Source organism: Anabrus simplex, chromosome 11 (assembly GCF_040414725.1).
Source record: "Anabrus simplex isolate iqAnaSimp1 chromosome 11, ASM4041472v1, whole genome shotgun sequence".
Classification (NCBI taxonomy): Eukaryota; Metazoa; Arthropoda; class Insecta; order Orthoptera; family Tettigoniidae; genus Anabrus; species Anabrus simplex.
Window position 1 is genome coordinate 47,336,439 of NC_090275.1, and position 144,179 is coordinate 47,480,617.

At 40.0% G+C, this 144,179-nt stretch overlaps 2 protein-coding genes across 2 annotated transcripts; one reads left to right on the forward strand and one right to left on the reverse strand.

Annotated features, from left to right (window-relative positions):
• The first annotated feature begins 5,573 nt into the window (after window positions 1-5,573).
• Window positions 5,574-62,357, forward strand: LOC136883223 (uncharacterized). Its single transcript, XM_067155422.2, has 6 exons — window positions 5,574-5,615; window positions 9,344-9,443; window positions 53,313-53,388; window positions 56,990-57,075; window positions 58,301-58,454; window positions 61,044-62,357. Exons 2-6 carry the CDS (start codon window positions 9,363-9,365, stop codon window positions 61,160-61,162), a joined length of 516 nt encoding a protein of 171 aa, XP_067011523.2. The 5' UTR covers window positions 5,574-5,615; window positions 9,344-9,362; the 3' UTR covers window positions 61,163-62,357.
• A 6,347-nt stretch (window positions 62,358-68,704) lies between these two features.
• Window positions 68,705-83,164, reverse strand: LOC136883200 (uncharacterized). The gene is made up of 5 exons (XM_067155393.2): window positions 82,905-83,164; window positions 75,702-75,783; window positions 73,414-73,499; window positions 71,452-71,611; window positions 68,705-69,573 (listed from the first exon to the last, which is right to left on the reverse strand). Exons 1-5 carry the CDS (start codon window positions 82,983-82,985, stop codon window positions 69,512-69,514), a joined length of 471 nt encoding a protein of 156 aa, XP_067011494.2. The 5' UTR covers window positions 82,986-83,164; the 3' UTR covers window positions 68,705-69,511.
• Between the last annotated feature and the right edge of the window lie 61,015 nt (window positions 83,165-144,179).

A 144,179-nucleotide genomic window follows, 5' to 3' on the forward strand; every position in this document is an offset into this window, starting at 1 on the left:
CGCGTCGCTCCAAATTTTTAAAGGCACTCATCGAAGGCACTAGATTATTTAGACTCTCGAAAAATAAGAATATGCAGAATTTCCGGCGTGTTAGGTGGCAACCAACAGAACATTCACAGAGCTATGTGACTTTATTCATTTTTCTCTGTCAAAATTCATATTCACCAAGTTTTATATATATATAATATTTGCTTACCTAATCCCGAGGTAGTGCAGCTCTTTTTTAAGGCACACCCCCCATGAAGGTGAGCTGCATGTACGATTTCAACCACATAGCAAACCCTCCTGCCATTTTTAAATTTCTGGCAGTACATGGAATCGAATGCGGGCCACGAGGAGGGCAGCTAATAACACCAAACACTACGGTACGCATGTATCGCAGTTTTTTAATATTGGCATGCTTTCCTGTTGCTAGGAATGTAGCCTAAATTGCTGGCTGTAACATTTATTGTATTAATGTTGTTTTAACCGTCCACACTTCTTTGATCATTATATTACTTTGTTCATGCTCAGCTACCCTAAATTAGCCCCACTAGCTCAAAAAGTAGTATGATAATTTCGTCAAATGGTTTGAGTAGTATAAGTGGATGGTTCGAGCGCCGCCACCGCCACCGGCCCTCCGCAGAGGCCTCCGCCTCATTGACCTCTGGCAAGGTCATTGCTATGCTAGCTAAGACTGCATGCTTAACCTCACATCCGCCATTTTCGATGGGCTTAACCTTACTTTTGACACGTAAGAGAGCAAGCCTAACCTCACGGAGGGGCCTAACCTCAGTTTTACGGCCGGATGCCCTTCCTGACGCCTAAGAGAGCGAGCTTAACCTCACATCCACTGTCTTGGAGGGGCTCAACCTAACTTTTTACGCGCAAGACAGCAAGCCTAACCTCATGGAGGAGCCTAACCTCAGTTTTACGGCCGGATGTCCTTCCCGATGCCAATTGCACAAGATGGTGGCTATACACAGCTCCTTATGAGACTCCTTAAGGGCGCCTGCGCAAGATGGCTGCTGCTCTTAGGAGACGCCCTAGGGATGCTTGCGCAAGATAGCGGCTATCTAATTGCACAAGATGGCGACTGTTCTTATGAGACGGCTGCTATACATAGGATCTTATGAGAAGCCCTAGGGGTGCTTGCACAAGATGGCGGCTATACATAGGCTTTTATGAGACGGCTTAAGGGCGCTTGCGCGAGATAGGTGGCTATACACAGACTCTTATGTGACACCCTAGGGCGCTTGCGCAAGATGGCGGCTGTCTAATTGCACAATGTGGCGGCTATACAAGGCTTATATGGAGAAAGCTAGCTTAGAGGCTACTGCACAAGATGTCAGCTGCTCTTATGAGACGGCTTTAGTGCGCTTGCGCAAGATGCTGGCTATACACAGGTTCTTATGGAGAAAGCTAGCCCAGGGGCTACTGCACAAGGTGGCGGCTATACATAGGCTCTTATGGCCTCTTCCTCCTCCGAAGGGACACAGCCACCTTCCTCCCACTCCTCCTCATCTGTATAGCAAAAGGGCAAAAGGGTACCTCCTCCTAGCAAAAGGGCAAATGGGAAAAAATAACACTTTCTCCTTATCTGTAGGGCAAAAGGTCACCTCCTCCTAGCAAAAGGGCAAAAGGGCAAAAGGGCACCTCTTCCTAGCAAAAGGGCAAAAAGGACACTTCCTCCTCATCTGTAGGGCGAAAGGGCTACTCTTCCTAGCAAAATGGCAAAAGGGCTTCTCTTCCTTATCTGTATTGCCAAAGAGCTCTTTCTCCTGGCAAAAAGGCTAAAGGGCTTCTCTTCTTCGCAAAAGGGCTCGTCTTCCTGGTAAAAGGGCGAAAGGACTCTTTCTTACAATTACTGAGGTTAGCTCCATCCGTCCTCTTACAGACATATGCTTTCCTCAATTAAACGTTACATTACAAACAAATACGCTATGTAGCGTCGTCCTCGTCGCATAAGTTTTTCGATTGAGAAGAAAGCGGTGTCCATACAGTTCAGTAATTTCTCCCAGATTTTCTGCAGACTCAGATAAAATAACAATACCATCGGTAAGTCTCAGAGTTTTGATTTCCCCTCCTTGGATTGTGATTCCCTTTCCAAATTCCTCTTAGATTTCCTTTACCGCCCCTTCCATATAAACAATGGAAAGAAGTACTGAGAGTCAAATGAAAAATTAAAGAAAGGTATCGGCAAAGAACAGGCAATGGCCACGAAAGGCGTGAAAAATGATATTCGATTGGAATCGCCAGGGGTGACTAGAATCTAAAACGAATGATGATGAAAAAAACATGAGTCCAAAACAGTCAATGGAAGCGTTTGGCAATTCCTTATTTTCAGAGATGAAACTTGTTGTCCAAACGGGTCCAAAATCCAGGTCACCGGCCCCTACAATAGTAATCGCTGGTAAAGCAGGACCATGGTGTTCCTCCTATAGTGGTATAATCACAGGTTACGTATACTCATGGCGTTTCTCGCATGGTGGTACTGAAAATGGAAACCTGCAACCTGTTTTCCAGTCTTTGATCGGGTCAGGGATGTAATGAATGAAACATACATAGGCTGTTATTACAATGGGGTCGCCACTCCCAAGGTGATTTATTAATGAGTGATAAATACTATGAAATGATAATGGAGAGTGTTGCTGGAATGAAAGATGACAGGGAAAATCGGAGTACCCGGAGGAAAACCTGTCCCGCCTCCGCTTTGTCCAGCACAAATCTCACATGGAGTGACCGGGATTTGAATCACGGTAACCAGCGGTGAGAGGCCGACGCGCTGCCGTCTGAGCCACGGAGGCTCCATGGTGGTACTACAGTAATCACAGGAAATGTAGGCCCATGGTATGTCACACACAATGACACCACCGACAGGTAACGCAAACCCATGGTGTTTCGCACACCCAAGCAAACCAGACCTATGGTGTTCCTCACATATTGGGACTAATCACGGACGCCGGTATTCCCTTGATGTTCCTCATACACTGGAACTAATCAAAGGCCACATATACTCATGGTGTCACTCACATAGTGGTACCAATCATAGGCAATGTAGACCCACGGTGCATCACACGTTACGGTAACACCCACAGGTACCACAAACCCACGGTGTTCCTCACATAATCATACTACTCTGAGGCAACGCAAACCCATGTTTTTCCTAACACGGTGGTACTAATCACGGGCGCCAGCTAAACCCGTGGTGTTTCTCACATAGATGTACTAATCGCAGGCAACGTAGACCCATGGTGTTTCTCATAAAGTGATACTACTCATAGGTAACGCAGACCCGCTGTGGAACCGACCGGTGGAATGTACAGAATGACATTTATCACAAGCAAAGCCCAGACCCATGGTGGTACTAGTTGTAAGTAATGTCGACCCATGATGTTCCGTACGTAATGGTTGGTACTAATCACAAGTACGTCTCTAATGTGATCATCCCTAGGTCATCCCTTTTAGTTGCCTCTTATGACAGGCAGGGAATGCCGGGCTGAGTGGCTCAGACGGTTAAGGCGCTGGCCTTCTAACCCCAACTTGGCAGGTTCGATCCTGGCTCAGTCCGGTGGTATTTGAAGGTGCTTAAATACGACAGCCCCGTGTCGGTAGATTTACTGGCACGTTAAAGAACTCCTGCGGGACTAAATTCCGGCACCTCGGCGTCTCCGAAGACCTTAAAAAGTAGTTAGTGGGACGTAAAACAAATAACATTATTATTATGACAGGCAGGGAATACCGTGGGCGTATTCTTCGTCTGCGTCCTCCACTCACAGGGGATCGCACGATATGTATTTTATGGAAGTATATACAGTTGAGTCGAACGAGAGTTGCCGATCTTCCTGCACGCCACGTGTCGGCAAACGAGAAGGTGGTCGCGGTCACACCGTTCCCGTACGGCCGGAAAAAAACACATTCACTGTACAATGCGCACGTCAGTCGGTAGCTTTCAACACGCAAGATCTATATCTAGTGAATCACTGTCCCCGACACAGACTGCTGAGAAATTCCCAAATCTCGAACCGATCACAGTGAAAGAATTGTTATATGTAGATGGATGGTGAAGGGGAATAGCAAGGGTTGTGTGAGCTCGAGTTGTTGTTGTTGATGGTTGTTCTTTTAAGGGATCTAACATCTAGGTCATCGGCCTCAGTTCGAATTATACAGTAATGAAAGGAGGTTCGCTGTGGTGTGTTGTTATAAGGGGCTTAACATCTAAGGTCATCGGCGCCAAATGGTACGAGATGTACGAAATGATATGATCATTAAAATTTTAAAATGTATCCCCTGACTAGAATTTGAATCAAATGAAGATGGACAATGATTGTGAATTGTCCGACTCGTTGGCTGAATGGTCAGCGTACTGGCCTTCGGTTCAGAGGGTCCCGGGTTCGATTCCCGGTCGGGTCGGGGATTTTAACCTTCATTGGTTAATTCCAGTGGCCCGGGGGCTGGGTGTTTGTGCTGTCCCCAACATCCCTGCAACTCACACACCACACATAACACTATCCTCCACCACAATTACACGCAGTTACCTACACATGGCAGATGCCGCCCACCCTCGTCGGAGGGTCTGCCTTACAAGGGCTGCACTCGGCTAGAAATAGCCATACGAAATTATTATTATTGTGAATTTAAAATAATCAGTGGCTCTAATTCGCAATGCCTTATTTTCGGTAAAATGATAGATGATAGATTATGGTTAAGGTCGATTCACACATCTCCGGGACGTCTCACCCGTTCGGCCTGTTTCAGCCTTCCTCACCTTCACTGCGAAATGTTTACGAGCGGTGAGCGGAGGAGTGGGGGGTTTGCACTCTGGTCAACCTAGTAAAGTTGTCTCCTGCACCTTGCGCTGTACAGTGCACCGGCGTGTGCATCTTGAGAGGCCCTGATTTAGTTTTTAAATGTTCAAACTCTTCGATGTTGCTTGTGTGAAATACTGACGCATTATAAATCCCATCTGAATCACTGCTATCTCGAACATATTATCATGTGCGGTAGTTATATATCTTTCGTTCAAGGTTTTTTTTTTTTCGTGTGGCTATTACTAGCCGAGTGCAGCCCTTGTCAGGCAGACCCTCCGACGAGGGTGGGCGGCATCTGCCATGTGTAGGTAACTGCGTGTTATTGTGGTGGAGGATAGTGTTATGTGTGGTGTGTGAGTTGCAGGGATGTTGGGGACAGCACAAACACCCAGCCCCCGGGCCATTGGAATTAACCAATTAAGGTTAAAGTCACCGACCCGGCCGGGAATCGAACCCGGGACCCTCTGAACCGAAGGCCAGTACGCTGACCATTCAGCCAACGAGTCGGACTTCGTTCAAGGTTATTGAGAGGTTCAGGTCTAAAGGAGACCTGCTAAGTTACTGTCTTCCTGCTGAACTGATACAGTGAACATTTGAACCTCACGAATTGGGCATGATTATTAGGGAATACGTAATTTCCGCTGTCGTATTGAAACAAAAGGATTTGGCCTTCATTTTCTCTCCTTTGATACAGACGGATTTTTTTCAAGTATTTTATCATCGCTATCAGATAAGACTTTTGTCATTATTATATTATGATAACATCCGATTTGTGACAGTAGTGTTTGGTTAGTGTTGGAGGAGGCTTGTATTTAGAAGAAAACGGTAACGTATTATTTTTTCCCTTCGTTACATGTGACCACTTCCTTTTTGTATTGCACGTAGAAAGACAGAACTACCTTACCGTGTGGAGATGGTAGACGGATTTTTACCGTAGATCTAGGGCAGGTTAAGATATCATAAACACATCGACTTTTTAACAGTTGTTGTTGTTGTTGTTGAGTTGATAATTCGAATGCTTTGGAATTTTTTTTTTTTGCTAGAGGCTTTACGTCGCACCGACACAGATAGGTCTTATGGCGACGATGGGATAGGAAAGGCCTAGGAGTTGGAAGGAAGCGGCCGTGGCCTTAATTAAGGTACAGCCCCAACATTTGCCTGGTGTGAAAATGGGAAACCACGGAAAACCATCTTCAGGGCTGCCGATAGTGGGATTCGAACCTCCTATCTCCCGGATGCAAGCTCACAGCCACGCGCCTCTACGCGCACGGCCAACTCGCCCGGTGCTTTGGAAATCAGCGACAGTGTGTGTGTTTATGAATTCTATGATAATGAGTGTTAACATGGGGACTATACTATAAGGGGCAGTCAAGTGAAAATCGAACACCCACTACAACGTGACCATGGAATGGCTTTATTCAATTGTAATTACCAAAAGCGTTAATACATTTTTCCCACTGGGAGACGAGAAGATCAATTCCAGTTTTGTAGAAAGAGGTCCACAACCGCACGCACTCTTGCACTTCCTCGTTTCAATGAAACAGACGTCCCCGAATCTTTCTTCTTCTTCTCCTTCTTCTTCGAATTTCTTCCTCCGTGATTCGTCGGTTTTCCCAGATAAGGTCACCGCCCTTATCACATCAGGAGTAATGGCTTGATGGGATCTGTCCCGGACGCGACGCGCATCGTCTTGCAGTCTTCTCGGAATCTCCTATACCACTCGTGTACACTCGTCATGGGCATGCAGTGCTCACCACACACAGCAGACATGCGACGATGAATTTCGCGTACTCCAGGACCCTCAGTCACCAAAAAACGAACCACACTTCTCTGCCTTTTCCTTGCCTCCCATGTCTGCAGCTGGATGATCACACCAGACCAGTCCGCGCACCAACAAAGACATAACCCAACAACTGCGTGCACCTGTGAGTTACCACCAAATACAGTAGAGACAATACACGATACTTACGGATTTAGCCTTGTTAAAATGGGAGGCAATTCGACGGTAGCGCTCCTAGTGACTTGACCTGAAGAGTCGCGCTGAATTCAAGTATCAATGGAAATGCATATACGAAAATGGATAAATAAATTACGTCTAGAAAGAAAGTATTATTGAGATATTAACTTCGAAGTTGCTAAAGCAATTCTGGATAAATGAATGAAGAATTATTTAAAAGATTATTATTTAAAGACTGAAATTAGACATATAAACAAGATGTGAAATGGACTGCTGTGAAATGGCTTGATCTTTCATTTATGCATTACTTTTTTTGCTTTAGCATTCCTGCCTGTACTTTTATTGTTAGATTTGTCTTTTTTTCTCGTTTATAAAACATTGTATTATCACATTACGACACTTGTCAATAAAAATATCGGCACATTTCCACACATGATGCAATGAATTAACATTTAAAAGCTGGACAATTTTCCTCTCAACATGAAGCCTACTAACAGAAAGAAAATCTATAAAATCCCGGTTTTAATCTGAGAAGAGGGATAAATAAAGAAAAGTATGAAAATGTTGTCGATAGTGATGCTTTGAGGAATATTTACGTACAATTAGAGTAAAAATGTAACATATCCTTGGCTGTATAATCGAGGATTATTAAATGGAAATGATCTGAACAGATCTTATAATTCTTATATAAGCGTAACGTCCCTTCTTTCTTGTACACCTTATCCAAATCACTTCTGTGACATTTCAAAACCCACAGATCACACCTACAACAACACCTCGGTATTAAAGGTTAACTGCTGCACTATACAATAAATTATGCCTATAATATTTTAAGCCAGTTAAAATATGGGTCGAGCAGGTCAGGAGATTATGAAGTAGGTACTATAAAAATCTCTTTGTCACTGGAAGAATATATATGCAAACACAATATTACTTACATTTTCTTGTCACGAGGGTAGCGAAAGGAAGACCGCGCATTCTTCTCTACTTCATAGTTACTGCAGCCAAACACAGCACATACCTTTCCCCTCATGTTGAGAGGAGATATCAAGGAATGACACACGCTACTATTTAATTATGTCAACTCACTGAAAACGCATAAATAACACCAAAAACTTCACACACAAATACACGTACTCTTATGACAGGATCAGAATTTCTCAGGTCTACCCGCTAGAGAGAGCTCTAATAGCTATCCCTAGATATCTCGCTGAGTGTCGCGTATTGTCTCTACTGTATTTGGTTGTACCACAGCGATGGCAGTATCGATACGTAACAACAGTGTTGCCATCTTTCAAGCGGAATGTGTTTTATGACGGGTATTCTGTTTTCATTTGACTGACCCTTATATTAGAAGTTCCTGTTATTTAATATGGTTAAAATAGGCTTAGGGGTTACAGGATATGGACTAGTACCACTGGGATGGACATTAGCGATAAGAGGCAGTTAATAATAATTTCGTGTGGCTATTTCTAGCGGGGTGCAGCCCTTGTAAGGCAGTCCCTCCGATGAGGGTGGGCGGCATCTGCCATGTGTAGGTAACTGCGTGTTATTATGGTGGAGAATAGTGTTGTGTGTGGTGTGTGAGTTGCAAGGATGTTGGGGACAGCACAAACACCCAGTCCCCGAGCCAAGGGAAAAGTAAACTCGTGTCCTTATCCCGAGGTAGTGCAGCTCTTTTCAGGCACACCCCAAATGGGAGTGAGCTGCATGAACCATTTCAACCACATACCAGCCCTTCTGCTATTCTTAAATTTCTGGCAGTACCGGGAATTGAACTCGGGCCCCCGGGTACAGCAGTTATTACCACTAACCGTTACGCTAGGGAGGCGGACATAAGAGGGAGTTGACATCACATTATTATATAATTCTCATTCAATTTTGTTATTATAATGAACAGCAGTTACTAAAGTAAACTGGCCCTCCCGCCATTTAAGTAATGTACAGTCGTTGGTAGTGTCTCTTTGGGTAAATTAAAATAAGTTAATAAATAAAAAAGAAAGAAAATACTAACCTGCAAATGGAATGTGTTTCGTGATCCACTCCCGTCCAAACCCAAAGAAGAAAAATAAATAAATAAATAAATAAATAAATAAATAAATAAATAAATAAATAAATAAATAAATAAATAAATAAATAAATATGATACGTGAATTTTTAAGCTGAGTCGGACGAGGTTATATGCCAAAAATATAGTTTCCTGTTTGTTTGTTTGTTTGTTTGTTTGTTCAGAGCTGACAAAATAAAACTTCCATCTTAAATTTAAGCGATGTTACGTGAATAAAGTCCAATCCTGAGTATGTTAAAATTAGTAGCATAACCGGTATTCAAACCTTTCATTATTGAATTCTGCCGCTACTCAGTCGATTTATTGAAATGGCACTAGAGTCGTCTAAAAACTTAAAAGTGATTGGGTTCAAAATATGAGAATGGGAATTTTCTCAACTATATCTTGTTCGGGGATTTTCGCCGCGAGGAATATTTTTCTCTAAATCATTTTCAAATTAATTTACTGAATTGACAAATAATTATTTAATTAGATTCTTTTATTTTACTTAAAATATTAAATTTCAGTTAGTTTTACTTCTAATTACAGATTTACTACCTAGAAGAAGATGGCGTGCTTGCCTATAAGGAAGTGTTGCTGTGGGTGTACGCTTAGAAAAGGCTCCATAATCATCGGAGTAGCCTTCGGAGTAAGTATATATATAAAATAAAAGTTTTGTCTGTACATTGCTCAGAATTTAACAAAAGAATGGTATTTCTGTATCGGTCGTGTTCACAGTAACAAGTAAATGAACTTTTTAGTTTTCCGTAATTTCTCTCTGTCTGTCTGTCTGTTCGGGCATCATGAGAAAATGGCTGAAGAGAATTCAATGAAAATCGGTATGTGAAGTCGGGGAATAAATCACTATAATCTAGGCTATATATGACTTTATTCACGCTGAGTGAAATGGTAGTTTAGGGGAAGGCCAAAAATGTAATGATCAAATATTTATGTTATTAATGATCCTATCGATAAATACTACATAACTAAAGTTACATAGAATTAAATTTCCGATGATTTATGTCTTCTAAATTTTTACCCTACCGGCTGTGATAACAGAGATATTCATGAATTTCCATTTTTGTTGCTAAATCCATATCAACGCCGAACCACGAGAAAATGTGTGAACAGAATTTAATGAAAATCGGTATGTAAAGCCTGGGAATAAGGTGCTACAGTCTAGGTTATAAATCATTTTTATTCACGCTGGATGAAATGGTAGTTTAGGGGAAAATGCCTAAAATTTAAATTTAAATGTTTAAATACCTATCTTATTGGCCCTATCGGAAAGTATTACATAGCGTAACAAATGTTAGAAGATAGAAGTTCCAATCATTTATGACTTATACAATATTACCGTACCGACTATGGTAACATAATTCATGAATTTAGACTTAATTCATTTATAATGGTAAATCATCATTTATACGGTATATGTAAAGAAACTAAAGTTTTCCTTGCCAGCGATAGCTGTAAAACAGGGAAATTTTAAAATTAAAGAATATGTAAGGTCATTCTTTTTAATGATAAATAATGCGAAAATTGATGACATTAATTTCAGTACCATCAATTTGATGTGCAAAGTTATCAAACTCCCCATCTATCGGAGTTGAGTGGCAGCAGAAGAGACAAATCACATCATAACAATGGTTAATGTAATATTGTTGATCAGTTTTATGACCTTTCGATATTGTAGGCATTCACATTTAGTTTTTTTTTCTTTTGTTAGTTGTTTTACGTCGCACCGACACAGATAGGTCTTACGGCGACGATGGGACAGGGAAGGGCTAGGAGTGGAAAGGAAGCGGCCGTGGCCTTAATTAAGGTACAGCCCCAGCATTTGCCTGGTGTGAAAATTGGAAACCACGGAAAACCATTTTCAGGGCTGTCGACAGTGGGGTTCGAACCTACTGTATCCCGAATACTGGATACTGGCCGCACTTAAGCGACTGCAGCTATCGAGCTCGGTCCACTTTTAGTTTTCTTCCGACTCTGGGATATTAGAGCATCTAATGTAAAGGCAGTCCTTCCTTCTTGTCTTATTCTTCAGGCGATCATTCCTCCACGATTGTTTCTTATTTTTTATAACCAACTTTACAGTTTTCCTTTTCGATATGGACGCGGTTTTACACCTTAAGACAATCATGGCAAAAACCATCGCCAGTTAACAACCTCAACTTAATCATGAATCTTATCAGTACTTCTGCCCAGCAGTCTGTTAACTGGACACCTTCGATATTTTCTGCGTATGTTTTGAAGTCGTACAAGCCTGCGTTTCTTTCCTTACTTATTTGATTCTTAAATAAAAACGGCATCGTATGTAATCAAAAAATAATTTTGGAACCATGTCCTGAATATGTTCAGTACTTCAAGGCAGACCTTGTTTCGGAATTGCCTTACTTTCCAAATCACAAAGAAAACCATCAGCTATTTTGGGTATTTACTATTCCCGAAAAAGGTCGTCCCCGTATTAGGTTCCCAGACTGTACTTCTGTGTTTTACGAGCCATATCATTATCTGAAGGCATTTTTTCAATATTTCTTTCTTAATCTGTTTACTTTCCAGGGTCGGCTCTTCCCACGGAGTCAGCGAGGATCCCCCCTCTACCGCCTCAAGGGAAGTATCCTGCAGCGTGAGACTCTGGGTTGGGGATACAACTGGGAAGGAGGACCAGTAACTCACCCAGGCGGCCTTACGTGCTATGCTAAACAGATGCCTTGCGGGGGATGGTAAGACTGGAAGGGATAGGCAGGGAAGAGGGAAAAAGCGGCCGTGACCTTAAGTTAGATACCATCCCGGCGTTTGCCTGGAGGAGAAGTGGGAAACCACAGAAAACCACTTCCAGGATGCCTGAGGAGGAAATGGAACCCCCTCTATTCAGTAGACCTCCCAAGGCTGAGTGGACTCCGTTCCAGCCCTCGTATCACTTTTCAAATTTCGTGGCAGAGATGGGAATCCAACCCGGGCCTCCATGAGGGGCAGCTAATCACACTAACCACGACACCACAGAGGCGGACTTAAATATTTATTTTGTTTCTAAATTTTTTGATCTTGTTCACGGACGTGAAACATTATGAAAAGTATATCTCCATGGCTAAATGGTTAGTGTGCTGGCCTTTGGTCACAGGGGTCCCGGGTTCGATTCCCGGCAGGGTCGGAAATTTTAACCACCATTGGTTAATTTCGCTGGGGGTTGGGTGTATGTCTCGTCTTCATCATCATTTCATCGTCATCACGACGCGCAGGTCGCCTACGGGAGTATAATCAGAAGACCTGCACCTGGAGAGCCGAACATGTCCTCGGACACTGTCGGCACTAAAAGCCATACATAGCTAGGAACAGATGATTTTCGTCATTTTTTCGTAATAGTGATGATGATAATGACTTACAAGTGTCAGATAATATTCCTAATAGTGAATCAAAGTATAGTGATTCCACATCTGGAAATGAGAGCGAAGATAGAGATATCTTCGATCATAGCACAACGCGGCTCGAGAATCAAACACATAGAATTGGAATTGTGTTAGTAGTATTCCTAAAGGTAATGGTGTAATGCTGTTGGAAAGCCAAATGTAATATTTACGAGGCTTCTTGGTGATTTTTTAATGAACAGGGAATGCACTTTTCATATTTATTATTTATTTGTAGCATGACTTCATCACTGGAAATCAATATTTGCAATTATCTCAAATTACAAACTAATATTCAGGCTACGAATGTAGTCTATCGATCAGGAAATCTGTTAGATAGCTAGAGGACATTTTTGAACTAAATGCTGCAAAACGTGCTGAAATATGTATTTAAGTACACACATAGTTTCATAAGCACTCGTATGAAATGCAAACGTAACATTCCTTTACTAGACTCACGCGATTCAGCCACACCAACACATAAAATCATAATCGTGAATAAACAACTGAGCGAAAAAGAAAAAAAGAACCGCACTACTTACAGGTGTGTCTGTTCCTCTAGTACAAACATTACGTGCAATAGTTTGTGAGACTTATCAATCTCTCATTGTTCACTGGTAAAACAATATACACACTTCTCCTAGATGGAACACAGTGTGTTCATTAACACACGTGATAAAAAATACGTACGGCTGAAAGAAAACCGTGTAGAAATTCTACAAACGTGAAGGACACGCTTCAATAGACATTCCTCTTTCATTTTACACTTCACACCATGATTTTCTTGTCCATAACTTGTTTGCAGTACACTACAACAGTGTTCTTCAAGTTTTCTCGTATAAATCTGAGGCGTTTGTCTGCTAAAACTATCTTCAATGCGGAGAATGATCTCTCTACATCTACAGATATGACAGGGCAGTACTTGAATTCGGCAGCGAGTTAAACATTCTGGTAGATCCACATTATCAGTACCAACCAAATATTTGTTTATAGGAACCATGATGTCGTACCTCTGATTTCGTTTAAGGACATCACGATGTTTTGTTTGTAGACGGAGCCTGATGTTTCCTGGAATACATTACAGTTCACGCTTCGCGTGCTCCATAATATCCAGCGAATCACCAGGACACAACCCACGTGTGTCTAGCTTCTTGATTGATTCCAGCTGGTATGATTTCGAAGTGTGTCTTGATAAGTACCAGTTCTGTTTGAACCGTTCCATTTGCCGAAAGAGTTCACAGTATTAATCTATATGAGGCGTCTAGTATCAAAACCGGCCAAGTCACTCAAGGCATATTCTTCAATATGGACGAAAAACCTGTAGAGACAAAGCAATGATGGTCAGAAAAGATTTTTTTTCACAGTTATATCCTTAATGGTTTAATATTTAAGTTCCATAGTTTTGAGAAATCTAACTCATAATTAACCCATCTTTTTTGTTAATTTAAATTTTGACTTGGCCGTTTTTGTTGCAATTTTGTACAATTTCACAAGGTATGAAAGTAAATTTTTCAGTTCACCACTTGGAACAATATCCACGTTACAGCACACAATAATGACAAAATACGAGCACACCGGAAATAGGATTGCTTTGGCGCCAATAACGGCAAGAAGCCCGCGAATAGGTAAATCAGTGTTGCAAACGAACAAAAAACAAAATATTGTGACTTCAAAGAATATACTGTACCCTGATGAGATAGGCTCTATCATTCATGATTTGATTTTGATACGAGAAATACTGATAAATAGGAATATTAAATGAATACAGTGTCAGTTTTGTGTGGACGGGATAATTTCAACATAGCTAGACATATCGCTACTGTCCGTCGCCACACAGTAAGCTTGTCATTAGGGGGAAAATGTTTCTTGGCCAGAAGATAAGAGGATTAAAGCTAGAGCTCACAACAACGAAGTAATGACTTCGAGGAAGTGAAAGAGTATATATTTCGCACCAAGGGCGAGCGGATGTATCACCAATACCGAGAATGTGACGTGCCAGTTTTTCCACGCCCGAGGCATTTGGTGTTGTCAACGTTACAAGGAAGAGATTTCAAACTAACCGAAGCGGTGTTGACCAATGAGAAAATTTATCACAGGCCCGCAGATAAACCAACATAAGAAAAACTAAGAGTGAACTCCAGTTAGCTTCTCCGATAACAATAATTAAATTATTCCAACCACATAATTGAATAGAGGGGATTTTTGTGATATCGTTCCCATGTTGATTAATTGTAATCGTAATAAATTAAAGTAATGAATTCGTGGAAATGACCCACGCTATCTCGCCATTGGTCGAGATGAGCACGCCATCGGGGACGCCGAGTTAGCGCGCGAAAGGTGGAGGACAGAAATTAAGTGATATTTCCATGATCACCGAACGATATGAGTTCAGAATACGACACATGAATGTGTATCGCCAGTGTATTAAGTAGGATAAAGCAAGAGATCCAAATCCGCCTGCATATGCCGATTTAGGATAACCAACCCCCCTCTCCAGGAGCTGACCGCGGATGACCCCGGCGGGAAATCATATCGTCCATAAAAGTCCAGTAGCGGACCTCACATCACTCAGTTCTTACCAGTCACCCGTCATTATCGGTCACCAGTCGGGTCAGTCGTAATGAAGTAGTTGGGACTCTGACACGTTGACTCTGTAAGTCAGTACCTCGGGACGCATTTGAAGTCAGTTAAAGCTGAAAGTGCGTGAATTATTAGGAGAATGAATACGAACAGTGAAATTATCCATAGTACCGAGTGTAACTAATCACTACAACTGTATGTTGAATTTAATAAATGTCATGTGATTGAATAATAAATAATTAACGGAACGCCGATAGTACCTTTGGAAGGCAGTGTGCGGAGCCTGAAGTAAACACCTCAAGATAGACGGTGAATAACTATCCGAGCAGGGAATTATAGGGGCTAGGCGATTATCAAGACGGCTTAGAAATAAACCAGGAAGTGCCGGTTGAAGACGCGATACGCGCCGGTTCAAATGAACGACATTTCGTCGTAATGTGCCACGACGTGTGTTTCGGGCGTATATGAAGATTATATTGTGCGAGTGTCAGGGGTCTAGGTGCACCTATAAGTTTTTTTTTTTGTTATTAGTATTCCTGTGTAAAATAGTGTAATAAGGTATTAATCATGGGTAGTCACCCAGAAGTGTTTTATTGTGTTAAATTTGTATTGTGCGACATGATGGACGAGTAGATCACCATGGGGCCGTAAGGCCTATATCTCCTCCGCTACGAGACAATGGAATTCTACATAGGAATGAGTACACAATTTTGATATTGGGGAATGTTATCGCGACTAAACGGGGTTCAGTGTAAATTAATTATGGTTACTTAACATGGTCCGCTTCCCGAGTCCATGATTTTTTTTGTTAGACGGACGAATTAATTTATATTAACGTAATAATGGGTTAGATTAATTCATTTGAGTATTTGTTTGTTGTATATAATGTAAATATGGGATATATTTCTTTCAATTAATGCATGCTGTTCGTAATACTTTGACTTAAGTTCAATTCAAGTGTTAATTTCCCTTTTTTTGTGCTAACCCATTTATTTGATTTTCAATCACTGCGGTGATCATTTGTAATTTAATTAGGAATAATTTCTATTAGACAGCCAGATTATGAAAGAGCCAGAGTATGTAAGATTTGTGTTGCGTACGGAAGGTCATTAAAATACTAATAATAATCATGTTTGTGAGTTGACAAAGGAAAGTAAAATAATAATAATAATAATATTTGTGCGTTTGCGAGTTACAGTATAATAATAATAATGACAGTGCTTCGCGAGTTAGCCAGTGCAAATATAATAATCAATGTGGAGATGACATGTAGCGTTAAAGACTTCATTCGCGTAATCAGTTTGATTTTACGTAAATTTTTGATTTTACGTTTTTGGACTTTATTTTAACCATTAAATTTTTTGTTTAAAAGCGATAAAGGCACGTGAATTAGAATGGTCACGATATGTTAAAAGCCCAGAATGATTTGAGCCCATATTTAGAGTTGGAAGTCATGAGGGACGAATATCCGGCGTGAAATAAATTGAGCCGTATTGTTTGTAATGATGAAATAGATGAATCTCAAGGCCTAAGATGATATAAATGCATATGCCGGTGTTATTAGTGGTAGAATCCACGCACCGAGGATTATTTTATGAATTAAATGTTTGAAGAGTTCCGATGAAAGGAAATGGACTTCAAATTTGAAGGAATAGTTTAGCAATCGCCGGCATTGGAGGTATTTGCCCAGCCGCGATGTGCCATAAGTTGTGAGATGTGTCTTGGGAGGACAGGTGTCCCCATATAAAATTAACGGCAGTACGAAAGTGAAGGTACGGTCCCGAATACCGTGTTGTCCCGACCGATGTAAAGCAGATCTTAGTGGTTCATAACGGGATTTAACATATGTGACTAAATTCTAAAGAGTGGAAATTAAAATATCATCTTTCCATTTTTAATAATAATAATAATAATAATAATAATAATAATAATAATAATAAATAAAAACTAAGCTACTTTTTTGTGAAGAATTTACTTTTTTTTATATTTTGGACATAATAATGATGTTGGGAGTTGAAATGAAAGATTTGAGATTTTTAACTAATAATAATAATAATAAATAAAATATTTGAAGAAGGAGAAGAAGAATAACCAATGAAGCTACTTTTTTTTAATTTTAATTTTTGATGAAAATAATAAGAGCGAGAAGTTGAAGTATTATAGCAAGGATGATTACGGGTTACGATAATCACGATTTCCACTATTAATAATAATAATAATAATAATAATAATAATAATAATAATAATGAAAAGTTGAAGGAGCAGAAGATAAAGAACTGGCAATAATAATTTGAGAATAATAATTATGATGAAAGGAAATTAAGATATTTAATGGGCGATGATTTATTGTTACGAATATTATAATAATAATAATAATAATAATAATAATAATAATAATAAAAAATATTTATGAGGAAGCTGATCATTATATTGTGCGGATAAATTAGGAGGAAGAACGACCCTTCGTTTGAAACGTCGGCAAGGGTTGGCATATAATCATCCCGGATGACAAAGGATAATAATCAAATACAGGATTATAATTGAAATTAATGATAATAATAAAAAAATTGATGGTAGTCAAAGAATATGATAATGATCAGATAAAGAATGGTAATGATATTATTTAATAATCATAGGAGGATATGATAGGGACAGTCATCCTGTGTCGAACTGCTCCGAACCAGATGTTGGGTTTTCACGGGGAGATTGTTAGCAGTAGATACGTAAATAACCCACGGACGGCACATGTTTTCATGGTCAGAGCATAGTAATGAACCTTTCCGTACGTCTTGTCGTAATGACAAGTGTAAATATTAAAGTAGCTTTTGAGTGAATGAACTCTACCTGGTGTGTTTGTGAATCTGGAAATAATAGGCTAGAGTTTGTCCGTATTATAAATTCCCGTTTTTTCGAGGCGATAACATTTTCTACGGTGGGTGTCCGGCTCACCAGAATGTACATACCGGAAGTGTCTCATGTCCAAACGGAACGAGGAGACGACAGTAAAAAGTTACTGTCGTGCCTTCGTCTCCGAAAGAAGATCTCCAGCGGTGAAACGTCCAATCATACGGATGTGAATTCGATCCCCAGTAACCAATTGGGGCGAATTCACCAAATGTTTTACACTACCAGAGTAGTGAGGTAAAATCCAAGTATTATGTCATTTATTTTTCAGGATTAAAGTGCCCCAATGTAAAATTGTCATCATGTGTAGTATGCAAAATAAGTGAATAAATTGCTCTTCATTGCAATTTCAATAGGAAACAGTTTCCATATCTTTTCATTGTAGTTAGTCCAGTATGCCCATGGAATTTAAGTTGTCACTTCTCAGTCCTATTGTGGAGTCAAAAATTTGTATCCATGAATGAGTCGTCCCCCGTAACCTTAAATTTGCATGCCCCGTTCATCCCTGTGTTCATTTGATGCGCCGAGATATATTTTTTTGATTTTCTTTATATACATTTTCTTATCGTTTTCGAACTGATCACCCCTGAGATAAATGCTAGTCTGGGACTCAGGAGGTGGGCGGGTGCAATACATTACGAGGAACGATTTTGCCTACTGATATTATCACATTGTTGCTTAATGCAACAACACAAGGTTCCAGACAATAATGCTGCATCATAAAGATTGTCGCTCGTTCCTTGACTTGGCCGGTTTTGAATTCACTGGCTGCATGACTTGGCCGATTCTGTTGCACGACCGAGAATTCAGTGCTCTATAACATGAAGACATGGACGATTTTAAAGCATATTCTTGTTTCACCTGTAGTGCTATACTTCTACTTCAAATTTATAACCTTAACTCATTTTCGTAAATTTTGTGACTTGGCCGGTTTTGATACTAGCCGGCTCATATATAAAATAAGAGTTTTGTCTGTACATTGCTCAGAATTTGAAAAAAATGTATTTCTGTATCGTTCATGTCCAAAGTAACAAGGAAACGCACTTTTTTCTTTTCCGTAATGTCTGTCTGTCTGTCTGTCTGTACACTTATCACTTGAAATGGCTGAAGAGAATTTAATGAAAATCGGTATGTAAAGTCGGGAGATGAGCCACTACAATCTAGGCTATAAATAATTTTATTCACGCTGAGTGAAATGGTAGTTTAGGGGAAGGCCTAAAATTCAATTCTCAAATATTTATATTTTAAGTGAAAGTGATCCTGTCGATAAATACTACATAACTAAAGTTACATGGAATTAAATTTCCGATCATTTATGTCTTATACAATTTTACCGTACCGGCAATGATAACACTGGTATTCATGAATTTCGATTGTTGTTGCTAAGTCCACAGCAACGCCGAGCCACGAGAAAATGGGTGAACAGAATTTAATGAAAATCGGTATATAGAGTCAGAGAAGAAAGAACTGTAGTCTAAGCTATAAACAATTTTACTGAACCTGGGTGAAATAGTAGTTTAGGGTTAGGCGCCTAAAATTTAATTTAAATACCTTCGTTATTGTACTACATAACAAAAGTTATACAGAATACAATTTTCTGATCATTTATGTTTTATTCAGTTTTACCGTACCGACTGTGATAAGAGTAGTATTTCAGAGTCGGAAGAAAACTAAATGCGAAGGCCTACAATATGGAAAGCGCATAACATTGATCAACAATAACATTACATTGACCATTGTTTGTTGTGATGTTCTTTGCCTCTTATCATGTCCCCAATTCTGATAGATGGGATTACTGTTGCGTACTGAGTATAACCAAAGACTTTAATATTACTTATCTAGACTCACAGAGCGCGCTGATGCTAAGCGGAATATTGAACACTTTCGCGCATCGCCATGTTGCGGGCGCTTCAGCTTCGAATGCATGACTAGCACGTGGTAATGTTTACAGACCCTTGCATATTTTCGATTTGAATAATGCCTGTTAGTGGATCTGGTTTAGTATTATATGTGACGGAGTGATAATATATTGTCAAATATTTTCAAGGAATGTGAGAGCTGATACTTTACGTTAGTTAAATTGATCGGCTATATTAGGCCTAAAGTTAGGCATTACCTATGGAATGGAAAGATATTCACGAGGGTGAATTCGTGTGCAGCCTTCATTTGTACAGACTGCTATCAGAAGGGATCTGGTATTTCTTTTCACATGTGAGTAGAAACTGAACTGTTAAAAAATAACTTTCATTTACCATAATCGAGAACTAAGCAGGTTATAGGGTGGTTGATTCAGAGAACGAATGGACATGAAATTTAGCATATTTAGGCTTCTTTTTCTTGTTTGCCTTTTTCCAATTCAACGGGGATAATTCTTTAGAACTAAAAAGCTGTTCTGAAAAAGACTACATATTTTTTATACAAACTGTGTAGCGGTATTACAAATTTGATAAACCTGGGCATAGAATCTGTAAGATATGGTTGATACAACTTGATAACACCTTCTAATATTATGTAGGGTAAGGTATTGCTTCAAATTATCAATTACTTGAAAAATGATTTATTAGTATCATATGTCTTATTTTCTCCAGTTCTTCCCCACTTGCTTTATAATAAAAGAATACAATTGTTAATACGCTATTCCAGAAAAATCTGACAATATAAAGTTTAAACAAAGCTCATTACAATCTTGTCAATCCTAGTCTGCATTAGAAAACGCTAATCAAATTAACTTTTCACTATGATATTAACCTTTTTTGTTTGCAAGTGCTTCACTTTCAATTTCATTTTATTTTATTTTTGGTGTAAACCATGGTGCTCATATTAGAGAAAAATTAGAACGCACTTTCAATTTGTATGTGCTCAGATTATGTTAATTCAGAATGAGTTTGTAAAAGCAGTAATATTTAAGAAGATAATATTATGAGGAGGATTTTACATCATAAATGATAACATTCTTACTTAAACCTAACCGGGCGAGTTGGCCGTGCGGTAAGGACCGCACTCCTTTGAGCTTGCACCCGGGATATAGTGGGTTCGAAGCCCACTGTCGGCATCCCTGAAGATGGTTTTCCGTGGTTTTCCATTTTCACACCAGGCAAATGCTGGGGCTGTACTTTTAATTAAGGCCACGGTCTCTTCCTTCCCATTCCTAGGCCTTTACTACCCCATCGTCGCCATAAGACCTATCTGTGCGGGTGTGACGTAAAGCAAATTGTAAAAAATAAAACTTAAGCCTAAACCTCGCAGAGAAACTCTAACTAACCCTAGACATTAATTTCACTTTAAGAAATACACAACAGAAGACTAGCACCAGTGTTACGAATGTCAGGCAGAATTTACCTAAATCCAAATCACGCAAACATGATAATTTAACTTCTACTCATCCAATTACGTTATTTCATATCCAAACAAACCGCATGGCACAACAGGCCCGAAAGGCCATGGCCTACAAAGCGACCGCTGCTCACCTTGAAGGCCTGCAGATTACGAGGTGTCATGTGGTCAGCACGGCGAATCCTCTCGGCCGTTATGTCACCATCAGATAGCTCCACAATTGTAATCACGTATGCTGAGTGGACCTCGAACCAGCACTCAGAACCAGGTATAAATCTCTGACCTGGCTGGGGATTGAACCCGGAGACTTCGGGTAAGAAGTAGACTCGCTACCCCTACACCGCAGAGCCGGTATTTCATATTCAGAAAATGATAAAACATGTATCTGATTGTTTTAGAAATATTTCTGCAGTCATGTACTTTTTAAACAATCTGTTCAGATAATTGAGTAAAATTTGCTGTTTGGCTGAGCGGTTAGGGGCGCGCGGCTGTGAGCTTGCATCCGGGAGATAGTGGGTTCGAATCCCACTGTCGGCAGCCCTGAAGATGGTTTTCTGTGGTTTCGCATTTTCACAACAGACAAATGCTGGAGCTGTACCTTAATTAAGGCCACGGCCGCTTCCTTCAAACTCCTAGGCCTTTCCTATCCCATCGTCGCCGTAAGACCTATCTGTGCCGGTGCGACGTAAATCCACTAGCAAAAACTTATCTGAGAGGAATCATAAGCTATTTACCTTTCATAGAAAGATTTTATTTCACAGGTTTCCTTTTTTTTTGTTGTTGATATTGAAGATTATTATTATCGGTACCGGTACAGGAGTTTGTCAATATTTAATTTATGTGTTCGCTAGTCTGCTGAGAGACAGGTAATTTTTATCTCACGATATGTAATCATACTTAAGTTGTAGACCGCTTTTTGAACATGTCTTCATATATTCAATAAAGCTAAATAATTGTTGATCCTAGGTTTCTCAAGAGACAGATTGCCACGTGATTCTTGTCCTTTGAGTCTGGCCTTCTAGCCATACGTACAATGTTCAAGCACATCAGTTACAAACATGAACCTTATATTAAAGTGAGCGACATGATCATTTTCGAGGTACCGCAAGTGTACTTTTGTAGTAGCGTATTTTTCAGTCTTTTTATTCAGTCTACTAAAGGTTTCTTATTTTAGGTGCGCCACCTATAGGCTATGCAAATGATTTGTGTAGATGGTTCAGTTTTTTATACAGAAGTATATTTTAATATTACCACAGTCTTGATATTATGTATATTTATTGCGTGTGTACACGGTAGTCGGTGTAGGCTGTCATTAATTTTATAAGGCGAATGTTTTCATGTGTGCAAAATGCAAGTTAAAGCATGAATTCCATACGATTCCTGCGTCAAGCTGAGGAGCACCCGCAACATGGCGGTACGCGCATGGCCATGTCTTCCCCAGTCACAGGCTTCTGCGCAGCCAGCGGTGTAGGGCCTTGAGTATAACAGCCTGACTCAATATTGGTGGGAAAGAGCTGGGGAGTTAAAAAACTGTTTTCTTTAGCATGCCATTCCTCTGGTTCATACATTGTCTGATACTTCTGGTACGTAAAACACTGGTTCATCAGTATTCCAGCTATTCACTCCCTACTCTGACGCGCTGTTTTGAATGAGCAGTGTGGAGATTTGGCAGAGGCTCACTTAGTAATAGTAGTATGACCTGGTCTAGAATTACAATTTAAGCCTATTCCAAATTACAGCACTACAATTCATTAATAATTCAAATTTCAACCCTGAAAAGATACGTTACTTCACTTTTATTAAATTCTACATTCATTTTGTTCGAAATTAGCAGTGAAGAGGGGTTTTATCCTCCGGCTTGGAGGAAAAATTTGCCTCCAAGTCAGATAGATTCTTGCGCCACCAGTGTAGTGAAATGAGATTTTCCGACTCATCGGGTACTCCTAGGGAAGAGATTAGTAAAAGGGCATAGATATGTCCTCCTGGGACTCCCCGCTATTCGACCCCCCCCCCTCGACCATAAAAGACGAAGAGTGTTCACGGATCAAGGCTGTGTGGCTTGGCCATTCTAGCTCTGGAACTTTGGACTGTTAGATCGGCAGCGTAGTACTGTTCGTTAAAAGTGAGAAAATGTGCTGTTTTTCATTTGATCGAGTATTTCATATTGCTTTTAATTGCGCCATTCCTACTGACGTCATTTTAATGACCTATGTTCATTTCACTTGGGAAAATCACTAAGGCAGTCTTTCTGAGAATGTAAAAGAGCAGGTGGAGAGTGAGTGTCTGCCATTATAATAAAAACTCCCCAACCTGATTGTGACAGAGTAGACAAGCAGACCTACCATCACAATGAAAATTCCCTCACCCAGTCTTCATATGAGAAAAGACGTTTGGTGACTTCCCCGTCGCGTTTCTAGGGTAACGTTGCTATGCAATATAATACAATCTTGCTCACAAGGTGTACACTACTTAACATAGAATTCTGTATACAATGTAGAATCCCGTAGCGAAGCACGGGTACATCAGCTAGTTAATTTATATTTTCTTAAAGACTGCTTGTCAAACATGTTAAAATACGCGTAATAAAAGTCGAAAACATGCATAAAAATTTCACATTTCTGCACTATCTCTAATATATGCATATATGCACTATTAAATTTAATAATTAATCCAATGTCGCCTTCAAACGCAATTCCTTGTCGTTTTTGGACGTCTACACATCGGTAAACAAAATATTCATTTGCTTACAAATCCGATATCCACTCACCAGAAACTGATACCCTGGTAAAACACTGCAAGATTGATTTTGTGTCCTTTGGTAACATTTATGAGAATGAGAACGGGTTCTTGACATCTTTAACAGTTTACTAGGTGTTTGAGACGAACATTTTACCCTATTCACTTTTCATACGCACATGGTAACTTAATTCTTCCACTTCAAACCACTCGCAAATTGAATTAAATTCTTTGTAGCCTAGTATAATGACGAAAAAATTGGTTATGTTTTGGACAACACAAACTGCAGCAGAATGATGAAGTAAGTAGCCGTAGAATCAGCCATGGTCACCAGCAGAGACCGATCAAGCGTGAAGAGTCCGTATGCGGTGAAGTAGAGTTTAACATTATTCAACTGTCTTGAAAACAAAAGAAGCTTGATATTCCGGGGGTGATGAAGTAACAGTTGATGAACCAACACATTTGTTTGTCTAGCTTCGTCAGCAGCACTCTGGCATGGCAATGCGATCAGCAGAATTTTGAAGACACTTTGTAAGAAGAACGAGAAGTATAAAAGTATATTAGAAACCGGTAAGTCAGCGTAGTTCTGCCGGTATACTATGCTGAAGATGTCAAATGAACTTGTTATCGCATTCATTAAAGCATGCAGGATTACGAGGAGAATGGGTAATCCGTACGCTGCATTGATCAGGCTTGCAATACGGCAAGCACCCATGTACGAGCGGGAGATAATCCCCACTCTTTGGTGAATGTCTGCAGAACGAATATGAAATACATCAAACATTCGTGCTGCCACACTGAAATTCCTGTAGTCATAAACGCAGTCTTTAGAAATACCGAATATTATTAATAACTGTTTATTGAGAACAGATATTTTGAGCTGCAGAATCAAAACCCAAGCACCGAACTGTATTGTCATCATAATCATAATACATTCTCCATAAATCTGTATTAGAAGTGACGGGGTAAATAAAATAGAAACGAAGAAACCAGCTATAAAAATATATGACAGGGATAAAAACGGTATTATAAAGCTTAATATTAGAGCTCTGTTGTGGGCTGGGTGTATGTCACAATGTAAAAGTCTATCTATTTCTTCAAAACTCGTTATTATCTTCTGAATAAGCCTTACTTTTCCTGTCAGATACACACAAACGGAGGCAATAGCGACAGTGTAAGTCAGATATCTTCTAAGGAGGTTTGGTATAAATCTGATTAATTTGGGATCGTCCCTCCTATATAACATTCTGTAAAAAATATCGAAAGCAAACAACATTAACAACAGCACTAAACAAACAGAAGAATAAAGCGTTGCGTATTTTGAAAATCGAAGTCTGGCTGTGCGACGTGGGAATCTCGTGGATCCATGTGCGAATGTGAATGGTGAAACACAAAATAATTTGGAAATATATATCATTGGCTTTAAAGCGTAGTAAATGTTGCAGTATGATGACCATGTTTCCTTGGTATCCGTAGTTTTTAGGTGATACATATTAGAACGAACAGAGATGCTTAGAGTCTCTTAAAGAACTGCATGTAGACTGCTTGGTAATTAGGTATTTTCCTGTCTTTTTCGTATCAAATTGGTTGGTAGTCCCGTAAGGAAAATTAATCACCGGAACTGTGACAGTGCCTTTACACGATAACTCAAAGTATTTCTCCGGAGAGATATTAGGTCGGTAGTGTTTTAATGAGACAGCAGCTCGGCGATCATGAGATAAGGGTTATAAACGCAAGGCAGATAATTACAAGCTAGTCCGCTTGACATGTGTTACATATGGCAAATTCTTTCTGATTACATTACACAAGCTGTCAAAATTACTAACAGGTCTGATAGAAGATAGTTGGGGTTTAGGAAAGGTTATTCCAGTGAGGCTCAACTTGTAGGATTGAGGGTAGTTTGTGAGTCTTATTAGTCTACACACGTCTGCTAGATAAGGTAGTGTGTTAATTAATACACATGATAAATCAATGAGTAAGGTTGTAAGAAAACCGTGTAAAAACTCAAAAACGTGAAGAAACAATCAAAAATACTCTTTCATTTTTCACTGCACATCCTACTTCTTCTCGCAATAATTGAATAGGTTATTTTTGAAACCTTGTATGTAACTAAATGTAAACTTGTGGGAAAACAGAAAAGCTGACTGATGAATAAATCAGAAAGAATTTGTAAACTTTTTTGCCTCTGAGGATTAATAATTATAGACAGACATTAAGGAAGTAGGATATGAAGTTTTGATCTTTATTAAGTTTGCCTATAGATCAGTTTAAAACTCTGTGCCATACGGGATTTGAAAACTAAATGAACGACACTGTATTATTGACTTAAAGTAAAACCAGAATTCATACTCATATGATTTACTGATGTGTATATCTGCTTTTTTTTCATGCATAAAAAGCTATAAAGATTTACAGTACAGATAAATCCTGCCCAAATTTTACAAGAAAATATACAATGTTATAAATATTTTAATACATAATGATACATGGAACATGCTTCTTAAATGAAAATGAAAATTCCCCATTCACTCCTTGTTACTGGTGCTCCAGTTATATACAGTATTCCAGAAGACAAATTAGAACTGTTGGAGAAGTTATTTTTCAATTAAATTATATTTCATTAATAAGCAAATATTAATTTAAATATGAAACTACCTGCAAGGTACATTAGTATTTCGTGGATCCACTTCTTTGTCATTATAGCCTACATATGAAGTTGTTTCACTTTTGTTGTTTGTAATTTATTATACTTATATAAATGCGTATTTATAATTCTGTCCGCCTCTGTGGTGTAGTGGTTAGCGTGATTAGCTGCCACCCCCGGAGGCCCGGGTTCGATTCCCGGCTCTGCCACGAAATTTGAAAAGTGGTGCGAGGGCTGGAACGGGGTCCACTCAGCCTCGGGAGGTCAACTGAGTAGAGGTGGGTTCGATTCCCACCTCAGCCATCCTGGAAGTGGTTTTCCGTGGTTTCCCACTTCTCCTCCAGGCGAATGCCGGGATGGTACCTAACTTAAGGCCACGGCCGCTTCCTTCCCTCTTCCTTGCCTATCCCTTCCAATCTTCCCATCCCTCCACAAGGCCCCTGTTCAGCATAGCAGGTGAGGCCGCCTGGGCGAGGTACTGGTCATACTCCCCAGTTGTATCCCCGACCAAGTGTCTGAAGCTCCAGGACACTGCCCTTGAGGCGGTAGAGGTGGGATCCCTCGCTAAGTCCGAGGGAAAAACCGAACCTGGAGGGTAAACAGATGATGATGATGATGATGATTTATAATTCTTTTTTTTTGACACTAACATCATTATCGACTGAGTGTCGAGTTGTACCTGCTGTAATGATCACCTCAATTTTATCAAAGAGGTTGGCCAACGGATTGCTCGGATTTCCGGCGATACGCGATCAACTGATTTTCTTATTCAGCGCATCAACATAGCTCTAATGGGTGTAAATGTCACATCCATTCTCAGGACACTGTCACCTGGTACAGAGTATTTCTTCTTGGAGACATGACTCTGTATTTAATGGAAATTAAATTTTAATAATAAAACAATGAAGTATATTAATATGTCCGACTCGTTGGCTGAACGGTCAGCGTACTGGCCTTCGGTTCAGAGGGTCCCGGGTTCGATTCCCGGCCGGGTCGGGGATTTTAACCTTAATTGGTTAATTCCAGTGGCTGGGTGTATGTGTTGCCCTCATCATCATTACATCCTCATCACGACGCGCAGGTCGCCTACGGAAGTCAAATAGAAAGACCTGCACTTGGCGAGCCGAACCCGTTCTGGGATATCCTGGCACTAAAAACCATACGACATTTCATTTCATATTAATATATGCATAATAAAAGTCGAAAACCTTCACAATTTGTCCGAAATTTGAAATGTATGCTCTCATCTCAATTATATGAAAATATACATATATATGTGTACCATAAAAATTAATAATTCGCCCAATTTCACCTTCAGATATCCGTAAATGAAGTTGGCCCTTGTATGAAAATCCGATGTCTATCCGTCAGATATTGAAACCCTGGAAAAAAATACCATAATTCACTTTGTGTCCTTTGGAAACATTTCCCAGAGTGAGAACGGGTTTTCGAAATCATTAACGGTTTACTAGGTGATTCACTCTGCACATGCACCTGGTAACTTCAGTAGTGCATTTCAAACCACTCGCAAATTTAATTCAAATGTTTATAGCCGAATATCATGACGAAATAAATTGCTACGTTTTAGACAACACAAACTGCAACAGAATGATGAAGTAAGTAGCCGTAGAATTGGCCATGGTCACCAACAGCGACCGGTCAAGCGTGAAGAGTCCGCATGCGGTGAAGTAGAGTTTAACATTATTCAACTGTCTTGAAAACAAAATAAGCTTGATATTCCGGGGGTGATGAAGTAACAGTTGATGAACCAACACACTTGTTTGCCTAGCTTCGTCAGCAGCACTCTGGCATGGCAATGCGATGAGCAGGATTTTGAAGACACTTTGTAAAAAGAAAGAGAAGTACAAAAGTATATCAGAAACCGGTAAATCAGCGTTGTTCTGCCGGTATACTGTGCTGAAGATGTCAAATGAACTTGTTATCGCATTCATTAAAGCATGCAGGATTACGAGGAGAATGGGTAATCCGTACGCTGCATTGATGAGGCTTGCAATACGACAAGCACCCATGTATGAGCGGGAGATAATCCCCACTCTTTGGTGAATGTCTGCAGAACGAACATGAAATACATCAAACATTCGTGCTGCCACACTGAAATTCCTGTAGTCATAAACGCAGTCTTTAGAAATACCGAATATTATCAATAACTGTTCATTGAGAACAGATATTTTGAGCTGCAGAATTAAAACCCAAGCAGCGAACTGCATTGACATCATAATCATAATACATTCTCCATAAATCTGTATTAAAATTGACGGGTCATACATAATGGAAATGATGAAACCAGCGATAAGAATATATGAGAGGGAAAAACTTGGTGCTACAAGGCTTAATATTAGAGCTCTGTTGTGGGCTGGGTGTATGTTACAATGTAAAAGTCTATCCATTTCTTCAAAACTCGTTATTATCTTCTGAATAAGCCTGCATTTTCCTGTCAAATAGACGCAAACGGAGACAATAGCAACACTGTATGTCAGGCATTTCCTAAGGAGGTTTGGAATGAATCTAATTGACTTAGGATCTTCCATTATATATAACATTCCGTACAAAATATCGAAAGCACACAACATTAACCACAACACTAAACAAACAGAAGAATAAAGTGTTGCGTGTTTTGAAAATCGGAGCCTGGCAGAACGGCGTGGGAATCTCGTAGGTCCATGTACGAATGTGAATGGTGAAACACAAAATAATTTGGAAATATATATCATTGGCTTTAAAGCGTAGTAAATGTTGCAGTATGATGACCATGTTTCCTTTGTATCTGTCGTTTTTAGGTGATACATCTTAGAACGAACAGATGTGATCAGAGTCTCTTAAAGAACTGCATGCAGACTGACTGGTAATTAGGTATTTTCCTATCTTTATATCAAATTGGTTTGTAGTCCCGTAAGGAACATTAATCACCGGAACTCTGACAGTGTCAAAGTCTTTTCTCCAGATGGTTATTAGGTCTGCAGAGTTTTAATAAGGCAGTGGCTCGGAGATCATAAGATAAGGGTGACAAATGCAAAGCACATAATTACAAGCCAGTCAGCTTGACATGTGTTGCATATGGAAAATTCTTTCTGGTTATATTAGATACGTTTGCGAAATTAGGAGATTGTTTTATTAAGAAACGAGCCGGATGTTATAAAATGTGTACCGAACCTCATGTTCGTTACGTTCAACTACTCATATGTCCTTATCTTTCTATTTCTCTGAGGCTATACCATACGCCTGGTTGTTATTCTAATATTGTTTCTCTGACTCAACTGTAACTTATTCCCTAACTTGATAGATGGCGACATGTGCCACTTCAATTTCCTAGATTGGTTCTTCTCGACCAGCTTTGTCTTTATAACCTCTAAAAAAAAAATACAAATTATAACAAGAGGAAGATGCGAGGTGTATCCGCGATATGTGTATCGTGTGGTACACAAAACTATTATTTATGATGACATCTTTAATTTTCTCTATCCGTATATCAGACCTTGTGCGCTGGATTAAATCGTAGGTACTTTATTATTCCTTTCTTATGTTGTCAAGGCTTAGAGTTTCTCATTATTCCACCACAAGAATCAATCCTTACTCAACCTCAATACACTCCACCTCCGTCAGCAGTACAACACACCCCTAGTCCACTTAGACAAAACTCTCCACCCTACTCCCCCGCCTCACCCAGTTCACCACCTCTCCCACCTCTCCTACACTCATCCCAAGAAGAAGAAGAAGACAACGACAGAAGCCAAGCAGGAAGAGAAGAAAAGTCAAACTCCACGGACAGCTACTCAGAAGATATTGACTACACAGACCCTCTTTTCTGTGTACGTGGGAACACCACCTTCCCAGTATCTCCAAGATGCAAAGTACTTATCTTCAACCTTAGATATCCTGACCCGGTCCCAATGACCAGGAAAACGATCATCACCAGCCTTATGCCCATCTTCGATGAACATATTTCAGTCATAGAAGAGTCTCATAACAATCTTCTTTTAGTAACTCCATATAGAAATTCCTCAATTCATAACATACTGGAAGCACTTGAAAAGACCAACATTCCAACGCCTATCATTATTAATCCCATGAATAATGATGTCAATCAGCTAATAACTCTCCCAACAAAAACTGCACATCAATCTACTCAAACTGAACTCTTCTCCACCACCACATCTCAAATGCCAGACGACTACGGCCCAAGACCGAAAGAAAAACCAGCACTCCAAAGAGGACCAAGATGTCAACCGCATGGAAAGAAAACCGAAGAAGATCAAATATACTCAAACCGACCCCTTCTACTTTACCACAACTACCATGTCACAAACCACTCCATCCATCCAGCACCAAGAATCACAAACAACTCCAAGCACACAAGATAAATCTCACCAAGCATTTCCTGCGGCCTCCGATATTCAAACCCAAACTATACCTGTCCCTCCCCCCCTACCACCCCCCTACAGAACCGACAAGAAAATCCAAGCAACCAGCACCACCATACACTCACAAAACAAGGAAACCTCATTCAACACTCATCCGTCCTCAAATCAAAATCCATCAAACTGCACCAATGCACCCCTTCTTCCCGCACCACATCTCAACGCCAAGCCTCGCTCACCACACCCATCCCTAACCATTCTCTGCTACAACTGTCTAAAACTTAATCACCATGCAGCCATATGCAAAAATAAGACTAGGTGCAACCGCTGTGGTGGTCCTCACCACCACAGAGACTGCAAAGTACCACGCGACCAGGCGACCTGCGCTAATTGCCACGGAAACCACGCAGCATCTTTCCCTGGTTGCCCATACTTCAAAACAGCCCTAAAACAGAAATAACGCAGAAACACGTACCCAAAACCTCAATCAAACTTGCCTAAACAGAAAACCATTCACCCACCTCTACTTACTACCACCACCTCCCAAGCTAATACACCCAACAATAACCTGCTCCTCCTCATTCTTAACCTTCTCCAAAACCACCTCCAAGAAACTCAGGGCCCCCTCGGTGGATCGAGTAGCCGAGACCCTGAAGAACCAAACCAGCAATCTCCCCCCCCCCCTCTCCCCCCCCCCCCAGCCAAGCAAAGTAAGAAAACCAAGTACGTCCTCACTTCCTTACTCTACCATGAATACACCAACTAAGATGAAGCACTGGTCGCGGCAGACGAGGCGGTGCACATATCATATGCTGCCAAACACGATGCTTTACAATTCCAACCGTCAAATTTATTTTACATTTTCCATAGAATTACAGTGTCAAGAACACCTGACACACGGGATTATTTTCAATCCCGTGCTCACAACAGTGACAAGGCCAGTTGTATGCTGGGCGTCAACAATTTCCGTTAAGCAACAATGGGCACGTACAGTCATGGATGGGCAACCATCCTGACCTCACCTGTCACTGAAACATATCACATAGGGAAATTAATAACACAGCCATGGTCCTAAAGAAGTCAATCACGCTCCTCAAATACTCTACAATAATAATACACTCTATATAAATGCCAGCTCAACAATAATACCTATTATTATTATTATTATTATTATTATTATTATTATTATTATTATTATTATTATTAATATCAACAAAAACTATATTTATCATTCTTATACTTATTTTCCACTACAGCCCAGGTAAGGATCGCAATGGCGAAACCGGTACTGGGATAATAAGCAAAATACAGGATATTTGGGCTTAGAGTTTCTGTGATCTCTTTTAGGTTGTTTCATAATTTTCATGGTCATGTGATCTTTTAATTTATTCCATTATTCTACTTATTTTATTCATGCTGAGTAAGGATGAAAAGATATTGCAAACCCGTTTTGTGTGAATGTACACTCACTGACAGAGCAAATGCAACACCAAGAAGGAGTGGTTCGAAAGGGATGAAAGTTGGGGAAAAAACAGAGACGGCACGGACGAATAATTGATGTTTATTTCAAACCGATATGCAGGTTACACAATGCCCACGGCATCGACTCAGTAGGATGTAGGACCACCGCGAGCGGCGATGCACGCAGAAACACGTCGAGGTACAGAGTCAATAAGAGTGCGGATGGTGTCCTGAGGGATGGTTCTCCATTCTCTGTCAACCATTTGCCACAGTTGGTCGTCCGTACGAGGCTGGGGCAGAGTTTGCAAACGGCGTCCAATGAGATCCCACACGTGTTCGATTGGTGAGAGATCCGGAGAGTACGCTGGCCACGGAAGCATCTGTACACCTCGTAGAGCCTGTTGGGAGATGCGAGCAGTGTGTGGGCGGGCATTATCCTGCTGAAACAGAGCATTGGGCAGCCCCTGAAGGTACGGGAGTGCCACCGGCCGCAGCACATGCTGCACGTAGCGGTGGGCATTTAACGTGCCTTGAATACGCACTAGAGGTGACGTGGAATCATACGCAATAGCGCCCCAAACCATGATGCCGCGTTGTCTAGCGGTAGGGCGCTCCACAGTTACTGCCGGATTTGACCTTTCTCCACGCCGACGCCACACTCGTCTGCGGTGACTATCACTGACAGAACAGAAGCGTGACTCATCGGAGAACACGACGTTCCGCCATTCCCTCATCCAAGTCGCTCTAGCCCGGCACCATGCCAGGCGTGCACGTCTATGCTGTGGAGCCAATGGTAGTCTTCTGAGCGGACGACGGGAGTGCAAGCCTCCTTCAACCAATCGACGGGAAATTGTTCTGGTCGATATTGGAACAGCCAGGGTGTCTTGCACATGCTGAAGAATGGCGGTTGACGTGGCGTGCGGGGCTGCCACCGCTTGGCGGCGGATGCGCCGATCCTCGCGTGCTGACGTCACTCGGGCTGCGCCTGGACCCCTCGCACGTGCCACATGTCCCTGCGCCAACCATCTTCGCCACAGGCGCTGCACCGTGGACACATCCCTATGGGTATCGGCTGCGATTTGACGAAGCGACCAACCTGCCCTTCTCAGCCCGATCACCATACCCCTCGTAAAGTCGTCTGTCGGCTGGAAATACCTCCGTTGACGGCGGCCTGGCATTCTTAGCTATACACGTGTCCTGTGGCACACGACAACACGTTCTACAATGACTGTCGGCTGAGAAATCACGGTACGAAGTGGGCCATTCGCCAACGCCGTGTCCCAATTATCGTTCGCTACGTGCGCAGCTCAGCGGCGCATTTCACATCATGAGCATACCTCAGTGACGTCAGTCTACCCTGCAATTGGCATAAAGTTCTGACCACTCCTTCTTGGTGTTGCATTTGCTCTGTCAGTCAGTGTATGTGTGACTTGATTTTGCTGGATGCGTTGTTATGTCTCCACCTGTCCATATCAGTTCTTCTCCTGCGTATCACCTTCGGGCTGAGTGATATTTCTTTTGCTATAGCGCTGTCTTAGGTTGTATTCGTTTACGCATCCCTTGCTGATACGAATGTATCCTATAGCGTATATGATTTGAGATTCCGTTTGATTGGGCGACCCTTCGCTTGTACATGAGGGAGGAGGCTCTGTTATTTTATTCTTGTTAACCTGATTCAGTCCATGCCTGCGTATATGATAAATTGAGCTGCTGCAAATCTACCGCAATGTGTCTCAGTTTTATCTTTTTATTCGATACATTGGACTGTCTGTTTAGCTACACTCATTGTGTGAATGGACTGTGTAAATGGTGGGTTCGTACTATCTATTGTGTCTTTTCCTTACCGACATTGTTTTTGATTTGCGTGGACGTTTCCTTGTGTTTTGTTCCCGAGTTATGTTATATGCTTTGGGTCCATTTTGTTATTTGGGGATCTTTCTCCGTTACTCTTGTTTGGTTCTCAGAGATCACGTTTTTTATGTGTCGCCATGGCAACGTCTTATTACCTTTCCCTGTAATCTCCTTGTATTCCTCGGTTTACAATTCGTGGGATATGTGCCCCTTTTTCGATACTCATATTCATGGAGTGTCTCAGGAAAAATAAAACTTCCTCTTCCTTGGCGATTATCAAGAGAGTAATGTCTTTACGATTCGAGACTGATAAGTAACCTTTTCCACCTTTCTCATATAAAAGTGTGGTTAATTGTTTTGAGGGCTGTTTGAAAGAGAAAAATAAGGAAAACATATTATTCTAGTTTCTGTATGCGATAAGTTAATAATAGTTCACCTATCCATGTACTACAGTCTTATAACAATGTTTGCGACATTACAAATGTGGATTCAAATGAATAATGAAGGAAATATCCATAAAAATACAAATATCTTTAAAAATATTCATGCTGACTCACTTCGGTTGTATTCCATGTAATTTATGTGTTCTCTCTACTTCTTTGTTTTGCCTTAACCCAAAGATAATTTTAATAAACTCCTCTTTACACTAATGTGTTTCTGCCTTGGGCTTCCCTTTCTTAATCGTTCTTTATTTTAAGAGAGGCCCGGATCCAGTTCCTGAATAGTAAATTGTCGGTTTTGACCGATCCTACGGCAAATTTCTGGGTATGCTATGTGTTGGTTTGTGTAGTGGGCTGTGGAAATGCAATCCACTGAAATTATCATAATGTCATTGCCTGCTGAAGAAGGTGCGGACCCAAAAAGATCGCTGATATGTCAAACTCGCCGCTAGAGGGACACGGGTGCACAGTCACGTGCACGCGGCGACCGTCCGCAGCACTCACTTGTGCTGAAAACAGTAAATTGGAGACTTCAAAAGAAAATCAATGGGTTGTAGTGTATTTCCTCACAGCGGAAGGAGTGCGGGGAAAGGAAATTCATCGAAGAATGGCACAAGTGTACAAGTGTCCGTTGCAAGTGTCAAGGCGTGGCAGAAGCGATCCAGGGAAAGATTGATGTCGTTGACCAATGATGCACGGTCTGGAACGCCACACCGCATTATCGATGGCATTATCCAGCAGGTCGATGCTTTCATTATGCAAGACCGGCGGGTTACGATAGCAGCCATTGTCGCAACGGACGGAATGAGTGTCGGAATAGTTTATGGCATCATTAAGGACAGATAGAAATTTCGCAAAAAGGGCGTCTGGTTGGTGCCTTACAGTCTTCAAACAGAACAGGAAGCATGTCGAATGGACCTCTCTCATGAACATCCGCTGCACTATGCCAAGAAAGGGAATTAGTTCCTATCACGAGTGGTTGCTGGTGACAAGACATGGTGTCATCACTTTGAATATGAGTCAAAACTACATCGTCTCCAGTGGAAGCATGCAGGTTCGCCACCACCCAAAAATTCTAAAGCCGTCCGAACAAGTGCGGGAAAGTTATGTTCAGCTTCTTTTTTTTTTGACTAAGAGGGCCCTTTCTAATGGACTTCCTGCAGCATGGAACACCAGTGAATGCGTAGCGGTACTCACAAACCTTGATCACCTTTCGCAAAGCGATCAAATCGAAGCGACCACGACAGCTCATCCGGGCAAAAGTGCAAGGCCTCATACAGCAAACGCAGTCAACGTGGTCTTGCAGACAATCAATGGGAGGGTGTCAGTCACCCTCCATACAGTCCAGACCAGTCTAAGTGTGATTATTAGTGATGGGTAAATGATACCCGTGGTCGAGCGGGATCGAGCCGACCCGACACCCGCCGAAGTTCGAGCCTGTTCGAAGCAAGCTCGAGCAGTCACGTGGCCGAAGGCGAAGTCTGACTCGGGCTATAGGGCGAACGTGCAGATAAGCAAATAACATATGAAGTGAAGCACCGTTCACGCAGGTGTATGTATGATTGATAGCGAAGCTGCGTGCTGTCATATATTACTACATTAATTGACGTAGGGGCCTATATCTTATGGGGAATAAAGATTGCCCATAAAATTAGAAGGCTTAGATTATAATAATATGCTATGAAAAGGACAAAGCACGTATCCGTAATATTCCCCGCGTATTTCCGGAAGTATTTCCTCCCAAGGTAGTACTTGTGTACCTTGTAACAACCTCACGTTTGACGCAAAATTGTAAATACAGTAATATTATTCTTACAATGTCATGCTTTGGGCGGCTAAGACAGCTGTGTAACGCGGCACGCGAAGTTCTGCTTCTGTCCTCAATGTTGGGGGGTTTAAATCCTCTCCTTGGGAGATAATTACCCTTTTTGCTCGTATAGAAGAATTTGAGTAAGAAAGGATTGACATCTCATCAATCGTGTACACAAATAGATTTATATATATATGATTATGGAGCAAAGTTACTGTCTAATTGCGTGAAATAAAATCAAAAGTGACTCGAGATTTCAAGCTGTATCCTTTACCAACCAGGTCAATCGGTCCAGTAGTTTTCAAGCCCATCCGGAACAAACAAAACAGACACCATCTCATGATGTTAAAATCTCGACCCTACCGAAAATAGAACCCGGGACCCCTGTGTCCAAAAGTCAACACGCTAACCATTTAGCCATGGAGCCCAGCGAGGAATGTGTCAACAGCTGAAGACAAAATATCATACATTTTTAGTCTTTTAACCATTCAAATATGTAACTATTTCAACACGTGTAATCGTTTTCTTTTTCTGCATTTATTATACGGCCCAAGCAACACATTTTAATAGACAATTGGTTTATTCCGATGGGGGGGGGGGGGCATTTGTAACGAGTCATAGCACAAATACAAATTTTGACTGTTTCCAATGTACAGATATGGATCGAAATTATATTATGTACAAAAGACACGGAAGTAACAGTAAACAGAGGACGAACCCGTACTGCCCATCATAATACTCTTACACATCCTCCTCAAGTTTTCTGGGTGTTCGTAAGAGGAAGGCGTTAGGTTACGGCGCGCACAAAAGCTAGAGCAAAGCTCTAACTTGTTCGAAAACTGTCGTCATCTGTTCGAGCAGCTCGAGCCGGGCTCAAGCACATCACTAGTGATTATGCCCGTTTTGTTGAGCTAAATAAGGCTCTGAGAGACAAACGATACACCTCGAACGACGACGTCAAGCAGTAGGTTCGGAACTGGTTCACAACGCAGCACCAGGAATTATAACAGACGGCCGTTCACCGCTTTGTGTTTTAGTGGGACAAGTGCCTCAACAGTACTAGGCAATAATTTTGAAATAAAGGTACACGTTTTCATTTTATAGCCTCCTGTTCGTTTCTTTTTGAAGGTCCCTCATAATAACAGCTCTGATAGAGAGAAGTTAAGGTTTACGAAAGTTTATTTCAGTGAAGCTCAACTTGTAGAGTTCCAGCAAGATATAACAATTAAAAACAGGGGGTCAAATGGACTGTACCACTATTGACCTATCGAAGACTTCTAACAGAGTACATCATGTGAGACTACGAACGAAAATGAGGAATATTGGAATAGACAAAAGAGTGATATGAATGATGCATTCCATTTACCTATTTATTTATTTATTTATTTATTTATTTATTTATTTATTTATTTATTTATTTATTTATTTATTTATTTGTCTTTTTGAAAGTACACAGGCAGTAGGCCCAATACAGTACCTTCTTAACACAACAGTACTTATAGTGTATACATGTAGGTAAAGATAATACATAATAATAATGCTGAAGATAATAAAGACAAGGACGAAGAATGAATGGAAAACGCATATACAGAGTAAATGACAATCCAAAGCACATCAATGATTATTTCTACACTATGAAAAATACTGGAATTGAAACAAGGATATAACTAGAGTAGTGACTATAATAATAAATAGGTAGCAGGTAGGGACCCTCTTCGGAGGCAGCCCTACCCAGGGAGTGGCGCCCCTGCCTATGTGAGTCCCAGAGCACACTGACCCGGTGTGTATCATCTGGTAAGGGTCCCAGCTCAGGGTTACGGGTGAAGACCTCAACGGCAGTGAAGGCGGAGATGAAGATCATTGGTACGGCGGAACTGGCGGAAGAGGCATCCTTGCTTTTTGGGATAGTAATAAAAAGCATTCACGAAGATAGTCAACAGCTTCAGCAGCGAATGAGGAATTTGGATCCCAACGGTGAAGAAGGTGGAAGAACTATCTTTGAAATGTAAATCCACACATGTCTGATCCCGCAGCGGGCGGTGTTGTGGTCAGCGTCTGTATCCAGGTCAGGGTCGGCTGTTTAAGCATGCTCCAGGTCTTACCAATCTGGTTCTAATTGTTGTGAGACCTACGGGTTCCACCCTCATGTGAAATGATTCACACAATCTACCATGATGGTACAACGCACATCGGAAACTACCCCAGCCGGTAAAATCCGGGGCCAGTTAGAGTCTGGTCTAAACAGGGCATTGGATTCTGGGGGCCCTGCACCATCATGTTGGGATCAGTCGGAGGATCCCTCACCCCGCAAGATCAGGACCAAGAAAAAATACTTCTTTGGTACAGTGAATGTCAATACCCTCCTAAGAGTCGGTAAACAGATGGAACTTATCAAAGAACTGGAGAGATATCAGATCAAGCTACTCGCTGTACAGGAAACAAGATTCCCATCTAATGAAGTATCTATGATGGGCAAGTACAAGATAATAAAGGGTCAACCAGCGATCAGGGAATATAAAATGGGTAATAAAAGAAAATCACCTTCAATTCTAGGAACAGCATTTTTTGTTCACAATTCAATTATAGATGCAATCATTGATTTTCGATCACCTTCCCCTAGGCTTTCCATCTTAACCTTGAAGAGTGGAAACAAATCATATGCTATCTTCAATGTGCATGCACCTATTAATGAGGACAACAAGAAAAATCCAGATAAAGTTGAAGAATTCTGGTCTCTCCTGGAAAAAGAGTTGTTGGAAACTCCGGAACATATGATTAAAATATTAATGGGTGATTTTAATGCTCAAGTTGGCAAGGAAAGAAAATACAGAAAAATAGTTGGCAGTTATCCTGGGCATATAAGAACCAATAGAAATAGGGAAAGGCTTATTGAAGTGTGTGAAGCATTCAACCTCAAGTTAATGTCCACCCAATTCAAGAAAGAAAGGAAGAAATTAATGACATGGCGTTCACCAAATCCCATGTTAGGGGAGTTCCAAATAGACCATGTAGCCACATCGAACCCTGCAGAGATTTTGAACGTTAAAGTGCAAAAAGGTGCAAACATAGATTCTGACCACTACCTTGTTAGAGTCAAGATAAGATTTATTCCAAAGTCCTTCAAGAGACTTTCACCCAAAATCAAGAAATATCGAACTGATGAACTCAAGATAAACCAAGAGATTGTTGAGAACTATAAACGAGAGCTTGAGGTCTTGGAATCTTCGAATTGGGACGAAATGGCAAGGAGGATACAAGAAGCAGCTGAAAAGACTATAATGATTGCCAAAAAGAAGAAACATCCATGGTGGAATGACGATTGTGAAGTAGCCTTACGGGAAAGGTCTAAAGCGTGGAATAAATGGTGTACTAATCACAAGAATTTCGAAGACTTCAAGGAACAACGGAAACACACAGCAAAAATTCTTCGGAATACGAAAAGAAAGTACGAGAAAGAACAGCTGCACAACATAGAAGATTTCAAGAGAAACAACACAAGAGATTTCTATAGAAGGTTTAAAAACAAAATCAAAAAATTCTCCCCTGGTAATCTATGTTTTAAAAGTGAACAAGGGAAACTCATTATTGGTGACAAGAAGAACTGCGAGTATCTGGCCAACTATTTCCAGAATCTTCTGAACTGTGAACCTCCCGAAGATGGATTGCTATTTGGAGAGCCTCAATTCAAGTTGAAGGATTCATTACCACCAAATAAGGAAGAAATTAGGGACATCATTAAGCAACTAAAAAACAACAAAGCTCCTGGGAAAGATTCAATTACTGCAGAGTTATTCAAATTTGCAGGTGAAAATATAGTGGAAAAACTAGAGGAATTATTCGCTTTTATTTGGGAAAAAGAAGAAATACCAAGTGATTGGAAAAATGCACTCATTCATCCTTTACACAAAAAAGGGGACCAAACTAACGTCAACAACTACAGAGGTATCTCTCTTCTTCCTATAGCATACAAAATTCTATCCAAAGCATTGCAGCGGAGGCTTGAAACACATCTAGATAAACAAATTGGTGAATACCAGGCAGGGTTCAGGAAAGGGCGTTCATGTGCTGAGCAGATTTATATTCTAAAATCACTTATAAAAATAAGATCTATGAGAAATCAGAAGAGGACAATCATAACCTTCGTTGATTTCAAAAAGGCATATGATTCCATAGATCGTGGAGTGCTCATGAACGTTCTGCAGGAGTTTGGAGTGGATGAGAAATCTCTGGCCATAATTCGGCAATCTCTTACAAACACTTTTTCTCAAGTCAAATTTATGGGCGAACTCTCAAATCCATTTGAGATAAAAACGGGTTTGAGGCAAGGAGACAGCCTTTCTCCACTACTCTTTAATTGCATTTTAGAAAAAGTTATAAGGGAATGGAGGCTGAGAATGACTGAAAATGGAATGAAGAATGGGGTAAAGATAGGTTGTGGAAAAAATGCGATGATGTTGGATTGCCTTGCCTTCGCAGACGATGTCGTTCTTATTACAGACAACCGTCAAACAGCCAAGAAACAAGTCGAAGAACTACAAAATGTTGCAGTCAAAACAGGGTTAAGAATCTCTTTCGCAAAACAGCATTCATGGATTCTATAAAAAAAGGCGACACAGACAGACTTGTTACATTGTATGGGGATATCCAGCGTGTGCAAAAATTTAAATACCTGGGAGAAATACTCACCCCCAATGGAGATGAAAAGGAGGGATTAAAGGAGAGGGTGAGAAGGATGGAGCTGGCATTCAGACTATGTCATGACACCTATAAGTCCAAGTCTCTCTCAATTCAGGCCAAGTTAAAACATTACTGCACAGTGGTTAGAACAGAGTGCCTTTATGGAGCAGAAACCTTGACGAGGATGGCTGACCCAGTCCTTGAAAAAAGAGAAAGAAGATTCTTGCGAAAAATCTTAGGCCCTAGAAAGTCGACGAGTGACCCAAACACATTCCGGTTAAGATCGAATTTGGAGCTCTACAAGACAGTAGAAAGAATCACGACTGTGATGAGAAAAAGGAGACTGACGTTTTATGGACATATCAAAAGAATGAACCCTGAGAGATTGCCCAACAGGATACTTCTTCTGCAGGAAAGGTGGAAAAAACAACCGGGATGGCTTACACACGTGCACAATGACTTGGCAGAAATAGGTATCAAGGAGGAGGATATAAAAGAAAGGACATCATTTAGGAAGAAGGTTGCGGGATTGAGGGATGCGTCTGAAGAGCAACATGCGAAGCCACGGAACATCTCGGTGGAAGAACGAGCAAGAAGAAGTCAAAGACTCAAGAATCTTTGGCGAGAGTGTAAAGAGAAGGGTATCAGTCTGCGTGACAGAAGGAAGATTGTGTAAACGTGGCCCACAGGTGGCCGTATCGATTAATAATAATAATAATAATAAATACGTTAAAGAGCACCTATTATATAGAAAAGGGAGCCGGAATTAATAAATTAGAAATTAGAAACATAGGACTTTAAATGTATATTAATGACAGTGTGTGATTCAGAAAATAAATCTATTCCTGCAGCAAATGTGTTGTAAAATCGTAGCATTTTAATAAATGGCGAGTTCGAGTGATGATATGTTCTAGATCTTGGAACTTGATTACTATGTTCATGCGAGCTCTAGCTCGTGGAATATGAAAGGAGATAAAATTGAGCAGTTCTATGGAATTAAATTTATTTCTTACGATTTTATTTAACGTTTTTAGAGAAATAATGATTCTTCTGTTACGCATCGACGTGAGGTTAAAGTTACTTCTTAAATACCGTGTTGATGTATCAAAAGGGCAAAATGTCTTATTTGTTTTATAATACAGATACCGAATAAACTTGTTTTGAACAATTTCAATAGTATGTATTTGTTCTTTAGAACACGGGTCGCAAATTACAGATGCACGTTCTAATTTACTCCTAAAAAGGCTAGTAAATAACTGAATAACAATCGACGATTGAGTAAATAATTTAGAACTCCTTATTATAAACCCTAGCATACGGTTGGCATAGTTCGTTATTTTTGTAATATGTAAATTTTTCATCAAATATTACTCCTAAGTCTCTTATTGCCGAAACTGTTTCTAGTTCGGTATCTTTTATATAGTACGACGCAATCGTACCTTTCTTTCTCCTGGTAAAAGTTACTGATTTACATTTCTTTACATTAAGAGGCATATGATTCATATCGCACCATTGTACAACACGATCAAATGCCCTGCTGTAGTTCATCCTCATCCTTCTTGTTATGTATAACTTTAAATAGTTTTACATCGTCAGTAAACATCAAACTGCCGTGTGTCTTCGCGCTCCTCGCTCTGCGCCGCCTGCTCCGCGCACGCAACAGCCTGGATTGTTCTCGGCTCTACGAGACGTCTGCACTGCGCTTGCCTGTTACATCAGCCAGCTATATAAAGGCGCTGCCTTCCAGCCACAGGGGGGGCAAGGGATCCACTGTCCACATACTTTTTCGGGGACCGGGATCTCCAAGAGGCTTTTAACATTCAAGAGCTCTGGTTGGGGACACGACGACTGCTCTCCTCTGCTTCAACGCAACGCATATTTTTTCTTCGGCCGGGTGACTGCTCAACTTTACTTATCACCCTGCCGAGACAACAAAGCATATAGGCTGGCACCACGTAGGAGGTCGGCCTTCCCACAATGCTCTACACCTGCCTTGCCCGCAACGTTCCTCTCGTCTTCTCAGACCAAGATGTCCTCGCTGCTCTTCGTCCGGCGGGTGCCTATGGTGCCTGCCGGGTAGTCGACGACGAAGCTCAACCACTATCCGATGTACTTCTCTATTTATCCACTCCAGCCGACGTCTCTACCATCATCAAGAATGGCGCACGCATCCACAACCATCTCTATACAGTTGAACCTACTCCAGAGGATCTTTTGGCTGAGCTACCGGACACCGACGACCCTCCGCCTGGAACCATCGATCCGCCCGCTACGACCACACCACCTCCCTACTGCTCACCCCCGCCCCCTTTGTCCTTCCCTCCTGTTACCTCTGCCACTACTCTAACCACTGCTACCTCCACCATTACCACCTCAGTTCACACCTCCTCTTCCCTTCCTATCACTACTACTGTTACCACTCATCCTTCCCCTCTCATGACATTTCCTTTCCCCATACCTCCCTCCACTGACCCCACACACCCCCAGCGCTCATCACTTCCGTCATCTGAAGAGGGATATTCCCATCAAGATACTCCTGGCAACTTGGCACAGCCACCATTGGTCCCACCGCCTTCCACCAGCACTACCACCTTTAGCTGTGTCGTCTGCGGTGTGGAGCCCAGTCTTCCATCAGCATCTATCATCCAAACACTCCGCCAGACAGGGATACCAGTGCGCCGAGCCTTTCGGATCTATAACTCCGCTGGACCCACCTATCTCGTCCGCCTTCATCTGCCGACTGCTGAAGACGTTGAACGCCTCATCGCCACCGGGATCCACCTCAACGGCCGTCATCATCGCATAGAACCATCTCGCTCACCTCCACCACCTTCATCTCATCCCTCCACACCTCGAAGTAGTCCCCGGCCGGCCCCACCTCCCCAACCACCTCCACCATCATTTCATCCTTATCTCTTCCCGCCCCCACCTCCTTACTTTCCCCCACCTCCCTCTTTTGATATCCTTCGCCTTCTTCTAACTTCGCTTGTTAGCTTCTCCTCCTTTTATAACACCCTTGCCCTTCATTTATTTTCCTCTCACCTTGTATAACCCCTCTTTGTTCACAGCTCATTTTGACATAATCACAACTGTATTCTCACTTCAATAAAGAATAAATACTTAGGAATAGACGCAATTCCCCTCCCATCTCCTAACTTTCCACATCCTTTACCCACCTCCTTCTTCCATCACATCTCCCCAACCCGCCCGCATCTCTTGGCCAGAGAGAGGGCGACACCCTCTAGGTGGCCCGCCCCACCCCTTCAGGGTGGGGAATGAAAGCATTTAAGCAAGCAGCAGCCACAGGCGAGGACTTGCCAGTGCCCAGCACCAGATTACGCCGAATGTCGAACACGGAGGCTATCCCTCTTAAAAAGGTGTCTCGAATAGGTGGACTGATTCTGAGTGTTTGAGGTTTCACCTCGGGTTACTGCTTCCGCTCCCGTTTCCCGCAGCCACGTCGAGCCCAACGACAGTATTCCCTCAGTCCCACCTAGGCTCAATCACATCAATTAGTATTCTACTAATTATGCATTTCAATGTCAGTTCCTGACAAGTTACAGAAACAACTAATATTCTATTAGTGCAAGCTTTCGCTACTGATTACACTTGTGACGGTATAGAGCAGATAGTTTTCAACTATCAAGAACTCTAGCTTTTCAATGAACTTTCGCATCAAGATAGATTCATGTATGTAAAGTGTACATTTTTGGAACTTCAGTCTACAAGCAACGTTAACTGTTTATAATTTTCATACTGCTTCGAGGAAAGTTTTATTTGAATGTATGTTATTAAGACTATCTGAAGCAATAAAATATAGTTGTGTTCCTGTATACCTGTTCTTGTATACAACACAACTAACTGGAATGACGAAGATTATTCGGCAAGTCGTTAAGGATTAAAAATATACAGTGTGCTATATTATCAAAGTTTCGAATGAAATTCACCTTTCATATTTAGTCCAAGTCCTACGCAATCAATATTAATGAGGGTACGATACTTTTGTGACATCTACACCAAACATGGAAATGCTATGGTAAGAAGACGGTATCATAATGTAACACCATATAGCGGGGTAAGGCAGACCACACACTTGTCTGTATTGTACAGGGTGCATGTCAGTGGTATGACAGCAGGAAGCTACCACCATAGTAACAAATGCACTGCCGCACACAGCCAAGGGAAGCGCCAGTGTTGCCACTGGCAGTACAGATCACCAGACATCTAGCTTTTTACATACGCTACAGAGCAACGGAAGCACTGAAACATTCTAGTTTTCAGTTTACTTCATCTAAAAATGAGATGCAATCCTGAATTTAACATCAGACTAGTGTTGTTCGCGGAAGACCAAGGGGATCATTACAATTACTCATCGAGTAGACCTAATTACTCAAGTATGTGAAAACAGAAGTTACTTCCTGAAAGTAGTGGGAGAGGCATTATACGCAGAAGGTCACTGCAGCTATTCAATGTAACTATTTGTAGAGTGTAGCAGGCACTTTAATATTTACACACTTGTTATTACCATTACATAATTTTGTTACTATTTAGAAAATGCCGTGTTAAAATTACCTGTACAAAAGTTTGTAGAGGAAAACTAATCTCAATGTTACTGCACTTGCAATTATTTTAAGTTTTGAAGCTTCCGCGGATAATCCGCATGCAGATAATAAATGAAATGGAGTATGGCTTTTAGTGCCGAGAGTGTCCAAGGACAAGTTCGGCTCGTCAGTTGCAGGTATTTTAATTTGACGTCCGTAGGCGACCTGCGCGTCGTGATGAGGATGTAGTGATGATGAAGACTACACGTACATACAGCCCCCGTGCCAGCGAAATTAACCAATTGTGGTTAAAATTCTCGACCCTGCCGGGAATCGAACCCGGGACCCCTGTGACCAAAGGCCAGCAAGCTAACCATTTAGCCATGGAGCCGGAACAGATAATAAAGTGTCTACAGTATACCATAATGTGTGTAGATTTTAGATGTACATACAGTAAAATAATTGTTTAATGTAAATTAAAAACACGACATATTTTTAAGGTTAGCTCCAAAGCCAGTCCTGAAGCGGGACCTAATCTGCAGCGAAGTAGTCTTCTATAAGCCGTTTATACTGCTAGCAACATAATATACTCTTCTGAAGAAAACGTTCTGTAATATTTACTTTAGTTACGAATGAAGCTTTCTAAACAAGCATGTGCACTTTGGTGGCTATTATATCAGCTATCTGACATGGCAACATACGGATACGTTATCGGTCTGCCTAACATTTTAACAAGTACCTTTTGAAACATTGAGTGATTAAACTGAAATCAAACGGCAGAAGTCAAAATAGAAGGAACTGCTGTTGAGGACATAGCTATACAAAGAGGTGTCCGCCAGGGATGTGTCCTGTCCCCACTCCTTTTCAACATCTACTCCGAAGCTGTGTTCAGAGAGCCTATGGAAGATGTTAATCTAGGTGTCAAGATCAATGGCTATGTCATTAATAACACCCGATTTGCTGATGACACGATTGTGTTAGCCAGCAACCCTAGTGATCTTCAAATCATTATAAACAACATCGTGAGGACCAGTGAAACCTACGGTTTATCCTTGAAGATTAACAAGACCAAGCTGATCGTATTCTCGAAAACACCAAAACAGGCCTCCCTTTACATCAACAACTACATCGTCCAACAAACATCTTCCATCAAATATCTTGGAACTCTAGTGAACCAGCATTGTGATTCAAAATGTGAAATCTTATCCAGGATTGGACAAGCTGAAAGTATGTTCAATACTGTATGTATGTTTAGTCCTCAGCCCGAAGGCTGGTTGGATCCTCAACAGCTCCGCCATCAGCTGTCATAGATGGCCTAGGCATCACTGAAGAGGCGTACTAGGGAAATGAGGGGCGAGGTAGTTTCCCGTTGCTTTCCTCACCGAGCCAGAAGTTGCTATTACATATCAGTCTGCCAAGCCCACTGAAATGCATGCACCAACTGACCCTATGAGCAATATTTTCACACCATTCATAGCAGGGACTGGCTGCAGAAGGAATGGCATTACTAGCATCACTCATACCTCAGTCACTTTCATTTTGTCAAAGCTAAGGTTAAAGCTGAGACAGATCAATGAAAGTAACAAGATTGCTCTAGCCCATACCAGAAGACATAGTGCACTGTAAACACTAGGTCCCGCCAGCAAAGGCATATGTTCAATACTATGAGGACTTTATTTACTAGCCGAGAACTCAACCTCCACCTCAGAGTTCGAATCCTACGTTGTTATGTCTTTCCTGTCCTTCTGTATGATTTCGAAGGGTGGACGCTAAGCCCTTTATTGGAGAAGCGGATTGAATCTTCTGAAATGTACTTATACAGAAGAATACTCCGAATATCTTGGGTAGAAAAGAAGACAAATGAAGAAGTCCTCATCATCTTGAACAAGAAGAAAGAGCTTCTCATAACCATCAAGGAGCGTAAGCTCAGCTACCTCGGGCACATCCTGAGAGGTGAACGATACGCCGACTGATCATTCAAGGAAAGATTGATGGGAAAAGATCTGCGGGAAGACGGAGAATTTCCTGGCTGAAAGACTTGCGGCGGTGGTATGGACATACGTCGATAGAAATCTTCCGTGCTGCCGTTTCGCGTGTAATCATAATCAATTGGATCGCCAACCTTCGGAGGGAGACGGCGTCATAAGAAGAAGATAGGCTTAAATATTGTTGAAAGCCATGAATAAATTATTTCGATAATGTAGGAAAATCTTAATACATAATGGCACCATTCCGATATATATTGAAGAAATCATCAGAACTCTCACAACGTTACCGCTCTTTGTGGTAAAGTGTTTTCTGTTTTGCACGTGCTTTAACACATTTGTTGTAAATTACTTATTTCCTTACATATTGTCACAGAGCAGCAGGTTACAAAATGTTGGGGTCCCAGGTCTGGACGAGGTGGTTGCAAAAGAAATAAAACGTCAGAGTTAAACATTTATTTAGTTTCTTCTTCCTTTTCGATTAAATGTTTCAGCAAATAAGGTAAATACATACTTAAGAAAGTGGATAAAATTGAATAAAGTGAAGTCATCGATTCAGGAAATAAATAACGATATCAATAACTGAAAGAAAAATCCCTTCGTATTCGTCGATTTTCTCCGCTACACGTAAAAGCATAGAAACATGGGTATGATTTTTAGGCATGGAAGAATAGAGAGGGAGTACAGATCCTTTGGTTGCTCCCCTCTTAGTAGCCCCTTACGACATGCAGAGGTAGATGTAATGCATCCTTTGAATCCTTTGAATAAAATAGTTCCGATAAATCAAACTAAAAATGACTGAATCTACAAAAGGATGGTAAGGCTATTGAATTGTGTGAAAATGAAAGAGATTCTAGACCTCGCAAATATTTTATTTTATTTTATTTTATTTTATTTTATTTTATTTTATTTTGGATCGTTTCAACCTCCTATGGGTTACGATTACACAACTTCCATGACTGTTGATGTTCTTTCTTTTTACGCCAATATTCCTTCATTCTCTGGCTTGCTTTTGCACGTTCCTCATCCGGGAACGCCCTTCTTGTTCTCCTGGGTTTCTCTACGAACAGATCCGTCACCTCCCTAATTTCCTTCTGAACATTGTTCTGTTTGTAATATCTCCCTCCTCAATGCCACGTTTTGAAGATTCTGATGAATTTCTTTCAGCCATGGTACTTGGATCTTTCTTTCTTCCTGGAAGGTGAGGATGTTATTTCCTAGGCGTTCCGGCCCCATTCTTCTCAGGTGTCCATAGAAAGTCAGCTGCCTTTTTCCTTATCGAGGTTGAAATGTTATCACATTTTTCATACAGCTCTTGAATTGATCTCAAACGGAATGTAAACACATTTCCTGTTGCTTTCTAGGTCCCAGAATTTTCCTCAGAAATTTATGCTCTTTCTTTTCTATTTCAGTAATCCCCTTTCTGGCAATTGTCTTTGCTGCATAGAGGCATTCACGTTTCACCACGGTAGTATTATAGTGTCTGAGTTTGGGTTGATAAGAAAAGGGACTTGTATTTATAAGTTTCCTGGCATAGTCTGAATCCAGTCTCCATCTTCTTTCCACTTTCTTCGATAGCAGGCTTCTCGCTGTTGTTAGGAGTCAGAATCTCTCCTAGATATTTGAATTTGTGGACTTTCTTGATGTCACCATATTATTATTTCTAGCCCTATGATACGTCTCTTATCCAACGACCTGGGTTCGTTTTCCTCCCAGTTCAAGAATTTCAATTCTAGACTGAAGAGTAGAACGGAGATTTCTCTCAGGCTGTTAGTTGCAGTAAGAAGATGGCGCTACTGACCGAGTATACATAGACGAACAATGGTTGCCATGGTTACAATGGTGTCCGGGAAACTGATGACTGGAATTTCAAATAAACTCCTCCAACCCTTCAGGAAAGCAACTGAATGTTGAAAACATCCTAGGTATATGAGCTACGAATTTTATTATAAAGTATGATAATTGTTCTTTATTTATTTCTAAAGATTACAATTCTTTTCTTAATCATCGTTATAAGGCCGATTATATTAACAGTTTGTTTATTTCCTCTTCAGGGGCTGCCTGGCCGAGGCGGTAAAGGCGTGCTCAGTTCGCCCGGAAGGACATGGGTTCGAATCCCCGTCAGGAAGTCGTAAAATTTAAGAAACGAGATTTCCACTTCCGGAGGTGCACATGGCCCTGAGGTTCACTCAGCCTACACCAAATATGAGTACCAGGTTAATTCCTGGGGGCAAAGGTGGCCGGGCGTAGAGCTAACCACTCCACCCCATCACGTGCCGAGATTACGGATAGTGGAAGCCTTTACCTTCCACCGCTCCAAGGGCCTTCGTGGCCTGTACGAAGATGACTTTGCTTTTTTGCTCTTTATTTTCTCTTCAGCTTTAGCTATGTTTGATAAAAGGACTGATTTGTGGAATTACTTCTAAACTGGTCCGTCTCTGTGGTGTAGTGGTTAGTGTGATTAGCTGCCACCCCCGGAGGCCCGTGTTAGATTCCCGCCTGCAACACAAACTTTGAAAAGTGGTACGAGGGCTGGAACGGTGTCCTCTCAGCCTCGGGAGGCCAACTGAGTAGAGTGCTGTTCGATTCCCTCCTCAGCCATCCTCGAAGTGGTTTCCCGTGATAATGATGATGATGATGATGATGATGATGATGATGATGATGATGCTTGTTTTAAGGGGTCTAACATCTAGGTCATTGGCCCCTAATGGTACGAAATGAGACGAAATGCAATGACAATTTGAAAGTCCAAAATTCATTCACTGACTAGAATTTAAAACGTGATGGTGAAGAATGAGATGATAATTAAAAATTTAAAATAATCAGCAGAGCCAACTCGCAATACTGAAAGTTAAAAAAATCCAAAATAGATCCACTGGTTAGAATTAAAAAATATGACGATGAACAATTATTATGAACTTAAAACAGTCTGTGGATCCGACCCGCAATGACTCACCTTCCCAGAAATTATATTGAATAATTAGTATTACTGACCAAGGGGCTGCTTACAAAGCACAATTCTGACTCGATGATTCTTGTTGTCCAAAGGGGTCCAAAATCCAGGTGAATGGCCGCTCATAATGGTAAAGTAGTACCATGGTATTTCTCAAGCTGCTGTACTAATCAAGAGTAGCGTAGACTCGTGGTGTTCGAAATGATATTGGTACTACTCACACGTATTGTTCATCGCACAGGTAACGCAGACCTATGGTGTTTCTCATATAATGGCAGCACTCGTAGGCAACGCAAACCTATGGCGCACCTTGCAGAAGTGTACTAATCACAGGGATTCGTACTATCCCGTGGTGTTCCTCACATAGTGGGTACTAATCACAGGCAACGCAGACCCACAGTGTCGCAACGCCCAGACCCGTGGCGTTTTTCACAATGGTACTAATCACAGACAACGAAAGCCCGTGATATTCCACATATAGTGGTACTAATCACGGGTACTGTAAACCCATAGTGGCCCATCCACTGTTGCTAGTAATAACAAAACTATTGAGTACCTAACATACTGTACTACTCGGAAGTAAAGTGACCAATGGTATTCCCCGCGTGATGGTACTAATCACAAGTAGTTTCATGGTTCTGATTCAATCATCCCTTGGTCGCCCCTTTTAGTCGCCTCTTACGACTGGCAGGGGATACCGTGGGTGTATTTTACATCTGCGTCCCCCACCCACAGGGGGTAGACAGAGAGAAAGAAAAGAAAAAAGAAGTGCTCCGTCACTTCGAAAAATGAATTAACGGACGAAGAAAGGCAAGGACCACGAAGGCCGTGAAATTGAAAGACTCCCTAGGCCTCGAATGCTCTAATACCATCGGGGTCGGAAAAGAACAAGAGTTGACCAAGGGAGGTCGAACAGGATAGATGAAAGCGAGGAGCCTGGCACAAGTAAGCGGAAGCAATGCCAGGACTCAGCAAAGGGCCCCGTGGTCGCTAACCCACGCTCCCACGTTGAGAATCCCTGGGACCCCTTCTTAGTCGCCTCTTAGGACAGGCAGGGGATACCGTGTGTGTATTCTTCATTTGCGTCCCCCAACTACAGAGGGTTGATTTTACGTGGTTTCCCACTTCTCTAGACAAATTCCGGGATGGTACCTAACTTAAGGCCACGGCCGCTTCCTTCCCTCTTCTTTCTCTATCCTTTCCAAACTTCCCATCCCTCCACAAGGCCCCTTTTCAACTTAGCAGGTAAGACATCTTGGGCGAGATACTGGTCCTCCTTCCCAGTTGTATCCCCAACCCAGAGTTTCATGCACCAGGACACTGCCCTTGAGGCGGTAGAGGTAGAGGTAGAGGTAGGATCCCTCGCCGAATCCGAGGCAAAAACCAACCCTGGAGGGAAAACAGATAAAGAAAGAAAGAAAGAAAGAAAGAAAGAAAGAAAGAAAGAAAGAAAGAAAGACTTCTCAACTGTGATTTTCACAATAATGTATATTATATGTGCAAACATTACACTTCATCCAACGGGACAGCTCACCATTTGATAAAATATGATGGTGATGATGATGGTGATGCTTGTCGTTTAAAGGAGCCTAACATCTAGGTCATCGGCCCCTAATGGTACGAAATGAGACGAAATGAAATGACAAATTAAAAGCCCAAAAACACCCACTGACCACAATTCAAAACGTGAGGATGGATGGATGGATGGATGGATGGATGGATGGATGGATGGATGGATGGATGGATGGATGGATGGATGGATGGATGGATGGATGTGAATTTAAAACGATCAGTGGAACCGACCCACAGTGCTTCACATGCACAAAAGCTGGCGTAGAACAATAGTATTACTGACCAAGAGACTGCTTCTATAGCACAATACTGAATCGATGATACTTGTAGTCGAAAGGGGTCCAAAATCCAAGTCAGCGGCCCCTCACAATGGTACTTATCGTTAGGAAAGTACAACCATGGTATTTGTCATGTTGCGGTACTAATCAAGAGTAGCGTAGACTCGCGGTTTTCAACACAATATGGTACTACTCACAGCTAATGAAATTTGCACATGTATTACAGACTTACGCTGTTTCACACATTGCGGCGCCATTTACAGGCAACGTAAACCTAGGGTATTCATCACATAAGGGTACTAACCACAGGGACTCGTACTATCCCGTGGTGTTCCTCATATAGTGGGTACTAATCATAGGCAAGCCAGAACCGTGGGTTCCCTCATCCCATGGTGTCGCTCATATAGTGGTACTAATCACAGATACTGTAAAAGCCGTCACACTCTCGGTTGCTACTAATCACAAACCTATTTAGTACCTATCATAGTGGTATTACGCGCAAGGAAAAGCGACCCATGGTGTTCCCCGCGTGGTGGTACTAATCACAAGTAGTTTCATGGTTCTAATTTGATCATCCCTTGGTCGCCCCTTCTAGTCACCTCTTACGACAGGCAGGGGATACCGTGGGTGAATTCTTCGTCTGCGTCCCCCACCCACAGGGGGTAAGATAAAATAAAAATAAAATAAGGAAGTTCGTAAAGATCTAGAAGTTCAGATGTTGGACAAGAAAATATTTCGGGCCATGTTTCAAAATTTGGTAGAGTTTCAAGTCGAAACAACTGCAAAGACGTGAAGAACCCGGACGGATGAACTGAAGAAACAGCATAGCGTTCATATGAAGGAGTAATGGAGGAAGAGGAAACTTCACAGAAAAAATCAAATTATAGCGTGATCTTCAGTGGTCAGTTCAGTTTTTTTTTAAAAAATAAGAAAGTTTATTCATTGTTACTCCTGTGAATGTTTACAGGTGCTTACGTTGCTGACGACGGTAAGCATGGGCGCCACGGCAGAACACACCGCCATTCAGAATGGAAAAGTGGATGGTAAGTTTTAAGTTCTTCAAATTTGAAATAATCACCTAAGAGTTATATTGTTTTAAGGGCCCTGTGGTCACCAACCCATGCTCCAAAGTTCAGAGCCCCTGGGGCCCCTTTAAGTCGCCTCTTACGACAGGCAGGGGATACCATGGATGTTATTCTATTCGTTGGAATTGATAACGACTCTAGTGTCTCATTTACACGAGCATGACCAACGATATCAAAGGTTTTCTGTATATCTAAGAATATAGTAGTTAGATTGGTTGTTTGATTTTGGCTTCACGGAGAAGAGAGTTGAGTATTGCAGTGTTGACATTCGTTCCAGAGGAGTTGGTAAATCCTCGTTGATTTTGGTGTACGACAACATGTTCACGGAGACGCCTGTAAAGGACCCGCTCATTTATTCTTCTTATAATTGAACAGATTGTGATAGGTCTCCAGTTCTTAATATTGAGTGTATCTCCACCTTTATGGATTAGAACAGTCCTGGCTCTTTTTAACATAGAAGGAAAAACCCCCAGTTTTCAACATACGTGTGGCAATGTGGGATATTATGTCGACTGCAATACTGTCTTTGATAATTCTGACGAGGACGTGGTCTGGACCGGGTGATGTGCCTACGGCTATATGATTAACAGCAACGTTGATTTCATCTGGGTTTATAGTGCCATTAAATAAAATATCAATTTGTTCCCTACCAATATCACTCGTATGAGATGGGTATTCGGATCGAATCATGTCATTAGGTTGCCCGAGAGTTTCAAAGAAATGATGGAATATTTCATCCGAAGGAATTTTACAATTTTGAGCATTGAAATTTAAAACAGATCGAATAGCCTTCCTGAGCTGATTGTAAAAGAGGTACTGGGTAACCTGATATTTGTATCTTTTGCGGCGTTTTATCCGGTCCCATTTTGTTGCCCGTTCAGGACTAGTTGTCTGTCTGTATTTCCTTTGGTTGTCTGTGGTCTGTTTATTTTTCCTGTACTGGTAGTGTTTCCGTGATGGATGTTTGAGGCCAGGGAGTAGATCAATCTCAGAAGCCAAGAACTCACACCAAATGTAAGCTGATTGTTAAATTGCTCGTCACCGGGCGAGTTGGCCGTGCTCGTAGAGACGCGCGGCTGTGAGCTTGCATCCGGGAGATAGTAGGTTCGAATCCCACTGTCGGCAGCCCTGAAAATGGTTTTCCGTGGTTTCCCATTTTCACACCAGGCAAATGCTGGGGCTGTACCTTAATTAAGGCCACGGCCGCTTCCTTCCAACTCCTAGGCCTATCCTATCCCATCGTCGCCATAAGACCTATCTGTGTCAGTGCGACGTAAAGCCCCTAGCAAAAAAAAAAAAAAGAAGCTCGTCTCTCAAATTATTTAAATATCTGCTTCGCCACTGCATCATTTTCTGCTTAAATTCATGCGGTAAAGTGTTGACACTGTTAGTTTCCGTGTTAGCAGGAGGGTCACTTTCTTGAGCGATTGTTTCGACATTTTGAGAGGGATCAACAACCTGGCACTTTCCAGAAACTAAAATTTAACGGTGAATATCAGGATGAGCTCTGCTGATGTGTATTTTGACCCCACGAGAAATGGAGCAATGTCATCCGCATTGTGGACACTGAAAATTTAAAATGTCATATGCCCGATTTGAAGAATTCGCACTGTGGCTAACTGATAAAATTGGATAAAGAACTTGAGATGCCTGAGGAACTCCTAAATTAACGTACAATTGTTCATTATCTACAAATGATGAGTCTTGAGATAGTGACTCGTGAGCTCTTGCTATGTGTATGTTAATGCTCCTCTTTATAAACTTTCTACGACATATCTTGCATTGAATAAATGTAGGCACAGCACTTGAAGTGCTTGATACTTCCCGAGAATCAAATTTGGTGTGTGTGGCTAATCTGTAATAATGCTGTTTATAAATGACAGATCTTGCAGAGTCAGACAGTTCTTTCCACTGATAACACAAAGGTAAACAGCTGATGTGAAGTGTCAGAATAATAATAACGATTATACATCGTCATTTGTTCAACGACAGTGGTACAGAAATCGACAAACGCAGCCGTCATAGAAGGTACTTCCGCAGCTGAAATTCAACTACCCTATCCAACACAGACCATAGTTCTGCTTATACTGTGAGCACACGACTGCCTCTTGCTGGGACTAGCGAAGAACTGTCACGGCACCACAGCCACAGTCCACGAACTTAATGACTCTGCGTATGTCTTTCTTCAGCACCATCCAGTTAAACGGCTGGCCGGTCAATATGAGAGCAAACTAGAGTGACTCACTGATGAAGTCTAAAGCACCTACACCTAATTTCTCGCTATGAAGACATTCCTCATGGAGCATATTACGCTTTTCGGCCCTCCAATATTGGCTATTTTGAGAATTTATCTACCCACATAAGTGAATCCACGCTTCGTCTCGAAAAGAAAAGAAAGATATTGCGATCAATTTCTCTTTCATTCATTTTATTAAAAATCCATTCACTAAATCTAATTCTACACACAGGATGATCCAGTTTAAGTTCTTGCACCACAGTACGTTTATAGTGTTCTAACTTAACTTCGTAGCCCTTTGTAAGAAACCGTACGAAATGTCCGTTTGCTAAGAAGGACGGCTAAGAGATTTTTTAGAAGAATTTTTTCAGGCATTGTACAATATCTTCAAGATTTATGTTAGAACTGTACGTCGCCTTCTTCTAATTAATATTTCCCGTTTCACGAAATTTACTAACTAATCTATGAACCATCCCACGGTCTTGGAACTCTTAACACCTGAGAATTCCCTCTTGAAATAATCTCCTAAGAGCACGATTGGATTCTGTACGTGCATACGTATCGTAAACTCGACGTGGAATTAATTTGGCCTGTTATTACTATCTTCCAGTTATTCTGGCTTCACTTTGAACACAGGTGTTGCTCTCACTGAAACACGAAACAAACTGCGTTACGAGACAAAGCCAGAACCGGTAGTCCCCGCAGGTTCCCGTACCTCCCACGCACCTGTCAGCTTAGTCACTCCCAGCCACTGGATCGGTTTCAAGATAATTGGATGACTCAGTAGTACAGGCTAGATCAAATTTGTTACTTTCATTGACGTTTTAGTCTCATCCTTGGCTTTGACAATATGAGAAAGACTGAAGTAAGAGTTATGCTAGTAGTGCCATTCTTTATGCTGCCAGTCTCTACTATGAATGGTGTGAAAAATATGCCTCACAGGGTCGGTTGCTGCGTGCATTTCAGTGGGATTGGCAGATTGACATGCAGTAGCAATTTTCGGCTCTCTGAGGAAAGCAGCGGGAAACTACTTCACTCCTCACTTTCCTAGTATGCCCCTTCAGTGACGCCTAGGCCATTTATGACAGTTGAAGGCGAACGTGTTCTGGCTCAAACCGGCTTTGGGGATGAATACTCAACATACATAATAGAAACACGTATTTATTCAGCATACTGCATTGTTATATTAGGTACTGTGACGATGGCACTTTGCAAATGCTATAGGAAGAATATAAAATAAAATGAGTTATTATTATTATTATTATTATTATTATTATTATTATTATTATTATTATTATTATTATTATTTCTTTTACATTTCAGGTGAGGTAGGCATCTATATAGTTGTAACAATTGTGTGGATATTCTTCACAATAACAAACCTGTTATTGATAATTGGAGCAACTCAGGTGAGTAAAGAGATTTTTATTTTAAATTATCATTTTTAAGTGTCTGCTTTTCCTTGGAGTAGCGAAGATGAGTGCTCTTTCGATGCAGATTCTTCTAGCCTAACAAGAAACAGGAATACCAGACAATTAAAAATGATATAAGAATAGTGTAGCATGATAATGAAAGACAATCACTAAGGAATTAATACGAATTTCTCGGAAAATAGATTAAAATGTTGCCTTACACGTAACCTAACATAATTACGGGTACAACTCATTTTTGTGACATCTGAAGCCATCTCTTTTCAGTTTCTTCTCAATTAATTTATAACAGTTATGTTCTTCAGTCTGTAGAAACTAACAGGCAAGTAGCTTAAGACCACCCTGAGAGCAATAATCGAAGAAGAGAACTTCGCCAGGGAATGGATGTGAACACGGACTTCCGAACTCACAGGATCGCCCCTTATGATGACACTCTCTTAATCCCACGGTGTGTTTGTGTTTGATGCAGATTTCTCTGCATGCCTCTCAAACCGGCCCTAAGCCACGTTGAGATTTATTTACACCCCTTCGCAAAGCCCACTTGAATTTCCCCCGCGGAGCGACCCGACTGTCTAACTTCAGCACCTGAAAACATGATAACGGCGCGAGATGTCGAATTCTTTTTCAAAATATTCAAATTATTCAAATTATTTATCAATAGACTCCTAATTTTTCAGTAGTAATAGGTTAGAACGCAAACTAATTTGGTTATTAGGAGGTGTTGTCTAGCCCGTTGTTCCGTTATGTAGCAAGAGTAACATAAATTGCCCCTAAAGTTTATGCAAGGCTCATAACATAATCGTTGTGTAGGGTAGACTATACTTGTTACCCGGCTCTAATGGGTCGCACCCCTAAAGTTTATGCAAGACTCATAACATAGTCGTTGTGTAGGGTAGACTATACTTGTTACCCGCTTCAATTACACCCTACTTTGCATCCTAACCTATTGCTGCCTAAAAATCCGAACTCCACCCATCAGTATGACCAACTTTATAACGCTCATATACCCACCCGGTTTACGTTGGTCCCCACTACCCTGTATAAAATTAAATATTTTTTTGCCGGCCAATTTCTGTGGTGTTCAGTGAACATAAAGCAATAACCCAGTTGGAGGAGGCAGAATATAGAAATATATTGTTATTCGGTATTACGCTATATGATCTACTTCTGACGATCTAAATTTCTTTTCTTGTTATTTTTACAGGAGATGACCCGTCTGCTGATGATATGGGTGGCTGCCACGACAATTAATTTACTGATCTACGTCGGCATGTACAGTTATGCCTGTTACGTGGTTATCGTCGACGGCAGTGGTTCATATGCTATAGTAATTGTTTTCTGCGCTTTGGCTATTGTTTGTAAGTACATATACATAATTCTCTCTCTCTCTCTCTCTCTCTCTCTTGTCCATGGCTTGACACGCCCAGAAATTAATTTTGTGGCCATTATACGAGAGCTGTAAATAAAGTAAGTGGCAATATAGATAGAACGCGACACTTAATGAACTAACAAGCACTATTGCGTTACATTCCTTTGTTGTAGTCACAGGCAAAGTTTCATTACCTTTTGCCAAATGTCGGGAAGCCGTTGGGGACCATTGGCAAGGCGTTCTCTGTTGATGACAGCCCTACTGCGCCGAGTACAGATGCCACGTCAAGAAATCGGTGGCTTCGGAGGGGTTCTTCCAACTTCGGAAACAAGTCGAAGTCACAAGGTCTCATGTCTGGTGAGTACGGCCGACTTATGCGGTGCAAATCCGCAGTCTCTTTCCGACCCGCACGAAACGCCTTGACCCATTATGCAACCGTCCTATACGGTAATGAATTCTCGGCACAGGCTTCACGTAATCCTCGATAACATTCTGATGAATTTTTGCCACAGGCAACCTTGATTTTAATCCAGGAACGCTGCTCACCTTTTGAGAACACACTTTAGAGCGGTGAAATCAACATCCTTCAATTCAACGCCACACAGTAACAACACTCCCAACTGGATGCCAGTGAAAATCACACTACACATCGACAACAGTGCCACCTAAACGCTCTCACATCTTATTTGCGCGTGCTCTATCTCCTGCTAGTGTCTGGACTACGTTGCCACTACTTTATTAACAGCCCTCGTAGAACAAATGAACACTGGAAACTGTGTCAACATGTTTGAGAGATATTGGCAACATGATGGCTTGTGTTGATTTGTTAGTAGAAGTTGTTTCTTTCTGAAAGAACGCAGTGGAGGTAGATTTCAATTTGTTAGTTTCAAAGGGGTAGCTTCATCCATGTACAGGGAAACTTTAAGCATAAACCAAGGTTCAAAATTAGGTCCATTGTTGTTCATTCTGTTGGTTAATGATGTTGGCTCTGTACTGAAGAATTCTAAATTTCAGTTATATGCCGATGACATGAAAATTTACAGGCAGATTAGTTCAAGAAAGATAACGACAAATTACAACAAGACCTCACAGCACTGGTTGAATGGGGAAACCACAGAAATGTGGATCAATGATCTTTACTAGAAAAAGACAACCAAAAATGCATTATTTTGAAATGAACGGTATCAGCCTAAAACGAGTTGAAGAAAAGAAGGATTTAGGAGTGATATTTGATAGTAAACTTCAGTTCAATATACACATACATAACGCCGTAAATAAGGTCTATAGGAACCTAGGATTTCTAATGAGAAACAGAAACAAATTCAAAAATATCAAAGCCATAATACAGGTATACAATTCACTAGTTAGAACAGTAATAGAATATGCCTCTATAGTCTGGAATCCATCATGTATTAAACGTATAAAAGAAATAGAAAATGTTCAAGCTAAATTTCTAAGATATCTGTATTTCTGTGTCTCTAAAACTAGTGCAAAGTATGTGGCATATAGTGAATTAATAACAAATTTTGGGATATATTGCATACTTGGAGAACATAAACGTGTGTAAAATACCTACACAGGATTCTCAAAGGTAAAGCAGATAACCGAGAGTTACTCCACCAAATAAACCTGTATGCACCGTTTGGAAGCAATAGAAATAGTTTAACTTTCTTTGTTAAAAGGTCAAACACAAATCACCATATGAATTCACCATTAAACATTAATAAAATTCCAAACGTGGACATATTTCACGAGGAGGGTATTTTGTTAAGGTCAGTCAGAAGGGAACTCACACACAGAGAATACATAAAGTAAATAGAGTAGCATAGGCCTACTTGTTTACCATGAATAATTTAGTCCTTAGATTAATTTAGATTAATAATGTATATTTTAGGAGAAATTAAAATAATAATAATAGTAATTTGAAACACACACTTACCACTGTCCATGGTTCCTAAGGTTGCGTATTTTAATTATTATTATAAATTATTTATAAAATTAGAAATAAGAAATGGAAATGTTCTGTACGTGGGCAGAAATGCCTGTTGAGCAATAAAAAAAATATTACTTATAGACAGATATTAGGCCTAATGGTTTTGTTCTGTTACAATTGGCTTTACGTCGCACCGGTACAGATATATCTTATGGGAAAGGAAAGGGCTACGGGTGGTAAAGAAGCGACCGTGGTCTTAATTAAGGTACATACCCACCATTTGGCTGGTGTTAACATGGGAAACCATAGAAAACCGTTTTGAGAACTGCCAACAGTAGGGCTCGAACTCACCATTTCTCGAATGCAAGCTGATAGCTACGTGACTCAAACCGCGTAGCCACTTGCCCGGTACGTTCCCCTTTTAGTCACATCTTATGACAGGTAGCGAATAGGATGGATGTATTCTACTACCCCGAACCAGAAGTTCTATTTATGATAAAATATACGTTGCCAAGTTCGGGGTCTCCATCTCACCGTCAGATAGCTCCTCAGATAATAAAGTTTCGCCTACTGAATCTAGAAAATAGCTTAAATACCTGTATTTCCAACTTTGCTTTTAGTAACACATGATGTTTTCTGTTTCAGCTCTATACGCCTACTGCATTTTGATTGTGTATAGTTACTACCTCACAATCGTCTCGTCACGAACTATCATCGAGGAGCAGCCTCCAGTACCTGATCCAAACGCAAGAAGATGGCGATGAACCAGTGATGGATCGTCGATAGAAGATATGATCTTATGAACTGATATTATAATTTACATTCGGAATGTGAACTTTAAACTATTGAAGAGTTACAAATTTTCACCTAAAGCACTATTATTGTTGGTCCTGTTATTATTGTGTCCAGTAAAAGAGCAAAAGTACAAAGTCATCTCCGTACAGGCCATGAAGGCCCTTGGAGCGGTGGAAGGTAAAGGCTTCCACTATCCGTAACCACGGCACTTGATGGGGTAGAGTGGTTAGCTCTACACCCGGTCACCTTTGTCTCCAGGAATTAACTTGGTACTCATTTTTGGTGTAGGCTGAGTGAACCTCAGGGCCATATGCACCTCTGTAAGTGGAAATCTCGTTTCTTAAATTTTACGACTTCCTGACGGGCATAAATTCCAGTACCTGGTAGAAATTCTCACGCGGAATGGAAATGAGAAACAAACTATAAACAGAAGTGTGAGAAAGATAGAAATGGCTTTCAGACTATGTTATGGAACTTATAAACCCGAGTCCACATCCATCTAAGCAAAGTGTCTATAAGCGGAGGAAATCATGACGTGAGTAACGGACCCAGTCATTGAAAAACGAAAAAGGAGATTCCTTAGGATAATTTTAGGTACAAATAAGTCACTATATTCATAACCCTTGTTCCGACTGAGATCGAATCAAGAACTTTATGAAGAAGTTCAGAAGATAACAGCTACTATGAGGAAAAGAAGACTATCATTTTATGGGCACATTAAGAGGAAGAATCCAAAGAGACTGGCACACAGGATACTTAGTCCGCAAGAAAACTGGAAGGCACAACCTTTATGGCTCAAGGAGATTCACAAGGACTTGGAAGAAGTGGGGATCCAGGAGGAAGATTACGAGAAAGAACAATCTTTAGGTAGAAAATTGCGGATATGAAGAATACACCGCAGAAACTCGTCAAGTCACGCAACATCTCGGTTGAAGAATGACAAAGGAGAAGTCGAAGACTTAAGAACATCTGGAAGAAGTGCACAGAAAGGGGACTAAGTTTGAAGGATAGAAGATAAGGTGGATTGTGTAAACGTTGTCAATAAATGATCTTAACGGATGAAATAAATAATAAGTTGGGATCTCCAGTATTGTGTAGATAATCCTTTTTTGAATATTTTACTTTGGGTTCAGAAGTACCAACTACCATGCAAAAGTGAATTTATACCAAAATTAAAAAAAGTAAAAATAATTCAGTTTTCTTATTTTTCTGGCCTTTTCTTTTACTCATTTATAACGAACACTTACAATCTTGGATAAATTTGAAAGGGCTTCTTACTGGTCTTGATCCCAAATTACTGGGCTCAACACTTCATATGGCTCGGACATGCGAGCTCAGACCCACGAAGTAGGGTATTTACTAGTTAAATGTCCGGCACCATGGCTGAATATTTAGCGTCCTGGCCTTTGGTCACAGAGGTCCCGGGTTTGATTCCCAGCAGGGTCGGAAATTTTAACCATCATTGGTTAATTTCTCTGGCACGGGGGCTGGGTGTATGTGTCGTCTACATCATTTCAAACTCGTCACGACGCGCAGGTCACCTACGGGAGTTAAGTCAAAAGACCTTCACCTGGAGAGCCGAACATGTCCTCGGACACTCCCGGCACTAAAAACCATACGCCATTTAATTTCACTAGTTAAATAAGATGGACAAATATTTTATATGAAATTCCTGAGGAAAAGTGATGAAAACTAGAATTTTTTATATAGTTCGGGACAGTGATTCCGAAGGGATATGCTTCGGCACAGGTTTGTGTTTCTAGATTAGTCATGTGTGCCGCGAATCTTCCGAGATGTTGTGATATTGCTGGTAAAGTTAAAATAAACTTACTAATATTTACTTTTAAAGAAGAAGAGAAAATTTATTGACTTATACCTCACAGTAAATAAATTTTATTGAAAATAAAAATCTATAGCCTGTTTCCAGTCGACCGAGACTGGAATGAAGCGGCGAAATTAGGGATTGTGCTGGTTGCCGAAGCCTGGGGGCAACGATTAATGACTGATTTATGAAACGAAATGGTATTGGAGAGTTTTGCTGGCTCAGAGTCAGATTATCATCAATATGTAAACAAAGAGTTTTACAATTCTTTGGACATACTGTGCGATGTGGGAATTACATCATAAAATGACTGATCATTCTTGGAAATGTTCACGGCAAGAGAGATCGTGGACGAATTCCCACTCAATGGTCGAACATTACCAAGAGTATCGTATTTTTCAGACCATAAAACGCACTTTTTTTGTTACAAAAATACTGCCTAAAATATATCTGCGTCTTATGGTCCGACGGTCTATAATATTTACACACCGAGTGTACGTGATTTCCTACATCGATGCTCGAAAAGTTCTGTACAGTACTCGTATCAGTTGACCACTTTTCTGACTGCACTTAAAAAACAGCTGCTATGGTATACCTGCATTTGTCTGACAGGAATTCGAGTTGCTAGGGAATTCCTAAAAAGACGCCTCGGAACCCCTTCCCCACCCGCCTCCTTATCGTACCTGACAAACACAAAGAATTTCGACCTTTACTACTGTTATGGATAACGTTCAAGGAAGAATAGAAAGAAAATCTTTCACTTTGTAATCAGTAGAAAGTTCCAGTCGTGGCAAGATGCAGTACACAATGACCGTACACAATGTCAGTTGTACAAAAGAGGTTTCCTTAATTCCAAGACCTATGAATGCACCTGCTAAACATATTTGTTCTCAGCTACGTCGAACTATTTTGGCGTCCTGGGAATCGGAGTAGCTAGCTATCCGAACTCCCAACAAGCTGAGAGCAATTAAGAAGACAACTACCCTGTGGCGGTTCTCTTTCCGACATTCACGGTGGGAGGCAATAGTATTGTGTAGGCTGAGGCTAGGTTACGGACGATCTACGTACTCTTATCTACTAAAGAGGGAAGACCCCCCCCCCAAGTGTGTTCTTGTGGTGCCGACTTCACCGTGACCACACCCTCACAGTAGTGGTGTGACAAACGGTTATTTTTATGTAACTGCTACATCTGTCACTGTTACAATAAATTAACTGTGAAAAGTAACAGTTAAAAATAACGTCCAACGTTACTCACCTTTTATTGGTCACAGCCTGGTCACGGCTTCAAGCTTGTCGCCTTACAGCTGTGTTGCGAAGTCCCATTCATTCACTCGCACATGCGCGCACGCATCACTACACTGTTGAAAGTCGGTGCAGCAAAATAGACATTCCTATTAACGAGAGGCAGACAACGGATGAAATGAGAAGACAACATAGCGTCTTTTCTGAAATCTAGAGGAGTGAGTTTGACAATGCCCCGATCAAGGATAGAAGATAAGAAAACATAATGTGCAATGTCTGAGTCAACGATTATCACTGAGCTGTTGAATATGTCATAACAGTTTACGCTTTTGTTACCAGATTACAGCAGCAGCTTACACAAATACACTATAGAGTATATTATACACTATAGTGTATTTGACTTACAGCAATCTCCTACGAAAGCGCTCTCACTTAGACATGCTTACTACCTGAACTCTGAAGATCACATTCTTTGTCTGTAAGCTGCTACTAGTGACAGTTCTCACTTCCCAGTTAGTGTTTTCACTAGTACGTTATTCTGTTGTCGTTACTCGGTAACCTGTTATTTTTGTCCTCGTCACATTTGTAACAGTGACAGGCATGTAACTGTGACAAAGTAACTGCTACGTTATTTTTCAGCCATCTCTACCTCACAGAGTGACGCGACTACTGCTGATCTCGTCAATCCGCTTCATGTGCGACAAAGGCTTGTAAATTTCAAGTGTACTGTTCTTCAGGGAACTCACGCTCCCTTTTGATTCGTTAGTGACATTTTCGGCTTAATACAATACTTTTTTAATTTAACTTTGTATTTCGTTTCAAAATTTCTTCGTTGAATACATAATTTTATTAGGTTTTATTTTAAATTTCTTTTCCACTTAATTTCTTCAGACAGTATAATTAGAAACAACATAGCTAGATCCCGGATTTTTATGCATTAATAGGTTAGAATGCAAACTTACTGAAGCGAGTAACAAGTATAGTCTACCTTCACAACGATTGTGCTATGGGATTTGCATAAACATGAGGGGTACGGCCCATGAGAACCCCTAAAATTTATGTTACTCTTGCTACATTATGGAACAGCGGGTGGCCGACACTGCCTACTAACCAAATTAGTTTGCAATCTAACCTGTTGTGCGGTATTCAAACTGATATGGTAATAAGGCAGCAGAAAGACATTTCGAATCTCCGCCACCTGGCCACCTGAGAAAATGAAACCGAATGGCAAAAACAAGGAAAACACTTGCTGAACGTGGGAACAAGCGCAAGGCATGCTGAAAATGTCCTCTTCTAGAGACAGAAATGAAGAAATGGGAAATTATATTTTTGCTTAAATGTTCATCAAAATATCAGGTTGCTTCTTATGGTCCGAAAAAACGGTTTTTTTACAACTTTCTTACGTCGTACCGACACACTGACGATGGGATAGGAAAGGGTTGGGAGTGGGAAGGAGTCGGCCATGGCCTTAATTAAGGTACAGCCGCATTTGCCTGGTTTGAAAATGGGAAACTACGGAAAACCATCTTCAGGGCTGCCGACAGTGGGGCTCGAACCCACTAATCTCCCAGATGCAAGCTCACAGCTGGGCGCCCGTAAACGCACGGCCATCTCGCCCGGTTGAACATCTTTGGTGTAGCACGTCTGGTGGAGGACCGCAAAAGATAGAGACAATTCAGTGATAGCTGATAGCCTCCTTGGATATCATGGGCCTCATGCCTGTTGCTCACGGTCAAATTCAAGTTTTATAAAACCTTTGATAAAACTTTTCGTAAAATAGGACATGTTCTATTCCGTAAAATTAATTTTACGAAACGAACCAATCAGCGAAGCTGACATCACGACGATGCTGGCGCTACGTCGTGAGAAGATTTTGAAGCTCGATTGTAAACAAACACTTCTTTCTAAAATGGCAGGATCCGGGTGGACTAAAGAAGCTGTTAGTGTTTTACTGGACGAATACCAGAAATATCCTTCTTTGTACGAAGTTAAAACGCCACATTACCACAACAGAAATGCAAGAAGAGAGGCAGAAAACACAATCGCCGAATTCCTATATGAATGTTGGTCTTCTAACCTCAACTAATTTTCGACCAAGGACAGCAATCCTCCACCTTCTTCTCTTCTTTTGATCCGATCCTGAGTCCAGCATTTCCTGACATTTCTTTTCTTCCTTTTTACCACTGTACAACATATAATTGCAGCTAAAGCAGCAAGTTTTGCTTTGCTTGTTGGAGCCATACTCTCAAACACACTGTAAGTTAAACAGCTGATTCTTGATTTTAAAGTTTATCGATAGATAACAGCACAGGCAAACCTTAGTTCAGAAGTGAGTTCATAGATGGCTATCCAGATGCTTATACGAATTTTATAAAATAATTTTACCGTGAGCAACACAACTTGTTTTCACCAAATTTTTATAAAATTAGTCTAATTGTACAACAAATTTTACGAAACATTTTACCGTGAGCAATAGGCATCAGAATTGAGCGAACGCTGAGAGAGAGAGAGAGAGAGAGAGAGAGAGAGAGAGAGAGATCCCATATCAGTGAATTCAAACATTCATTTGCATTTTGCATTACACCATAGACACATCTAGGGACATGTCTGGATATGCTATATCTCTAAATACAGGCTTGATTGCCTCTGAAACCGCTGGAGAAAGACAGTGTTTAAGCTTGTAGGCGTCTGGGGATTTCTTGTAGCCATACCGCCGTTTTAACACTTTTCATCTGTGGATGTCATGTGAAAGAATTTTGATAAAGCAGTAAAGTGAATTTTAATTGAGGCAATAACATTTTTTTAACCCGAACTTCTGTTAGCGCCTCCTTAAAAGAACGCTTGCCTTTGGTGATTGACACTTTCTTCATGAAAAATGTTAACACACTGGTACAGCAACTACAATATGACACTTGTTCAGACAGCTTACACTTATACAGAAAACATATCGGGCTGATAAACACAATGTCTGTTACTTTTAAGCTCTTCGTTGCAAAGAACACCAACAGCCGTGTAGAAATGCAGGAAAACAATAATTATTCTACGTACAGTTAAATCTCGATACAACGATACCGGGCGGACCAATGAAAAAATATTTTTGTAGAGAGAGTTATTGTTATATCGAGGATTTAGGCGTAATTCATTCTCACTTCGACCAAATACAGTAGAGACACGCGACACTCTGCGAGATATCGAGGGACAGCGATTAGACCTCTGTCTAGCGGAGTGACCTGGGAGTTACTGATTCTGTCATAAGAGCACGTGTACTTTTGTGTGAAGTTTTTGGCGTTATTTATGGATTTTCATTAAGTTAACATAAGTAAATAATAGCGTGTGTCATTCCTTTATATCTCCACTCAATATGAGTGGAAGGATATATATACTGTGAAGAGCAGGAGGATTCGCGGTCTTTCTTCCGTTTCCCTCGTGACCAAAAAAAAAAAAAAAAATTAAGTAAATATTGTGTTTGAATAGATATTCTTCCAGTTACAAAGATATTTGTATAGTACTTCCAACATTTCTGACCTGCGCGATCCATATTTTAACTGGTTTAAAATATAATCTTGTTTTATTGTATAGTGCAGCAGTTAATCTTCAATACCGATGTGTTCTTGTAAGTGTGATCTGTGGGTTTTGATTTAATTCAAGAAAATGCATATGCATATGTGTGTGGCTGGTTGTGTTATAAGTTACCCCGTTTGGAATGCCGTAATGCGTTGTTAAGCACTGAAGGAAATATTGGTGGTTTGAGAAATGTACATATTTTGTTGAAAAATATGACGATGCAAATTTGCTTTACCCTAATGTAATGGCAAGTATTGCTTATAGGGAAACTTTGAATGTTCTTGAGGGTAAATTTATAGATTTTCTTTCTGTTAGTAGGCTTCAAGTTAAAAGGAAAATTGTCCAGCTCTTAAACATAAATTCATTGAATCATGTGTGTAAGGAATGTGCCGATATTTTTATTGACAAGTGTCTCAATGTGATGCTACAATGCTTTTAAATGAGAAAAAAAAATCTAGCCGTGGAAGTTCAGGCAGGAATATTAAAGCTAAAAAGTAATGCATAAATGAAAGATCAAGCCCTTTCACAGCAGTCTATTTCACATCTTTGTTATATGTCTACAGTAATTTCAGTCTTTAAATAATAACCTGTTAAATAAATTTTCATTTATTTATCCAGAATTGCTTTAGCAACTTTGAAGCTAATAACTTAGGAACACTTTCTTTCCAGACGTAATTTATTTATCCATATCCGTATATGCATTTCCATTTATATTTGAATTTAGTGCTAATTTTCAGGTCACGCCACTAGGAACGCCACTTGCTAATTGTCTCCCATTTTAACAAGGCTAAATCCGGAAGTGTCGCGTGTTGTCTCTACTGTATTTGCTTCGACAGATGTATAGGTAAACATCTTACAATTGAACTAGGTACATTAATTACCTGAAAATTTATAACATTTAATTCCGACAAAGATAAGATTTGTGAACACAAAACTCAAATAATACACATAAATAAAACTCAGTTGGCAACAGTGTACAGTAAACTGTTATTTACTACGTTAAGTGTTTTTTGTTCTGTTTGATCGAATTTGTTTTTCATATTAGCAAAGAACTATAATATTCACAGCATTATATTGTTGTTATCACTTCTCAACGCTACTGTAAACATTGAACATGACATTATATACAGACAGGGAGATACACAAAGATCTTAGTCACCAAATGATTCTCCGGAACACAATCAACACTCTAAATTCGAAAATTCGTGAGTGCTTTACAAGAAACAATAGCTCTTGATGGAAATACCGATGTTTCATTCAGGTTTCTGCTCTTCATATGACGGCGACATGTTTTCTTGATTCTTTCAAGGTTCGTCTTATCGTAGTACCGGCAGAAAATCACGTCAGCGGGGTCTGATAAAGCAATCCTCGTTATCAGCAGTATCGTTAAATCGATATGAATTTTATATTGGATTCATGGAATTAACGCCGGGACCAGAATATGTTATCGTTATAGAGGTGATTATTGTTATATCGGTAATCGTACGGAGATTTCACGGCAGCAGTTTTCTTAAATTCTTGACCTGTGGTACCGAACGTGAACTCTAGGTAAATGATGACCAACAGGATATCTTCTTACACCATATTCTTTGCTGAAATGTGGTGAGGAGTAGCTATCCTATGCTGACGTCAAGTGTCTCCACCTACCTGAACAGCGATAGTGTCGGGATGAGTCAGTGGAAATTACGACTCAATTCTGAAGCAATGAACGATAGTAACTGAAGGCGACTAGGATGGTGAAGCCGTAGAAAGCTGAAAATAAAAAGGAAAAATAGATAAAATATCAAGTTCCCCGAAGGAAACCACAATTAAATGAATGAGGCATGTTACATACTATCTCGCCAGCAATGCCGTATGGTACTAATCACAGGTAATGAAATTCGCACATGGAATATGGTGTTTCGCACATTGCGGCGCCATTTACAGGCAACGCAAACCTACGGTGTTCATCACATACGTGTACTAACCACAGGGACCTTCACTATCCCGTAGTGTTCCTCACATAGTGGGTACTAATCATAGGCAAGCCAGAACTATAGTGTCGCTCCTAAAGTGGTACTAATCACAGGTACTGTAGAAGCCGGCAACGGACTCTGTTGCTACTAATCACAAACCTGTTTGGTACCTAACACAGTGGTTCTACGCGCAAGTAAAAGCGACCCATGGTATTCCCTGCATGGTGATACTAATTACATGTAGTATCATGGTTCTAATTTTATCATCTCTTGGTCGCCCCTTTTAGTCGCCTCATACGACAGGCAGGGGATACTGTGGGTATATTCTTCGCCTGCGTCCCCCACCCACAGGGGGTTGTGTGTTTGGTCCGCGAGAGGTATTTTATTTCCCTCAAGTCCGCCGGCAAGCCGGTTAGGACCCCCCCCTATCCGCCACCTGGGACGCGCCACGTGGGAGTATCACCTCTCCCCCTGCTACGCCAGCGTAGTAGGTTCGTGGAAGGCGGAGAGGGGTTGGTCTCCACCGTCGGCTGTCCTGAGAATGGTTTTCCGTGGGTTTACATTCTTCAGCACTAGGACGAATGCCGGAACAGTTCATAGTATAGACCACGACCGCCAACCTCCTCCCCCCCCCCCCCCGCACACTCCCCATACAACTGCATCTCAGTCAAAAATATCCTGGCCGTTGAAGTCATAGTTCAGCCCCAGTCGGAATGGAGGTTGAGAAGGCGCGAAGAATGTCCAAAATGACCGAAAATATGAATGTATGTGTAGATTTCTAAACCTACAGAAGAGATCGTAAACTATGACTCAACATCACAATAAAGAAATATATAAAAATTCACTTCAAACAGTTAATTAAAGTCCTGGAAGTAAACATTAAATAAAGTATCCGAGCAGAGGCAGGCACTGCATCTAGTAGGTAGATAGTTTACAACTTGTGTTAGGTAGTCCGCCTCTGTAGTATAGTGGTTAGTGTGATTATCTGCCACCCCCGGAATCCCAGGTTCGATTCCCCGCTCTGCCACAAATTTTGAAAAATGGTACGGGGGCTGGAACGAGGTCCACTCAACCTCGGGAGGTCAGTTGAGTAGAAGGGGTGGGGGTGGGGGGTGTCGATTCCCTCCTCAGCCATCCCCGAAGTGGTTTTCCATGCTTTCTCACTTCTCCTCCAAGCAAATGCCGGGATGGTACCTAACTTAAGGCCACGGCCGCTTCCTTACCTCTTCCTTGTCTATCTGTTCCGATCCTCCCATCCTCCACAAGGCCCCCGTTCAGCATAGCAGGTGAGGCCGCCTAAGCAAGGTTCTGATCCTCCTTGCCAGTTGTATCCCCTCGACCCAAAATCCCACGTTCCAGTACTCTGCCCTTGAAGCGGTAGAGCTGGGATCCCTCCTGAGTCCGAAGGAAAAACCAACCCTGGACAGTAAACAGATTAAGAAAGAAAGAAAGAAAGAAAGAAAGAAAGTGTCAGGTAGGCGACCGTGGCGGGAGGTGTGAAAATTAAATTCGGCGCCCCCACTCCTTGTTGCACATTTCCTTGCCGTGTACAATAATGTAAGCAAAGGTTCAAGTATACAACAGGGGAAAAAGAAGTTTAAATCTGCTACGTGCTCTACTTGTCACTGCACGCTGTACGTTCCCGTCCACTTGTGACAATTTACATTATACGTACCTACACTTCCTCCTCCTACAAGGAGTGTACCGATGGCCTTCCAGAAGCGAGACTTCTTTCCCGTGAAAAGCATCACAGAGAGTGCTACATAGAGCAGAGCGAAGATGGTCGCCAGGACGACGTACATGATCACCCAGTAAACAACATACATCTCATTCTCCTGGAACAAATAAGAACATACTATTAGACAACTGCCGATCAAGGTACTGTAAGTAGAGCCTGAATGTTTAGGTAGTAAGAGGTTAGAATGCAGTTACTGTAGATAGTAGCCAGTGTGCCCTATACTGCACAACGGTTATGCTATGAGTTTTGCATAAAAATTTGGGGTGCAGACAATCAGAACCCCTAGATGTATGTTACTCTCTCTACATCGCGGAAGAACGGGCTAGTCGACACTTCCCTATAAGCACATTAGTTTGCACTCTAACCTACATTACTGTATACAAATCCATGGTCTAGATCAGGGTTGGCAAACCTTTACCAACTAGCGTGTCAATTGAAGTCTTGTTTATTAATTGTTACTGTCAAGTGTGCCATCGGTTATTTTCCTTTAAAATCATCATGAAACCCCTCATCTGATTTCCTTTAGGTATTAGTTTGAATTACACATCAATCAATTCAACTGACTGTTTCATGCTTTTTTGCAAACATCACTAAAATTACATTTTAAAAACAGGCAAATTTTAAGAATGAGTAATTTTTTATTTAACCTAATACAATTTGTAAAAAATATGGCCATAGAATTAATTAATACATATTTATTAAAGCGTAATATTAAAATGTCCTATGTTGCTAGATTTTCGACCTATTTATTACATGTTAAAATAAAATATGTTAGTATTTTGTCTGATGTGCCACATAAGTCGTGTTCGCGTGTCACCTAGTAGCACGCGTGTCATAGGTTCGCCATCCCTGGTCTAGATAATATATCTGTGTAAATAACTTAATTTTTAAGTGGAGTCATGATTGAAGTTTGGAAAGTCTACAATTTACCACTTATCACAACCAAATTTAAAACTTTTAACAAATAAACACCAAACTTTGTGTGGTGCTATATCTTGTTGCAAAGTTTTTAAAAATAAAGTTTGTTTTGTATACATTGTACGGAAAATGCTCCTTGCGGTACAACTTTAATTATTTTTGGGCAATAATTTGGCAAACTTGACAAAATAATCATTTTCCTAATAATAACTCTGGTTTTCTCAGTCACTATTGGAGATATAAGTTTTCAATTTTTCATTTCATACATCAGGCAAAAACCTTTTTATTTTTTTAAAATATTTTTTTTTGCTTTATGGCGACGATGGGACAGGAAGGAGCTAAGAGTGGGAAGGAAGCGGCCATGGCCTTAATTAGATACAGCCCCAGCATTTGCCTGGTGTGAAAATGGGAAACCGCGGAAAACCATCTTCAGGGCTGCCGAAAGTGGGGCTCGAACCCACTATCTCCCGAATACTGGATACTGGCCGCAATTAAGCGACTGCAGCTATCGAGCTCGGTAGGCAAAAAAAATCTAGTTTGGTGCTATCTTAGAAGCAAAAATATAAAGGTACTATTCAGCTGATGATAAAATGCAGAAGTACTTGTAATTCTTGTACATATTAATATATTTTCTGAAAATGTCAGATGAATTTCATAAGAACTCTGTTGCAAGGAGCATTTAATACATGATGAAAAGCTGAAAATGTTTTAAGCTAGAAAATTGCTATTGATATAAGAAACATATTTGCTTTAAAACGGCTTTGGACTTCAGACTTCTTTATCCTGTTATGCACAGCGTAGGTCTACTACAATATAAATATATTCCAGCGAGATTATGGAAATTGTAGTCCGAAAAATCTTTGAAGTCTACACTGTCTGACAGTGTGAGTGAAGGAGGTGTGGGGTTGCTCTATATGCGCTGTGCCGCTATTCTTTGAATCAGACATTTAGAGGTTTAAAATTTGATAACGGGTTACAAACCTTCTTGGCTCCGATGATCAGCAGGAGACAGCATAGAGTCATGAAGGCGTAGACACTGGATAGAGTTATATACAAGCTTCTCAGTCCTGTGGATCAGAAATGGCCTTTTGATTTCATTATACAGAAAATACAGACTGATTCATGTTTAAGATATTATTTGGTTTCCATATACTATTATGTCAAAAGTTATCAGTCAAGTGCCAAACAAAGAGACTTAAAAATTGTGTTCAGTGTATATTATTCCTAGCTTTTATCCCCCCTAGGTGCATGGTCCACTTTTCTACGAGCTAATCCCCATTTCTAAGGGCTGCCTGGCGGAGGCGGTAAAGGCGTGCTCGGTTTGCCCGGAAGGAAGTGGGTTCGAATCCTCGTCAGGAAGTCGTAAAATTTAAGAAACGAGATTTCCACTTCCGGAGGAGCATATGGCCCTAAAGTTCACTCAGCCTACACCAAAAATGAGTACCAGGTTAATTCCTGGGGGCAAAGGCGGATCAAGCCAGCGTTTCTTGGGTCGGAGTCCTGGGCTGAGGTTGAATGCCCTTCTGGCCACAGACACCACATTACTATTTATAGCATGGCCATGAAAACACATACAAGTATTTCCTATTTTCTCTTGTACGGGCACCACTCCAAGAACAGATTGGACATCTTCATTCGTGATATGGTCTAATGTCGTGAGATTCCGCATTCATCAGAGCATGCACATTTCCACGACACACAGAACTTTGCTCATGTTTCACGGTGACCGGCCAACATTCGGATTCATTATTATTATTATTATTATTATTATTATTATTATTATTATTATTATTATTATCAAATTCTCCCAATATTGGAAGACGTTAAGCAAATAACTCAATCGATTCTTCTGTGGGTTCTTCTTGTTTTTCCTATAGGTTTTTATTCTTGCCGGCTCCGTGGTGTAGCGGTAGCATGCCTGCCTCTTACCCGCAGGCCCCGGGTTCGATTCCCAGCCAGGTCAGGGATTTTTACCTGGACCTGAGTGCTGGTTCGAGGTCCACTCAGCCTACGTCATTGGAATTGAGGAGCCATCTGACGATGAGATAGCGGCCCCCGTCTAGAAAACCAAGAATAACGGACGAGAGGATTTGTCGTTCTGACCACATGACAGCTCGTAATCTGCAGGCCTTCGGGCTGAGCAGCGGTCGCTTGGTAGGCCAAGGCCCTTAAAGGGCTGTAGTGCCATGGGGTTTGATTTTGGTTTGGTTTTTGGTTTTTATTCTTTCCGAGAAGGCTTCTTTACGTTCAGACGACCACTTTGGTCTGTACTGTTTTTGTTGTGGTTGCTCTGATGTAGCTTTCCAATTGTTCAATTTGTGCCTAAGGATGTATCTTTCTAGAATGTCTGTTGAACTTATGTTTGCGCTTTTGAGGTCCTTTCGAAGTTCGTTAAGCCAGGGTGTTGAGTTCTTAAATGATGTTACATAATCTATTATCTTCTTTGTCAATCGATTTTCTGGTAATCTAGTGAGATGGCCGAAGAACTTTATTCGTCTTTTCCCAATGTCAATTTCGATGTTTGAAAACTTTTCTGTTGTTTTGATTGATTGTAACCTGTCTTGGTTGTATCTAGCTCGTAAGATTTCTTCATTATTTTTTTAAAAAATTATATTATTATTACCAATTTATTTTACCTCAAACTAAGTAACACACACCTATCGTACAAATACACAGCCTATGTTCTAAATTCTATATTATGTACAACACGAACTCGATGATTTGAGTTGAATGGAACCGACACTACCTCCCATTACTTAAAATTTCAAAACAAACCCGTGTGATTATTGAAAGTGAAAATAGATGTTCATTATCGGTGTCTGTGATTGTTGTGTTAGCAGAAAAACAACATTCTGGAATCTTAATTTATAGGGTTAAAACAATTTTTATGACGCACGAAATTGCAACAATATCAATTATTTATTAGGCATATTAATTTATGAGTATTTTAATCAGCTGATCATTTCTACGAATACTCTTCACATTAAAATATTCATATTTAATTACGTACAAGGTGGGCTTATCGGATATGATCAGATCTTCTACGTGTGAGGAATTTGTTCTGTACCCTATTGTTACAACCTGTATATTACGTTGATGCTCCCCTTGATATAAACAAAGATCGATAACTATTTTCTATAATATAAATTGTCCAAGTCACACATATATAATTTAGAGATATTTTTTCTTCAAGAATGTGTTGAAATTATAACCTGATTACTTGCAGAAAGTTGGTAATGAAGAGGAAGAATATTATGATGTAGACTCACCATAAGCTTCTTGTTCGTCATCATTGAGATCAGCTGACACTGCGACTTTCCACGTTACAATAAAACCAGCAAATGAGATCATCTGAAATAGAATATACTGATGATTAGAGTCCAGATTTCAATGTAATTACATACTTTTTCCTCAGTGGGTGCCTTTCTGTAAAATAAAAATTTAAGCCAAATTAACTACTTAGGTCATTATATTCAGTTTTAACACTCTATATATATTTCGCAACAATTCCACGCCAAATGTCTAATAAAACATCTTGTAGAGAGAATTAAAATTTTATGTATTTTATACAATAATAATATTATTATTTGTAAAACAGCTGGTAGAGAGAATTACAATTTTATACAATAATAATATTATTATTTGTAAAACAGCTTGTAGAGAGAATTACAATTTTATACAATAATAATATTATTATTTGTAAAACAGATTGTAGAGAGAATTAACATTTTATGTATTTTGTACAATAATAATATTATTATTTGTAAAACAGCTTGTAGAGAGAATTAACATTTTATGTATTTTATACAATAATAATATTATTATTATTTGTAAAACAGCTTGTAGAGAGAATTAAAATTTTATGTATTTTATACAATAATATTATTATTTGTAAAATAGCTTGTAGAGAGAATTAAAATTTTATGTATTTTATACAATAATAATATTATTATTTGCTTTGCGTATCACAAAATACTTTTACGGTTTTCGGAGACGCCGAGGTGCTGGAATTTAGTCCCGTAGGAGTTCTTTTACGTGCCAGTAAATCTACCGATACAGGGCTTCAAGTACCACAGGATTAAGCCAGTATCGAACCTGCCAAGTTGGGTTCAGAAGGCCAGTGCCTCAACCGTCTGAGCCTCTCAGCCCGGCTATTATTTATACATTTTATATTACTTATTACTTACGTTTATAATGCATTTATATTTATTTATTTATTTATCGATGAGGCATGCGCAATGTGTCTGACAGAATAATTCTAAAATTGCATGTGGAATGTAGTATATCGACTGGATTCCTGAGAACATAAACCACTATCGGACTTCCACTTAAGGAGTGGACTGATATAATCTGTGACGCAAGAAATATACTCAACGCTCTCCGTGGAACCGCATGTGAACGCGTTGTGAAGAAATTCAAAGCAATGCTTCAAAGAAATCGGAATTAAGCCAATTAATTTACAGTTAACCAGATACTCACCGGAGAATCAAGCAACCTTCCAGAAAACATTCCTGTCAGCCGCATCTATGTGCTGAAATATACACTGCTAGCTCACGGGAATTCGAAAAATCGTTTTCAATGAATAAGAACCAAATTTCACATCATCGACAGAATTTATTTCCTGAAAACGTTGAAAAATATCTCCTGGTACATTGCATTCCATGCCCTGATTAACATAATAATAATGTTACTGGCTTTACGTCCCACTAATTACTTTTTAAGGTTTTTGGAGACGCCGAGGTGCCAGCATTTAGTCCTATCGGAGTTATTTTACGTGCCAGTAAATCTACCGACACATGGCTGACGTATTTGAGCACCTTCAGATACCACCGAACTTAGCCAGGATCGAACCTGCCAAGTTGGGGTCAAAAGGCTAGCGCCTCAACCGTCCGAGCCATTTAGCCCGGCCTGATTGACATGAGAATTGCACCAAGAACTATTAGTGACTCATTGAAATGTGTAAGTTATATTAAATTAATCCTCACAAACTATTTTAGAATAAAGAGCTCCGTATATTTTCAGATTTTTTGCTGTATTTTAATACAGCAGCTCAAAAAGAAAAAGAAAGAAAATGAATGAGTTCATGGTATTACGTAAGTTCCTCTCAGAAATAATTTATGAGGGGGGATCAAATTTAAACGGGATTTTTTATTTAAATTCATTTATTGAAAAGCACAAGGCAATTACAATTTATTTTTCCACATAGTTTCCTGTTTTGGAAATGCTTTTGTCCCAGCGTATGGGCAGCTTTTCGACGCCCTCATCCTAAAGAGAACAGGATCGTGTCACCAGCCAGTTGCACACACTCTCGTTATCTTCAATTCGTTGCCCTTCTAGAGCTTCTTTACGCGGTCCGAACAAATGGAAATCGCAGGGAGATAAGTCCGGGCTGTAAGGAGGTTGATCAAGTGTAAGTCCAGTATGTATTTAATGTAGCTTGGAGACAAAGCTGCAGTATGGGTTTGTGCATTGTCGAATCGGTTGGTCTCGTCTTTTGCGGCGATATGCAACCCTCGCATAGTAAGCGGCATTGATTGTGCATCAGTAAAATGCTTCGCGGAACGAAAAAAAAAAAAAAAAAACCCGGTTGCAAGAACCTTGCCAGCTGACAGTCGAGTCTTGGCTTTCACAGGTACTGCCTCCCCTTTCCTCCGCCACTCCTTACCCACACGCAGATTTGGCAATGTTTGATCACTGAACTGTGCAGTCAATCTCTGGCAAATTTCCGCCGCTGTAACTCCTTCACGAGCAAGACATTTTATAATTATGCGTTGCGCAGTGGAGAGGTGCACTTGTTGCCCCGACATCGTGAGCGTTACTGACGAAACGGCGGGAAATATCTAAGAGCACGCTCTCCCCATTCCTAACAGTTCCACCTAAAGCCGCGTATACACTTGAGCATTCGCCCCGAATGAGCATGCGTTTGCCCAGTTTTGCTCATATGAGTACAGGGCGAACCGAATGGATCCGCATGCCTCAGACCGATACGAATGTTGTCGGTACCTCAAAGTGAGCACGTGCTGTGTTTGTGCTCAGTATGGACGGTTGATGACGAGTGGGGTAGCCCGAACAATATGAGCCAACTGCTTCCGCTATGCTTCCTGTGGCCAGAAATGGCAGTGTCACAGCTAGGCGTTCCTCGGCAGATATGGCTTTCCTAAATGGTGTGTCCTCTGTCTCAATCGTAGCCCTGATACTATGCAATATCCATTCAAAATCCTCGGATGACATTCTCGTAAAATTTTTAAAATTGTCATCTGTTTCGTGCCCGATCGTTTTTAACAATTGAGCATTGCATCTCTCGTCATACAGTTTTCTTTGCCACCACCGCTTTCTCCTTTTTGTCTTCAAGGAATGCAATAAATACATATAACAATAACTGGCGACGATCAATTTTCGATTCGATTCACCATTGTAGCCTCAGGTCAGGCAAAAACACTACACTACACCTAAACACAGACGGTGTTTTCGGTCCGCAGGAGGTCCGAACAGATTGGCATGCGAGTCGTGCTTGTGCGCTCCCGCATCGGCAACGCATGCTCATTCGGGGCGAATGCTCAAGTGTATACGCGGCTTAAGCATAGCAGAAGCGCGGGGCCAATCCTACCAACTGTTGATGTTCAGGAACAAAAATCCCGTTTATATTTGATCGACCTTCTAGATCTAATGTTTGTTGTTATCACAGGGTTTGTATCTATATGAGAGGTGAATTTTAACTCGATAATAATTAAAATTAAGTCTTATTAACATGGATATGTTTTTGGGATGGAGGTCTATCTAGAATTAGTGCCATCTGTTTCCCGACACCATCGTAACCATGGCAACCAGTGTTCGTCTATGTGTTTCCCGTCCTCGACTACTGTGACGTCATTCTGGTAGACGCAACAAAAGAGCAGACTTCGAAACTTCAGCGAGCGCTTAATTGTTGCCTTAGTTAGATTTATATACAGTCTGAGTTATGATACACATGTCACCCCATACTATCACACTATTTCATGGCTGAAACCTGACAAACGACGAATGTATCACATACTGATACAGATATACAGACTGCTCTCTGAAGACAGACCACTATACATTTCATCCCAGCTTAAGTATTTGTCCTCCTTTCACAGCAGTAATACCCGCTCTGGTTCCTCCCTTTTTATTCCTGTTCACCGCTCCTCCGTGTACAACAATTCCTTTGTTGTGGCGGGTTATAGACTTTGGAATTCCCTGCCTGTCAGAGTCAGAAATTCCACTTCATTACTTAAATTTAAGACTGCTTGCCGAGACTACCTGCTGAATGCAGCTGACTAACTTGTATGACTGGAAAGAATGATTGATTGTATGAATGTGAGTTAGAAAAGTTGTAGGTATTTTTGTGTAGGTTATTATTTATTATATAATATGTACTCAAACTCTGCTCTCAATGATGTGTACAGTGGTTAAGTGTAAGAGAGGGCCAAGAGCCCTAACTTCGCCACCTACAAAGGCATGATAAATAAAAATAAATTAGGTCAGTAGCGTCATCTTCTCACTGTGCGCTTTCTTCCTGTAACTAAGAGCTTGAGAAAATCTCGTATCAGGTGAACCCTGTTCTACTTCTCAGTCTAGAATTAATATAATTGAACTGGCCGCTATACCACAGCGCTGGCTAATAATAATAATAATAATAATAATAATAATAATAATAATAATAATAATAATAATAATAATAATAATAATAATAATAATAATAATAATTAGGACGCGGATGTTTAAGACCTAAAATAACCCAAATAAGCAAGCAAATATGACCTCAAAAGTGACTAAAGAAGACCTCAAAATTGACGAAATATGACGTAAAAATTACAAAATATGACCGGAAAATGATCAATCTAAATATGTCCACTTTAAAATAAGTTATAAATCGAAATGGCAATTCCTTTGATACCGGTACATATTTGTTAATTAAATTCTTTAGTCTTACTTTCATATCAATTTTCTGAATATGCATGTTTAACGGTTATACACAGTCTATTGTCCTCGATTCACATTTGTGAATACATACCTATAAAGTGCTAAGTTCGCTAAGATTATCAGATCACACAACATTTTAAAGGGCAAAATATGTTTTCACCCTTCATTGGAGGTTTGAAATATGATAAAACTAGAAATAAATATATTTTAAAAAATATTTTGTAACACTTAAGCCCAGATTACATTAATATTACTCAAATGCGTTAAAGTTTAAATTGAGCACCACGAAACGAATTAAGTAGATGTCTGTCAATGCATTATGGTAGGGCAGCAGGGCAAATAGTGCAAAATCACATAACTTTTTCATTCTTTTCCGCGGGTGATATTGAAGTGTATCTTGAAAGCATTAGGCAAAAAAGACTTCCGATTATCACTTAACACATTCTTGTAAGAAGAGAAGCTCCTTACTACATCATAAGACGTTATTGGTGCATATTTAAATAATGTTAAATCGCTGCTGTCGAGTATGTACTCATCTTGAAATGTACTGGTACCTTCTCCTGTAAGAGCATCATTTATCTTGCACACACAGCGAAAACCGTCACTACCGGGCGAGTTGGCCGTGCAGTTAGGGGCGCGCGGCTGTGAGCATGCATCCGGGAGATAGTGGGTTCGAATCCCACTGTCGGCAACCCTGAAGATGGTTTTCCGTGGCTTCCCATTTTCACACCAGACAAATGCTGGGGTTGTAACTTAATGAAGACCACGGCCGCTTCCTACCTATTCCTAGGCCTTCCCTGTCCCATCGTCGCCATAAGACCTATCTGTGTCGGTCGGTGCGGCATAAAGCAAATAGCGAGTGAAAACCGTCACTTCGATTAAGCACGTTTTGAAGTTTCTATTTTACACTGACGCCAACTATTCCATGTGATCGTTGTGCTGAAAGTTACTCAGTTCTCACAATTTCAATACTTGCATGAAATTCTAAGTTAGCAGCTTCTAAACGAGCAATTTCACTCGATATAATTCCAAAGTTCGACTTAATATATGCCAGACTTTCTGACAAACTGTTGGAAAATGATTCCTGCGCAATCGTGATATAAGAGGCAGAGTATTCCACACTTGTATTAACTACAGATGTGTTACGGAAAAGCAGTTTTGTGAATACTAGTTCTCATTCGGAAAGCTGACGATGAATTTGCACAGCTACAGCTGTCGCCAAACCGCCGAAATATGACGTTTCTACGAAAATAAGCCAAAATATGCATTTATATGACAAATAAAAATCATTTAATTGTGACGATAATCATCTGATTTGCACCAAAATCCAATCAGGCAAGAAAATAGAGAAAAAGAAAAATATGACTTTTCCTAAACATCCGAGCCCTAATAATAATAACAACGAAATCTATAATGTATTTCGTTCTCTCACAATTCAAGAGCCTTACCATTCGTTTGTGAATGCACTCATTTTCTTTCGATTTACCGGAACTCTATCTCCCCAGTGGGTGGAGTCAAAGGACGCATTACCTGTATCCCCCTGCATATCGTAAGAGGCTACTAAGAGGGAACAACCAAAGAATCTGTACTTACTATCTCGTCTTCTAAGCTCAAAAACATATTCATGATTATGTACTTTACCGTGTGGCGGAGAAAATGTATGATTACGAGGTTTTATTAAATGCGGCCAACGAGCAATATTATTTTTTTGAGCTACTGTACATAATGAAAGTCAGGCCCGCAGTTTAGCGGTAGCGTGCCTGCCTCTCACTCGGAGGCTCCGGGTTGGATTCTCAGCCAAGTCAGATATTTTTAGCTGGATCTGAAGGCTGATTCGAGGACCACTCAGTCTACGTGATTACAATTGAGGAGCTACCTGGAGGTGAGATAGCGGCCCCGGTTTAGAAAGGGGAAGAGGTGGGTAGTGGTGGTGGTGATTATTGTTTTAAGAGCAAATACAACGAGGCAACCATCCTCTATTCCGAAGGGATCCGACACTTCGAAAAATGGAGGTAAGGGCCAAAGAACGACAAGGGACGTGAAAATGAAAGCCTCCGTAGCCCTCGGAACCTAATAGCGTCGGGGTCGAAAAATAACTAGAGTTGACCAAGGGAGATCGGACAGGATAGGTGAAAGTGAGGAGTCTGGCACAAGTAAATGAAAACAATGTCAGGTCTCAGCTAAGGGCCCCATGGTTGCCAAACCACGCTCCCAAGTTAAGAGCCGCTGACGACCCTGTTAGTTGCCTCTTACGACAGGCAGGGGATATCGTGGATGTTATTCTACCTGCCCTACGCACAGGGGGAGACCAGTCAGGCTCTGATGTTGAATATCATATTCATAAAACGTTGTTTCTAGTTTAGAGTCTCACCTTTTTATAGCAATTTCTGTCGTTCCGTGTGAAAGTCGAACCTGATATATAGAATGGCAAAGCTTACACATAACCGCCCGAGTCTCAAAGAGGCCAATTACTATGTCTTAGAGGCCAATTACTATGTCTTATTATTTAAAATGCAGAGAAATGCACTCACCGCACACACCACAGCACAGATGATAGAGCCAGTTTTCAGGCTATATCGACTAAAGCAACAGGCTCTCATCAGTCGCACCATCTTCTTGAAACTGCTTGTGCTGGACTCTGATGCAATAAATAACTAACACTGCCAGAATTATATCAATTCACATGACCTTCATTTTAAACAGGCTTCAGTTTCCTTATCACTATCACCAACTTTTTTTTACTGTCTCTTTCTTTCGGAATGTTTATGATGTTCTTTGCTTGAACCATGTAATGACCTCAACTGCAGGGCAGCGCTTGTTATTGTCACAAGTACGACTGTGCGTAATATCGCGTGTGGCGTGGGACATGTGATGAGCCCACGAAATTGTCGCTACTTAAGCTCATTCGCTTACTGGGCTACAGTCAGATCTCGTTTCATAGTCAGAAGAGCTGTAGGAGACAATATCAAACTTTGACATAACATATCATTTATAAACAGCCAACGGTCATAAAAATATGAGAAAGAAAGACAATATTAAAATAACAATCAAATGGAAAGCACGAAATGTCCATAACGTAAGTGAATTGCTCACTACACAGGTGCGTAGTTGATAATGTCCACTTAGTTCTCTGTAATGCGTGATGTCTGTCGCAAAATAGAGTAGTTCATACCATTCACAAATACATTTTGGAGACGGTTCCTGAAGCTTCTTGTTGTTTCAAATTCTGTGGTGAAATTCATGCGCTGCAAATCGTGTTACAGCGTGTCTCAGTTCAAATCTAGACGGCCGCTTCCTTCCAACTCCTAGGCCTTTCCCATCCCATCGTCACCATAAGACCTATCTGCGTCGGTGCTACGTAAAGCCACTAGCAAAAATATTAATATATATATTCGTTCACCCGCTTTTTTATTATTTCACCCCCTTAAGTGTATTTTCCAAAAAAGTGTGTTCATTTATTTTTAAGGGATATTCCAAGTACCAATTTTAACGTCTGAGATATGCATCCTTATATAAATAATTCAAATCTTTCCTCACTTCTTTTCACCTCACCCCCCATCCAGGAGATAGTGGGTTCGAATCCCACTAACGCCAGCTCTGAAGATGGTTTCGCATTTTCACACCAGGAAAATGCTGGGGCTGTACCTTAATTAAGGCCACGGCTGGAGTACAACTCCAACCAAAATTGTTTTTTCTTCTCTTTCGCTTCGCGCAATATTGCTTCGCTTTGTGAATTAGACGCTAACATAATCATGGATCAAATCTATAAAGAATGACTCTCCCGTTAACTCATAAGACGGTTTCGAAGGTGTATGGAGATGAAAAGTAGTCTCTCTAAACATTTTGCCTTCACCTTTTCGATTTCTTTGATATCTCTCAAGGTGAGGCGATCTCGTATGAAATTTAGACCATAAGTCATAATTGGTTTGATCTCAATCTTGAAGAGTTTAAGCGCTGTTTCTAGAGAAATCTGGTGTAATTTTCGTCGATCGAAGCAATGTGGTGGTGGTGATAAATAATAATAATAATAATAATAATAATAATAATAATAATAATAATAATAATAATAATAATAATAATAATCGCATTGCCTCAGCTACCGTGTGCAGACATTTCAATTTGACGCCATCTGGCTGTCTGCTCGTCAATTTCGACGTTCCGTTTTACTCTAGGCCCACTAGATGGCAGACCGAGTAAACCAAAACTCTCTTGGGCGTCTATGGCTGAGAGTTAATGAATTTTGTCGGGTAAACACCAAATGTGTCACCAGAGATCTTTTACATGCCGACATCGTACGACATGGAGTGTCGAATGGACTTTTTTTCCGCCCTTCAAAAACCCGACTACCTGTGCCGGGTTTGAACCCGCTATCCTGGGATCCGGAGGCCGACACACTACCGCTGATCCACAGAGGCAGCTGTGGTGGTGATTATTGCTTTTAGAAGGAGTACAACTAGGCAACCTTCCTGTATATAACACTAATAAGACGAAAACATGGAAGGGAACCGTCATTTCGAAAAATGAAGGTATCGGCCAAAGAAAGGCAAGAGTGACGAAGGGCGTGACAATAAAAGACTCCCTAGGCCTCGAATGCTTTAATACCGTCGGGGTCGGAAAAGAACAAAAGTTGACCAAGGGAGGTCGGATAGGATAGATGAAAGTCAGGAGCCTGGTACAAGTAAATGGAAGCAATGCCAGGACTCAGTTAAGGTCCCCATAGTCGCAGCCCAGCTCCCAAATTAGGACCCTCTGGCCTCCTTTCCGTCACCTATTACGACAAATAGAGGATACCGTGGGTGTTATTCAAACACTCCCACCCACAGGGGGATGTTCACTTTTGCCACCACATTATAGGACTCTGAGGTTTGCGGATAACGCCAGCAAATTTGGGGGAAAGTGGTACTTTTAATACAGTACATAATTTGTGATACCGATAAGCATTTGAGATGTAGGTCATCTATTTCGGTTCTTACTCGAAGTTTTCTAGTTAAGAAAATAAAAAACCTCAAGAAAATATTATAATGAATATCTGAAGTATGGATTTGTGTCTTCAAGTGTCGACAATTCACAACACAACTTCCATCTGTTATATGTTTCGATGTACTCTCGATTTTTTTTTTTTTTTTTTTTTTTTTTTGCTGGCGACTTCACGTCGCACCGACACAGATAGGTCTTATGGCGATGGTGGGATAGGAAAGGTCTAGGAGTTGGAAGGAAGCGGCCGTGGCCTTAATTAAGGTACAGCCACAGCATTTGCTTGGTGTGAAAATTGGAAACCATCTTCAGGACTGCCGACAGTGGGATTCGAAACCACTATCTCCCGAAAGGCAAACTTGCTTGGTCGAACGAATATAATATGGAACCTGCTGAATTTCGTAGACGCCTTGAAAAAAGACATCTGGATCATTCCCGTCATTCAATTGGCTTTTAAAATGAAATACGCAGAAAATAAACAAACAAGAAGTGTGACTGGATGAGGAAGCATTAACGGAAACGCAATCCTTACTTAGTATGACGTATCATTCCGAATTGGGTTTATCAGATGCTAAAAAATATGTGGTACCATGCTGGGTGAATCGGTTGCTAAAGAGATCAACAATATTCTGTTATTAAAACGAATAAAACTTCACCGATGTAAAATTTCAGATCATTTCAACTACAATAGTCTACTATTTTTTACTCGGATTATGAACATCCAGGTCATTGCGCGGCAAGTGGAGATTTTTACTTCTCTAACGTGTGTCTGATATCCACCTGTTTGGATACGTCCATAAGATGTTTTAAAAGTTAATTTTGAGAGTCAGAAAGATTTTTCTAATCAAGTAAGACAGATAATTGAACACCAATTGGAAGGGTTGTCAGCAGCATTTAGATGTTATTTCCCGGTTCCTAATTCTAACAACATTTGGGTTAGAAATCCTTCGTAATCTCGCTGTAAAAGATGAGAATCAGCTTGTTGAGTTATTGTTTCATACTACTTGAAGACACACCGCTGTGAATGTAACCTGAAACCTTTATTACCGTTCCATACAAGCAAGCATCTTAAGCACTTTCTAATATCAAAAGTTCTAAAAGAAATGATTATAAATAATAATATTATTATTTGTTTTACGCTCCTTTCAAGTGTCTGGTGCAAGGCTAGGAAATTCCCTGCCAGTTAGTGTTAGGAATTGCACTTCCTTAGCTTCTTTCAAGCGGTCTTGCCGAGATTACCTATTAAATGTATAACCAGCTTGTATGAATGGCAGTATGAATGGAAGAATGAATGAGGTTGGGATTTATATTTTGTTATATTATTTCATTATTCTGTTTTATAAAGTTTATTAGATATGTGGTTAAGTGTAAGAGAGGGCCGTGAGCCTTAACTTCGCCACAAATGAAGGCATGAAATAAATAATAAAGAAATAAAGGACATAGATTAAATGTAGAGTAAAGTTACTATCAAACATAAAAAGCATTGAACGTTATTAAAGTCATATTAAACACCAAAACAGTTCTATCGTTCGCACTGAATTAATGATACTTTAAAGAATACACTTAATTTCTTTACCAGTACTTAATCATATACAAAGTGTGTAAAGTGGAGAATTATTTTGCTTTGTACTCTTTAATATCAAATCTCTACTTTATACGTTTAATCAAGTCATATACAGAGAGATGGAAACGAAAAAGGGAACGCATAATAGCATAAACACCATTGCAGGTTAGTTTGTGAAGAAGGAGCAATAGAATAAGGCGAAAGGGACACACACACACACACACACACACACACACACACACACATGATAAAATGACTCTGTTGGTGGCGTGGTTCCAGCTGGCTAGTAAGAGTATTTCAACGGCTTGCATTCCATGCTAGAGTGGAGAGCAGTGAGGACTTCATTAAGATACGTTCCAAAATTCAAGTTTTTAAACATTTCAATAGAAATGAACATACATATTTATATATTTCTAAATATATTTGAGTATGATTTGATAGAATCTGATGACGTTATTTCAAAAACGGAAACATGTCATTCTACAACCTGTGTCTGAAAAGTTCGGTGAATGGTCTCCTAGTTTGTACACCGTGCTAGTTCGGACGATGCGCTCGCGACACCAAGTGCCCCCTATCGGTCAACTCAACACAGTTAAACGGAGTTGAACCCTGCAACACATCGCACGGAGTCAGTGTGAGGACTCGTGTCATTGCACAATGGAGTGCAAAACGGAGCAACGCGTTAACATGAAGTTTTGTTTCCACCTAGGCAAAACGGCAACGGAAACACACGCAATGTTAGTGTAAGTTTACCACGCTCAAGCAGTGAGTCAAGAGTGCGTTTTTGACTGGTTTAAACGCTTTCGAGATGGAAAGGAAGGTGTTGAGGACGGGGCGCGTTCGGGTCGACCAACCACAAGCACATCTCCAGACAACATCGAACGAGTGCCACAGATGCTTGCGAATGATCGGTGACTGTCCTTACGAACGAAAGCAGATGAAGTGGGCGTAGGTAAGGACCGTGTAAGAACCATTGTTCACGAACATTTGAAAAAGCGGAAGATTTGTGCCCGGTTTGTACCGCACAACCTGACAGACGAGCAGAAGCAAACTCGGATGGAAACGTCGGGAGATTTCATTGACGTCTGTGATCAAAATCCGGAGGTGTGGAAAACCATAATTACAGGAGACGAGTCGTGGTGCTACCAGTATGATCCGGAGACCAAGAGACGGTCAATGGCGTGGTATTCAGCCTCTTCTCCGCCTCCCAAGGAAAGTCGGCGCACTAAGTCCAAGATTAAGACAATGCTGATCGCCTGTTTCGACAACAATGGTGTCATTCATCATGAAGTTTTATCCCAGGATATACCCGTCAACGGGTAATTCTACGAGGGAGTTTCGAAACGGCTACTGCAACGCATCAGATGGGGTCGGCCTGAACTGTACCGGAGTGGACAGTGGAAGCTCCTCCACGACAATGTCCGTCCGCACACCGCGATCCGCGTGACCCAGTTTCTCGCTGAACGCCAGGTGACTGTTCTTCCACACCCTCCGTATTCTCCGGATTTGGCGCCGGCAGATTTCTTTTGTTCCCCCATCTTAAATTAGCCCTGAACTGACATCGGTTCGACAGTGTAACAGGTATCAAACAACGCGTGACAAGGGTTCTCCGGGAGGTTCCAAAAGAAGTGATTGCTGCCACCTTCCAGCAGCTTTACAATCGATGTCTAAAGTGTGTTGTAGTTAACGGAGATTACTTTGAAGACCAGTAAAGGAGTTTTGTGTGTAATGTACGTTGTCCTTATTTCATGAGACCATTCACCGAACTTTTCAGACACAGGTTATATTTTAATTAAGGGGGTCCTACACATTTGAAAATTAAACAATAGCGTGTATTAAATGTTTTTTTACGCAGCAATGGAAATGAATATTGAGAGGATACTTAGTATGACAAACACATTATTCCTTAATAATATGCTTACATATTTTTAAATGATATAAACCCATGTCATTATATATAATTAATTATTCAAAATATCGGTGTATCACGGCCACTATTTTGCCGTTTCCCTGATAATTTCCAAACACGTGAATATGTTTCTATTATTTTTTTTTATGATGATTAATAATGTTAGAGCTACAGTCTGTACTAGAATCAGTGAAGTTCATAAAATATAATTTTTTTTCATGACGTTATTTTCAAGTAGACAATTTTTCATTAATTTTCATTTGAAAATATGGTTTTTAAACTTTAACCAATGGAGTTAGCTCAATAATTCTAGTACATCTTCTTCTTCTCTCTGAAATTCTAGCTGTAGTACCCGGCGTTGCCCGGATAGTTTCTGAATGTTTACCTTTAAGATTTGTATTACCAGTTAGTTATGTGTGAAGTGAATTTTTATAGAATTACTTTTTGACTATTATTATGTAGTTTTAGAATTATTTAGATGTGTTTGATTTCAAGTTTTAGATTATTTAATTTTGGAGTAAAACACTGTCCTTATGGAAGCTCGAATCGACTGGGAAGTATTTGATCCTGTCAAAAATGAATAAGTGATAACTATACGTATTTAGCCATCGCATATAGATACGATGTACAGGATTTCAACTGTCAGTGAGACTGTGCCCCTCTCGCCCCCCCCCCCCACTCTAAGAGATAAAAAATCTGGATTGTCACCATTCATCTCAGTGACCCCGAAAACTTGGATTCGACACTATTTTCGATTACTTTTATATCTCACTCCACCATCACCCCCACCCCAAAGGGAGGTGAACATGAACTTTAGAAACTTCGGAGTGTCACTATTCATTTCAACGACCACGAAAATTATGGATTCGATACTATTCTAGATTATGTTTAAAACTTACCTCCCTCACCCCTGCCCATAAGGGTGCTAGGTGTGTATTACCCCCACGCGGTTTGTCTCCTGATACTAAGTCATAAGTGTACGAAATTTGGTTGAAATTGCTCCAGTGGTTTAGGAGGAGATTTAATACATACATACATACATACATACATACATACATACATACATACATACATACATACAAACATTGACATTTATATATATTATTTTTATACTTCACCCCTTTTCCATCCCCGCCCAAAGGAGTCCTCTGAGTGTCTTACACAACAGTATATTTTTTCCAGATAGTAAGTCATATGTGTACCAATTTTGATTGGCAACTCTGCCCAAACGTACATGCATAATCTCGCTGCTGTAGAATCCTGGAGCTGACGTTGCCATGGTTACGGCAGTTCATTTCTTTTAACCGATTCCTAGAGCAGGGGTAGTGTGGTGCCAATATCTCCATAACGGTTGGTTTGAGGGCATTAAAACACTGTTTTCGGGCCCATAGGGCTAACCGAGTTTTGTTCTTTGCATCAAGGGGCTTAAAATGAGCTTTGTCTCGTCCTTGTACGACAAATTCGATATTTCGCCTATAGTTAGTCTGCTATTTTCATATCTCCCCCATCGCCCCCCCTCGAATTGTTTTGAAAATAAAATACAGTCCACGTTACTCAATGGCAACGTAGCTTTCTGCAGGTGAAGTAATTTTTAAAATCGGTTCAGTAGTTTTTGAGTTTATCCGTTACAAACAAATACACACAATTTTCCTCTTAATAATATTAGTATAGACAAATGAATGCAAAGTTTTATCTTAATATCTTAAAAACTTTCAGTGTTATCAGGGAAATTGTTATGAAAAACAACGGTTACGGGAAACAAGCAACAAACTTACCGATAAACGGCTTGCTTGGGTGACAGAACTTCACGTTTTTGGTCATAAATCCGAAATTATTGGAGATATCAACACAAATTTTGCACTATTATAACGAGAAAAGTTCAGTTTTAAATAAAAAATAAACTGAAAAATCGCATTTTTGTTCGTTCAAAGGTGTTGGTCTCCCCCTTAAGTTGTTTCTTTTTTCAAGTATAATTCTGTTATAAATTATCTGAAAAAGAAAACGTATGATAAGTGACTGAAGAACCTAACTCAGTAGAAAATGGAAAGAGATGGCTTCAAATTTGGAAAAAATTATCATTTGATGTCAAGAAATATCCACAGTTTGTTTTGATAATGTCAGCATATCGACACTATCATTAAGTACTGATATCGAATGAAATATCAATATTTTAGTCGCTACTTGAGGGATTTATCGACAAAACAAGGATATTATTCAGAAAAGGATTTGAATATTGATCACACTTTAATACTCGATATCCACTTGGTAGGCGGTTGTGCTACACATCGTGGACACACATACATAAAATGATCGTATCCATAAAGAGAAAAAGAGGGTAATTTTAAACTCTTACCTGGTAAATTCATCGCGCTACTGGTTGAGAGAGTGAAAGAAATACTACCAAACAGCACATTTGATCAGGTACTATAAAATGTATTAAGGAATTCCCTGAAGTTTTTCTCCATCCATATTACCCTAAGCCTCATTTTTTCCTACACGGAATTTTCTAAAATATTTTCACCCAATGCATAATTCCCAAGGATATTTATCCCAAATAATTTTTGTGTTCATCATTTAAAAAGGACTACTTTTTAATTTTTCTATTCCCAAGGGTTCGTTTCCTAATCCGCACTCCTCTATCCTCCCATATTTCACAACTAACAAACTTCATGAGAGATATAATCAGAATGTTGTTTATATATATGACGAACACGTAGTAATGCGGAAGATAAAATTCAGGAGTTTAGTTGGGTTTGGGTAAAACTTGTTTAGGGAAGATTTTGTTATGAAAGAAGAATTTGGAAAACTAGACAGAGATAATAAATATTGAAAAAAAATTGATGGGGAAAATTGTTTAGGAACGCTGTTTACAGATATTAATTCAGAAAGGATGAAACATTTTCGGATTCAGTAATATTTCCTCAGATTCCTAAAGCCTGTTGTACACGATCAAATTTCTGACAAATTCTAGACTTTGTAAAACTTTTCAATACTTCACAAACTTACTTGTCAAATCCCTTGAAATACTTGAGAAGTCTTCAAAACTCTTGGAAGTGAGTTACATAAGACCAACTACAATTACAACAGACCGTAACCCAGAAAAAAACATGGTGGACATCGGTGGGCGACATGAGAGTTTGAGGGGAAGATTATGCATGTTTATTCCGAGCCATCTAAAGAAAAAAATCACAAGTGGAACGTCATGAAATACAATTCACTAATTCAAATGATGAATAATTATACTCCAAAAGAAACACTATCGAATCATTTTATTGTAAGTCTGTTTGTAATTTCAGTGGAGAAAATAACGACGGGAGAATTATTTTATCAATGCAAGCTGAAACAGACACACACTATAAACATATTTCATTCCGGCCAGAAAATGAGATAAATAGATGTCAACAAATAAAATTATTAACCTTACATGAAATACTATGCAACATCAACATTAACCAGGCCACTATTTATTTATTTATTTATTTATTTATTTATTTATTTATTTATTTATTTATTTATTTCCAAAGAGTCTATACAGAACTATCCTCCACTTTACATCCTGTTTTGTTAATAGTGGACAAATCAGCTCTTCAGTTATTAGAACAAAGAAGCTGTAATAGGTATAGTGGGCCCTCCATGCAGTGATCACTGCTCGGTGGAGCTTAGTGATAACCAGATATTCGGCGATTGACAGGGAATCGCGAGGAAGCTCACGATGATTACAAGAATTTGTATTAATAGATATAATAGCTCCCTCCTGCAGTGGTAACCGCTGGATGGAGCATGTCGATTAACAGAAGAATAGACTGTAATGGGGGTAGCTGGCCCTCCACGCAATGATCACTGCGTGGCGGAGTCTTAACCAGACCACTATGAAAACATGTAAACAAATTTCTCGACAAAAAAATATCAACTCTCCAAAATCAATTATTGAGTAGGTAGGGATATTTGTATGATACACTTGACCATCTCTAGCACTAGTCACTTTAAAACTCACCGGAATTGATGGCACATCATCCTCTTGCAATTTAAAAAAGGAACGTAATCCTCATTTTCCTTCACGAGAAATGAGGTTAGGTTTAGTTAACGCACCTCATTTGTAAAACACTGAAAATTATTAATTACGTCATTCTTGAACCAACGTTTAAAATTATTTTCGTCTCTCAATCATAACGCTTGGTCACGATTTTTCGGATCTTTCCGGGAGAGATTTACTTTTCTTTGTAGTAAGATACGTTGGCTGATAGGGTAAAATGCTAGAATAGGCATCATTAGGTAACTTCGGAAGTTTGCGTGACACCCGAACTGGATCAACACCTTCTCTGGGTATAATATTTTCCCTAACAATAAATTTGGTATCAAAGTGATTAATGCACACAAAATTATTAGGCCTATAATTTGTTAGAAGTTTTCCCTTCTCTGCGTATATTATTTTCCCTAACAATAAATTTGGAATCAAAATTATTAATGCACATAAAATTATTAGGCCTATAATTTGTTAGAAGTTTTCCCTATGAATGTACTTAAACCATGTCTACCTTAATACTGGGTTTTATGGAAACCTGAACACTAAAGCTTGTGCACTACCCCTATAATTGGACTTACACCCAGACACACGGCAAATTAAATCATAAACAGAATGCACAGGTAACTGTAAATATAAAGAATTTTTTTTTCAGATAAGAACGTGAAAACACACAATAAACTAATCACCACAGACATTGTTCGAATACATAAACTGTTTAAGAACAAACATCTTATTGCACTCAAAGAGACTCTTACAGCATCATCGTCATCAGTGTTCTGCCATATGGCAGGTCTTCACATGGCAGCTCTCCACGCAATTCTGTCTCTTGCCAACCTCTTCGTTTCCTCATACTTGTATTCTATCCTGATACCGCCCATCATCTGATATCTTCTCCGTCCTCTTTGTCTTTTTCCATTTACCGTTCCTTCTATAGCATCTATAAGCAAGCAATCTCTCCTCAGTCAATGACCAATCCAATTGTGCTTTTTCTTCTTGATTACTTTTAATATATTTCACTCTTCCCCAATTCTTGTCAAGACTTCTATTTTTTTCTATCAATTGTATACTTTCCATTCTCCTCCAAATCCACATCGCAAATGCTTCCAGCCTTCTTTAGTCTTCTTTTCTCAATGCCCATGTCTCAGCTCCATACAAAGCACTTCACGAATCGCTTCCTCAAGTCTCTATCCATGCTCCCACAAAAAAAGTCTACTCTTTTTATTAAATACTTCCTTCGCAATCGCAATATAATATAAATGAATATAATTGAATATAATTTACGGTTAATAATATTAAAGTTTCCGTAAAGACCCGGTAAAATCACTGCTTACACAAATCAAAAGAAACACATGCTAATTGCAGCCATTATGGACAGTGCCGATAGGCCGGTTAAGGTCTGAGGTATTGTAGTTGGTCTTGGTTTGTTGTTGTTGTTGTTGTTGTTGTTGTTGTTGTTGTTGTTGTGAGCAAGTGGTTGGGAGCCCCGAGGCGAAAAATATTCTCCTCTACTCATCCGTTTCCGTGGGATAGCGATGAGACGGAATATCACTGTTACTTGCACTAGGGGGGGGGGATCAATCAATTTTAGGGGAGTTTAGGCCCCTAAATTAGTAGTGAAATCCCCGAACATCGCTAAAGATTGTTGTAAAATAGGCGCTAGGGGGAGGGGATACCGTTGCTTCTTAACAAACGGGCGTTTTCAGGGCAGTTTTCTAGTATTTATTGTTGGTTATATAAATTTGGAAAAGGCCGAAAGTTATTGTGGATTATAAACGAGCCAAGGGCCTCTAAATTTGAATTGGGTATTCGGCTTCTTGGTCTTTTTTTTTTTTTTTTTGCTAGTTGTTTTACGTCGCACCGACACAGATAGGTCTTACGGCGACGATGGGACAGGAAAGGGGTAGGAGTGGGAAGGAAGCGGCCGTGGCCTTAATTAAGGTACAGCCCCAGCATTTGCCTGGTGTGAAAATGGGGAAACCACGGAAAACCATTTTCAGGGCTGCCGACAGTGGGGTTCGAACCTACTATCTCCCGAATACTGGATACTGGCCGCAGTTAAGCGACTGCAGCTATCGAGCTCGGTTTCTTGGTCTTTATAATCCGTTTCAACAAAGAGATTCCTGGATCATTTGACTGGGTCGAGAGTATTCTAAACTTGGCCATCCTAGTAATTTTGTTAATTTGGAAGCGTATTATTGGGATACGCAAGTCGTGTCTAATCTTCTTATTGGAAATGGGGGGAATTACAACAAGTTCTAATCGATCAACAAATTGTCAAGTCTTTGACAGAATTGACCAATGGAATTAGAGCATTAATGGTGTGCGCTAAGCCACTAGGCGTTCTTGGATTGCTGAGAATCAAAACAACAAAAATCGCTTCGTCTTCACGGCCGAAGGATATCGTGTGCGTTTAATTGCTAAATATGAGGCACATCCCTACCTATATTCAGTGGCCTCCGTAGAGTTCTACGATAAAATTAATGAAACGACAGCGTACGAGGAGATTGCAAGAGAAATATCTCAAAGAAGTGGACAGATTTTTATATTTATTACCGCACGGTAACCTATACGCAAACACTATCAGCAATGTTTGATTATGACAATCTTCCCATATTATTATTATTGTTCCGGGTATTCTGTGGAACGCAGAGGAGTAAGAAGGTGCTAGCATGAATGGGTGGACAGAGAGAAGATTGAAGTATAATTTAAAAATTCTAAAATTTGAAATTTTATTTCTTTCCTTGACTTTTTGTTTCTCTCCAGATTTTAAAGTTTGTTAAACAATAAAAAATAACAACAGGATAGATAAAGGTTAGCTCGAGTAACAATTTAAAAAAAGCCTAGAACAATCAGACAATAACGATTTAACAAACTGAGTTTGAAGCTCCCAAGTTACAAATTTTACAAGAGAACCACTGCTCCTCTCAATTACTCCTCCAATTTTTTTTTTTTTTTTTTGCTATCTGCTTTACGTCGCATCGACACTGATAGGTCTTTTGGCGACGATGGGACAGGAAAGGCCTAGGAGTGTGAAGGAAGCGGCCGTGGCCTTAATTAAGGTGCAGCCCCCAGCATTTGTCTGGTGTGAAAATGGGAAACCACGGAAAACCACCTTCAGGGCTGCCGACAGTGGGGTTCGAACCCACTATCTCCTGGATGCAATATTACCGCACGGCCAACTCCCCCGGTACCCAAAATTCACTCCATTCAAAGAGCGTTTTTTTCTCCACACTCTTAACTAGCAGACCACTCTACCAAATTTACAAGATTAAAGCCTGTGGGTGGGGGCGGTAGAATAATAACACGGTACCCCCTGCTTGTCGTAAGAGGCAGCTAAAAGGGCTCTGAACTTTGGAGCGTGGGTTGGCAACCACGGGGCCTTTAGCTGACTCTTAACATTGCTTCCACTTACTTGTGCCAGGCTCCTCACATTCATCTATACTATCCGACCTTTCTTGGTCAATCTCGTTCTTTTCCGACCCCGACGGTATTACGTATGGAGGTCTTAGGAGAGTCTTTCACTTTCACGCCCTTCGTGGCCTTTGTCTTCCTTTGGCCGATACCTTCATTTTTCGAAGTGTCGGACCCCTTCCATTTTTCTCTCTGATTAGTGTTAATAGAGGATGGTTGCCCAGTTGTACTTCCTCTTAAAACAATAATCACCACCACCACCGCCACCACTAAAGCCTATCCAAGACACAATCTAACTTTTACAAAAAATAAACAGTAGATACTGTCTTATCCGCTCAACAGACTAAGTTACATTTTAAGTAGGAAATTGAATAAGAGTAGTTAACTTCAACAGGGGCAATAAGTACCCATTCTACATGGCCTTAGAGAGAAAGAAAGTGTTGAAGTTATTGGCCGAAAGTCAAAATGTTAGGAGGCGGGCTCTTGCACTCCTTTGGAATTCACTTGAAAGTACTTAAAACCCTATGTGGGCTTGTGGCCCGAAGTTACAGAGGCTAAGCATATACTACGGAGGTAACTAGATGGAGAGAAAGTTTTAAATTACAAAAGGAAAATTTTAAAGTTTACAAAATCATAGTCACCCTTATACCAAGTTGAAGGGGAATACAAGAGGGATCACATTCTTTACTCCCTAAGTTAGGGTAAGTTCTTAGACCTTATTGACAATTTACATTGAAAGATTACATTAAAAAGGATTTTTTCGAAACCTTCCTCTCGAGTTAGCTTTCCGAGAATATTACATAATTAAAAGATGCCTGCTATTACCTTGAGCTGGTGAGACTTCCGGAGATGGGCGAGGCAAGCCTCCTGCCTCCTCTATGAACATACTCTAAACCTCTTGACTGAAGCGATCGAAAGACAACATAGCCCCAAAGGTCCCAGCTTTTATAGCGGAGAGGAAGGTTCCAGAATTATCTGGGCCAAAGCCCCATACACACCCACAATTTTGACCGATTACAAAATTAAATTCCTAAATTTGTGATTGGCTGAAATCTTAAGCAGGTGGGAAGGGATAAAAGTGCTAGTAACCTTAGAACACTAAACACAAAATACAAGCAATTCAGTTTTTAAAACTTTGTCACAACAAAATTACTTCGAAAATTGGTTGTTCATCCTCGCACCAGAAGGAGCTCATTAGAGGACAGTAGAGACATCTGATGATAAACGTTCAAACTTCTTCCAAAATGAGTTTCACTGTTCATATAAGAGATAGCCTTCTAAAAAGGCGCTTTGTTTGAATGAACGGAGTTGGTGTACCTCCGGTACAATTATTATTATGGAATTCTTAATATGTTTTTACATAATAAGATATCAATTTCCGTTGCATTGCTAACATTTTTATTCAGTTCATATGGGTAAATTCAATACAACTTAACCTCTGCAAATTATGTTTAGGCAGTAAATATACTGCATGGACGTTGTTCAAGATAACCGCAATAATCTTTTCCCAATGTAAATTATGCTTTACTACGCATTTGTCTTCTCTTTAAGGATATATCCCACCGCCAGTCCAGTAACCACAACTGCTGCTTGCCTTTCCTCCAAGTAAAACCAACATGCTATCAAGCCAAATCTTTTCCAATCTTGTCAAATCTTCAGCAATGCTGAACAATCTTTGACAAGATTTGACAAATTTTCTTGTGAAAGGAATTGAAAGAAATTTTTGATGGTGTACAACAGGCATGATATTACTTTCGCAATAATGGACAGACTGTTTGTATTTAACCTCTAAGAGTCGAATAAGTTAGGCTGGTTACAAAACTCGAAATGTAGATATATTGCTTATCTTCAAGAGGACAAATTGGGGCAAATATTATTTTATAGGAAGAGGTCATAGGGATTGGAATGAAATGTCACGGGATATGTTTGATACATTTTCACGTTCTTTGAAATCATTAAAGAAAGACTAAGTCAACAATTGACAGGTAATCTGCCACATAGGTGGCAGCCCTAAATGCAGGTCAATAAGGATTGATTGATTCTTTTATACTAATTTTAAAAGTAAATTAACTTTTCTCTCTGTCGAACCTTACGTGAAGGTGTAGAGTCATCGTGCTGCCATCCTAGTGATTGCCTGTCTCCAGGAATATCTGTTCAGGGCGTCTTGATGTGATTGCTGTACGCTCATCCCTGTCATTGTCATGTTCTGGTGCATCCATTGCGATGGTCCACGTCCTCTGGTCTTCTGTCGTCGACTTTAGCCTTACGAATCCTTCTGTTGGCTCTGATCTCTTGGTAATGCGACAAAAGTACTTGAGTTGACTCTGGATGATAAGTGTAGACAGTCTTGTTTTGACGTCAAGCTCTTTAAGAATTGATTCATTGTTCCTTGTGCCATGCAAGGTGTTCGGAATAATCTAAGTTCACATTATAGAGTCTGAATTATTTGGCGATCAGCCATTTTCATCGTCCAAGTTCCCGTTACGTAGGGAACGAGAGTGAGTTTTGTCCTGATAGTGACGGAGGTGTTTTTCCAAGTGTATGTTTAGTTTTTGAAATCCTCACCATCGCAATGTGTCAACGGGTCACAATCCCTTATATTAGTGACAATAGATCCTAGGTACTTATTTACGATAAAAAAGTAGATGTTGGAAATTCGTAATTTGTAGATATGCTTCTATTATAAACTTCTACCCTCCATACCAACAAACCCTTCATTGAAAAGGTTTTGGAGAATAAATGGGTTTCTCTTCATATCTATTGGTTTTGTTTGTTACTGAAATTAAGTTGTAAACTTCCGAGCTTGAGGCTAGAATAAGCATGGCATTCCATTCAGTGCCTACTCGTCTTCATTGAAAAAAATCTACTCCAAAGAACATGGACTGCTATTTTAAAGTCATGATATTTCCCAACAATTATTATATATTGAAATCTACCACTAAAGAATGCATCTTTGTCTGGAGATTTCCAACATACGAGCACAACAAGAGAATGTGATATGTCGAAGCATATTCGACATACGAGTGCAAAGGGTTAGCTAATTCATACCTCCAGTACTTCTCCCGGTACAGCCGATTCCACTTTCTGAAGCATCTCTCACTGAAAATATCTCAACTAGAGTAATCAAATTAAAAAATCAAGGTGTAACATTTCACTATGAGAGGGCTCGGAAGTTGAAGACGTTAAATTGCTTAAAAAGACCTAAAAGTATCTAAATAAGGACCTAAAAATTTGCAAAAGGACGTAAAAATGAGATCCAAATTCATTCATAATTTTAGCTGTAATTACAGTTTTAATGAAGGAATATAATGTTTAAAATTGCAAAATTCTGGTGGTATGCAACATACAGTGCAAAAATATATGAGTGAAGTACTTCTCCTTTCAGACATTATATACTTTTACATTAACACAATTTTAAAGAAGGAATTCCGTCTTTGTTAAAAGAAAGTACTTGCAAAATTTAGAATGAAATACTTTTTCCACCTAGAATGACTTCAGCGACCCCGAAACTGACATCATCGAGAAAGAAATTGAAATTAGTATAACTGGAATCATATTTGGCTTAAGCACACTAAAGAAACAGAAACTGGAATTCCGAAACCATACCTCAGTTCGCTTTGCAGGATATCACGATAGTCAACTCCATATTCTTAGGTGTAAAAGGATCGTCGGTTTTCAGACAGCACGTTGCGAAATATCGAAAAACTTATCTCCACATCAATGGATGTTAAGAGTTCATACTTGAAGCAAGTGGGATCTTTCTCTTCAAAAATACTCGCATAACAATTCTCTCCTTTCAATATTTCATACTCTTGTTGTACTCACATGTTGCTTGAGTAGCAGATTTTAATCTTCTAATAGGCTCTTTTATTAGTGACAACAGCGAGCTTGAGATCCATTGACATATTGCGATGGTGAGGAATTCTTAATTTTCACTGAAGCTAATCAACTTCCCGTGTCTCTGGAAGGAGCCCGTTTGACTGTAAACGATGATTAAGCTTAGGATTCCTTAAAAAACATCATTTACGCATTTATCAGCTTTTTCACTATCATAAAAGAATAGATGCTCATGTTTCGGTATTTCGTTTGTTGGCAACTTCTTCGAGATTTGCTATGTTGGTAGCTTCTTTGGGATCTGGTTTGGTGGTAGCTTCTTTGGGATTTAGTTTGGTGGCAGCTTCTGCGCGATTTGCTATATTGGTAGCTTCTTTGGGATTTGGTTTGGTGCTAACTTTTTTGGGATTTGCTATGTTGGTAGCTTCTTTGGGATTTGGTTTGTTGGTAGCTTCTTTGGGATTTGCTATGTTGGTTGATTCTTTAGGATTTGGTTTGTTGGTAGCTTCCTTGGGATTTGGTTTGGTAGCAGCTTCTTTAGGATTTGGCTTGTTGGTGGATTGTTTGGGACTTGGTTTGTTGGAAGCTCGTTTCGGACTTAATGTTCCTATTCTTTTCGGAGATTCCTTCTTGAGAGACGCACCCCGCGCGCTGACGAGGAATATAGGTAGTTCATGAACAATTGGTTCCAGATATCTGTAGAAGCCATACACCACCATGACAAAGAATGCATGGAGAGCTGAAATATGAAAAAAGACAGCAAAATTATGGATCTGTTTGTTCTAGTACTTAAACATGCTAATTCCTCGGGTGACATATTTGTCACATGGAAGCAACGCTGGGAATACACAATAAATGCGGGCATAAAAAAGCGTTGACTTGAGACCAAATAACCCTCAGGATCGTGTGAAATGGCGTACAAATATCCAAAACTGGGCTCTGTATCAGCGGGACAACTCTAAGATGATTATGATGATGAAGATGATGACGATGATGATGATTACTAGAAATTACATTTAGTATCGATAGACACATGCTTGAATTAGTTTAAAACTTAGTAGGTTAAGAACTGTAAACTTCTGTGTAAACGGAAAACACTGACTTTTGCTTCTGGAACTTACACATCTTGATTGCAGGAGTCGTGGAAACAAGTAATGGACTTCTTCGCGTAAAGTGATACCGGTTTTGTTCGATTGGTGGTAAGTTTCATGACTTACGGATTCCAAAAATTAAGAATAGATGAACAACAATTTCAGATTTCGTTAATAAATTGGCACACATTTATCACAATAACATTTTGAAGTTTATTGTTTATCTACTAAAATGTATTGAAATTTCAGTTAGTAAAAGAACTGCGGAGAAACTTCATTAACAGAAATGTATTAAACTACATAGAAAAACGTTCCTTAAGTGAAAATCCTTTTCCGTCCGTATTCCCATCTCTTATATTCCATACATACGTTAGAATCTTAGATTCTCTTCTTCCTTGGATAGGTACGGCTATCTTTCAAATGGTTTCAAATTGACATTCATTCTATACAAAACTCTTGCTGTGGATTCTTGACATAATGTCGGTCTCCAGATTCAAAAATCGCAGCTTTAATTATGGCAGAATTTGCCGCATTTGTGAAGGAGTGAAAATAAGTCCATACATGTAAAAAAAAAAATATTTGGCGACTCATGTGAAGATTGCCGACAAAATTCAGCCGCAGATCATCCCAGAGAGATATGGTTCATTCTTCTCTCTGGCAGAGAGAAATGATACGTGATGCCGTCTAGCAGAGATGTGTGGTAACAGAATTTGAACGCATAGAACTTAGGGTTTCTTGGCATTTCTTCTTTCCTCTTCCCAGAACATCTTTATTCTTTCGCTTCTAATCTTCGGAAATGATCTGTTTAGGTCTCCTTTTAGTGGTTTCTCTTCAGATGATTTTAAATGGTAGACACCTTCTGAACTCTCTTCTATTGTGGATCATCTCTAGTGTAATTCTAACTTCTTCCGCATTCCCCTTGACGTATTTTACCTACTTGGAAGTATCTTAAGATGATTTTGGCCAGTCGTTTGTCATCCATTCTTACTAGGTGTATCCGCGATCTTTTCAGTGTACTTGTAGAGCTCCTCATGTCTCATTCCCTTCCAAGTCCAATCAGTAATCTTCTGCTGTCCCAGAAGTTTTCCCCAGAATCTTCCTTTCCTTCTTACCGAATTCTTGCAGCTCCCCTTTCTCATTTAAGATAAGACATTTTGAAACGTACAATACTCCCGATTTTATTATCGAATTTTAAATGTCGGATTTTGGCCTTGTAAGATATTTTCCGTTTGTTTTACCCGTTCTCTGTTAGCTTGCAGGCCAGATATAATTCTTTGGCTCTTGCCTTGCCACTTTACCCAGTCCTTTGGGTTAGATCCATTCACCCAGTTATTTCAACAACTCTGCTCTTTGAGTCTTCCCGTGTTTTAGCTCCATATACCTCTCACTTTGGTGCTTGTACTTCGTATATTCGGTTTTTTCGTAAGGGACTTCAAGAACCGCTTTCCAGGCGATACCACGCAGTATCTCCAGTATCTTACGAGCGTGTTCTAGGTGTTTGGTTAAAATGGCAAGGTCATTTGGAAGAGTTGAACACTTGATTTCAAAATTATGTCCTTTCTTCCCGAGGTGTATTCCAGAAAAGGATTTATTTATTTATTTATTTATTTATTTATTTATTTATTTATTTATTTATTTATTTGTCTTCTTACGTGTGGCAAAGTTAGGATGCTTGGCCCTCCCTCACACTAAAGCATATTTTAGACATTTTCCTGCAGATATATTAACATACGTCATTAAGATATATTATTTTGTATATCCTTGTGTCTTGGAAATAAGGACGGTAGACCTTCATTTCACTGGCCTGTACGAGACTTCTTTACAGTTCCAGTGAAAGTTGCTGCTTTTAGAATTGGTACAAAATATGTTTTATACAATGTGATCTCTGAAGCTTGGCGAATTTGATGATTTCTGGGACCTACTGGATGAAAAATTAAACAAAATCCCCAAACACCATGTCAAGCTTCTTTTGGGCGACTTCAATGCCCAACTAGGTCGTGAACAGAAGTACAAGAAAGTTAAAGGAAATTACCCTGCTCACAAAAGAACCAATCCCAACGGTAAAAGACTGGTGTCCATTTGGGAAAATCACAACCTGCAGGTCATGTCGACCCACTTTCGCCATCTACCCAGAAAGCAAATGACTTGGCGTTCTCCCGTCCAAGCTCTCGGAGAGTTCCAAATTGATCACGTTGCAATCTCCAGGAGAAACAGCCCTGAGATTATGAATGAGAAGGTAAAGAAAAGCATCAATGTGGCCTCAGATCATTATATGTCTCTTATCAAATTCAAACCAATTCCCGCAAACACAAGGAAGACAACCAAACAGATCACACGCTTCGACAATGATAAACTTCGGCAAAGGGTCGAGGAGTTCCAGGAGAAGGCTAGACCAAAAGACTGTGACTTTAAAAACGCCAAAAGTCTCCTTGTTGAGGCCGCCAAAGACGTTGCAGAAATCAAGAGAAGCAAAAAGCATGCCTGGTGGAATGGTACCTGCGAATCAGTCCTCCAAGAAAGACTCAATGCATGGAAACAGTACTACTCTACGAAATCAGAAAATGATTGGAAAACCTACAAAACCCAACGTGCCCAAGCAGCTAGGGTGTTCAGAACTGAGAAACGTAAAAACGAAAAATCTCTCATTGAAAAGATAAAACAAAACTTTAGGAAGAATGAAAGCAGAGAGTACTACAGAGCCTTCAAACGCAAACTCACTGGCTATAAACCACCATCTCTATGCTTTGAGCGAAAGGACGGCACACTGGCGACGTCAAATGAAGAAAATTGCAGCATTCTGGCAGATTACTTCAAGAATTTACTTTCTCTAAACCGCAAAGCGCCATTGAGACCAAGGAACCTTTTCTCGGGTACCCAGATTCCAGACCACCCGACAGAGATGAAATCAAGCGCCACATTGCTCGTCTCAAAAATAACAAAGCGCCGGGTGAAGATTCAGTAGTAGCAGAACTATGGAAATATGCCCCAGAGGAATCACTTGATATCTTGCAAAAGCAAATAGAAGAAATTTGGAACAAGGAGACTCTACCCGAAGATTGGAAAATAGCTTTGATCCATCCACTACACAAAAAAGGCAGCATGAAGAACATCAACAACTACAGAGGAATATCTTTGCTACCCGTGACTTATACAATTCTATCACTTGCCATCCTGGAGCGTTTGGAAGCACAAGTCGAACATCAAATAGGTGAATACCAATGAGGGTTCAGAAAAGGTCGCTCAACAGCTGAACAGATCCAAAATCTCAAAACGATCATCAGATATTGTACACTAAGGTCCAAGCAGTATGTGTCTGTCTTTGTGGACTTTAAGAAAGCGTACGACTCCATTGACCGGGAAGTCCTGCTAAACATCTTAAATGAATTTGGAGTTGATTTGAAACTGCTGGCATTAATTAGAGCCACCCTGACCGATACAAAATCCAAGGTGAAGTTCCACGGATGTCTCTCGCAATCCTTTGACATCAAAACAGGAGTCCGACAAGGTAATGGGCTATCCCCGATACTCTTCAACTGTGTTCTTGAAAAGATCATCAGAACCTGGCGGGTGAGATTACAGGAAACCAACTACAGTCCATTGAGAATAGGAACCAAATCCAAGGGGATCGCAACAGACTGCTTAGCATTTGCCGATGATATTGCTGTTCTCTCAAACGACATAGAAACCGCTAGAGCTGAAGTTGAAATTTTAAAGGAAATTGCCGAACAAACTGGTTTGCAGATATCGTTTGAGAAAACAGAAGTAATGACTAACATCAAAGAGGCTCCACCAAAACTCCATACAAAATACGGGGACATCACCCGAGTAGACAAATTCAAATACCTGGGTGAGATCATCATGAAAAATGGACTGGACAAAGAAGCACTTCAGGAGCGAGTACGCAAACTGGAAATAGCCTACCAAACATCCCGCACAATCTACAACAAAAAATGCCTTTCCCAAAACACCAAGATACGTCACTATGAAACAGTTCTGAAGCCAGTAGTTCTATATGCAGCCGAAACCCTGTCTCTAAATGCCAACAAAGGACTCCTTGAAGAAGTGGAGAAAAGAGAACGCAAAATTGTGAGAGGAATCTTGGGATCAAAGTACAAAAATGGAATCCATCAAAAGAGATCCAACAAGGAAGTCTACAGCAAAATAGAGAAAATTACCGACACAATAAGAAAAAGACGGGCACGATTTTACGGTCATCTGAAAATAATGGACGGAAGAAAGTTAACTAAAGAAATCTTTCACTTTTTTTGATTCAAACCCCAAAACCACAATTTCCTGGTTTAGAAATACCAAAGAAGACCTGCAAATGCTACATATCTCAGCTGAAGACGCCCTTAACAGAGATCTCTTCCGCAAGAAAATATTGACGAACGGGCTAAACCGAGACGAGCAACCGAAGAGAAGACACGGTGCCCCTTGGACAGAGGAGCGTAAGCAGGCCCACTCACAAAGAATGAGGGAAATTTGGGCTCTAAAGAAGGCCAAGTTCAGTGTCAAATGCAACAAGACTTAACGTGGTCCTTGATGGCCCCAGCGAATAATAATAATAATAATAATAATAATAATAATAATAATAATAATAATAATAATAATAATAATAATAATAATAATAATAATAATAATAATAATAATAATAATAATAATGTTATAGGAAAACACAAGGGATTTTCGACACAATAAGGAAAAGGAGAGTTGACTTCTATGGCCACATCTTAAGAATGGACCCGAAAAGGATAACTAAAAGATCTTCGACTATTTCCGTAATAAGAAAACCAAGCCGAACTGGTTTAAGCAAACTGAGAAGGACTTACGAGAATTCCAAATTACAGAAGAGATGCTTGTAGATGGATCTGCGAAGAAAATAACTAAAGATAAAATAAAGAAGTTTCAGGACAGGGTGGAGCCCAAACGACTATACAGAATGTCTGAAGAAGAGAGGAAGGCAAGATCTTAAAGGATGAAAAAGTACTGGGAGGACAGGAAAACACGAGTCACTAAGCATTGGTAGATCTACCGTACCCCAAAGAGGGTGAAACGGACAATAATAATAATAATAATAATAATAATAATAATAATAATAATAATAATAATAATAATAATAATAATAATAATACAATAGAAGAGGAAATCAAAATCGTAGACAAATTTAAATATTTTGGAGAAATAAAAATAACCTGAACGAAAAGACAATTAAAAGAAAAGGTACCTCAATAGCCACAATATGAAAACTCCGTAAAACAGTCACACAACAAGAAATAACATGCGCAAGTGAAACCATTTTCGAAACAACTAACACTACAGAAATAGATGAATGAAGATTGAAAGAAGAAGAATCAGAACGTCCATAAACATAAACTACAAAGAATATGGACACTGGAGTCAAAATTCTAATGAAACAGTCTACAAGGTGGTGGTGATGTTTGTTTTAAGAGGAAGTACCACAAGGTAATCATCCTATGTGAACAAATTAAGTGGGAAAAATGTTAAAATAAACAGAATTATATATTCAACGAAGAAATTTCTAAATGAATCACAAAATAAAACAAAATATATTGTATTAAGCCGAAAAGGTCACAAACGGACGAAAAGGGAATGAAAGTTTCCTGAGTAGCTAGGGGCTTTACGTCGCACCGACACAGATAGGTCTTATGGCGACGATGGGATAGGAAAGGGCTAGAAGTTGGAAGGAAGCGGCCGTGGCCTTAATTAAGGTACAGCCCCAGCATTTGCCTGGTGTGAAAATGGGAAACCACGTTCCTGAGTAGCAGAACACTTGAAAGTTATACACCCTTGAAATGGAATCGGTAATGGGCACAATCAGGAAGAAACGAATCATTCTTTAGACACCAGAAAACAGGATCATCAGGAAATGTATAGATGAAATATGGAACAGTAAGAGCAATATTAGATTGAATACAAAAATCAAGGAAGAAGATATGAGAGAAATATAAATTAAAATAGACGATTTAAAAAATAAAACAGACTAAGTCAACAAACTCACCGATAAACCAAGATAAACAGACGGACAATTGGATGGACGATTTCAGTCGAAGTATATTAAAATCCGAGAGAATTCTGAAGTAGTACTGAGCTGAGGAGGAATTGAGAAATCCATTTTTAAATTGACTAAGATGGTACAACGAAGAACATAAAATGCAAATAAATAAATAAATAAATAAATAAATAAATAAATAAATAAATAAATAAATAAATAAATAAATAAATAAATAAAAGCCACACGCCATTTCATTTCATTCATAATATTGAAACATGTATGTCCATCAATCTAATACTTTGACCAAGTCGATAACATAGATGATAATTATAAATACCTCTAACTTACCCATAGGAATGTAGCCAGCAGAAAATAGCACGATACCAGAGATTGAATTGCATGTTGGAATCATAATACATAAGACACCTGCAGCGAGGAATATGAAACATCTCATACTAATCAGCAAAGTGTACACGACCACCCACCCAAATATAACATGCTTCCACTCCTGCAACAGACATAGAAGTCTAATCTAAAATAGATCTAAAACATTATTTCTAAATAAATAAATAAATAAATAAATAAATAAATAAATAAATAAATAACTTAGGCTTGTTTTAGCAGCGACAACTATTTATCTTCTAGATACACAGCAAACATACATGGTTCTAGGTTTTACAGGCCTCTGTCGGAGCCGCACCAGCGTTAGGCACAACGTGTTCTCGGCAACACAGAAGCCTTTGGGTATCGTCAGCACGGCCCTTTCTCTGAAACGTGTGAAGAGAGTACCCGATCGATCACCTGCAGAGCGTGTTCAGCTGTTCGGCAGCGAACCTCTTGCTGTGTTTCTTCATCTTAGAGAATAGTTCAAAGTCGCAGGGACTTAAATCCGGAGAGTATGAGGGTCCCAGTCACAGAACAAATCAGACACCGTTCCTAATACATATGCCCTCGCATTGTCGTGCAAATTGATGGATGGGTTTTGCATCAAATGTCCCTCCGAACTAATCCATAAGAGTAGTTACTTCAATCGCATGTGTTACGGAGATTCCGTGGTGGACAGAGGTGAAAGAAGGTGCGGGCATGAATGGGTCGATATAAGACAGCCAGAAGATTAAAACTTTCAAATTAGGGCTAAATTTCTTCCTCTGCTATATTTTGGTTTCTTTTCAAAGTCTCAACTTTACAAAATTCAGGTACGAAAGTTCGTAAGATTGGGTAACAATTTTTAAAAAATCGAATAATAATCAATTAACAAATTTGAGCTTGAAGCTTCCTAATTAAAAATGCTCCGTGACCGCTGAGGCTCTTTTCAACAAACAGTCACGGACACGGATATCCCAATTTCTTTGACATCAATTTTGAAGGAGCACTTTTGATCCAGAAAATTATCTAGGAGACTACACTCCGAACATTATAACATTACATCCTTCCAAAGGCACCATTCAACCTTTACATTAATAGAAAGAACGTCTTTGCTCTATAAATTTACACTTAGGAACCCGTTTCCAGAAATGTCCAGGCCTATCAAAGGCACAACCTATATTTTACAAAGTCAAACAGTATTCACTGTCTTGAATGCTCAACAGCCTAGCATCTTTACATAACGGGCATGAAATAGAGTTTAATAGGGATATCGAATACCCATTCTGCCAGGCCTTTGTGGAAAAACAACACGTTAAAGTTACTGGTCCAAAAAAAAAAAAAAAAAATCTAAATGGTGAGGAGGTGGATACTTGCGCTCCTTGAAAATTGAAATGAAAAGCTTAAAACCCTATTTGGGCTTATAGCCCGAAGTTACAGAGGCTAAGTCTATACTACTGAGGTGACTAGATGGAGAAAATATTTAAGTTACAAGGATTACAAACTAAAAAGTTTGCAAAATCATAGTCACTTCAAAATCAAGTTGAGAGGGAACGCGAGAGGGTAGCTCACTCTCTATTCTGCGATTTCGGTTAAGTTGAAATGTACATTTAAAATTTTAAATTTACATTTTAGAAAATTAAAGTCACGTTATTAAAGATTGGAAACCTTCTCCTCGAGCTAGCTTTCAAAGACTATCACCTAGTTAAGCCATAACTGTCATTACCTTGAGCCGGTGGACTTCTCGAAGATGGACGAGGCACCCCTGTCTCCTTTGCAAACACACACACACTAGACTGGAGCGATGAATAAGACAGCCTGGTCCGAAAATATGCCAGCTTTTATAGTCAAGGGGAAAGTTCCAGAAAACTCTGGGCTAAAGCCCGACACACTTCCAATTCTTATTGGGTAATTAAATAAATACCAGACAATGTTGATTGGATGAAAAATAAATAGTAGAGGCGCGCGGCTGTGAGCTTGCATCCGGGAGATAGTAGGTTCGAATCCCACTATCGGCAGCCCTGAAGATGGTTTTCCGTGGTTTCCCATTTTCACACCAGGCAAATGCTGGGGCTGTACCTTAATTAAGGCCACGGCCGCTTCCTTGCAACTCCTAGGCCTTTCCTATCCCATCGTCGCCATAAGACCTATCTGTGTCGGTGCGACGTAAAGCCCCTAGCAAAAAAAAATATATACAACATTTTATATTGCCAACATCTTAAGTTGGCGGGAAAATATACAAGTGTTGTAAACTTTAACACACCAAAAACAAATAATAACCGATTCAGTTTAGGAAACTGTAATATATTCTGTTACAATTTTCAGATTTATTTCTAGAACTTACGATTGTAAATCATGTGGTTAAAATCAGTTGTATTAGGTTGTCACTACGTCAGGAGTGGGCGATGTGTACATCATTGGGTCATGTGGCCGTTCAAATAAAGCTCTCTCATTGGCTTCCCCTATCTCGCCTATCCACAGCCTAAGCTTTCCCCTGACCTCGAGTCAGTCGTCATGTAGCCTGCACCTGATTCATTCCGACTCCTTAGCTGATGTGGTACTTGAAAATAACGTTTATTATTATTACTACTACTGATTATCTACCTCAAGATGTTTCATACGTAAAAATTGGCGAAGAGGTAAAAGTCATCACATTGCAGCAAGTGCCAGTACTTCATCATGGCAATAAAACGTTTCCCGTCTGTTTTCACAGTGAGTGACGCCATATAGTAAAGTCCGTTGTATCGGGCCTCCTTCTGAAGCAACGTACTATCGGGTGTGCCTTTCGCTCCATGCCCTTAGAAAACACAGGAAACACACCAATATATACTAAATACAAAAAGTGATTATGTAACCATACAATTTGAAAAATACCGAGCTCGATAGCTGCAGTCGCTTAAGTGCGGCCAGTATCCAGTATTCGGGAGATAGTAGGTTCGAACCCCACTGTCGGCAGCCCTGAAAATGGTTTTCCGTGGTTTCCCATTTTCACACCAGGCAAATGCTGGGGCTGTACCTTAATTAAGGCCACGGTCGCTTCCTTCCCACTCCTAGCCCTTTCGTGTCCCATCGTCGCCGTAAGACCTATCTGTGTCGGTGCGACGTAAAACAACTAGCAAAAAAAAAAATTGAAAATCAAATCAAAGTAACATACTATCTTGCGATATTATACAATACAAAAGAGTGACCTACTTTGAATCGAACCTTACAATAGGTTTCCTGTCTCGAATTGGACAGCGTCTAGTTGCGACAGGTGACGTGAGGTTTGCAGAGATCGTCTGCTCGCTGCAACTGGACTATGACGTGGTGGTGATGCTGGTTGCGATGAAGGGGGCGGGGAGCGAGAAGTAGGAGAACTCTGTTGGCACTCAGAGGCTGGTGTCAGCAGAGGAGTGGTCCGCGAGGGAGAGTCAACGAACTGTGACGTCCCTCGCTGTAAAGGATTAGCCCTACAGTGGTCAGTGCTAAAAACTACTGGCCCTGACTGTAACCCTATTGGCTGGTCTATATGTATTTTCCAAGTCAACCCAGAGTCGAGTTGAATTAAATAGGTAACTGGGCCTGGTCTATGTATAATCTTACCTTCTACCCACTCTGTAGTCTTTAGCTAATACTTGTTGCCCCATAGTTAATTGTCTAGTGTAACTACCTCCTGCATTAGTTATTTGTTCGTCCTGTTTATTTGCTACAGTTCTCTGCAAATTAGGTCCGATCAAATTCAACTTAGTTCTCAAAGGACGATTGAACACTAGCTTAGCAGGAGTTTCATTAGTACTCAAAGCTAAATTTACATCTTCATTTTGAAGAAACTTTTACATACAAAATTACTTTACAATTTTAATAGTACATCTTCACACCAGAGGGCATAACAAGTAGCGACATCTGTCGAGAAAAGTTCAACATTCTTGTATTAGTTGTTGCGAAGTTCATATATCAGATGGCGCTCTCCAAGGCGCTTAATGTAAATGAACGGGGCGGGTGTACCTCCTGTACAGTATGTAGCATATTTTTTGCATTTCTCTTCTTTTCTTAACTATAAAAACATGACTTCATTACGTGTTTACTTGACTCTGTTTATTTGCTACGCGACCCAAACCACGAGCCACTCGTAACAGCCGGAAAGAAAGATACGAGTGACGGTCAGTTTGGGACCACGGGACCAGTGCATGGGATTCGCTTGCGAACAGTTGAATAGGTTCTGCAGGCAAGCAATCGATCGATCTCTTCGCACCATCCAGATATTAGGCAGTGCCGACGATAACCAGAGGCTTCCGCGTCGATGGGAACACGTTGCGAACAAGGCCCGTGGTTACATGGGAGGCCTGGAAAACCTTGAACCTTGTATATATCCTGTGTACCTAGAAGATAAATAGTTGCCACTACCAAAAAATCAACTTATGTATCTTTCATTTACACAGCTACTGCCAATGGCGAATTGCGATCATCAAAATCGATCACCACTGATCTACATTTAGGGCAGTCGCCAGGTGACAGATTATCTATTAGCTGTTTACATTGTCTTCTCTTAACCCTTTGAGCGCCGCGTGCTATTACGGTTTTTCTACCGCTGAGCGCCAAGGCCAGTTTCCGGTTTTTGCAAGCTTTTGTTCGATCACTCGCAGTTCAGCTGTTATTTTAGGTAGTAACTTTACATTTTCGTTATTTTTTTTTTTTTACTAATATGATTGCCTATACGATTAAAGCCTTACTCAGTTCACTGATGACCATTAGTAAACATTTGGCAGCCAAAGCCGAAAAATATTAATTAAAAATAAAACATTACAAAAGTTTAGCAATAAAATTCAGGTAGAAAAAAAAATGGTTAAACATCGCGAACATATTTATTGAATAGTACAACCCATTATGAAGCTATATTAAACATTTCATTCGTTGTGCCTAAAATAAATCCGTAGGAAAAATAATTAATTTGTATATCCAAATGAGCCAAAAATACAAATCTAATTACACTCGTTTCGTTTATATATCAATACTTATTAAATACGGTACAAGCGTCTTTTACGTAATACTTACATAACATACTACAAATAATAATAATAATATTAATAATAATAATAATAATAATAATAATAATAATAATAATAATAATAATAATAATAATAATAATTCAGTACAAGTATATTTTCCTAGACCTCTCAAACACACTTATGTTTTTTCAAGCACACAATGGATAAATAACGATTTTCACAGCAATAAATGAACAAGCAAAAGATCGAGAGCAACTAGTCGTAAGACAATAAGTTGAGTATGCTTCTAGTGTATAGGACCCACCTCAGGATAATGGTTTCCGACAATAAATAAGTACGGTAATACAAAAATATTGCCAACCTTTGGGCCGGGAAGACGAACAGCTGCACTATGCGGAATGTGTCGAGCTGTCAGTGGACAGATGGCTTGGAATGACATTACTTAGTTAGTATACCTTTATTACTTCTATATCTCTACAAATTTCTCCGTCTAGATTATAATAGAAGAACATATATTACAAAAAAACATAACAAGGTATATAAATGTCAAGCCTTCTATCTCTGAGCCTGGGTTGAGTCAGCGTGTTTGGTCATCAAGCCCTCGTCTCCAAAACCAAGACCTAGGATAATGCTCATGACATTACCAGACGACTAAGTTTGAGTAAGAGTTTTAAAAAGTAGGAAAGATTGGGTAATTTGGAAACAAATTTTGAATTTAAGAGGATAAATTGGGGCAAATACTCATTTATATTAAAAGGAATCAGGAATAGGCTTGATAAATTTCCACCTTCTTTGAAATGATTTAAGAAAAGGCTAGGTAATCAACTAATTAGGAACACGCAACCTGGGTGACAACCCTAAATGATGATCAGTGGTTGATTAATTGATTGATTGATTGATTGATTGAACGTAGGTCCTGGAACATTCAGAGACATCTAGTTGTATCACTAGATTTCTACATGGCTAATAGGAGATTTCTCATAACTAGTTTAGCATATCCAACACTTCTTACGCCGTCCATAATTCATGTCTCCACAAGCACTGGATGCTCCGCTGTATTGTCCTAAATGGACTCTCTTAAATTGGTGGTAAACCGTATTTTGCAACTAATTTAAGTTAAATCTGCTGAAGGATGATCACAGATATATGAGTACAGTCACGGATGTACTTTCCGATGACTTGGTTTTATTTCAAACCATCCCATCCCAAGACAAACTCTTGAATATTTATTGTATCTCAAAGACGCTAACCAGACACTTGAAGTGGGCCAGCGAAATGTATTGTGTAATATTATTAGTCTACTATTTTTCAGTTTCCTTATTGGTTGTTCGTCCTCCTGCGTCCAGTGTTTCTCCCTCATTTTCCATTTCTTTCTCAGTTTCTTGGTTTAGGTTTCTTCCCGAACCCAAGGCTGCCTGGCTGCAGAATGTATGTTGAGTGAAAGGTTGATGATTCTAGCAGTGAATGAGCGTATGAATGTACGTGTTTGTGATCTCCATGTGTGCTGTGTATACGTGTCAGTCTCGTAGTTCAGTATGTAACATTTCACTGATTGCCAGTATGACACTATTATTTTAACTTTGTTCTTGGTTGGGCCAGCAGGTCCTTTACTCTCTTAATTTTCTGTATACTTCATGTAAGAGAGACGAAAATATGTTCCGACAGAGCATCAACTATGACGGTTAGTATATTCGGAATCAAATTTGTTAATATAATAAATATCTTCTGGGCTATTATGCCGTGGTCCACTCCTCTCGCTTCTCCCAGACGTTTCGACTACTGCTGCGGTAGTCATCTTCTGTCGCCAGCGGGATACAGGAGAGCGTATCGACACGACGCCACAGAAGATGACTACCGCAGCAGTAGTCGAAACGTCTGGGAGAAGCGAGAGGAGTGGACCACGGCATAATAGCCCGGACGATTTTTATTATATTGACACAGGCCGTGAAAACCTTCATATTTTAATCAAATTTGTTACTTGTAATCAGTCGAAGCTCACTCCGGTTGGAGAATTTTCTTTTGGGAACTTTATAGAATTTGAACTTGCTTGTCTTCAGCTTCCTAGGAGTTGTTTATTTTGTAATATTTTCTGAGTGTAAATATGCATTCATCATCATCATTATCTGAAGCAGTTTTCAACCACAGGCTGGGTCTGCTTGGAACACGAGCCTCTCCATCGCTTTCTGTCCATCCACCACTTCTCTTCTCTCACTGTCGTCCAGTTCCCTCCTTTTGCCTCGATGTTCTTCTTGATACCTTTCAGCCATCTGTCCCTCGGCCTTCCTCTACGTCTCCTTCCCTTCTAACACCTTTCTTGGTATCCTCTCTTCTCCTATTCTCTTAACATGCCCATACAACTTCAGCCTTGATTTTCTATCTTTTACTGTAGTGGTACCTCATTTACCAAACTCTTTCGTTTCTTACTCTGCCCGTTCTCCTTAAACCTACTCGACACCTTTGAAACTTCATTTCCACTGCGTGTATTCTACTTTTATCCCTCTCTTTCATCACCTAAGTTTCTGATCCGTATGTCAAAATTGGCACAAAGTAAGTCTTCTAAATAATTCCTTTAAATCTCTGTGTTACATTCCTGTTCCATATCAATCCTCCCACACTCTTAAATAATCCACTTGCACACCTTCTTCATTCATTGGTTTCCACCCCATTTCCTCCATTTTCTGCAATTATACTTCCCAGGTATTTAAAATTTTCAGCTCTTTTCAACTGCTCCCCTCCTAATGTCATGCCATTTTACAATCGGTTATTGTTTCATGTCGTTACCAGCACATCACTCTTTTGTGCTGAGAACTTCATTCCATAGGATGGCACAACTTGCTTCCATACATTTAGCTGTTCCTTCACTTCACTCTCACTGTGAATTACATATGATAAACTGGTTGTTACACATTTTCGACCCACCTTCGCTCCCCCTCTGTCGACTTTCTTTCCCGAGGTATTATGCTAATACTTTCTTAATACGAAAGATCCCTAAACAGTTGTTGGCATAGTGATGTGTGGTGCACAAGCAAAATTTGAATGCAAAAATATAATTAAATATAAAAATAGACCTACTCCATATCTGTAAATCAATTTAGGCACTAAAATTTTTTCAGTGTCCCTAACTTGACATTAATTTCTTGTATATTTTGTGAAATTAGTTTATGCTCTGCTCTAAAAGAAGGAAATGGATGTGAGCCTAATAATCCAAGGTCAAGACATGACATCAAACCCTGATGATATAAGTCTGGAACTAAGTCCTGGAAATAGTGTTCTTTAGAAGATCAAGAGCTCATGGCTCAAATACTCTTTTTTCGTATTTACACACACTCCAGTGTTTTCATACAGAATTATTATTGTTCAAAATACATTCACTCGGGAGATAATGAATGTATTGTATGGTACAAGTCCTTAGTAGGCACACTTTTCTCACAAATAATTGAAACTATAGTTATAATATTTGTGGGTATCTACAGGGATCGTATCTACTTGGAGAATTAATTATTTTCTGATAATAATTAATATTTAGTCTGATAAAATATTAAATGCATGGAACATAAAACAACATACTCTGATTATTTTCTAAGCGACTATACATGAAAATAAAAAAGGAACACGAAGCATGGTAAGAAAAGAACCTAATACATATTAGACACATAGGAAAATTGACCAACGACTTCTCTTTTATAAGAAAAGACACATGGTAACAGGCAGTGACAACTGCAGTACTTTATGTATCTTCAGTTTAGTCATATAACAACCCACTGTCGATGTGCGGTTATAGGTTAAAGTGGAATGTTCGTGTGCGATCTTTTTATCGTTGAAGGAAGTGGTCAGTTCACCAATATTCAGCCCTCGATATGACGTTAAATTTGTTATTGTACGTAAAATTTTTTACAACAATTAAATCGTATAAGATGGAAATACTGCACTTACATGTACGGTTCCGAATATGAACAGAATGCTGAACAGGAACATCGTGCCAGTTAAAACACACAGGTATATCAGAAAGGAAGACATGACTGAAAACAAAGAAAGTTAATAGTATTAAAATACACCTATCAAAAAGGTTAAGTAGCAATGACTAATGTGTATAATTTTTATTTATGGTTAGATAGTAAGTGTAGGTCCGATCCTTTTTTTTTTTGCTAGTTGCTTTACGTCGCACCGTCATAGATAGGTCTTATGGCGACGATGGGACAGGGAAGGGCTAGGAGTGGGAAGGAAGCGGCCGTGGCCTTAATTAAGGTACAGCCCCAGCATTTGCCTGGTATGAAAATGGGAAACCACGGAAAACCATCTTCAGGGCTGCCGACAGTGGGGTTCGAACCCACTATCTCCCGAATACTGGATACTGGCCGCACTTAAGCGACTGCAGCTATCGAGCTCGGTGGTCCAACCCTTGTCCCGTTTCTTTACGGTGTCGGGTGTGAAGTGAGACGAATCTTCCTAGCGAGATTTTCCGACCGGATGCTCTTCCTGACGTCAACCTCATCAGAGGAGTTAATGAAATGAAGTTAATTAATAAAAGTAGGAAGGGAGAGGGTGAAAACGGCTGCCGGCGCATAGCCTTTTCCTGTCGAACAGCACGAAGGGGTCTGCTCAAGGCTTAATATCCCCATCCGATGGACAGTGTCAAAAGTCCCCACTCCATATGAAAACTGCGGAGAGGTTTAAAATGTGTGTCCAAATTTTTTTATTTCAGAGTTCACATATTTTAAGTACCGTACATGAATTTACACAGTTAATACGTTAATTGGATAAGCCTGTCTGTTTGCCGGGCTGAGTGGCTCGGACGATTAAGGCGCTGGCCTTCTCACCCTAACTTGGCAGGTTCGATCCTGACTCAGTCCGGTGGTATTTGAAGGTGCTCAAATGCGACAGACTCATGTCGTTAGATTTGCTGGCACGTAAAAGAACTGCTGCGGGACTAAATTCCGGCACCTCGGCGTCTCCGAAAATTGTCAAAGAAGTTAGTGCGACGTAAAGCCAATAACTCTTATTATTATTATTATTATTCAAGGAATACCAACAATTTCCACCATGAGACCGTATTGTTTTATTATTTATTTACGATAATTGTATTATTGCTTCCGCCGGTCTACACTGCCAAGAATTTTTTTTTTTGCTAGTGACTACAACGCACGACACAAATAGGTCTTATGGATGCGATGGGATAGGAAAGGCGTAGCCGTTGGAAGGAAGCGCCTATGGCCTTAATTAAGGTACAGCCCCAGCATTTGCCAGGTGTGAAAATGGGAAATCACGGAAAACCCTCTTCAGGGCTGCTGGCAGTGGGATTCGAACCCACTATCTCCGGGATGCAAGCTCACAGCCGCGTGCTCCTAACCGCACGGCCAAGTCGCCCTGTAGAATGCCAAGAATAACGGCTGAGAGGATTCTTCGTGCTGATCACACGACACCTCAAAATCTGCAGGCCTTCGGGCTGAGCAGCGGTCGCGTGGTAGGCCAAGGCCCTTCGGAGCTCTTTCGCCGTGGTGTTTGGTTTGGTTTTTATTATTGCTTATTTTATTATGGGCTATTTGAATACATTGTTTTACTACAGCAGTTGCAAATGAAAAAATCCACAACCTGTTTCCAGTCATTCGACCGGGTCAGGAATGGAATGAATGAAGCCCCCATTTAGCGGCGAGGATGCGAATTGTACCGGCTGCCGAAGCCTGTCGCACTCTTCTGGGTACCTTGATTAATGAATGGCTGGTGAAATGAAATGATATTGGAGAGTGTTGCTGGAATGAAAGATGACAGGGAAAACCGGAGTACCCGGAGAAAAACACGTCCCACCTCCTCTTTGTCCAGCACAAATCTCACATGGAGTGGCCAGCTGCGAGAGGCCAGCGTGCTGCCGCCTGAGGCACGGAGGCTAGTTGCAAACGAAATGAATGATTTCTCGATGTTGTGATGTTACTTTCTTCAGGGTTTTCTCTGCTATTATTTTCATTCTCTGTAAGTACAGGGAGACCCAAAAGTCCGTTCAGATTTGACGAGTGAATACTTCACAGAATATTGGAAGTTGAGAGGTAATCATAGACACACATGATGGGTATGGCATGACTACCTTCGACTGTTAGCACAACCACCAACAGATTGGAGGCAATTCCAGCGCGAAATCACGCCAACTACTTAGGGAAGGCCTCGATTAAAACACAAACACATGACAGGGAAGTGCCAGAACCTGGGTAATACCAATAGGTCAAGGACTATAACAGAGGGTGGAAATAAAGGACAAAGGATAGAGCAATTCAATTACAATAACACTCACCATCACACTTAAGGACCAAAATTTCATACACTTTAAAAATCGAGAAGTAGGGTGGGTGGTCCAACATAAAATACAGAATACCAATTAATACCAATTAAATAGCTTCCAACAAGGTTCATTTAAAAAAGGAGAACTACCACTAAAAGCGTGATCACAAAACTAGAAGTCTATAAACTCAACCAATAAATAAGGTACAAGAAGGTTTAACAAAAATTAAACCCAAATTTAAGTAGAACCTTTTTACAATGTTATTGTCCGAGCTCGGTATCTTGACTTTTCCAAAGAGAGGATATAATGAGTACTCATTCAAATTTATAATTTATGTGCACCTTTTTGCGTACGGCTGCTCCTACAATTTACCCATTCACAAGGTCTTGACCAAATTCTTAGAAAACCATTAAAAGCCAACATGACCAACTACCATACATAATTACAACATGGTTTAAGACACCTTAGGTAACATGGAAGCGTTTTAAAGGAAACAATCTATCCGCGTCCCCAAATCAGAACGATAATATCAAAAAGTAACATTCAGGTAGGCCAAATTTGAATAAGGTGAAAAGCAAATGACAAAATAAATTAATGTTAACTTTGAGAACCAACCATACGGTTAAACGATAATATAAAAAGAAATAAACACTTTTCCGTGACCCAGTTCATCAACCACCGGTATCAAATCATCACCCATCAACCAGCATCCGGACATCACACTGCGTAATCACAACACCGACTTACAGTACACCGCGACAATGCGCGCTAATCAGAACCGTTATCAAGATAACAAAAGAAGGAAGCATTCCACAACAATGCTATAAAATGGAGGGTAGCTTCAGAAACATTAGTTAACAAGCAAACAAGAGGAAGAAAAATAGTAATAACAATGATAATATTAATAACTACAAATTAAAATCGATAAAAGCAAAGGAAATTTGGGTAAAATTAAACCTAACGCACACTTCAGTATTCACTCGAGTGTAGAAATTACAAATCGTTACAGTAATTATTTAAATATTCAGACGCCTTTATGTGGCTAACTACACATACAGACTACACAGTTTGTAGAGCTTTCTTTTGTTTCTTTTCTTTTCACGGGGAATAATTTAAATTAATAACCACAGATACAGCGATTTAACTCATCACAGGCCCAGTTAAAAGGGTAGATCGTTGAAAACCACATGCTAATAGTTACACAATTTCAGTAATAAAAACGTTCATTTCATTTAACTTTACAGTGTCGGAAGGCGAATGGTATCTTCAAGTCGACATTTTGGATTCGTTCACCGGTAAGCTCGAAGAAAGCGAGGCACTAACAATCTCGCCGAGATAGTTTATACGTTATACAAGGTTGGACTTACCAAAGGTAAATACTTCGCAAACCTACAACTGTGACAGCAGTATTCCCATTGTATCCCACATGCGCCAACGGCGAAGAGAAGGGGTCACATAATACCTAACTTAAAAAAATCTTTATACACACTTAAATGTTTATACCATCCACCGCTAAAGTCAATGTAACGCCGGACAGAAAGCACACGCTAGGGTGGTTTGAAATCACTAACAGCCTCCTTACAGGAGCCCACACCACAGACATCTTGCCGGTAGTTAAGCTGCCGCACAACAACAACGCTGGGAAGACCGTTGACAATCAGTTGATGAGCCGACCAATACCAAGTACATAACAACAAAGTTCCACCAAAGATCCAATGGTTAGGAAATAGCCCACCGTTATTCACAATTTGCTCCAATCAGGTTTTTAAATGCATAACAATTAACTATTTACGGCCAATTGCTGTGTTGTATTACATTGCGCAAAGTTAAAAGATAGTTTCCTTTCTTTTTTTTTAAATTCCACATGTACTAAGTTCAAGTGTAGCGGTAATTCCACATAGTCCCAATACATTCTACCGCTACACACTGAACAACCAGTGTCAAAAACATTACATTAACATCATAGAGCACATGGGAAACATATACGCAGAAGTTCATAAAATTCCCGTCAGAGGTGCCCACATAATTTTAAAACCCTTGTTGCAGATATGCAACACCATTAATTTTCTTTCCTTCATAATCAGTTTACCCTCCAGGGTCGGTTTTTCCCTCGGTCTCAGCGAGGGATCCCACCTCCACCGCCTCAAGGGTAGTGTCCTAGAGCGAGAGACTTTAGTCGGTGGTATACAACTGGGTAGGAGGACAAGTAGCTGACTCAGGCGGGGGGGGGTAGGGGAAGGGAAGATTGGAATGGATAGACAAGGAAGAGAGAAGGAAGTGCTCGTGACCTTAAATCAGGTACAATCCCGGCATTTGCCTGGACGAGAAACGGGAAACCATGGAAAACCATTTCGAGGATGGCTGAGATGGGAATCAAACCCCCTCTACTCATCTGACCTCCCGAGGCTGAGTGGACCCCGTCCCAGACCTCGTACCACTTTTTAAATTTCGTGACAGAACCGAGAATCGAACCCGGGCCTCCGGGGGTGGCAGCTAATCACACTAACCACTACGCTAAGGGGGCGGACAACACCATTAATTTACGAATTAAATTTCTTCAGCAGTACAAAATTCCTCTTCAGAGAAAATATATTGCACCCATAAGACGACATTGAAAAGGGCACAATATACGGTGTATGGCTTTTAGTGCCGGGAGTGTCTGAGGACAGGTTCGGCTCGCCAGATGCAGGTCTTTTTTATTTGACACTAGTAGGCAACCTGCGCGTGGTGGTGAGGATGAAATTATGATGAAGACGACACGTTCACCCAGCCCCCATGACAGCGAAATTAACTAATGATGTTTAAAATTCCCGACCCTGCCGGGAATCAAATCTGGGAGCCCTGTGATCAAAGGCCAGCACGCTAACCATTTAGCCACGGAGGCATACACCTCTTCAGTGAGAAATATCATCTTAAAGGAGAGTGGCATAATCTTCTGTCTATGGAAGATTTCACAAGTGGTTACAAATTAGAATATTGAATATTGAATATGCCTGTATGCCAGCGAATGTCTTGCACTGAACTACAAACATAAAATATAGTTGGAGAAAATTGTAAGAATTTGGAATGAAAAACTGAAAGAATCCAAAATATTTTCACTGGTGCTGGGGAAAATAAACAAAGGTGTTGCAATAAATTGCCTAGCATTTGTAGATGACTTTGCCACACTTTCAGAAAGCCTTAGAGATGCACCAACGCAAGTCAATCTCCTTGAAAAGACAGCCAACATTACAGGCTTGAGAATTTCTGCCGAGAAAACAAAATTTTTGAAGAATATAAAAAGTGCCGCTAAGTTTTTAGTAACATATATTGGTCAAATAGAAAAGGCAAGGAAATTCAAATATTTGGGTGAGACAATTCAAGAAAATGGTTTAGAAAAATCTGCTATAGAGGAGAGGATACAAAAGATGGAAAGAGCTCACGGTATAACTAAGAATACTTACAACAAAAAGTGCTTATCATGAAAACTTAAAATAAATCACTACAACACAGTGGTGAAACCAGAATGCCTGTATGCCAGCGAATGTCTAGCACTAAACTACAAACTTGATAAATTAGAAATATTAGAAAGAAGAATTATAAGGAAAATATTAGGTCCTAGAAGAATTGCAGAGTTTTGGAAATTAAGAAGTAACAATGAAATTTACTAGAACTAAGAAAACATATCAGAAACAATAAAAAAGAGAATGCTATTTCTTGGGTACATTTACAGAATGGATGACAATAGACTAACTAAACGAATCTTCGAGTACCTTTGGGAAAAGAAATCAACTACCACCTGAATTCAAGAAGTTAAGGAAACCAGGAAAGGAACAACATAAGAGAAGAATAATTATTGGAAAGAAAGATTTTTAGGAAGAAAGTCTTACAAATGGAGGGATTCCAAGGGAGGAGGGAATAGAAAACAGGCACAAAGTGGACGCCAGACAGGAAAAAGAAGCACAGTGAAACAATGAAAGCATACTGGAAGAAAAGGAAAGAACAACTAAGGAGGAAGAATTGAGATTGTAACGTGGTCCTTAGAAGGCCGGAACGCAAGAAGAAGAAGAAAATATAGTTGAATTAATATATATTTTCTCACCTTTATGCTCAATTTCATCTGGAATTTCACCTTGTGTTTGTTGATATCGAACCGCTATGGTAACTAAGATGCATAAGTTCTCGATCTGTAAAAGATGCATTTTGATATTACGCCAGGTATTTAGAATGAGTAACATCTATACCTATATATAATAAAATAGATTCCCTGGCTTTGCTTTCACTTACTTGTGTCAGGCTCCTCACTTTCATCTGTGTGTTGGACAGACTGAAGAGTTTTGAAGTTACATTTTGTTAGTTGGCTGCAAAGTTATTGACTTATAATTTTTACTTCTGTAAGTTGCATGGAAAATATTCCTTGTAACACAGTTTTCATTTTTCGCCTATAATTTGGCAAACCTTTCAGAAATACTCATGTATTTAAGAATAACTTCGAGATTTTCAGTCGGGTACATACTATTAACATACTATAACATACATATTAACATACTATTAAAGACAAAAAGTTCAATTTTTCATGATTAATTCAATAGAAAAATCTAGTTTAGTGCTATTTCAAAATAAAAATATGAATGTAATTTTCAAATGATAAAAAAATGCATAACTACTTTTAATTCCTGTACATATTCAAATATTCTCTGAAAATTTCAGGGGAATCAGGCGAGAACTCTGTCGCCAGGAGCATTTTATGCATGGCAAAGAGTTGAAAAAGTTTGATGATGATGCTTGTTGCTTTAAAGGGGCCTAACATCTAAAACTAAAGTTTTAAGGTAGGTGAAAGAATTCAAAGTTTTAAGTATTTGCTTTAAAACTGTCCTGGACTGTAAATTACATCCTCAAAACGACTTTCTCCTCTTACGTACAGCGTAGGCCAATATATTCCAATGGTATTATTGAAATGGTAGTCCGAAAGAACTTTGAAGCTAATTTTGTACAACAGCGTGGGAGAAAGGGACTCCGAATCACTACCCTTTAAATCCGGCATTTAGAGAATTATAAATGGCGTTAGGAACTGGAAAAGGGATTCGAAAGGGGAAAAAGGAAAACCAGCCATCAAGGGCTTTCCTAACTTGGTTGTCTATACAGCTGCCTATAATCTCTTAAGTACGTGTGAGGAATGGTTAACCTATATATGCTCAGAACCTTTTTTTGCAATTTATTTATGAAAATAATAAAACTCACTCAAGCAGATGTAAAATATTAAGGTGGTAATTCGGGAAATCACATTTTATTATTAAAAAAACAACAAGAAACAGGCACTTTGAGAGAGCGTAACACTGGACACATATGGTGTCATACTCAATCCTGTTTGAATATAAACCCCAGGCAAATGAGAGTGGTTACTACGAAGAGAGCTGTAGTCGAGTTATATGCGCGTATATGTCGTATGCCCTCTGGTTAACTACACCCATTAGAGTATACTTCTCTATTCGTAAATCCTTCTTTCTTTATTGAAAACTTGTGTTCGAACCCACTATCTCCCGGATGGAAGCCCACAGCTGCGCGCTCCAAACCGCACGGCCAACTCGCCCGGTATAGCTAATCACTGATTTGCTTATACAGAGCAGAACCCTTGTAGCCATGATCGTTAAGGCGTTGAAGTCTAAACGGTCTGACGCCGTGATTTGCCGGTTCTAATCCCGTTGGTCGAAAAAAATGTTCACCATCAGAATGTTGGCCGGTAGAGTGGGAGAGGTGGTGGTATACAATTTCTAATCACTTGATTGCGTGCCAAAATCCTGGATTACATTTCTAACTTCTCCGCAGTGCTCATATGGAGTGAGGGCATATAACGCTGTTGATGGTGATTCGTCCGTCGGATGGGGACGTTAAGCCTTGAGCAGACCCCTTGGTGCTATTCGACGGAAGTAGGATATGTGCCTGCACCGGGTTTCACTTTCTCCCTTCCTACTATCATATATCACGTCACCCATTTCATCTCATTAACTCCTCTGATAAGGTTGACGTCAGGAAGGGCATCCGGTCGTAAAAACCCGTCACTACAGATTCATCTGACTTCATACCCGACCCCGTAAAGAAACGCGATAAGGGTTGGACAAACAAACTCTAGTATATCCGTTGTATAGTAGCGAGCGACGAAAAAGAAGCAATGCATGATCAGTTTATTTTAGTGGTATTTAGTCTGGAGTAATATAATCGTGGTAAAATATCCGACTTATATATTAAGCACATATTGAAAGAGTGGAAAATAACGATGATCTCTACAATATTTTTTAACATAGAAGACATACGGCGGCAGGTCATTTTTAGAGGCTATGGAGGCTGGAAATTTTCGTAAAATAAAACACTTTAAGAGACGGAGTGACCCATTTCTCCTACATAACGAAAGTTTTAAAGTTAAATATCAACGAATTACGAAGGAATATGCTCGAATTGTTATTTACACAGAAATTACTTAATGCGAGATCCTAGAGATAGCTCTATATTTTGCGAACTTCAGTTTCTCACAGCACTACGAACATGGGCGGAGAATGAGGTTAGCAATTAAAAAAAATCATTACACTCTCTTTTTCAATAATCCAAATGGAATTCAACTGTCTATAAACTTCGAGATATTATTTTTACACTGTTAATCATGTACCTGACCTGTTCGCATGTGTGTGCCTGCACATAAAGTTTTAGTTCTTCCTACTTATGTAATCAAGAGTCAGTAATTGCAACACTATCTAATCCTGATCTGTATATAAAACCTATTTTTGTTTTTGTCATTTTTCTTCTAAATGTGTTTATTATAATTTTTCAAAGTCAATTGTTAATTTTTCGTGATCTTTTTATGTTTTGCAATATATATCATTGTACTATATTTTGTAATGTCTGTTGTAATTGGAGTGCAACTCTGTTACAGACATGTGAAATAAATAAATAAATAAATAAATAAATAAATAAATAAATAAATAAATAAATAAATAAATAAATAAATAAATAAATAAATAAATAAATAATCAGTGACAATTCTTCTTCTTCTTCGAACGCAAGTGAGAGTAATATACAGTGCCACTGAAATATGTGTATTACTATTCCGTTCTCCTTTATCCGAACATTCTCTTCTGTTCGTGCTACTATGCGCCTTCTTGAAATGTTTTGCTCTTAGATAACCAGCAAAAGCGATCATAAAGGCGGTGTCGGTAGATGCAGACTGGGTCTCGGCCCACTAGTGCCCATGGCTGGTCCGTGGTCCAACAGCTCGGCACTCTGACCGGCCAACCGAGCAGAGGAGGGGTGGCCACGGCTCTACTGTGGCTCTACGCCTCTGCATTCAGGAGACGGGACAGGGCAGGACCTCACGGCTGGCCCCAAACCATCGGCTGCCCTGAGAACGGTTTTCCGCGGTTTTCCATTCTTCTGTACTAAGGCGAATGCCGGCACAGTTCATAGTACAGACCACGGCCGCCAACCACCTCACCTTCTCCGAGCATCTCCTTCACCGTAACAAATCTCCCGGCCTGAGAGATGACGTCACCGTCTACGAGGCCCGCCTCCCCCTTCAGGGGAGGAATGAAAACATTTTAGTAGAAGTAAGGGCGGTGATTAAACCAGTGACTGGCCGCAGCGTTTTACAACGCAGTCCAGAAACTAACAGAGAAGAATAAGAAGAAGATGACGAACGTGGAGAAATACGTCAGTGAACTGCAGAAAGACATTCTTATGGCTTGGAACGAATGTATACGTGCAGTATAGTAATACAGTACAATGCGTATACCACGCTTATTAGTAAGAAAAATATGCAACGCTTATACAGAGTTTTTTCCATGTAAAACTATACAAGTGATAAGCAGCTGCATAAGGACTTTTTTTATTAGTAAGACTGAAAGTGTGGTCGGATATGAACGTCGAAAATGAGGAGCCTGACTCAAGTATGTGGAAGCAATGCCAAACTCAACTAGGGGTTCAATGATCACCAACCTACGTTAAAGGTGGGTCCGGACTTGTTGCGTATCATCCGGTGATACGATACGATGCAACGCGAGAATTTTTCTCTACCGTATCATCCATGCGTATCCGCATCCAAGAACTCGTATCAAATCCATGGAAGGGGAAAAACGGAAGTAACAATCCTACCAACTGAATTACATGACACGGTTATATATATATATAAAAGAGTTTTGTCTGTACATTGCTCAAAATTTAAAAAGGTTGGTATTTCTGTATCAGTCATGTCCATAGTAACAAGGAAATGCACTTTTTGATTTTCCGTAATTTCTGTCTGTCTGTCCGTCTGTCTGTCTGTCTGTATGTATGTACACGCATCACGAGAAAACGGCTGAAGAGAATTTAATGAAAATCGGTATGTAAAGTCGGATGATGAACCACTACAATCTAGGCTATAAATTATTTTATTCACGCTGAGAAAAATGGTAGTTTAGGGGAAGGCCTAAAATTTAATTCTCATATACTTATGTTACTAGTGGTCCTATCTTAATGAAAATCGGTATGTAAAGTTCTAGAATAAGTCGCTACAATATAAACTATAAATAATCTTATTCATTCTGAACGAAATGGTAGTTTAGGGGAAGGCCTAACATTTTATTCGCAAATATTTGTGTTAAAAGTGGTCCTATCTCAATTAAAATACAGTAGGTATGCAAAGACGCTACAGTCTAGAAATGTTTCTAAAGCACCTCTTAAAATGTAATACTGAAAATTGCAATTCATTACGTACATTACAAAAATATTTGAGGTTGTAGGCCTCTTTTACTGTATCCGGTCAAAATACGTGAACTGTAGTGAACATAAATAACATTTCTTACAGCATAAGTTGAAAATGACGTGGATTTCTGCCCTCTTTCTTTCATTATTTTCTGCCTCCATTTCAAACTCGTGTATCGCAGCAGTGTTCGAGAGTGATTGGGAAAACTTCACCATACCTTCGCGGTTTGCGACGTAGCCACGTCATTATGGTTGAATAGCATATGCTCAGCGTGAGCACATCTGTTGTAAACGTTCGTAGTTAGTTTGTATGCTAAATTAATTTTGTTTATTTGAGTCCCCATGGCTTCTTTTTCTGTTAGCCCAATTTCTATCCATTCTCTTAGATATTTAAATAAATAAATAAATAGTCCGCCTCTGTGGTGTAGTGGTTAGTGTGATTAGCTGCCACCCCCAGAGGCCCGGGTTCGATTCCCGGCTCTGCCAAGAAAATTTGAAAAGTGGTACGAGGGCTTGAACAGGGTTCACTCAGCCTCGGCAAGTCAACTGAATAGAGGTGGGTTCGATTCCCACCTCAGTCATCCTAGAACGGGAAAAACAGAAGTAACAATCCTACCAACTGAATTACATGACACGGTAATGCCGGGATGGTACCTAACTTAAGGCCACAGCCTCTTCCTTCCCTCTTCCTTGTAATTAATAAAAAAAAAGCATGCTTCGCTATTTCATTAACATGTGGCTATGAAGTAAAGACCCTACCAAAAGTTTAGCGACACCTGCATAGTTCACGAACAAGATTTCTGCCCTAACATTTGGTCTCACGCAAACTATTTTTTTACAAGGAACTAGTAGGTACATATTTAGAGGAACATTGACATTAACATATCCCTCTTTGTTTTGAAGTTACTATTTTATTTAAAACAACTGGAAATAAAATAGCCATTTTTTAATACTTGAGAGATCTGGACATTTTTTTTGTTAGGGGCTTTACGTCGCACCGACACAGATAGGCCTAGGTCTTATGGCGACGATGGGATAGGAATGGGCTAGGAGTTGGAAGGAAGCGGCCGTGGCCTTAATTAAGGTACAGCCCCAGCATTTGCCTGGTGTGAAAATGGGAAACCACGGAAAACCATCTTCAGGGCTGCCGATAGTGGGATTCGAACCTACTATCTCCCGGATGCAAGCTCACAGCCGCGCGCCTCTACGCGCACGGCCAACTCGCCCGGTAGAGAGATCTGGACAGTATAATATGGAGATTACATTAATAATTTTTGTTATGGAGAAACAAAGATACCTGCAGAATATTTATTATTGTAATAGAGTCACAGAATATGCTTCCCGTTTTATATGTCGCAATACAAGAGGTCATAAAACAAACTTTACTCAACTTTGGCTGGACAGGAGACCCCTCAACCTACCAAGATCGTTTGTGTGTAAAGTTGTAGTGAGAAATTCAAACTCTTATTGCGTGTTTCTTCACCTTCATTCCCTCTCTCTCTCTCTCTCTTTTTTCTCGACGGGTTGAATGACTCAGGCGGTTGAGGCGCTGGCCTTTTTTTTTTTCGCTACTTGCTTTACGTCGCACCGACACAGATAGGTCTTATGGCGACGCGCGCTGGTCTTTTGACCCCATCTTGGCCGTCTCGATCCTGACTCAGTCCGGTGGTATTTGAGGGATCTCAAATACATCAGCCTCTTGTTGGTAGATTTACTGGCACGTAAAAAAACTTCTGCGGGACTAAATTCCGGAACCTCGGCGTCTCCGAAAACCGTAAAAGTATTTAGTGGGACGTAAAGCATCTCTTTTTCTCTCCTTAGTGAAGCCAGCAAGTATTCGATCTTTCTTTACAGTCCTCAACTAATTTGTTCAGTTCTCCCATATATCCTCCCATATATCCTGTTTATATTGTATATTTTATTAAAATTATTTAATTGCCTAGCATTCGCAGATGATCTTGCACTTCTTTCTTCTTCTTCTGTCACCGCTTTTCCCACACCTGTGATGTCACGGGTGCGAACTGCGTAGCACATGCGGATTTGGCCCTGTTTTACGGCCGAGTACCCTTCCTGACACCAACCCTATAGATCACTTATTGTGTATTTCTGTGGTGGTTGGTAGAGTGGCGTGTTATCTGAATATGAAGAGGCCAGTGCTGCAATAAACACGAACACCCAGTCCCCGAGCCAGAAGTATTAATCAGAAGCGATTAAAATCGCCCACCCGGCCAGGAATCGAACCCCGGACCCTCCGAACAGAAGGGCAGTACGCTGACCAATTAGCCAACGAGTCGGGCGCAGATGATCTTATACTACTTGCAAATAATTCAGAAGAAGCTAACATTCAAATAGAGGAACTTGGAAAAAATATCAACAAAAGTTGCATTTGAAAAAATAAAAATGATGCCAAACTTCAAAGCTGAAACACCGGCTATTCTACTAAACAATACAAAACAAACAAAGATTGTAAATAAGTCTAAATATCTTGGTGAAATTATAAGCTGGAGCTCCAATGCGAGAGCATGAATAGAAGGCAGAACATTTAAATTTAAAAAAAAAAAGCAATTACTTGGCCAAAATACAAGAAGAAATTTCTTTCGACCGAATTTCAACATTATTGTTCCGGCATTAAGCCTGAAGCGATTATTGAAACACTATTTAAATTGAACACCAAATCGGTAACGGGTAGACTGCACAAGGTTGACAGAAGGATTATGAGAATAATCATTCAATAAAAGGCACCAGGTAGATGGACAAGGGAGACTGTTGTCTGTTGAGCGGTGTCTTTAAAAGAAGGAAAGGTCACAATATGAAGATAAAGTTGAAATTCAAGAGGACAAATTGGGCAAATATTCGTTTATAGGAAGGAGAGTTAGGGACTGGAATAACTTACCAAGGAAAATGTTGAATAAATTTCCAATTTCTTTGCAATCATTTAAGAAAAAGCTAGGAAAACAACAGACAGGGAATCTGCCACCTGGGCGACTGCCCTAAATGCAGATCAGTAGTGATTGATTGATTGATTGATTGATTGATTGATTGATTGATTGATTGATCGCAAATTATTTATAGCCTACATTCTATAGTATTTATCGATAGGGCCACTAATAACATAGATATTTGAGAATTACATGTTAAGCCTTCCCTAAACAACCATTTCACTCAGCGTGAATAAAATTATTTATAGCCTTCATTGCAGTGCATCATTCTCCGACTTCACATACCGATTTTCATTAAATTCTCTTCAGCCAATTTCTCGTGATGCACGTACATACATACACACAGACAGACAGAAATGACTGAAATTTAAAAAGTACATTTCCTAGTTACTGTGGACATGACCGCTACGGACATATTATTTTTAAATTCAGAGCAATATATAGGCAGAACCCGTATTTTAGATATAGAGAGAGATTAGATGAAACCACGGTACTGAAATAACTATTTAAATACTTTTGGAAAAGTAAAACAAAAAATAATGTATTCAAAGAAGTCTAAGATAAGCAGATAAGACAAACTAAAAACTTTGCAACGAAAACAATGTCACATCTGATGAAGAAAAGGCAGCCAGGTCGGAAGGAATGAATAAAGGTTTCGGGAGAGGAATATGATGAAAGCTGAATTCCGGGCATATGGTTTGTTTTAATGCTCATATGTGGGCGCAAAATATGTAAATAAAAAAAATGTTCTGTGTTATGGGGCTTCCATATCATCAGGTCCCTCTTCTTGTACTCGTTGATTAGCTTTATCACGCACTCCTTACTCCACTCTATTACGAATATAAACACTGAATCAAAAATACGAATAACGATCTCTGGCGATGACTGTGTAACTCTGTACTCCAGCAGTTCTTTGTGTGCAACAGAGTAGCAATGGCGTGATGCAACGCGTGCATGTCCAGACTAGCACGTCTGCACTGCGTGTCGTCTCTTTGATGCGACGGCAAAAGACCGTCAAGTGAGCAAACAAGTCGTTGTGTATCACCGTAACATCGTTTTGTTGCGGAATGATGACACGGGGCACTGTCCATACTGATATGCAACGGAGATACGATACGGAGATGCGCAACAAGTCTGGACCCGTACCATGATGAGAGTCACCTCTTAGAGCCCCCACACACAAAAATCTAAGATAAGCTACGCTATGCTAAGCAATGCCAAGCTATGTTGTGCTATGCCAGGAATATAAAGCTAAGATAAGCTACGCTATGCTAAGTAATGCCAAGCTCTGTTGTGCTATGTCACTCATAGAAAGCTAAGATAAGCTACGATGAGCTAAGCAATGTCAAGCTGTGTTGTGCTATGTCACGAATATAAAGCTAAGATAAGCTACGCTATGCTAAGCAATGCCAAGCTGTGTTGTGCTATGTCACGAATATAAAGCTAAGCTAAACTATGCTAAGCAATGCCAAGCTGTGTTGTGCTATGTCACGAATATAAAGCTAAGCTAAATTATGCTAAGCTACGATATGCTAAGCAATGTCAAGCCATTCTGTGCTATGTGGTGGTGATTGGTGGTGGTGATTGGTGGTGGTGATTATTGTTTTAAGAGGAAGTACAACTAGGCAACCATCCTCTGCATAACACTAATCAGAAGGAAAATATGAAAGAAATCCGAAACTTCGAAAAATGAAGGCATCGGCCAAAGAAAGACAAGGGCCACGAAGGGCGTGAAAATGAAAGACTCCCTAGCCCTCGCAAACCTAATAGCGTCGGGGTCGGAAAACAACAAGAGTTGACCAAGGGAGGTCGGATAGGATAGATGAAAGTGAGGAGCCTGACACAAGTAAGTGTAAGCAATGCCAGGATTCATCTAAGGTCCCCGTGGTCGCCAACCCACGCTCCAAAGTTCAGAGACCCTGGGGGCCCCTTTTAGTCGCCTCTTACGAGAAGCAGGGAATACCGTGGGTGTTATTCTACCCCCCCCCACCCATAGGGGGATGCTGTGCTATGTCACAAATATAACGCTACGCTATGCTAAGTAATGCCAAGCGGTGTTGTGCTATGTCACGAATAGAAAGCAAAGATAAGCTACGCTAAGCTAAGTAATGCCAAGCTGTGTTGTGCTATGTCACAAATATAAAGCTACGATAAGCTACAATAAGCCACGCTATGCTAAGCAATGCCAAGCTGTGTTGTGCTATGTCACAAATATAAAGCTAACCTAAACTATGCTAAGCAATGTCAAACTATGTTGTGCTATGTCACGAATATAAAGCTAAGCTAAACTATGCTAAGCTACGCTATGCTAAGCTAAGGAATGCCAAGCCATGTTGTGCTACGTCACGAATATAAAGCTAAACTAAACTATACTAGGCAGCCATTTCAAGATGGCGGATTAATTGAAGAGGAGACCTTTTTATTTGCCGCTCTCGTAAAAAGAAAGAGAAAGGAGAGAAGATTCTGCATACGTGAGACTGGAAGAAGGATAATTATTGATGAATTTCATAATTTGTTTCAAGCATTGCAGGGAAAGGTGAAGAATTATAAACTTTCGTCTAAATCAGGAAAAGTTTAATGAACTTCTCTCTATTACTGAGGATGACATTAAAAAATGAATATAAAGTGTCCAAATTTTTGAAATGTAGAGTAAAAATGTACGTTGGACAAATTTGACCATTTTAGGTCCATTAATTGGTGCGTATTGACTAGGTTCATATAATATACTACAAGTGAGTGCTTGGTCCGCCCTGTCAATATATTATCAGTTTCTAATTTTGTACAATGTTTCACTCGTACATGCTTCAGGAGCCGTAACTCCCTTCATCAGCGATTTCTACATTTTACAACAATATATTCCCCATATCTTAAGATCTAACATTATTCAGTTTTACATGATACATCGTCAATATATAACATTATTTTTCACACATACACACAAAGTGGCCTTTTCTTGATAAAGTTTGTTGTCACGGAACATGCACGAGTGGAACATTGTACAAAATTAGAAACTGATAATATATATTGACAGGACGGAGCAAACAAACACCTGCAGTATATTATATAAAAATGTTAGCAACAGCAATACATGATACGTACAATCAATTTCCATAGTTTAATTTATTTCTTGTCAACAGCTGTCCTTCATGGTTATATCACTTTAGTAATTTGACAGATATATGTAATTTTGTATTTATTCAATCAGTCTTTCTTCCTTTCGTTTGTCTTCCATGATAATTTTACAAACAAGGAAGAAACAACTAAGCAATATAATAGTTACGAGGTAATTCACGAAAGCCACTCACACACATGAGACGACTGTTTGCTAGATACCGGGCAAAAACAGTGATTGTACGCATGCGCGAAGCCAGCTACAGCTGTGAAGATCGCCTCCTTGGCGATCTGTAAAATTTAGCTTGGCATTGTTTAGGTAGCTTAGCAAAGCGGTCTGTGTGTGCCATTCCATGTAACTTCATTGGAGCGATTTTTTTCCTTGCGTAGCTTAGCTTACCTTAGCTCATCTTAGCTTAGCTTACCTTAACTTAGCTTTCTGTATGTGGTAGCCTTTACAACAGCCTCCTGTCGCCACCCATGCGAGCTATGAAACCCAAGAAACGCCATGTAGGGCTCTCTAAAGACTAGGTATGCTCGCCCGCCATTATGGTTCATTCCTGCACTACGTTGGTAAGGCAGTTGACCGCCCCAGCCTTGTATATCCTTCTTTTGTACTGTTCTCCACGCTAGAAAATAACGCTAAACATACTGTAAAAATACTCATTCTCAGTATTACTCAAACGGTTACTCAATATAAATATTGTATACTTAGTGTATTATCGTGTAATGTTTACTCGAGACGGTGAATTAAAAGCGAATAGTCGTACATAATTTGCCTTTTAATGAACAAGCAAACTAGGCATATACTCTCACTGGGGAAATATTAGAAAAAAATAGCTTACTAATTAATCGATTTTTTTTTATTATTGATAAGTAGACTACGTTGTTCTGAAGCTATGCGTTGCGGTACCGTGAAATGAAATGAAGGGAGACCGTGGTATTCATATAGGCTACTGTCATTATTAAATCGTGGAATTTGACGTGGTAATCGGTCAATGTCGAAGATATATAAATTATGATAGAAGATTTTGATACAATATGATCTCAGTCAGTATTTCATATTTGCGTGAAATTGAGTCAGCGCTATTTTGAATGTTGTCGAAATAATAAGGAAAATATTCTTCGAACAAAAATAACGCTGAAATGTGATGTACGAACACATTCAAGTAACTGAGATTCTTTAAATTTATGTCTTTCTTCTAAAATTTAGTCCCTTTTCTTATTTACCAGTATTTAAAAAATGCATTCTATGTGTAAAATAGACTTAATTTTCAGTGAGTGTTATGAATCTCATCGGCTTATGCAGTCGTAATGAATAGAGGATTTTAGTTTATTCAACAGAATATTCATGAAACAAATGTTATGTTGTTATAAATCACATTCGGGAAGAAAATAGGAATAAAGTAACTACTTCTATAGCTGAATCTTCTCTCCCAACTGATAATCAGTTACCAGTGACTTCTAAGAGGAGTAATATTTTACAAATTTATTGTCTCCTTTTATAACAGTTTTTACAAAACAATAACATTCCTTGTTTAAATTTTTCTCTTCTTTTCTGAAGCAAGCTCGTTTCCGTACATTCTTGTTAATGTCCACAACAGCATAGGATCGAATTTTGAAGAAGTGTCTAACAATGTTTTCTTTTAAATTACAGCATGTACTGGCACATTTATCATTCAACATTTTCTCCATTACAAGATTTGCACCATTTTGCATTATATAATGCGTTATAGTGCCTAGAGAAGACCTCACAGTTACATATTCATTTCATAACTTCACATTTTGGTTTCTTTAGACCACCCAAATTTTTTAATACCGTACGAATGTTTCAGAGCTTGAGTCAGAAAGCTCATAGTTTAAGACCTGTCTGCATGTAGGCCTAACACAGATCTTGGTTTTCAATAATGCATTTGTGTACTACCACCGACGTTAAACAAATTATTTCTGTCATATGAAGTTCATTTTGACAAATATTGTAACTGTGATGTTTGGATGTTGAACTCCTGTTTCCGGACTTTGGGGGTAGAACTGAATATTGCATGCCCAATGTGACTGAATTAAGGGGTAGTAGTAGGCCTAATGTCAGTTGGAGCTGGATGCAGGTTTGAGTCAGTAGTTGAAGTAGGTGTAGCAGAAGCAGTGGACGCAAAATGCACCGGAAGAGAATCTAGACAACCTGTATCCCGCAGTAGACACATTACTACAATTAGGTGCAGAACAACCCACCATTATGTAATAAATATCCACAGAAATATAGCACTATTCTGTCCCTGCACGCGGTGATTAAAGCGATACGTTCAACGTGACGAAGCGAGCGCTCGTAGGAGAAACTAGAGTTTGATCACATGGCCCATTGTGCATGCATGAACCAAAATGGCGGCTAAACATACCCATCTTATAGAGCCTTAACGCCATGCTTATTTAAAGGTGTATGCCTTTTAATTGCTTACGGTTATTTACCGCACAGAAGATTCCTATAAAAAGACAGCCCGTCCAGAGGGAAAAACAGCAACATCGGTCCATCGCCATGACCGTTTCTGCTCATTTGGTCCGTCCAGTCTTTCTGTAACAAGAAATCCAAACTATTTCAAATATTCAATGTTATTTTTTTAAATTTTCCAAGAACATTTATAGGTTTGTCATAATGCCAAAGAGTAGGCCTACCTAAAACACACAGTTAACTACTCTGGAAGCCAAAAAATTGTAGCTATGTTAAAACACAGGATCCCGTTAGATCTCCGAAGTTAAGCGACATTGGGCATGCTTACCACTTTGGTGGGTAGTCCACGTGCTGTTGGTAGAAGAGGAGCGGAAAGAAATTAGCTACCCTACAGGAAGTAAAACTCTAGTTCGTTGGCCCCCAGCTCAGCCATTTTTATATGTTGTTCTCCATTTCCCATTTCCAGGACCTCCGCAGTTGTCTAGCTCTCCACCTCTTCCTTCCTTTCTCCAACCATCTTTGTTCGATATATGGAAGAAAGCTTGGTATTGCGATAAAAATACGTTTCAGGAGCGTATATCCAGTGTTGTGCCCGTGTCAAAATGATATACTTAGTATCGTACCGTATTTATTAACAATTAACAAATCAGTGTACTGCTATATGGCGGCTGATGGTGGAGCTGTTGAGGATCAGACCAACCTTCTGGCTGAATACTCAACATACAACAACATACAATGCAAACAACATTAATTTTGTTACCTTTATTTGGTGTAGTTAAACATTGTCCTTGTGGCAGTCCAGAATGTCTGGGAAGTCATTAAGTTTTTCAGTACAGACCACATATATAGTGCCACCATGATGGGTGTCGCGGAACTGATGGGTCAACTTACCCATCTGTTCTGCGGCACTTATAAGGGAGGAATTATCTCTGTGGTCTATCTATGCTTTTTGCATTGCAAAACAAAGTGATTGTCGAAGTAAATGGTTAATGGGGAAACGTAGATCAAGATGAACGAGAGAATGGCTGTAAAAGGGAGGTGAATTTCCTCGTGTGAAGCTACTACGAGAACTATGTGATGGGGCAGAAGACTGTTGTAATTACTTGAGGATGTATGTTGAGACATAGCCATGTGCTGAATTTAGTGATGCCTTACATTTTTATAACTGTCTCTTTGTTGCCGATACATCTATCTACTTGTATTTCTCAATCATGGCCTTGTATGCCTGGCTCTTCTTATGACAATCATTATAATCCTTGCTTTTCATTTGCCAAAAGGAAGGGAAATTGTGATAGGTACAGCTCTATAAACTCACACAGAAATTAACGGGAACACTGGCGGGGATCAGACATACTAAAATTTGTACTTGCAACTTTACGTGTTACAGATAACATCAAATAACTATAGAGAATACGTGCCACTTTGCTAGATATCGCGTCCGACTCGTTGGCTCAATGGTCAGCGTACTGGCCTTCGGTTCAGAGGGTCCCGGGTTCGATTCCCGGCCGGGTCGGGGATTTTAACCTTCATTGGTTAATTCCAATGGCCCGGGGGCTGATTTAAGGCCGAGTCGCCAGGTGCGCCACTGTCAGCATGTCTCTCAGTTTTGCATGGGAAAATACGGTATTGTTTTAAGAGGATGTACAGCTAGGCAACCATCCTCTATATAACACTAATCAGAGAGAAAAAATGGAAAGGATCCGACAATTCGAAAAATGAAGGTATCGGCCAAAAATAAGACAAAGGCCACGAAGGGCGAGAAATTGAAAGGCTTCCTAGGCGCCGAGTGCTCTAATACCGACGGGGTCGGTAAAGAACAAGAGTTGACCAAGGGAGGTCGGAAAGGATAGATGAAGGTGAGGAGCCTGGCACGAGTAAGAGGAAGCAATGACAGGACTCAGCTAAGGGCCCCGTGGTTGCCAACCCATGCTCCAAAGTTCAGAGCTCCTGAACCCCTACTAGTCGCCTCTTACGACAAGCAGGGGATACCGTGGGTGTTATTCTACTGCCCCCATCCACAGGAAGATTTAAACGACAAGATGGAACTGTGTGGACACTCTGCAAGATGTACGTCTTGACGAATGACTTGCGTGATCCTAGCGTGTAAACTGGCCTAAACTGAGGGCAGGTAGGAAATATGGAAAGCGGAAGGCTTATTCTACTAAATGAAAGTAATGCTTCATTCAGGCAAACGTGTCTAATAATAAATGGGGTATAATTTATAAGAGTTAGGTTTGATTCTGTAATGACTGTTGTATCGATTAACATATCACACATCATCCTCATCATTTTGAGAAGGCATTTGAAGCTAAATATTTACGTTTTAACGTAAATTATAGGCTATTGTATAACTTCTTTCCGAACAAAATCTTCATATCTTCAGCACTAATATATTCATTATGATCCAGTATAACGGAGAAAGACAATTTAATCTTCAGGAAGGTTACGTGTTAAAAGAAATTAAAGTTTGTGACTTACGTGATATGCGAGGTCCTTAAAACCTAACCACATTCCTGTTATTCTTCCCTAACAGCGATGTTTTGATCAAGGAAACACTCAGTAAAATATAACAGGAGTCATGGAGGTCCAATATAATATAAAGGAAGTGCACTTGTCTTACATTTACTCTGTGAGAAAAGACGGTAACATATGAAGGATGCAAGCAACCTAGAGAGGCGGAAGCGCTGCCTGGCTGAAGCTAATTGAACGAGCGTCCACCATGTTTTCAGTGGTCACATAAGCAAGCGGGCGTGGTTGTCGAATGACAAAAAATGTTGAAAATACGGATTATACCATAGAATCGCTGGTGAAAAATTAAAGTCAAAGCCTAGAACATTAATAACAATAGAGTACGATTAGCGCCAATTCATCGATGTTGTGGTGCGATGCCAAATTCACGATGTGCTAATTGTAGGGTAGTTCGAAAAGGATACGTAAGGAGAATCGTCATATAGTGACATACGAACAGACCACGAAATCGGAACAAGAGCGTTACCCTGATAGGCTGTTGTGGTTAAGCGTAAATTACTATGTAAACCGTGGATATAAATGAGTACTCCCCAACTCGAAAGGGACCTACAATAGGTTACAACCTCATTCTGACCATACTTTTAAATGTACTGCATCCCCTTGAGTACCACTATGATTGTTTAAGTTATTTATTTATTTATTTACTAAAAAGGGCTAGTATTGGAAAGGAAGAAGTCATGGTCTTAATTAAGGTACAGCTCCAGCATTTGTCTGGTGTGAAAATAGGAAACCACGGAAAATGATCTTCAGGTCTTCCGAAAATGACGTTCGAACTCACCATCTCCCGAATGCAAGCTAACAGCTGCGCGATCCTAACCGCAAGGCCAAAGCGCTCGGTAAAATTATTTATTATAATGTAAGGGACATATAATTGTTTTCCCATTACCGCATCATACTGGAATTACTAGCTAAAAGGTAACCGTGAAAATTGTACATTATGAAGTGTAGGCTAATTTTAAATATTAATGCGACTGTCCTCTACAATGAATACTTCATACATTTCATAAACAGCAGTAAAATACTGTATTTACCATTCTTGGTGTATGTTTGACTAAAATAGGCCTACATCAAACCAACGACCAAGCACAAAGAGTGACACACAGCCTTTAGGGCCATTATGGAGCGAAAAGAACCTGAATATCAAACTTCGGCGAATCATACACCACCAAACAGATGGCAACAATAATGAACTCTCAAGGGTAAAAGACAAACAGGTATCGGTACCAAGAAATCATCACTTTTCATAAATCCGTAAAAGGGGAACATTATCAATCACCATACATACGCAGTACCTTACTCCGACAAGTGCAGCCGCACGCTGAACATTCTTAAAGGCATTTAACTTTCCACTTCTTAACATTCACGATGTTTAATCGCAACGCACAATCTCCATGCCACCTCATCGTGTATGTTCTCGCTCCATCTCGTTTTGTCTTGACAACTCAAAACATGGCTACCCTATATGAAGTTGCCTCCGCATGGTGCGCTGATATCAGGCATGCAGCCCCTCTATGTTATTGTAGCTCATTGGAAGCAACCCTTCTTCTTCTGGTGCCTTCCATTGAGGATAACTGGAATGACTTACGAGTACGGAGAAGTTAACCTTTTTATAGTCTTTTCTAAAAACTGTCTTGAGTGCATAATGGCTAATGAGCTACTGTAACTCGATATATTTTTATTGTCTAATTTTTTCATATCATTGTAATAGATTTCGATAATTAAATACATTTATATAAAATACAAAGTCATGTCTTAAAGGAGAAAAACTTCATCCTGCTTTTTATCAGGTAGTAGCGTCCCGAGAATGGATGTGACATTCCCACGCATTAGAGTTATGCTAATGCACTGAAGAAAAAAAAAGCAGTTGATCGCGTATCGCCGGAAATTCGAGCAGTTCGTTGGCCAATCTTTGATAAAACTTAGGCAATCATTGCCCCAGGTACCACTCGATTCAATGGCTACTGGCACGAAAAAGAATTTGTCCAACAAATCGCTCTATTTTCTTCTGTTAGCATTTTTCGTACTTGCGGCTGCACCTCCAGCACTCATTTACGAAAGGAGAAGATTGGACTGGGCGAATGTGCCGGCACAGGTAAAATTCCACACGAGAGATATACCCCTTTTCCATGGCACAAGTGTCATTCCGACCGGCATTTTACCGTCTGAACGGCGGCTGAACTTTACTTTTCATACAGGAAAGGCCATGGAGGCCACGTCGATCGACGTAGGTACCACAAGCTGAGCATCAGTGAGGCTCGCAGACGGCTTCTTCTTCTTCTTCCTCTTCTTCTTCTTCTTCTTGAGGCGCCTTCTCCTAGCGGAGGTTGGCGGTCCACATAGCCAGCTCTGGACGTGATGTTGCAGCATGGAAAGCATCTTCTGAAGTGCAGTTGTGCCATCTTCGGATGTCCTTCAGCCATGAATTCTTCCTCATGCCAACAGACCTTTTCCCCTGTATTTTACCTTCAATGATGAGTTGTAATAGCTGGTACTTCTCGCCTCTCATAACGTGACCTAGATATTGGGTTTTTCTTTTTTTAACAGTAAGTAATAGTTCTTTTTGTTTCTTCATGCGATGAAGGACTTCGTCATTTGAAATTTTCAGCACCCACGGTATTCGGAGTAGGCGGCGATATAGATACATTTCAAAAGCATCAATTCTTTTTTCTAGATTTTGGTCAAGGGTCCAGCTTTCACATCCAAAGAGAAAAATGGAGAATACATAGCACCGAATCATTCGCATTCTTAATTGCACACTTAGGTCCAATTTTGTAAATAGCTGTTTCATGCTAAAAAATTGCCTTCTGGCCTGTTCTATTCTAGATTTTATCTCCCTCTTGGAATCACATTCCTCATCTAGCACAGTACCCAAGTATTTGAAGGAGGATACTTGTTCAATCTTACTGCCGTTTAATTGACAGTGCGCTGATAATGCGTAAATCGCATTGGTCAATACCAGTCGATCTTAATATCTCTATCATCTTTTCATGTTTCACAAAGTCGAAGGCTTTTTTGTAGTCAATAAAACAAGTATATACATCGACATCCATGTCCCTGCACCTCTGTACTAGTACATTTAAGGAGAAGAGTGCTTCACGTGTGCCGACCCCATTTCGGAAGCCAAACTGGGTCTGATCCATATAAGATTCACATTTCTTGTAAATCCGGGTGTGTATCATTCGCAGAAATATTTTGAGGACATGGGACATCAAACTAATCATACGGTAATCATCACACTGGGAGGAGTTCTGCTTCTTCGGTATTGGTATGAAAGTTGATCTCAGCCAGTCAGAAGGTATCTTTCCTGATGTATAGATGATGTTGAACAACGGTGTTAGACGGCTTCTCCCAAACGTAAAGCCTAATTTCAATAATTTCTCTGACACTTCGTAGTCAAGTGCTAGTGTCGCTATGAAATCTGTTTATGTACTAGTCAGTAGGTTAGGTTAAGGTTAATAAAACTTTATAATAGGTTCGCTTCTCTGTTCATGGTTTTCATCATAAGATCTGCAAGCGACAAAATATTATAATCCGAACGAAACTTGCGTCTGTGAATCATGTGAAAATTTCTGTGACCCCTATCATGCGAAACTGTGTGAGAAAAGAGGTATGTAATGGGTTGAATTTTATACATGAACATTTAATGTTTTATATACGCACATTGTGCACTACTCCTTTAACATAGGTGAAATTACGAGTTCACTTACTTCACTATGTTGTCAGTTAGAAACGGAACCAAGCACACCGAAGATCATGCCGATTGAATTTACGTAATATATGTATTACATACTATACGCGAACCTTTGCTTGAGCCCTGAGCTCCCTAGTGCTGAATCGGTAGACCTCGGTTATCTTCGACATCCATATTGGCAACCTATGAAAAACAAACTATGCATCGCTGTGCGACATCTGGCGTACACTTTACGAACTAGTACTGATGTTTACACAGCAATGCCAAACTATATAATTCATGCTAGGAACAAGATTCGCATCGAGAAATGTTATATAATGTTAAATAATGTATGTGTGACAGAGTTGTTGGCGTAAGATAATAAATGTTTAGAAAATTCATAACGATCGATCATATTATCGATTCAATTCATATTTCATTTCCATCCAGTTGGCAATATAACCGGAACCGTCAGCGCTCCCTACTTAACCCGCATCCCGTAAAAATCGGGCTCAAGAAAAAGTTCGCGTATAGTAGTAACCCTTACTCAATTTAAAGGTTGCCTCAAAGACAAAGTATAGTCTAGTATAGTCTATTTAATACCAACAAATATAGTGTAATGGAAAAATAAAAGTCTACTGAATTTTACAGAAAATCACCAAGGATGGTTTCTTAAAATATTGACGATTTCAATGTCAATATTAAAAAATTTTGGCAGGTGAAATGTCTTGCAGAACTGAACGAATTTTCAAGGTACCGTACACCTACTCCCGGTCCTTTTTAGGTTGTATGCTATGCTTCCTTGTAGAACGGAACTGTGGGCTCGTAAATTCCCTTCTTCTCACGATCAACATCGTAAGGTTGACTCGCGGAGGATTCGAAGTGGACGGTTGAATCGATTGTATCCTGCATTGTTGTCTTTGTAGGCAATTGTATCGATCCTTCGAGTCCTTCCAATTTCTGCCAAACCATGGATTTCTTCCGGTTCTTCTCAGGGCTTGAGCAATAGTGGTTTTCATTTGATGATGCCTAGTGATGCACAGAGTTTCGCCTGGTCTGACACTGCGGTTTGCCGGTTAGAGTCCCGTTGGTCGAAAAATATTTCACCATCAGAATATTGGCCATCAGGGTATGGGAGGTGGTGGTAGACATTTAGAAGGGTTACAATCGGTTCATTGACGAAACCTTTAATATCCATCCTTGACCAACGTACAACAGCCCCTACAATGTATACAAACGTTCAGGAGACGTCAACGAACTTCAAATTGGAAGTCAAGGTTGCACACGAGATATTTTGTTTTCAGAAGTGCTGTATTCTGTCCGCTCTCCATTTAACATCTCCTCTGAGGCCGTGTTGAAAGAAGCTGTCGAGGATGTTAACGTAGGAATCAGGACAAATGGCAAGATCGTTAATAACATCCACTGTGCGTTTGGTACCGTTGTCTTAGCCAGTAACCTTGCTGATCATCAAATTATTATTATTTATTATTAATAATAACATCGTAAGGATCAGCACAGCATTCGATCGATCTGTTCATGAATATTGGCATGACCAAGCTGATCGTATTTTCGAAAACACCTAAGCAGGCCTCTCTGCACATCAACAACACAATTGTTCAGCAAGTGTGTCATCCTTCAAATATCTTGGGACTACAATGACTGAGCATTGCGGTCTCAAGAATGAAATCTCATCCAGGATTGGGCAAGCCAAAAATGTGTTCAACAGTATGAGGGGTTCTATTTATCAGTATATATCTCAACCTTCAGCTCTGAGTTCGGATGTTGCGATGCTACGTTTTCCTTATCCTTCTGTGTGATTGTGAAGGCTGCAAGCTCAGACTTTGCTGGAGAGGTGGATTGAAGCTTTCGAAATTGTCTTGTACAGAAGAATGATTCGCATATCCTGCGTAGAAAAGAAGATCAATGAGCAGGCTCCGTGGTGGCCAGACTGAGCCACACTGAAAAGAGTCGG

Bases quoted from the DNA above. Each gene is read 5' to 3' on its own strand.
- LOC136883223 (XM_067155422.2), top strand. From the start codon at position 9,363: ATGGCGTGCTTGCCTATAAGGAAGTGTTGCTGTGGGTGTACGCTTAGA. The intron at 9,444-53,312 runs GTAAGTATATAT...GAATGTTTACAG, and splicing joins TCATCGGAGTAGCCTTCGGA to GTGCTTACGTTGCTGACGAC. The intron at 57,076-58,300 runs GTGAGTAAAGAG...TTATTTTTACAG, and splicing joins TGATAATTGGAGCAACTCAG to GAGATGACCCGTCTGCTGAT.
- LOC136883200 (XM_067155393.2), bottom strand. From the start codon at position 82,985: ATGGTGCGACTGATGAGAGCCTGTTGCTTTAGTCGATATAGCCTGAAA. The intron at 75,784-82,904 runs GTGAGTGCATTT...ATTCTATTTCAG, and splicing joins TCTGTGCTGTGGTGTGTGCG to ATGATCTCATTTGCTGGTTT. The intron at 73,500-75,701 runs GTGAGTCTACAT...TCTGATCCACAG, and splicing joins TGACGAACAAGAAGCTTATG to GACTGAGAAGCTTGTATATA.